This window comes from Liolophura sinensis, chromosome 13 (genome assembly GCF_032854445.1).
Source record: "Liolophura sinensis isolate JHLJ2023 chromosome 13, CUHK_Ljap_v2, whole genome shotgun sequence".
Classification (NCBI taxonomy): Eukaryota; Metazoa; Mollusca; class Polyplacophora; order Chitonida; family Chitonidae; genus Liolophura; species Liolophura sinensis.
This window is the reverse complement of record NC_088307.1, coordinates 29,842,493-29,971,500: the sequence shown is the minus strand read 5'-3', so window position 1 is coordinate 29,971,500 and position 129,008 is coordinate 29,842,493. Positions and strand designations below refer to the sequence as shown.

The following is a 129,008-nucleotide window of genomic DNA, read 5'->3' as shown; positions in this document are numbered from 1 at the left end:
ATGGCAACGAATCTCATATCATCTCATCAGACGACTGACTTTTTCTAAACGTCGGAGAGTTTTTGCATGTATTGAAGCATGGGGTGGCCACACGTGATATTGAATGGTTTTGATATTGACTGATTTTAAAAATAATCAACTTTTTGTATACTCTGCCCATTGTTAACCAAGACGGAATGCCTATTTTCTACCCCTGCTCTGTTTGCTCACTTGTAAAATGATTTGAGGGCTGCTTTGTCCGTTCTTACTCAAGGTTTTCAATATCTAAAGTCATTGGTCTTTTCAATATATTAAACTTCAGTCGTCCTGTTTTTGGATTTGACAAAAAAAGAATTGATTTGAACTCTTTGTAAAGTTTCTTTTGGCCGTCAGTTTAGTATCGATGGATTTACTGAACTGATCTGTAGGACACTCGATTTCTTGAGGTAGATCTACCTTTCATAGCATTACTTATAAAACCGGAACAGACATAACCAGTACAGACGCAACCCATATAAATATAACCGGTACAGACATAACCGGCACAGACACAACCGGTACAGAAATAATCGGTACAGACATAATCGGTACAGACATAACCAGTACAGACACACCCGGTACAGACATAACTGATACAGACACAACCGGTACCGATTACCGGTACCGATTATCCTACTTAAAAGCTGTAACAGGAAGAATGAATGATTATGGCTTAACGCCACATCGGCAATATTTCAGCCATATTGTGGCGAATAACACGAAGATGGCTGTTGTAATTTCAATGCTACGTTAGCTATTTCATCTCTGATTCACAATAGGAAAGTGGCGTTAATACGATCGTCACCGTTTTTATCATGATCAAACTCGCGCCAGAGGGCACAAGTTTTGCACCGCCATGTTCAAGATACACCCTACCCTTGGTAAAGTCCCAGTCATATCTGAAGCATGGTACACTTATGTGTAACATAAATATGTATGTAGACGTTGCATTGAGGCGAAGGTGTCCCACAGGCATAGCATAATCTCTGCTGCAGTGCACGTACATGCCAACTCATGGGTCATGTACTGTCTCAGCCTTCCAATAAGAAAAGCAGTTTTCTGATTTCGTGCTTTAAAGTTTTAAAATCTACCCCAGCACATTAGACGAAAGTCAAGCAAGAGAGGGAATCCCCGCGATCCTAGATTGTAGTATAAATGAAGATAGCCATTTCAAAGCCAGTTGGTACTCGAGGCGTCATGTCTAGAAGAGTACGGAAACAAAAACTGACAAAACATTTCAAAAAATCAGCAGACTACTTTTAATCATCTGAAAGTCTGTTTCTTTCTGCTTCCAAATGTAGTGTCACTGACCTTTTCACGCTTTTGTACAGTCAATAAAATGTAAATAACATGTGAGGTTGGACATTTTGGATCATGTGAACAAACTGAACCACAATGATGTCACACATTTCTTTATCTGCTGAACAGACTGTCATAGCTAGAGAGCCAGATATTTCCACATAAATTACACGTACAGAAATAGAAGTGCTTGTAAATTAATTTTCATAACAGAAACATAGCACGCATGACCTTTTTCGGAGAACGAGAATGTGTGATGTCCCCAGTGTCAGTCCGTTCACAGTGGCCATATAAACAACTATGTAGGCCTAAAAAAACAACCAAACATCAGTTCACAAGTATACACAGAACACACAACCAGGCTAGACACGAGACAATACAACTGTCCATACACCAGGCTAGGCACGAGACAATACAACTGTCCATACACCAGATCAGACACCAGACAATACAACTGTCCATACACCAAATCAGGCACCAGGCAATACAACTGTCCATACACCAGGCTAGACACCAGACAATACAACTGTCCATACACCAACTCAGACACCAGGCAATACAACTGTCCATACACGAGGCTAGGCACCAGACAATACAACTGTCCATACACCAAATCAGGCACCAGGCAATACAACTGTCCATACACCAGGCTAGGCACCAGACAATACAACTGTCCATACACCAAATCAGACACCAGACAATACAACTGTCCATACACCAAATCAGACACCAGACAATACAACTGTCCATACACCAAATCAGACACCAGACAATACAACTGTCCATACACCAAATGATGAACCAGGCCAAACAACTGTCCATACACCAAATCAGACACCAGACAATACAACTGTCCATATACTAAATCAGACACCAGGCAATACAACTGTTCAGACACCAAATCAGACACCAGACAATACAACTGTCCATACACCAAATCAGACACAAGACAATACAACTGACCATACACCAAATCAGACACCAGACAATACAACTGTCCATACACCAAATCAGACACAAGACAATACAACTGACCATACACCAAATCAGACACCAGACAATACAACTGTCCATACACCAAATGGTGAACCAGACCAAACAATTGTCCTTACACCAAATCAGACACCGGGCAATACAACTGTCCATACAGCAAATAAGACACCAGACAATACAACTTTCCACACGCCAAATGATGAACCATACCACACAACTGTCCATACACCAAACGATGAACCAGGCCATACAACTGTCCATACACCAAATGATGAATCAGACAATACAACTGTTCATACACCAAATGATGAACCATACCACACAACTGTCCATACACCAAACGATGAACCAGGCCATACAACTGTTCATACACCAAATGATGAACCATACCACACAACTGTCCATACACCAAACGATGAACCAGGCCATACAACTGTCCATACACCAAATGATGAACCATACCATACAACTGTCCATACACCAAACGATGAACCAGGCCATACAACTGTCCATACACCAAATGATGAACCAGACCATACAACTGTTCATACACCAAATGATGAACCAGGCCATACAACTGTTCATACACCAAATGATGAACCATACCACACAACTGTCCATACACCAAACGATGAACCAGGCCATACAACTGTCCATACACCAAATGATGAACCAGACCATACAACTGTTCACACGCCAAATGATGAACCAGACCATACAACTGTCCATACACCAAATCAGGCAACAGGGTCTTGCCTCTTTGCTGTCTTAGCGAAAATCGCTTCGATAAGGGATTTTCAAGAGGGAAGTTGATTGATTTTATTGGGTGTTTTACGCGGTACTCACGAATATTTCACTTACACGACGGCGAAGCAAAATTTAAGCAGCTTCTAAAAGCCGAACATGTTATACAAATCAAATAACAAACAAAAACGGCTGCTTCATACCCAAGGGTTTCCCGGAATGCACTAAGGAATAAGAGGTGACATAAAGCACGATCTACTTCTCTAATTTTCCCTAATGCAGTTCACCCCATGCATTTTCCCTAATGCACGCCACATCACCAGATCTGCGGCAGTTCCTCACATCCTAGACATGTATAGAGACTCCATTTCGACGAAGATGTGCTCTGATTTTCTTTCATTCCCACCCGGCACAAACCAGGCCAGAACGTCTTTATGCAAAGGCAAATTAGAACAGCACATTAGAACAGCCCCATGGGGTCACCCAAAATCATCTCATCTTTTCCGCTTATGTGAAATGTCAGAGCTTCTCGGGGCCCTTGAATATCGCCCCCTACTGGGGTGGGACATCACTTCTGCTGTCTCTTCCTCCCTAGATAAGCGGGGCCTCCGTGGCTCAGTTGGTTAGCGCACTAGCGCAGCGTAATGACCCAGGAGTCTCTCACCAATGCGGTCGCTGCGAGTACAAGTCACCCACCATGCTGGCTTCCTCTCCGGTCGTACATGGGAAGGTCTGGTCGTCGTGGGTTTCCCCAGGGCTCTGCCCGGTTTCCACTCACCATAATGCTGGCCGCCGTCGAATAAGTGAAATATTCTTGAGTACGGCGTAAAACAACAATCAAATAGAATGCACGGGGTTAACCACCGACAAAGTGCATATGTTGAACCGGAAACAACCGGAAACAAAATGCACGCGTAAATCCTGGCTGCGAGCACATGTGGTTCAATGGCTATCATTAGCATGTTTCGCGTAGAGGAAGTATGGGGGTTGAAAGTTACATTTGTTGCATATTTAATTAATTGACTGGTGCATAACTGTGTGCTCAAGACTTAGAATCAGAAAGGTACTTTTGTTGTGCAGTGATTTTCCCTACTCCACAGTGTCTAATGCCAATTACAAAATTTCAATATATTTCAATGTGACTAAAGCGGGCTACAATTTTTCGACCTAACCTATATATCGTTTCAGTGTATGTTTGGTGAAGATTAAAACAGAACTGAAAAAAAGAAGTAGCCTTACTAGTGTGTCAGTAGCTGTCACTCACAGCCATTGTCTGTTTCGCTGCTTGTGGTGCACAGTTTCTTGCACTGAGGCCGACTCCCCGCCTTAAGATACCAGGTCCTATCCGCTTCATTGCAGGGTTTGAATTTATTTATTTGGCTGGCGGCCAGCATTACACTTTGGAGGAAACAGGGCATTTGAACTCGTACCTGGTATGAACAAGGCATTAAAGGAGAAAAAGTTAAATATCAAACAAATACCATTGAAAAGAGTATGCATTTCCTCGCAGGTGCATGCCATAAAAATTCTAATATGTACCTCAAGTTGATAAATTATAAATAAAGTCAGCGCCAAAATCCGCTGTGGGCGACTCCATTTTGCCTAAGAACTAGTCCTGAAGCCTTCTGTTTTAGGAAGAGAATTGCATTTGGAAATCGCCGAAGTGCAGTTCGTACATTTCCGATAGAACTTTTCTTCCCAGAAGGTAGAGAACAGTACAATTCGTTTTCCACTTGACGATCGGGAAGCCGGAATGTTGGACCTGAGCTCCGAGCTTACACGAACAAGCCGGTATATTTAACGACTCTCATTGGCTGAGAGGCAACACACCCCCAGCATAAAAATTACAGGGCGTTAAAGATGGAGGACGCGATGAGCTGAACGATTTATGCCAGCTTTGCCGTGCTCTTTTCAGCCTAGTGTCATTGTTTTCTTGTTTCCTCCTCCTTTAAAGACAAGCATCCTGATCAATCAACCAGTGGCATCTTCCGCGGTTAGAAGGTTCGAGAGTTATGAGGGTATTTCTTCGCGAATGAGTGTTTGTGAGCTTTTGAAGACAAATTTAAAGACAAGATATTACAATCTTACAAGATAATATAAAATTGCTCATATTAGCGGTAATATGTATGTAAATATCCAGGAGTAAGTTGAAGAAAGTTATGGTATAATACGTCATGGCTCAATGAAGATGTTCATAATTATCATAATGACATGTTGTCTGTGGCCGTACAGCGTCATAATGACATGTTGTCTGTGGCCGCACAGCGTCATAATGACATGTTCTCTGTGGCCGCACAGCGTGATAATGACATGTTGTCTGTGGCTGTACAGCATCATAATGACATACTGTCTGTGGCCGTACAGCATCACAATGACTTGTTGTCTGTGGCCGTAAAGCGTCATAATTACATGTCCTCTGTGGCCGCACAGCGTCATAATGACATATTGTCTGCGGCCGTACAGCATCACAATGACATGTTGTCTCTGGCTGTACAGCACCATAATGACATACTGTCTGTGGCCATACAGCATCATAATGACGTGTTCTCTTTGGCCGTTCAGCGTCATAATGACATGTCCTCTGTGGCCGCACAGCGTCATAATGACATGTTTTCTGTGGCCGTACAGCGTGATAATGACATGTCCTCTGTGGCCGCACAGCGTCTTAATGACATACTGTCTGTGGCCGTACAGCATCACAATGACATGTTGTCTGTGGCTGTTCAGCGTCATAATGACATGTTCTCTGTAACCTTTCAGCATCATAATAACATGTTGTCTGTGGCCGCACAGCATCATAATGACATGTTCTCCTTGGCCGTACAGCGTCATAATGACATATTGTCTGTGGCCGTACAGCGTCATAATGACATGTTCTCTGTAACCTTACAGCATCATAATGACATGTTCTCCGTGGCCGTACAGCGTCATAATGACATGTTCTCTGTGGCCGTACGGTGTAAAGGTAAGTTGTTGCTTGGTCCACATTTTTCTTGGTTTATCCTGTCTTCTCAGTATGACCCATTTTCCGTACTGATTATCTTTTAGGTTATGAGATTTTCTGTGTAAAATTACTCTAACTTAGCTGTGTACAATGTCAAATATATGTATTTGTTTCTGTTCATGGGTGTTTTTGAGCAGTTGAGTTGAAAACGTTCTTTATTGCAAAAAAAACACTTTGCAATATGGCGAGCCACTTGATCTCCATTTCAGAAAAGCCATAAAGTATACCTTAGATCCTCTATTTCATACATGAGTTTCCCATGCCCATGAATTCCTTTCAATCCCCACAGTCAGTAAGTGAGACTTTGTCAGAATTTGAGCTCACCAGTGAGCGTTTCCGAGTTCATGACGTGCTGCCCAGTATAGCACACGATACCGTGTCCGCTGGTCACCTATCTTGCGGTGATAGACTGGGAGGAAACACAGCTGGTTCAGACGGTGGTCACAAATGACGCTAAATCTGTCCTTGTCGAGAAGAGCATTGTAAAGATCGTGTTCAGAACTCAGGCTGGTTAACGTACGGGGTCATTCATGTCCTCTGCAAAGCTAACAAAATATATAATCTTTTATATACAATCCATACAACGTTATAGCATAACACATATAGCTGTGTGGATCGTGTATTAGATCGAAATTGACGAAAATACATTAGTTGATATTTATTCCAGTTGATAAAAAAAGTTATTTGTGTACTAACTAAGACTCATAGTTAAATTATTGAGTACGGCGTAAAATACCAATCAAATAAATAAACAAATAAATAAATAAATAAACATTTTTTTAATAAAGTGGGTAGTCGCTTGGTAATGATCCCGGAATGTGGATCAAAAGCTTGTAATACCTTGGAACTATTGCCATGAATCTGTGTAAAAATGGTGCGCATTGCCTGTTTGTCAACCAGCTTTGACCTCATCTCCATCTAAAGCGAAATGCTCTTGTCAGAAAAATGATTCATCCAGTATAATTCACAATTTTGCCAAAAGTTACCATCTATAATTAAATAAATATAATTAGTCGCTTTTTGGACTCAAGCAACGCGTAGTATGAGATTTTCTGTGCATGATCCTGGCGCACAGTAGTTTTCTCATGTCATTGATTCAGATAAGTGGACACCAAAGACGACAGATAACACTCGTCCAGGTGTGCTTTCACACGCCACGATGCCCAACTTTCCAATGTTTGACCTTTGCCGCTATTCGCATGCGGTATGACAAGATTAACAGAGTTATGAATAGTAATTGTCATATAGTTTCCCAAAGTGAAACCCCAAAATAAACTGCCAGCAATGCAATAGCAACGGATGTGAATTTCAAATCCTCACATCGCTTAACATAATATTATGCATGTCCCAGCTCTTCGTCTTGTGGGTGTAAGAACCTGCGCGCTCCATCAGGTGAGGCCAGAAATCGTGACGTCAGCAAAGGTTGGTTTAATAAAGAGATAAATGTCCCTTCCGCTTTCTTTGGATTCCAACCGTCCAGGAGTACGTACACTCAGGTAAGTTGTTTTGTGTCGCCACACCGTGAGGGGTGAGCTGGAGACACTCCCTTAGCGGCAGAAGAAAACTCGATTAACAACTCGTAATTATAGGATCTCAAGTGAGCTTGATATCGTGCAGTGGACACTAAAATAAAACAAAGGAATGTGCACGCTTTGAGGGCGTCTAGAAGAAACAAAACGTTTGATATTTGCAGCAGGAAGCATGCGGATGGATGTGCGCAGCAATTAGTTGTCTTTGGATGAGTCATACATTTCTCACACTTTCTATAGTTTAGACTATCATATCGGCCCAATGACACATTTAGCTACATTCGTGTGTCCAAATTAACATGCCTTATGGAGAAAGATGAAAGGATCCCTCGATCCTTGTAAATCAACGAATTAAGCGTTCATTACAAATAAATTGTCTTTCATTACCAGTGATCAACCAAATTATTTATTTGCAGATTGCCAACATGAAGTACTTAATAATCGCCTTTCTGGGTTTTTTACCCTTTGCAATTTGCCAAACGTAAGTATAGCTTGTCGCACACTTCTCCGGATACTTCCCAGAATAACTGTATTCTTCACCAGATGAAATATTTGAGGGGGCACTTGAGTGTATTCATGTCTCATAAACATGTCTAAAACTACGGTCAAACGTAAACCTAACAGATGGTCGTATCACCGGTGGTTTATCCAAAGCAAGTTTTCTAGAGACAGAATTTACCAGCCAATCAGTAAGATCACGTGCTCCGATCACTGATTCAGCTGTGACTTTCCTCAGGTAAAGTGGGTTCCCTAGTGACAGAATCTACCAGCCAATCAGTAAGATCACGTGCTCCAATCACTGATTCAGCTTTGACCTTACCCAGGTAAAGTGGGTTCCCTAGTGACAGATTCTACCAGCCAATCAGTAAGATCACGTGCTCCAATCACTGATTCAGCTGTGACTTTACCCAGGTAAAGTGGGTTCCCTAGTGACAGAATCTACCAGCCAATCACTAAGATCACGTGCTCCTATCACCGATTCAGCTCTGACTTTGCCCAGGTAAAGTGGGTTCTCTTGTGACAGAATCTACCAGCCAATCAGTAAGATCACGTGCTCCAATCACTGATTCAGCTGAGACTTTGCTCAGGTAAAGTGGGTTCCCTAGTGACAGACTCTACCAGCCAATCAGTCAGGTCATGTGCTCCAATCACTGGTTCAGTTGTGGCTTTACCAAGGTAAAGTGGGTACCTTGGTGACAGACTCTACCATCCAATCAGTAAGATCACCTGCTCCAATCACTGATTCAGCTGTGACTTTGCTCAGGTAAAGTGGGTTTCCTAGTGACAGAATCTACCAGCCAATCAGTAAGGTCACGTGCTCCAATCACTGATGCAGCTGTGGCTTTGCTCAGGTAAAGTGGGTTCCCTAGTGACAGACTCTACCAGCCAATTAGTAAGATCACGTGCTCCAATCACTGATTCGGCTGTGACTTTGCTCAGGTAAAGTGGGTTTCCTAGTGACAGAATCTACCAGCCAATCAGTAAGATCACGTGCTCCAATCACTGATTCAGCTGTGACCTTACCCAGGTAAATTGGGTTCCCTAGTGACAGAATTTACCAGCCAATCAGTAAGGTCACGTGCTCCAATCACTGATGCAGCTGTGGCTTTGCTCAGGTAAAGTGGGTTCTCTAGTGACAGAATCTACCAGCCAATCAGTAAGATCACGTGTTCCAATCAGTGATTCAGTTGTGACCTAACCCAGGTAAAGTGGGTTTCCTAGTGACAGAATCTACCAGACAATCAGTGAGATCACGTGCTCCAATCACTGATTCAGCTGTGACTTTGCCCAGGTAAATTGGGTTCTCTAGTGACAGAATCTACCAGCCAATCAGTAAGATCACCTGCTCCAATCACTGTTTCAGCTGTGACTTTGCCCAGGTAAAGTGGGTTCTCTAGTGACAGAATCTACCAGCCAATCAGTAAGATCACCTGCTCCAATCACTGGTTCAGCTGTGACTTTGCCCAGGTAAAGTGGGTTCCCTAGTGACAGAATCTACCAGCCAATCAGTAAGATCACGTGCTCCAATCACTGATTCAGTTGTGACCTTACCCAGGTAAATTGGGTTCCCTAGTGACAGAATCTACCAGCCAATCAGTAAGATCACGTGCTCCAATCACTGATTCAGCTGTGACTTTGCTCAGGTAAAGTGGGTTCCCTAGTGACAGAATCTACCAGCCAATCAGTAAGGTCACCTGCTCCAATCACTGATTCAGTTGTGACCTTACCCAGGTAAATTGGGTTCCCTAGTGACAGAATCTACCAGCCAATCAGTAAGATCACGTGCTCCAATCACTGATTCAGCTGTGACTTTGCTCAGGTAAAGTGGGTTCCCTAGTGACAGAATCTACCAGCCAATCAGTAAGGTCACCTGCTCCAATCACTGATTCGGCTGTGACTTTGCCCAGTTAAAGTGGGTTCCCTAGTGACAGAATCTACCAGCCAATCAGTAAGATCACGTGCTCCAATCACTGATTCAGTTGTGACCTTACCCAGGTAAATTGGGTTCCCTAGTGACAGAATCTACCAGCCAATCAGTAAGATCACGTGCTCCAATCACTGATTCAGCTGTGGCTTTGCTCAGGTAAAGTGGGTTCCCTAGTGACAGACTCTACCAGCCAATCAGTAAGATCACCTGCTCCAATCACTGATTCAGCTGTGACTTTGCTCAGGTAAAGTGGGTTCCCTAGTGACAGAATCTACCAGCCAATCAGTAAGGTCACGTGCTCCAATCACTGATTCGGCTGTGACTTTGCCCAGTTAAAGTGGGTTCCCTAGTGACAGAATCTATCAGCCAATCAGTAAGATCACCTGCTCCAATCACTGATTCAGCTGTGGCTTTGCTCAGGTAAAGTGGGTTCCCTAGTGACAGACTCTACCAGCCAATCAGTAAGATCACCTGCTCCAATCACTGATTCAGCTGTGACTTTGCTCAGGTAAAGTGGGTTCCCTAGTGACAGAATCTACCAGCCAATCAGTAAGATCACGTGCTCCAATCACTGATTCAGCTGTGACTTTGCTCAGGTAAAGTGGGTTCCCTAGTGACAGAATCTACCAGCCAATCAGTAAGGTCACCTGCTCAAATCACTGACTCATCTGTGGCTTTGCCCAGGTAAAGTGGGTTCCCTAGTGACAGAATCTACCAGCCAATCAGTAAGATCACGTGCTCAAATCACTGACTCATCTGTGGCTTTGCTCAGGTAAAGTGGGTTCCCTAGTGACAGAATCTACCAGCCAGTTAGTAAGGTCACGTGTTCCACTCACTGATTCGGCTGTGGCTTTGGTCAGGTAAAGTGGGTTCCCTAGTGACAGAATCTACCAGCCAATCAGTAAGATCACGTGTTCCAATCATTGATTCGGCTGTGGCTTTGGTCAGGTAAAGTGGGTTCCCTACTGACAGCATCTATTAGCTAATTAGTAAGATCACGTTTTCTAATCACTGATTTGGCTGTGACCTTACCCAGGTAAAGTAGCTTCTCAAGTAACAGACTCCACCAGCATACCACCAATAAACGACGGCCCATTACATGGTCCGATCACTTGATTGGTGGTGACAAGCAACATCTTTAACATTCATCAATAAAATTGTTTCAGGTTTTGGTTAGAATGATGTTGTACATAGTTCAAAGATAAAGAGAATGCACGTGTATAATTATTATTAGAGAGAAAGGTTGAGACGTATTCTTTGTGTTCTGATATCTCTCCCTGTCTCATCACTGTGACCCTAGTGACCTCGGCGTTGTTCGACATTTTCATACAAAATTTGCTATTGGTTGCAGTAATTTAAAGCGAAAGGTAGACATCGACGCATGCGCATGACTATGACACCACCGTCACCACCTGTTAGTCTTGATCTGGACCAATTCTCATCATAACTCGCTTTTCCCGCCATTAGGACAGCCAACCAATGCTAGTGTCAGTCTAAATCTGATTTCAATATTGCCCGTAAAAGGTTCATACTTTTATTGATATAAGTTTGAAGGTTGTTTGTTTTGGAAAGTGGAAATTTTTACGATTCTTTGGGACATATTTATGCTTATGGCAGTACATTGAATGGTTTTGTTTCCGCTTCACTTTGTCACAATACTGTGTGGTTGTATTTAATAGCACTGGTCCCACCGACAACATGGCGTTTGTTGTCAAACTGCGCGCAGTGATCACAAAGCTATGGGCCACGGCTGACAGTAACCATGACGGCAACTGGACCAAAACCGACATCGAGTCTCTCTTCACCATCTATGATCTGAACCGTGAGCAGGATTTTTTTATTTCTCTTGATTGGTGTTTAACTTCTAGTTCACGGATGTTCACTATTCGGTGGCGGTTAAGTTTATGCTTGGATAAAATCTGACACAGGTTTGATGAAACTTTTGCTCTTGGCTGGGACAGTAACGAATCTCCTAACACGAAGCCAAAGCTGGACACACGGGAGCTTTACTGGAACACGTGACCTCAAAGGTGAAAGGGTAACTAAGACCTTAACTACGGGACTATAGAAACTATTATATGCTAGGCCACAACGCAATAATGAATAATAAAATGGCTGAAAGGTGTATTTGTCTTTTGGAATGCATGAATTTAACCATTAGTATGAAAGACATGTGACGTTGCATGCCACTGTAATTATCAATGAGACCAAAAATTACCTTGGAACAACATGAAGAATTTTCACGTTCATACCGACCTGTTTAGTGCCTTTTAAAACTTTTTTTATGTTGGATAGTTTTTTTTAATTCATGTTGATTAGCAGATTTAACACCAGGTTAGAGACAGCCTCTTGTTTGTGATAACAGTCTCATAGTAATCATGATGATAACACTGGGTGTTTGTATTTCATTGGGATAATACATGTGTCACGTGATAATGCATTCTTACCGTTATGGTCAATCATAATATTTAGTGAGGAAAGATCAAGCTAGAACAAGAGTAAACATTAATATAGGACTAGAGTAAAGACCAAACTAGGACAAGAGTAAACATCAATATATGGCGAGAGCGAACATCAAGCTAGGACGAGAGTGGACATCAAGCCAGGACGAGGATAAACATTAATATAAGACTAGATTAAAGACCAGGCTAGGAGGATGGGAAACATCAAGGTATGATGAGATGAAATATCCCGCTATGACGAGAGTAAACACCAAACTATGGTAAGAGTAAGCATTAATATGTAACGAGAGTAAAGACACGAAAAGGACGAGAGCAAACACCAAGCTACGGCCAAAGTAAACACCAATCTAGGACGAGAGTAAACACCAAATTTTGGCAAAAGTGAACACCAATTGTGGTAAGAGTAAATATCAAGTTATAGCGAGAGTAAACATCAAGCTATGGCGAGAGTAAACACCAGCCTAGGACGAGAGTAAATTCCAAGTTAGTATAAGAGTAAACACCAAACTATGGTGAGAGTAAACATCAAGCTAGGAAGATAGGAAAGGTTAGGCTAGGGCGAGAGTAAACACCAAGTCTGGACGAGAGTTAACATCAAAATAAGACGAGAGTAAACATAAAGCTAGGCCAAGAGTAAAGACCAAGTTAGGGCGAGTGTAAACACCAAGTTAAGGTAACAGCAGATATCCAGCTAGGACAAGAACAAATATCAGGCTTAGGCAAGAGCAGATATGAAGCTAAGGCAAGAGTAAACTTCAAGCTAAGACAAACCTCTAGATCATCTTAGTCTGGTCAGTCTCTAGGGAATGGTCAAGATTCTTTATTTTCAGAATTTTTTAGAGTCATTTTTCTGACCTTGCATGCTAGTTTCAAATGAGTTTCATAGGGTTTGTCAAGAAAGTTTATGTTCGTTGTAAACACATTGTATACTTGTTTACGGAAAACTGACGAGGAAGATACATGTACACGTTGCTGTTTTCATTCTTTTCTCGAGCAGACGACAGGAAGATCGCACGCACAGAGTTCACGACCGTGTGGAACAAGGACGTTCCTGAGCTGAAGGTGGTCGGCAGAGGCCTCTTCTACGACTTCGACACAAACTTTGATGGCTTTATCGAGGACAGCGACTTGGATGCCTATGTCGCCAGGGTAGACGCTGACAGTAAGTACCAGTAGAGTGTAAAACCGCGAACAAGCTTTGCAGTGAAAGTGTTTTCCCTGTGTAAAAAGCCAATATTAGCTACACTCTAAATTAGGCACGAAGACTCTAAGTGCTTTCACTTTGGAGGTGTGTCACATTCAGATATAACGATTTTCACTTTGGTAGATGCTAGCTATTTGTAAACTGTTAAACTGATGTAAACTAAACTGTTAGACTAACACAACTTAGACACCAAACAAGCTTATATATGCTGTTTTACACTAAAGTTCTGACCCCTGACCATGCAAAATAGCAGTAGCCTCACACTTGAGTTGTGTTCCTTGACGATGCAAAACAGCAGTAGACTCACACGGAAGTTCAATCCCCTGAGGATTCAAAATAACAGTAGGTTTACGCCTCAGCCCTGTTCCCTGACCATACAAAATAGCAGTAGGCTCACACTGGAGTTCTGATCCCTGAGGATTCAAAATAGTAGTAGATTCCCACTGGAGCTCTGTTCCCTGACAGTTCCAAACAGTTGTATATTCACGACGGAGTTATGTTCCCTGACGATGCAAAATGGAAATAGATTCATACTGGAGTTGTGTTCCCTGAGGATTCAAATACCAGTAGATTCACACTGAAGCTCTATTCCCTGACAATACAGAATAGCAGTAGGCTATTGCCGGAGTTCTGTTCTCTGAGGATGCAAAATATTATTAAGTTCACGCCTTAGCTCTGTTCCCTGACAATCCAATTAGCAGTAGATTCATACTGGAGTTCTCTTTTCTAACAATACATAATAGCAGTACACTGGAGTTCTTTTCCCTGACAATACAAAATAGCAGTAAAATCACACTGGAGTTCTGTTCCCTGACAACGCAAAAAAGCAGTAGATTTACATTGGAGTTCTGACCCCGGACAACACAAAATACCAGTAGATTCACACTGGAGTTCTATTCCCTAAAAATACAAAATAGCAGTGGGTTCACTCGGGAGTTCTGTTCTCCAACAATACAAAATTGCAGTATATTCCCACTGGAGTTCTGTTCCGTAACAATACAAAATAGCAGTGGGTTCCCACTGGAGTTCTGTTCCCTTACAATACAAAATTGCAGTGGAATTCCACTGGAGTTCTGTTCCCTTAAAATACAAAATTGCAGTGGGTTCCCACTGGAGTTCTGTTCCCTTACAATACAAAATTGCAGTGGGTTCCCACTGGAGTTCTGTTCTCTGACAATACAAAATAGCAGTAGATTCACACTGGAGTTCAGTTCCCCAACAATACAAAATAGCAGTAAACTCACACTGGAGTTCTGTTCGCTAACAATACAAATAGCGGGGGACTTCACTTATACGACAGCGGCCAGCATTATGGTGGGAGGAAACGGGGTAGAGCCCGGGGGAAACCCACGACCACCCGCAGGTTGCTGTAATACGATTCACACTGGAGATCTGTTCCATAACAATACAAAATGGCAATAAATTCACACTGGAGTTATGTTCCCTAACAATACAAAATAGCAGTAGATTTCCACTGGAGTTCTGTTCCCTCACAATACAAAATAGCAGTAGATTCCCACTGCAGTTCTGTTCCCTAACAATACAAAATAGCAGTAGATTTCCACTGGAATTCTGTTCCCTAAGAATACAAAAGAGCAGTAGATTCCCACTGGAATTCCGTTCCCTAACAATACAAAATAGCAGTGCAATCACACTGGAGATCTGTCCTCAAACAATACAAAATAGCAGCACATCTACAATGGACTTTTGTTCCCTGACAATACAAAATAGCAGTAGATTCCCACTGGAGTTCTGTCCACAAAAAATACAAAATAGCAGTACATGTACAAAGGACTTTTGTTCCCTGACAATACAAAATAGCAGTAGATTCACACTGGAGTTCTGTTAACTAACAATACAAAATAGCAGTACAATCACACTGGAGATCTGATCTCAAACAATACAAAATAGCAGTAAATTCCCACCGCAGTTCTGTTGCTTAACAATGCAAAATAGCAGTACATTCACACCGGAGCTCTGTTCCCTAACAATACAAAATAGCTGTAAGCTCACACTGGTGTTCTGTTAACTAACAATAAAAAATAGCAGTAGATTCCCACTGGAGCTTTGTTCCGTGACAATACAAAATAGCGGTGGGTTCGCACCTAAGTTCTGTTGCCTAGCAATATAAAATCGCAGTACATTCACATTGGAGTTCTGTTCCCTAACAATATTACATAGCAGTAGATTTACACTGGAGTTCTGTTACCTAAGAATACAGAAAAACAGTAGATTCCCACTGGAGTTCTGTTCCATTACAATGCAAAATAGCAATACATTCAGATTGGAGTTCTGTTCCCTTAGACTACAAAATTGCAGTGGAATTCCACTGGAGTTCTGGTCTTTTAAAATACAAAATTGCAGTGGGTTCCCGCTGGAGTTCTGTTCTCTGACAATACAAAATAACAGCAGATTCACACTTGAGTTCAGTGCCCCAACAATACAAAATAGCAGTAAACTCACACTGGAGTTCTGTTCGCTAACAATACAAAATAGCAGTGGACTCACACTGGTTTTATTTATTTATTTGATTGGTGTTTTACGCCGTACTCAAGAATATTTCTCTTATACTACGGCGACCAGCATTATGGTGGGTGGAAACGGGGCAGAGCCCGGGGGAAACCCATGACCATCCGCAGATTGCTGCAATACGATTCACTTTGGAGATCTGTTCCCTAACAATACAAAATGGCAGTACAATCACAATGGAGATCTGTTCTCAAACAATACAAAATAGCAGTAAATTCCCACCGCAGTTCTGTTGCCTAACAATGCAAAATAGCAGTACATTCACACCGGAGCTCTGTTCTCTAACAATACAAAATAGCTGTAAGCTCACACTGGTGTTCTGTTACTAACAATAAAAAATAGCAGTAGATTCCCACTGGAGGTCTGTTCCCTGACAGTACAAAATAGCACTGGGTTCGCACATTAGTTCTGTTGCCTAACAATACAAAATCGCAGTACATTCACATTGGAGTTCTGTTCCCTAACAATACTAAATGGAAGTAGGTTCACACTGGAGTTCTGTTGCCTGACAATACAAAATAGCAGTCGGTTCCCATTTTCCTCAAACAAAACAAATTTGCAGTACATTTACAATGGACTTTTGTTCCCTGACAATAATAAATAGCAGTAGATTCACACTGGAGTTCTGTTCCCTAACAATACAAAATAGCAGTAGATTTACATTGGAGTTCTCTTCCGTAACAATGCAAAAGGGCAGTAGATATACACTGGAGTTTTGTTCCCTGACAATGCAAAATAGCATTAGATTTCCACTGGAGTTCTGTTCTCTAACAATACAAAATGGCAATAGGTTCACACTGGCGTTCTATTACCTGACAATACAATCTGGCAGTGGGTTCACACCTGAGCTCTGTTCCCTGACGTTGCAAAATGGAAAAAGTTCACACTGGAGTTCTGTTCTCAAAAATACAAAATAGCAGTAGGTTCACACTGGAGTTGTGTTCCCTGAGGATTAAAAATAGCAGTAGAATCGCTCCGGAGTTCTGACCCCGGACAACACAAAATAGCAGTAGACTCACACTGGTGTTCTGTTCACTAACAATACAAAATAGCAGTAGATTCCCACTGGAGCTCTGTTCCCTGACAATGCAAAACAGCAGTAGGATCACTCCAGAGTTCTGTTCCCTGACGATGCAAAATGGAAGCAGATTAAGACTGGAATTCTGTTCACTGACAATACCAATAGTAGTAGGTTCACACTGGATTTCTGTCCCTTGACGATGCAAGAAACAGTAGATTTACACTGGAGTTCTGTTCCCTGATGATATAAAATATCAGTATGTTCAAACTGACAATACAAAATAGCAGTGGTTCACAACGTACAAGCAGCAGAGTGACCCTGTTGTGTTTTGTATGGAAGAGATTACTACACACGTACAAGCAGCAGAGTGACCCTGTTGTGTTTTGTATGGAAGAGATTACTACACGCGTACAAGCAGCAGAGTGACCCTGTTGTGTTTTGTATGGAAGAGATTACTACACGCGTACAAGCAGCAGAGTGACCCTGTTGTGTTTTGTATGGAAGAGATTACTACACACGTACAAGCAGCAGAGTGACCCTGTTGTGTTTTGTATGGAAGAGATTACTACACGCGTACAAGCAGCAGAGTGACCCTGTTGTGTTTTGTATGGAAGAGATTACTACACACGTACAAGCAGCAGAGTGACCCTGTTGTGTTTTGTATGGAAGAGATTACTACACACGTACAAGCAGCAGAGTGACCCTGTTGTGTTTTGTATGGAAGAGATTACTACACGCGTACAAGCAGCAGAGTGACCCTGTTGTGTTTTGTATGGAAGAGATTACTACACACGTACAAGCAGCAGAGTGACCCTGTTGTGTTTTGTATGGAAGAGATTACTACACACGTACAAGCAGCAGAGTGACCCTGTTGTGTTTTCTATGTTTTGGTTTAGCACAGTTTCACTCGCTCTCTCACCCAATCCGTTGAAAGTTTCTCTAGGTAAGCAGACCCTCCGCTATGTTATTCCGGGGGTCACGGATTCAATTCCAAGCCGACCCATACGTAACATGTATAACTGACAAATATGCTGACCTCCTTGTTTGTCACTCAATGTAAGGAATAAAGTACTGGTGGGACTATCTTTAGTGATGTCGTTGTGGTGCAGACGGAAATACCATTAGGCAGCAAACTAGCAGGGACTATTCTGCATGAATGGTCCACAAGTAAGACCTCATAGTCAATATTGCTGATCACAATGTCGACAGAGCTGTCATATACCTAAGTTGTTGAAAAGTATATATGTGGTCATTATTTATTTATTTGATTGGTGTTATACTACGAACTAAAGAATATTTCTCTTATACGAGGGCGGCCGACATGATGGTGTACATGTGGTTATAGAATCTGGCCGGCTACAAAGTGGCCCAAAGAGTTGTTACCCTACCGGAATATCACTGAAAGTAATGTTAAGTTTTCAACAAACCACCAATTTTCAAACCTTTCATTACAGGTGATGGCACTGTAAAACAGGCAGAGTTCGTGGATTACTTCACAAGGGTAAGTACTGTGATGATATTCCCCAGCAATCCACTGAGATATTTCTCAAGTTCAACTTCATTTTGAAATTGCCAGCCACAGGTGTAAATGAACTGATCAGTTTAAGATGTTGTACCTTTCACTAAGCTTGGTAATCCTTTTATTTATTCAGTATTTTTATTTTATTTGTAAATGTGTTTGAAATTATCAAATATTGCTTTATTTCTAAGCAGACATTGATCTGGTCGATCACTAGAGGAATTGGCCGCAATTACTGGTCATTATTGTAATGCATTTATTATCCATATTATATCTGATGTAATTTGTGCTTAAAGTCATACTGTAAAGAGTATGAACATGTGACTAGTAACTGTGCTACGTCATATACCTGGCAAAAGTCAATATAGAAGCCGAGACTAGGGGGTGGGCTGGATTCAAACTCGGGGGCTCATTACTCTGATCTCAAGCAGTTAAGGTCTCTCATAGCATTAATTAATCTTGCGGTCGCTGTGAGTTCAAGTCCTGCTTATGCTGGCTTCCTCTCCGGCCGTACGTGGGAAGGTCTGCCAGCAACCTGCGGATGGTCGTGGGTTTCACCCGGGCTCTGTCTGGTTTCCTTCCACCATAATGCTGGCCACCGTCTTATAAGTGACATATTCTTGAGTATGGCGTAAAACATCAACCAAATAAATAAATAAATAAATAAGCATTAATTAATCTAAATTAATCATTAATGGTGTTTTGTTTTTTCACCATTCCAGTTGTTTGACATTCTCTACAAGATTGCCACCATACAGGTTCCTCCCGGCACTGGCTAATCACAGTATATCCTACACACTACACACATGTCCTGGACTGTATGCCAAAAACTGCAGCCCCGGATAATGTATTCTGATATATTTGTAGACATCCAAATAAAAATGATCTCCCAGATGTGGTGTTATATTTTCTTATATTTTCAAATCACTCACACGATGTTTTACATGGTGCTTGCGATCATTTTCGTTTCTAAGCGACAGCAGTCAATTTTTATCATGCCTGGGTTCAATCCAGATTTTACATAAATGTGTTTGGTCGTTCTGCCATTATCTTCGTGAGAGAGTTCGGCGAGGAGCTAGACGAAGATTTACTATGTCTTTTGCCTAAAGAAAAGCAATTTCTCGAGAAATTGCTCTGTGCGTTTCATTAAATCCTAAATATGACATGAAGTGACTCTGTTACCGTAATGTGTCCCCTTTAATCCTGTACCATATGGAGTGTTGTCGTGATGTGTGTCCCCTTTAATCGTGTATACCACATGGAGTGACAGTTATTGTGATGTGTGTCACCTTTAATCGTGTATACCATATGGAGTGACTGTTATTGTAAATGTGTGTCCCCTTTAATCGTGAATACCACATGGAGTGACTGTTGTTGTGATATGTGTCCCCTTTAATCGTGTATACCACATGGAGTGACTGTTGTTGTGATGTGTGTCCCCTTTAATCGTGTATACCACATGGAGTGACTGTTATTGTGATATATCACCTTTAAACGTGTATACCACATGGAGTGACAGTTGTTGTGATGTGTGTCACCTTCAATCGTGTATACCACATGGAGTGACAGTTATTGTGATATGTGTCACGTTTAATCGTGTATACCACATGGAGTGACAGTTTTTGTGATGTGTGTCACCTTTAATCGTGTATACCACATGGAGTGACAGTTATTGTGATATGTGTCACCTTTTATCGTGTATACCACATGGAGTGACTGTTGTTGTGATGTGTGTCACCGTTAATCGTGTATACCATATGGGGTGACAGTTATTGTGATGTGTGTCCCCTTTAATCGTGTATACCACATGGAATGACAGTTATTGTGATATGTGTCACCTTTAGTCGTGTATACCACATGGAGTGACTGTTGTTGTGATGTGTGTCACCTTTAATCGTGTATACCACATGGAGTGACAGTTATTGTGATATGTGTCCCCTTTAATCGTGTATACCACATGGAGTGACTGTTGTTGTGATGTGTGTCACCGTTAATCGTGTATACCACATGGAATGACAGTTATTGTGATATGTGTCACCTTTAGTCGTGTATACCACATGGAGTGACAGTTATTGTGATATGTGTCACCTTTAGTCGTGTATACCACATGGAGTGACAGTTATTGTGATATGTGTCCCCTTTAATCGTGCATACCACATGGAGTGACGGTTATTGTGATATGTGTCACCTTTAATCGTGTATACCACATGGAGTGACTGTTATTGTAAATGTGTGTCCCCTTTAATCGTGTATACCACATGGAGTGACTGTTATTGTGATATGTGTCCCCTTTAATCGTGAATACCACATGGAGTGACTGTTGTTGTGATGTGTGTCCCCTTTAATCGTGTATACCACATGGTGTGACAGTTATTGTAAATGTGTGTCACCTTTAATCGTGTATACCACATGGAGTGCCAGTTATTGTGGTATGTGTCACCTTTAATCGTGTATACCACATGGAGTGACGGTTATTGTGATATGTGTCCCCTTTAATCGTGAATACCACATTGAGTGACTGTTATTGTGATGTGTGTCCCCTTTAATCGTGTATACCACATGGAGTGACAGTTATTGTAAATGTGTGTCCCCTTTAATCGTGTATACCACATGGTGTGACAGTTATTGTGATATGTGTCCCCTTTAATCGTGAATACCACATGGAGTGACTGTTGTTGTGATGTGTGTCCCCTTTAATCGTATACCACATGGTGTGACAGTTATTGTAAATGTGTGTCACCTTTAATCGTGTATACCACATGGGGTGACAGTTATTGTGGTATGTGTCACCTTTAATCGTGTATACCACATGGAGTGACTGTTATTGTGATATGTGTCCCCTTCAATCGTGAATACCACATTGAGTGACTGTTATTGTGATGTGTGTCACCTTTAATCGTGTATAGCACATTGAGTGACTGTTATTGTGATATGTGTCCCCTTCAATCGTGAATACCACATTGAGTGACTGTTATTGTGATGTGTGTCACCTTTAATCGTGTATACCACATTGAGTGACTGTTATTGTGATATGTGTCCCCTTCAATCGTGAATACCACATTGTGTGACTGTTATTGTGATGTGTGTCACCTTTAATCGTGTATACCACATGGTGTGACAGTTATTGTAAATGTGTGTCACCTTTAATCGTGTATACCACATGGGGTGACAGTTATTGTGGTATGTGTCACCTTTAATCGTGTATACCACATGGAGTGACGGTTATTGTGATATGTGTCCCCTTCAATCGTGAATACCACATTGTGTGACTGTTATTGTGATGTGTGGCCCCTTTAATCGTGAATACCACTTGGAGTGACGGTTATTGTGATGTGTCCCTTTAATCATGAATACCACATGGAGTGACAGTTATTGTGATGTGTCACCTTTAATCGTGTATACCACATGGAGTGACAGTTATTGTGATATGTGTCACCTTTAGTCGTGTATACCACATGGAGTGACAGTTATTGTGATATGTGTCACCTTTAATCGTGCATACCACATAGATTGACAGTTATTGTGATATGTGTCACCTTTAATCGTGTATACCACATGGAGTGACTGTTATTGTAAATGTGTCCCCTTTAATCGTGTATACCATATGGAGTGACATTTATTGTGATGTGTGTCACCTTTAATCGTGTATACCACATGGAGTGACTGTTATTGTAAATGTGTGTCACCTTTAATCGTGTATACCATATGGAGTGACATTTATTGTGATGTGTGTCACCTTTAATCGTGTATACCACATGGAGTGACAGTTATTGTAAATGTGTGTCACCTTTAATCGTGAATACCACATGGAGTGACAGTTATTTTGGTTTTTGTCCGCTTTAATCTCAGTGCTGAGTGAAGCTAGACGCGAATAACCTCGTTAAGTCACTTTATTTATTTATTAATTGTATAACGCCATACTCAAGGTTTTTTGGCGTACATGTACAAATGGTGGTCAGTTCTATTGGCGGAGGCTACTGAACCAATCCGGAGGAAACCACCGACCTTGGGCAAGTTGAGGACATACTTGGGCAAGCTACGGACGACCTTTCACACGTATGGCTTACCTATACATCAAAGATAAGTAAGTCGTAACAACAGAGTTATATTCAACAGAAACATATCGTTTTTATTCTTGATTGCTGTTCTTGTAACGGACAGAAATAAATTAGCATTTATCAAAAAAGATTAGAAATATATTAGTAAATTATGCAAAAAAGCTTTGCGGTTAAAACATGATTAACTATGACCAAAATGAACTGATCCTTTGGTTCAGCCAGGGAAGGATAGTCACACAGTGTAGATCCAGTAGGACGAAATGACAACAACATCACAATAAAAACTAACAAATACATGGCTAAAGTGCTCAAGCCAAATTATTCACTCTGTAATAATCTACATGTGTTCAACAGCAGACTAACAGAAACCTTGGGTTTTGTTTACAAGCACCAAATCAAAAAGTCACATGGCATATAAACCACCAGGGTTGTGTAAGGCTTGACAAATAACATTTCTACACTAGCTTACATTCATGAAAACACATATGCTTCGCTGTTATTTTATTGACTTCCATCACATCTACAAATGATAAATTTCTTCAACCAAAATGACAGGTTTTAATGGAAACTATGGCAAACATTCTTTTGTGCTTGAATAATATTACCCCCCACTCTTTGGAGGCTCATAAGGATGTTGAAGGGGTAGATATCATTTTGCTGTAATTTGTGGCCTACCTCATAGTGTTAATGTATTTCATTGCGTATGGAATAAATAATGGAATTCTTACCACTCAGAGGAGGCGTCCCCAGAATTGTACTCTTACCACTTAAAGTAAGCGTTCCCAAAACTGTATTCTTACCACTTTGAGGAGGCGTTCCCAAAACTGTATTCTTACCACTTTGTGAATGGGTATCCACTTTATTATCTGTCCATGTGTAGTTAGGGAAATCAGTAACAACAGTAAGTGTGAAATGCTAATCCAATTAAAACTAAAGACGTTTAAAGTGGGAATGTAAAGATGCATGGAATGCTCGAGAAAGGAATAAATACGTGTATGCTGTACCACCACATGGTATGCTGTACCACCACACGGTATGCTGTACAACCACACGGTATGCTGTACCGCCACACGGTATACTGTACCGCCACACGGTATACTGTACAACCACACGGTATGCTGTACCACCACACAGTATGCTGTACCACCACACGGTATACTGTACCACCACATGGTTTACTGTACCACCACACGGTATGCTGTACAACCACATGGTATGCTGTACAACCACACGGTATACTGTACCACCACATGGTTTACTGTACCACCACATGGTATACTGTAACACCACAAACCATCTTTCCTGGGTGAAATTAGAGCCACATGTACACATTGATGAGCAAACAGAGAATGACAATGAGACAGATATTGTAAAACTGGTATTCTGGCAAGAGAAAGCACAAATTTTGTCACCATTTTCCATCACTAAAATAAATTATACATCAACATTTGCACAAAAATAAACAAAGACTTAAATATACAGATAAATTAATACTAGATCAGTAAATGACAAAATTGGATTTCCTTAACATTTCTACGGCCAAAAAAATAATACATTTACAATAATGGGAAAACATGGTGAAACCACTAGTTCCTCCAATACAGGCTTCTCTACAGCACAAATACATGTGTGAGATGACTAAAATACTGAAGAATTATAAAGCCTGAGCATAAGATAAATTAAACGTATTGCTGGTAAGATTGCCCGTAAAATGCACGAACAAGTTATGACTACAAAAATGTCAAGTACAGATATGGAAAAAAGATTCCATAAATGCTTGTAAGGAACAGGCTAGACTGGAAATGCTTGTAAGGAACAGGCTAGACTGGAAATCTGCAAGAGCATCTGCAAGCACAGACATTTCAAAGCGCTAATCCTATCTGTATGTAACACAGACAGGTCTTTTGAAAACATGATCACCCAGTGAACAGATGATTCGTACAAAGTCTGCAGGAAGCCAGGTTTTCTGCACATGCACAAATACATGTACATGAGTAAATGTAAAAACACATGGCCAAATGTACAAATACATAGACACATGCACAAATACATAGACACATGCACAAATACATGGGCACATGCACAAATACATGGGTAAATGTACAAATACATGGGCAAATGTTCAAATACATCTGTAAATATACAAATACATAAACACATGCACAAATACATGGCCACATGTACAAATAAATCAGTAAATGTACAAATACATAAACACATGCACAAATACATGGGTAAATGTACAAATGCATGGGCAAATGTACAAATACATCGGTAAATATACAAATGCATAGACACATGCACAAATGCATGGGCACATGTACAAATACATCATTAAATGTACAAATACATAGACAAATACATGGATAAATGTACAAATGCATAGACACATGCACAAATACATGGGCACATGTACAAATACATGGGTACATGCACAAATATATGGGCACACGCACAAATACATGGCTTAATGTACAAATACACAAAAACATGCACAAATATATGGCCACATCTACAAATACATCGGTAAATGTACAAATACATAAACACATACACAAATACATGGGCAAATGTACAAATGCATAGACACATGCACAAATACATGGGCAAATGTACAAATACATGGCTTAATGTAAAAATACATATACAGATGCACAAATACATGGGTAAATGTACAAATACATGGACACATGCACAAATACATGGGCACATGCCCAAATACATTGGTACATGTACAAATACATAAACACATGCACAAATACATGGGCAAATGTACAAATATATGGCTTAATGTACAAATGCATAGACACATGTACAAATACATGGGTAAATGTACAAATACATGGCTTAACGTACAAATGCATAGACACATGTACAAGTACATGGGTAAATGTACAAATACATAAACACATGCACAAATACATGGGCAAATGTACAAATACATGGCTTAATGTACAAATGCATGGGCACATGCACAAATACATTGGTAAATGTACAAATACATAAACACATGCACAAATACATGGGCAAATGTACAAATACATATACAGATGCACAAATACATGGGTAAATGTACAAATACATGGACACATGCACAAATACATGGGCACATGCACAAATACATTGGTAAATGTACAAATACATAAACACATGCACAAATACATGGGCAAATGTAAAAATACATAGACACATGCACAAATACATGGGTAAATGTACAAATACATAGGCACATGCACAAATAAATAGATACATGTACATGGGCAAATGTACGAATACATGGGTAAATGTACAAATACATGGGTAAATGTACAAATGCATAGACACTTGCACAAATACATGGGTAAATGTACAAATACATAGACACATGCACAAATACATGGGTAAATGTACAAATACATAGGCACATGCACAAATACATAGATACATGTACATGGGCAAATGTAGAGATACTTGTGAATACCCATAAGCAGATGTCAAAATACATGAGCATAAGCACAAATACAGAAGTGTATGTGAGTCATAACTGGGTTTGTTTACAAATACATCAGGAAATGTACTGATATAAGAGTAAATGTAGCAATACATGTGTGCACATGAAAGCACACAAGTGCACATATACATAGGTAAACTCATGTACAAATAAACAAGTACGTGTAAAACCGAATGCACAAATACAGGTTCAAATACAATTACATAAGACATGTACAAATGTCAGAGCACATGTAAATACTCCGCTACAGGTCTAAATACATATACAAGCACATAAATACATATGCAAATACACAAGTACATGTATAGCTGCAGCGCAGGAGGCTGTCCCATACATGTAGCAGACACTGACTGTTTGTTTGTGTGTTTGTGTGTATGTGACTAGCACTTGGCTACATCTACATCCACACAAGTTTGTCAACATCATCTTTAATGTCTAAATACATCCAGTTAGTGCTTTTAAATTGCTGTAAAAAACAAAAAAGGCCCAAACATGGCACTCTTAAAATAGAATAATAGGTCAAACCTTGAAAATAAAAGGTCAAACCTTGAAAATAAAAGGTCAAACCTTGCAAATACACAATTAAACAGTAAAGGCAGGAACACTTCATCACTTGGTTATTTAGGTCACAAATCATAAATTAGATCACATTACTGGTGGAGTCACCAATTTAGGTCACAATTTATACCAGTAAATTAGGTCATGTAAAATAAAACATGCAAATGGGTCATGCAATTTATTAAACAAAGATCAACTTTCTCACATACCAGTCTCTCTCTGTGCAAATTGTCTTCCATGATGGTCTTTGTTTCCTGCCACAATACTGTTACATATAATTATTGTACCTCATCTGGTAATTCTCGGTTTCCGGAGAGACAGTCACACGATATTCCGGATAACAGGATGCACCACGATCACGCGCACCAAGGAATGCAACGTCATGCTCACAAAGTACTATCACATGTTCACAAGGCAATAATGCTCTTGTGCTAATATCCAACGATCATGGGTGTTTATTCCAGTGTATCTCCCTTTGAGAGCTCTCCGGCATCTGCTTGTCCGTAAAGTCAGTGGTTATACCCTTATCGCTGTACAAATTCTGTGATTTAAAGTACAAAATGAAAAGGTACTGTTTTCTCGGTATAATAAAACATATGGTGGATGCAGTGAGACATCAGGAATTGTCAGCTTTGCACTAGCTGAACATCACTTCTCTCGAGCTGACAATTGCTGATGTTCCATTCCACAGTATGCACTATCTGTATATCTTTTCATGCAAGCGGAATTAACTTGTAATACAGATAAAACTGGACACAGAAAATGGATGTGACAAGAGAAGCATGTATACTGTCATTAAGGGTGTGCTGTGTGTGTCTATCATGGGAGAAATTGTCTACCTTGACTCTGGTAAAAATGCACGCCTACCTCGACTCTAGTAAAAATGCATGCCTACACTGAATCTGGTAAAAATGCATGCCTACCTTGACTTTGGTAAAAATGCATGCCTACCTTGACTCTGGTAAAAAGGCATGTCTACCTTGACTTTGGTAAAAATGCATGCCTACCTCAACTCTGGTAAAAGGCATGTCTACCTTGACTTTGGTAAAAATGCATGCCTACCTCGACTCTGGTAAAAATGCAAGTCTACCTCAACTCTGGTAAAAATGCATGCCTACCTTGTCTTTGGCAAAAAGGCATGTCTACCTTGACTTTGGTAAAAATGCATGCCTACCTCGACTCTGGTAAAAAGGCATGTCTACCTTGACTTTGGTAAAAATGCATGCCTACCTCGACTCTGGTAAAAAGGCATGTCTACCTTGACTTTGGTAAAAATGCATGCCTACCTCGACTCTGGTAAAAGGCATATCTACCTTGACTTTGGTAAAAATGCATGCCTACCTCGACTCTGGTAAAAATGCAAGTCTACCTCAACTCTGGTAAAAATGCATGCCTACCTCGACTCTGGTAAAAAGGCATGTCTACCTTGACTTTGGTAAAAATGCATGCCTACCTCGACTCTGGTAAAAAGGCATGTCTACCTTGACTTTGGTAAAAATGCATGCCTACCTCGACTCTGGTAAAAATGCAAGTCTACCTCAACTCTGGTAAAAATGCATGCCTACCTCAGCTCCGGTAAAAAAAGGCATGTCTACCTCAACTCCAGTAAAAATGCATGCCTACCTTGATTCTGGTAAAAGGCATGCCTACCTCAACTCTGGTAAAAATGCATGTCTCTCTCAACTTCGGTAAAAATGCGTGTTTACCTCAACTGTTGGAAAAATGCTTACCTACTTTGACTCAGACAAAACACCTGTCATGATAAGTAATAACCCACCCACCTCCTCCCACCCTATGCCACCCCACCTGACATTATAAGTTGGTTTTTCATACTGACAATAATTTTTGACCAGAAAACAGGTACACTGTCAATCATTTCAATTGACACATTGATCAATTATACATATAATGTCATGTCTACAATTAACAGAAAGAGCACATTTTTCTTCTCCGTAAATAGGCTTTGGTTTTTTTTTAACTCCACCACACAAAGTCCCCTTCATTCTAGGAGAATAAATTGTAAACCCTAAGTGATACAGAACACAAATCTGAGCAACACAAGACCACGGTTTTACAGCTATCAGCTGCAGTGCTTCATTTTTCCTCACATCCAAAAAATTGCTGTCTTATGTAACTATAAAAATGCCTAACTAAAACTAAAAAACTTTTCACTGCTTTGCAATTTTTTTTCTTATTCATAACATTTCTTTCAGTAAAAAATGTCAGTAAAACTGCAGAGAGTTTCATTTCTCACAAACTCACTTTGACTTTCAGCAGCATATACATACTGCTGAATCGCTGCAGAGAATCTGGTTGTATCACACCTGAACATAACCTCTATCTTCATGGAAAAGGGAAAAGCTTCAATAAAACAGCACATACATATGTAAATGTAGAAGAGACAGCATCCATGACAAGAGCACCCTTAAGCTCGCTGGCCTACCGATCAGGAGGCCTTTCTGCGCTGTAGGGGCGTCGCTTTTCTCGGCAGAATCTCTTGTGTACAGGCCAGTCTTTCTGCTGACAAAATGTACCACAGTACCTGAAAGTGAAACAGGAAAGAGAAATCAGCAAAACGTCAGTCACTAGCTATGTAATTCTAACAGACTTTAAAGTGAAGTGTTCTATGGGGACTACCATCAGCTGGGTAGCTAGAGTTGTCCCCCCTGTCATTCTAGCTGAAGGGGTGAGACATGAGCAACAGAAGGCTAAATGTTTATTGCTTTACATCTCCATTTAGATGCGTCAAAAGGATCTGGACAATTCACAGTGGCCCTTAACATTCTAATGAATCTCTACAAGGCATTCAAAGAACACCACCAGTTTTCCCTCTCTCTCCTTACTTCGTACAGGTGAGCTAAAAATCTAACCTATCCTGTAAGTTGTAGAGGCAGCCTTCAGAAACATTGTACAGCTAAGGATTCTATTTGGCACTCTAGGGGATTGACAAACGCAAGACGAAATGGTTACTTTGTAACGAGTGGAATATGTCACCAGGGAAACACTCTACTGTATGAAGTGTGGAACAGAATGGTGAACAGCTGTTGAAAAACCATGCTCAGTTAAATGTGATTCACAGCAGTAAAAATCAAACGCAGTCAAAAGTGATTAAATTGTAAAAAAACATATGATTAACACTAGCAAAAATCATATGATTAACACTAGTAAAAATCATATGATTAACACTAGTGAATATCATATGATTAACACTAGTAAATATCATATGATTAACACTAGTAAATATCATATGATTAACACTAGTGAATATCATATGATTAACACTAGTAAAAATCATATGATTAACACTAGTGAATATCATATGATTAACACTAGTAAAAATCATATGATTAACACTAGTAAATATCATATGATTAACACTTGTAAAAATGATATGATTTACAGTTGTAAGTAATTGTTAAACTTCTCATGACATTTCATCACATTAATACAGCACGGTGATTACCATATTTCACCTGAGGATTTGAGTGTAACAATGCCCTTAGGGAAGCCCTTAAACTTCTCAAAAAACTCTTCAGTGGCCTAAGGCAAAATGTGTCGCTTGAAAAATACCCAACTTTGTGTGAAATGCAGTAGTTAGCTTTTCACCAAAATGAGAAGTGATTTACTGATCAATCTGATCACCGTACTTACCTGACCTCCTGACACCGACCACATATACTAAACTCGCGGATTTCTTGTTCCATGTTCGTACACGGCGGGTTATGGCACTCGTAGTATACACAAGCGTCATCTGACAAGAAAAGGATGAGTGCCTGATCACAATTCACGTCAGCAATATCATTTATCCATTTATATATTTGATTCATGATTTACACCCCACCCCAAAAACACTTCATTTATAGTGGGACAGTCACCTACAAAGTTAACACTTCATTTACACTGGGATGGTCACCTACAAAGTTAACATTTCATTTACACTGGGATGGTCACCTACAAAGTTAACACTAAATTTACACTGGGACGGTCACCTACAAAGTTAACATTTCATTTACACTGGGACGGTCACCTACAAAGTTAACACTTCATTTACACTGCGACGGTCACCTACAAAGTTAACACTTCATTTACACTGGTATGGTCACCTACAAAGTTACCCTTTCATTTACACTGGGACGGTCACCTACAAAGTTAACACTACATTTACACTGGGACGGTCACCTACAAAGTTAGCACTTCATTTACACTGGGACGATCACCTACAAAGTTAACACTTCATTTGCACTGGGACGGTCACCTACAAAGTTAACACTTCATTTACACTGGGACGGTCACCTACAAAGTTAGCACTTCATTTACACTAGGACAGTCACCTACAAAGTTAACACTTTATTTACACTGGGACGGTCACCTACAAAATTATCACTTTATTTACACTGGGACTGTCACCTACAAAGTTAACACTACATTTACACTGGGATGGTCACCTACAAAGTTAACACTTCATTTACACTGGGACGGTCACCTACAAAGTTAACACTTCATTTACACTGGGACGGTCACCTACAAAGTTAACCCTTTCAATGCTTAGTCAACCTCTTCATAGCATCATTATAATCTCCTATATATACATGTATATATGCAGTTTTATAAAGCGCATACATGTATATGTATCAGAGGCTGTAATTATTCTGTTATCTACTGGCATATAGCTATTTATGGCCAGGCACATGTACAACCACCATAACATACACAGTGCATGTACATCATGAAGTCCCAAGGACACAATCCAGCTTACAGTCAGTCAGGGGAGGTAACTTACCTTCATCTTCTACTACTTCTCCATTGGAATTGTAATACTTTGCATAAACTGGTTCTGGATAATGCTGAGGACAAACAATGAAGGAGGATGAGGTAAGATTGCTGTGATGTACAAAGATTTACCTGAAAGTATTAATCCCAAGTACACTCAAGCAGTGGTAAATGAAAACACTTCACATCTATTCATGACAAAACCTCATCTAAAGTACCATGTACTATTGTCAATCAGCTGTAAATTCAGTTTAATACATGAACTCCAACCTCATCTATGGGATCAATCTGTAACTGTTGCACTGCTATCCAATACAATGACTGCTCCCTGTTGATTTTATTAGATGGCTCTTCCGTTAGCCTCCCTGGACAGCTCTCTGGAACAAGTTTCAGGTTTTCCATACGGTTGTCAACAGTAACCCCGTTCTTGTGTGTGACCTTCCAGCCAGGAGCAACTCCACCACAGTGTTTCTCCCTTCAATACAGAAGAGGTATGGGTGAGTAATAATGCACATGTATGTGAACCAGGTAACACAGAAGGCCACAGCATGGTGCACTTACAACTTTGATCAGACAGTGGAAGAGACTTCCAAGCTGACAAAACTGATTTAATACATTTCTGTCCTTTTGCCTATTGCATACCATTCCACTGAAAACCATCCTGTCTGATGCATGAACACCATTTGAACTACTGAACACCAATATGTCTCCTGAACACCATTCTGTCTACTGAACACCAATATGTCTCCAGAACACCATTCTGTCTACTGAACACAATTCGATCTACTGAACACCAAAATGTCTCCTGAGCACCATTCTGTCTATCTGATACTATTCTGTACACTTAACATCCTGTAACCATCCTGTGTACTTGTTACCGTTCTGTCTATTTGACACCGTTATGTCTATTTGACACCGTTCTGTCTATTTGCAACTATTCTGTACACTTAACACCACCCTACTTGTTACCATTCTGCCCATATGATTAGTATTATTTATTCCATTATTATTCTGTCTATTTAATACCATTCTGTACAGTTGACATCACTCTGTGTACTTGTTACTATTTTGTCCATGCGACACTATTCCGTCTCCTTGATACCTTCCTGTCCATTTTCAATACTCACCATAACAGTTCATGTAAATATTGCCCAGAGTACCTCCCTCTGCATATGTCATATGCAAACGCGTAAATCTTGGCCCCATTCCCATCTCGATCCACCTCTACTCTAGCCTGCAAAAATAACACAGTCTTTTGCTAACACAACAGGTATCGGTAAACGCAATATATACATAAAAATAATATAAACATGAAAATGAAAGTGACAGTGCAACATACAAGTTACTAAAAATGCATATCTGGTTATGAAGTCTGAAGACTCCACATTTTGTATGTCAGCTTGTACTTACACTTACACAGGTTGTACATGTCAGTCTGTACTTACACTTACACAGATTGTACGTCAGTCTGTACTTACACTTACACAGGTTGTACATGTCATGCTGTACTTACACTTACACAGGTTGTACATGTGAGCTTGTACTTACACTTACACAGGTTGTACATGTCATGCTGTACTTACACTTACACAGGTTGTACATGCCAGATTGTACTTACACTTACACAGGTTGTACATGTGAGCTTGTACTTACACTTACACAGGTTGTACATGTGAGCTTGTAGTTACACTTACACAGGTTGTACATGCCAGATTGTACTTACAATTACACAGGTTGTACATGTGAGCTTGTACTTACATTTACACAGGTCATACATGTGAGCTTGTACTTACACTTACACAGGTTGTACATGTGAGCTTGTACTTACACTTACACAGGCTGTACATGTCTGCTGTACAAGTATGATGTAGGAACAATATTCTGACAAGACACCATAAAGTACTAACAATGATACATACATGTACATGTTGTACTTAACAATATATACAGTGTACTAAACGTTGCTCTTACAATGGGCACATGCTAATGAGGTATGCTTTAATTTACAAATTTCACATAGAAAATACAGTCCAAGCTATCCAATAAACACTAATGACATTGAATTGACAGTGCATACATTAAAGGAGAAGAAAATTTTTTAAAATGACACTTTAGGCTGGAAAGAGCACATTTTATTGTGTCTGGTGGTGTCTGTTGCATTATTTTTCCTCGCCATACATGCCAAACCCTGAAAACAGCAAAGCTGGCATAAATCGCTGAGTCCATCGCATCCTCCATCTTTAACACCCTGTAATTTATACTGGGGGTGTGTTGCCTCTCAGCCAATGAGAGTCGTTAAAACTGCCAGCTTGTTCGTGTAAACTCAGAACCTACTTCTAACTTTCCAGTTTCCCGATCGTCAACACCATGATACCATTATTTAAAACAATTATTGACAATTCCCTCACAACAGGCACATGTATGAAGATGTATGTGCATTCAAGTGTCCTAATTAACTTCAATGGCAAGTTACCACAGAATAAAACAAACCTGTCAGTCTGGGTGTGTTAATCAACTTCAATGGCAAGTTACCACAGAATAAAACAAACCTGTCAGTCTGGGTGTGTTAATCAGCTTCAATGGCAAGTTACCACAGAATAAAACAAACCTGTCAGTCTGGGTGTGTTAATCAACTTCTATGGCAGGTTACCACAGAATAAAACAAACCTGTAAGTCTGGGTGTGTTAATCAACTTCTATGGCAGGTTACCACAGAATAAAACAAACCTGTCAGTCTGGGTGTGTTAATGAGCTTCAATGGCAAGTTACCAAGGAATAAAACAAACCTGTCAGTCTGGGTGTGTTAATCAACTTCTATGGCAGGTTACCACAGAATAAAACAAACCTGTCAGTCTGGGTGTGTTAATCAACTTCTATGGCAGGTTACCACAGAATAAAACAAACCTGTCAGTCTGGGTGTGTTAATCAACTTCTATGGCAAGTTACCACAGAATAAAACAAACCTGTCAGTCTGGGTGTGTTAATCAACTTCAATGGCAAGTTACCACAGAATAAAACAAACCTGTCAGTCTGGGTGTGTTAATCAGCTTCAATGGCAAGTTACCAAGGAATAAAACTAACCTGTAAGTCTGGGTGTGTTAATCAACTTCTATGGCAGGTTACCACAGAATAAAACAAACCTGTCAGTCTGGGTGTGTTAATCAACTTCTATGGCAGGTTACCACAGAATAAAACAAACCTGTAAGTCTGGGTGTGTTAATCAGCTTCAATGGCAAGTTACCACAGAATAAAACAAACCCGTCAGTCTGGGTGTGTTAATCAGCTTCAATGGCAAGTTACCACAGAATAAAACAAACCCGTCAGTCTGGGTGTGTTAATCAACTTCTATGGCAAGTTACCACAGAATAAAACAAACCCGTCAGTCTGGGTGTGTTAATCAGCTTCAATGGCAAGTTACCACAGAATAAAACAAACCTGTCAGTCTGGGTGTGTTAATCAACTTCTATGGCAGGTTACCACAGAATAAAACTAAGTCGTAAGTCTGGGTGTGTTAATCAACTTCAATGGCAAGTTACCACAGAATAAAACTAAGTCGGAAGTCTGGGTGTGTTAATCAGCTTCAATGGCAAGTTACCACAGAATAAAACAAACCTGTCAGTCTGGGTGTGTTAATCAGCTTCAATGGCAAGTTACCAAGGAATAAAACTAACCTGTAAGTCTGGGTGTGTTAATCAACTTCTATGGCAGGTTACCACAGAATAAAACTAACCTGTAAGTCTGGGTGTGTTAATGAGCTTCAATGGCAAGTTACCAAGGAATAAAACTAACCTGTAAGTCTGGGTGTGTTAATCAACTTCTATGGCAGGTTACCACAGAATAAAACTAACCTGTAAGTCTGGGTGTGTTAATCAACTTCTATGGCAAGTTACCAAGGAATAAAACAAACCCGTCAGTCTGGGTGTGTTAATCAGCTTCATTGGCAAGTTACCACAGAATAAAACAAACCTGTCAGTCTGGGTGTGTTAATCAACTTCATTGGCAAGTTACCACAAAATAAAACAAACCCGTCAGTCTGGGTGTGTTAATCAACTTCTATGGCAGGTTACCACAGAATAAAACTAAGTCGTAAGTCTGGGTGTGTTAATCAACTTCAATGGCAAGTTACCACAGAATAAAACTAAGTCGGAAGTCTGGGTGTGTTAATCAACTTCTATGGCAGGTTACCACAGAATAAAACTAAGTCGTAAGTCTGGGTGTGTTAATCAACTTCAATGGCAAGTTACCACAGAATAAAACTAAGTCGGAAGTCTGGGTGTGTTAATCAGCTTCAATGGCAAGTTACCACAGAATAAAACAAACCTGTCAGTCTGGGTGTGTTAATCAGCTTCAATGGCAAGTTACCAAGGAATAAAACTAAGTCGGAAGTCTGGGTGTGTTAATCAACTTCAATGGCAAGTTACCACAGAATAAAACTAAGTCGTAAGTCTGGGTGTGTTAATCAACTTCAATGGCAAGTTACCACAGAATAAAACTAAGTCGGAAGTCTGGGTGTGTTAATTAGCTTGTATGACAAGCTTATTGGGAAGTACAGCAACATACCTCGAAGGCAAACTGTTCCACCAGTGATATATCTCTCTCATCCAACAGTGCATATTTTGTCTGGAAGCAAAAAAACGTTTATATAACATGTTACAAGACAAGATAAAACATGTTACAAAAATAAGCAACATCATTAAACATCACATGCTCAGTGCCTGTGATCCTTCCCCATGAAAACAAGTGTGGTCTTGCTGATTTTGATACTTATTTTTCAGAGCACAGGAGTTAAACCCTACAGGCATGTGCTGTACGTTAGATGATGGCAAAACTGCTTCTCCACCTGGAAACAATATACGTAGATTATAGGGAAATTTTATCTTGAGGCTCAAGTCAAACATCAATATGGTGATTGTACATCAAATGTCAAACTCATGTCAGCAGATGTAGTTATTTATTTTTTTGACTGATGTTTGATGCCATGCTGCGGAATGGTTAATTTTGATGACTGCAGTAGGATTTATGGGTGTAGGGGACTGGGAAGCCTGGAATAAACCACCCACCCTTGTCACGCAGCTACATGTATGTAGCAGCAAACATGTTGACAGTAGTAACAGAAAGAATAGGTTTCAAATGTGCCACTTCACTAATCAAGGGCCCGTCACATGCAGCGGGCCCTTTAGTATTAGCAGATTAAGGTATGAAACTATAAAAAGTGTTAGGTAATGGCCATGGAGGAATAGGTACCATGGAGAACAGCGACTGAGAACTAGGTGCCATGGAGAAGATGGTCAAAAGGAATGCCATGAAGGATTAGGTAAAATGGAGGACTGTCATGGAAGAACGGTCAGGAAGACTGCCATGGAGGATTAGGTACCATGGAGGACTATCATAAAAGATGGTCAAAAACACTGCCATGGAGGATTAGGTGCCATGAAGAACTGTCATGGAAGATGGTCACGAAAACTGCCATGTAGGATTAGGTGCCATGGAGAATTGTCCTGGAAGATGGTCAGGAGGACTGCAATGGAAGAGTAGGTGCAATGGAGAACTGTCATGGGAGATGGTCAGGAGGACTAGGTGCCATGGAGAGCTGTCATGGAAGATTGTCAGAAAGTCTCCCATGAAGAACTAGGTGCCATGGAGAACTGTCATGGAAGATGGTCAGGAAGACTGCCATGGAGGACTAGGTGCCATGGAGAACTGTCATGAAAGATGGTCAGGAGGACAGCCATGGAGGATTAGGTACCATGGAGAACTGTCATGGAAGATGGTCTGGAGGACTGCCATGGAGGATTAATACCGTGGAGAACAGCCACAGAGGACTAGGTGCCATGGATAACTGTCATGGAAGATGGTCTGGACGACTGCCATGGTGGATTAGGTACCATGGAGGACTGTCATTTAAGATGGTCAGGAGGGTTGATTTGGACCAATGAGGACATCCAGGGTGCAATATTTGTGTACAACTGTTTCTACTGGCATAAAGATCAGATTTAATACATGTATAGGCTTGGTATGACTAAAATTCACAAATTCAGGTTATCAATACTACTTACACATGTGAACAAGGGTGATATGTAGACCAACTATGTGCAGATTGGCAAGTACTTGGTGTGTGAATATATTAAAATTTAAGTATAAAAGTCTTGTAAACCTTTACTGGCAGATACTCAGCTGTGTCTTTGTGCACAATGCACAGGTTACAGTAAACAGCCCTATGTACATGTGTGCCACTGCCTGGTGTTTGGCAGCTACAAGTAACTGTAAACCAAGCACACACAGGCTGCAGTAAACAGCCCTGTGTACATGTGTGCCACTGTCTGGTGTTTGGCAGCTACAAGTAACTATAAGCCAAGCACACACAGGTCACAGTAAACAGCCCTGTGTACATGTGTGCCACTGCCTGGTGTTTGGCAGCTACATGTAACTGTAAACCAAGCACACACTGGCTGCAGTAAACAGCCCTATGTACATGTATGCCACTGTCTGGTGTTTGGCAGCTACATGTAACTAAGCCATGAACACAAAGGTTACAGTAAACAGCCCTGTGTACATGTGCGCCACTGCCTGGTGTTTGGCAGCTACATGTAACTGTAAACCAAGCACACACAGGTTACAGTAAACAGCCCTATGTACATGTGTACCACTGTCTGGTGTTTGGCAGCTACATGTAACTAAGCCATGAACACAAAGGTTACAGTAAACAGCCCTGTGTACATGTGTGCCACTGCCTGGTGTTTGGCAGCTACATGTAACTGTAAACCAAGCACACACTGGCTGCAGTAAACAGCCCTATGTACATGTATGCCACTGTCTGGTGTTTGGCAGCTACATGTAACTAAGCCATGAACACAAAGGTTACAGTAAACAGCCCTGTGTACATGTGTGCCGCTGCCTGGTGTTTGGCAGCTACATGTAACTGTAAACCAAGCACACACAGGTTACAGTAAACAGCCCTATGTACATGTGTACCACTGTCTGGTGTTTGGCAGCTACATGTTACTGTAAGCCATGCACACACAGGCTGCAGTAAACAGCCCTATGTACATGTGTGCCACTGTCTGGAGGTTGAGAGCTACATGTAACTGTAAACCAAGCACACACAGGTCACAGTAAACAGCCCTGTGTACATGTGTGCCACTGTCTGGTGTTTGGCAGCTACATGTAACTGTAAACCAAGCACACACTGGCTGCAGTAAACAGCCCTATGTACATGTATGCCACTGTCTGGTGTTTGGCAGCTACATGTAACTGTAAACCAAGCACACACTGGCTGCAGTAAACAGCCCTATGTACATGTATGCCACTGGCTGGTGTTTGGCAGCTATATGTAACTAAGCCATGAACACAAAGGTTACAGTAAACAGCCCTATGTACATGTGTGCCACTGCCTGGTGTTTGGCAGCTACATGTAACTGTAAGCCATGCACACACAGGTTACAGAAAACAGCCCTGTGTACATGTGTGCCACTGCCTGGTGTTTGGCAGCTACATGTAACTGTAAACCAAGCACACACAGGCTGCAGTAAACAGCCCTATGTACATGTATGCCACTGTCTGGTGTTTGGCAGCTACATGTAACTAAGCCATGAACACAAAGGTTACAGTAAACAGCCCTATGTACATGTGTGCCACTGTCTGTAGTTTGGCAGCTACATGTAACTGTAAACCATGCACACACAGGTTACAGTAAACAGCCCTGTGTACATGTGTGCCACTGCCTGGTGTTTGGCAGCTACATGTAACTGTAAACCAAGCACACACTGGCTGCAGTAAACAGCCCTATGTACATGTATGCCACTGTCTGGTGTTTGGCAGCTATATGTAACTAAGCCATGAACACAAAGGTTACAGTAAACAGCCCTATGTACATGTGTGCCACTGCCTGGTGTTTGGCAGCTACATGTAACTGTAAACCATGCACACATAGGTTACAGTAAACAGCCCTATGTATATGTGTGCCACTGCCTGGTGTTTGGCAGCTACATGTAACTGTAAACCAAGCACACACAGGTTACAGTAAACAGCCCTATGTACATGTGTGCCACTGCCTGGTGTTTGGCAGCTACATGTAACTGTAAACCAAGCACAAACAGGTTACAGTAAACAGCCCTATGTACATGTGTACCACTGTCTGGTGTTTGGCAGCTACATGTTACTGTAAACCATGCACACACAGGCTGCAGTAAACAGCCCTATGTACATGTGTGCCACTGTCTGGTGTTTGGCAGCTACATGTAACTGTAAACCAAGCACACACAGGTTACAGTAAACAGCCCTATGTACATATGTACCACTCTCTGGTGTTTGGCAGCTACATGTAACTGTAAACCAAGCACACACAGGTTACAGTAAACAGTCCTATGTACATGTGTACCACTGTCTGGTGTTTGGCAGCTACATGTTACTGTAAGCCATGCACACACAGGCTGCAGTAAACAGCCCTATGTACATGTGTGCCACAGCCTGGTGTTTAGCAGCTACATGTAACTATAAGCCAAGCACACACAGGTTACAGTAAACAGCCCTATGTACATGTGTGCCACTGCCTGGTGTTTGGCAGCTACAAGTAACTATAAGCCAAGCACACCCAGGTTACAGTAAACAGCCCTATGTACATGTGTGCCACTGTCTGGTGTTTGGCAGCTATATGTAACTGTAAACCAAGCACACACAGGTTACAGTAAACAGCCCTGTGTACATGTGTGCCACTGCCTGGTGTTTGGCAGCTACATGTAACTGTAAACCAAGCACACACTGGCTGCAGTAAACAGCCCTATGTACATGTATGCCACTGTCTGGTGTTTGGCAGCTATATGTAACTAAGCCATGAACACAAAGGTTACAGTAAACAGCCCTATGTACATGTGTGCCACTGGCTGGTGTTTGGCAGCTACAAGTAACTATAAGCCAAGCACACACAGGTTACAGTAAACAGCCCTGTGTACATGTGTGCCACAGCCTGGTGTTTGGCAGCTACAAGTAACTATAAGCCAAGCACACACAGGTTACAGTAAACAGCCCTATGTACATGTGTGCCACTGCCTGGTGTTTGGCAGCTATATGTAACTGTAAACCAAGCACACACAGGCTGCAGTAAACAGCCCTATGTACATGTGTGCCACAGCCTGGTGTTTGGCAGCTACAAGTAACTATAAGCCAAGCACACACAGGTCACAGTAAACAGCCCTGTGTACATGTGTGCCACTGCCTGGTGTTTAGCAGCTACATGTAACTATAAGCCAAGCACACATAGGTTACAGTAAACAGCCCTATGTACATGTGTGCCACTGCCTGGTGTTTGGCAGCTACATGTAACTGTAAACCATGCACACATAGGTTACAGTAAACAGCCCTATGTATATGTGTGCCACTGCCTGGTGTTTGGCAGCTACATGTAACTGTAAACCAAGCACACACAGGTTACAGTAAACAGCCCTATGTACATGTGTGCCACTGCCTGGTGTTTGGCAGCTACATGTAACTGTAAACCAAGCACAAACAGGTTACAGTAAACAGCCCTATGTACATGTGTACCACTGTCTGGTGTTTGGCAGCTACATGTTACTGTAAACCATGCACACACAGGCTGCAGTAAACAGCCCTATGTACATGTGTGCCACTGTCTGGTGTTTGGCAGCTACATGTAACTGTAAACCAAGCACACACAGGTTACAGTAAACAGCCCTATGTACATATGTACCACTCTCTGGTGTTTGGCAGCTACATGTAACTGTAAACCAAGCACACACAGGTTACAGTAAACAGTCCTATGTACATGTGTACCACTGTCTGGTGTTTGGCAGCTACATGTTACTGTAAGCCATGCACACACAGGCTGCAGTAAACAGCCCTATGTACATGTGTGCCACAGCCTGGTGTTTAGCAGCTACATGTAACTATAAGCCAAGCACACACAGGTTACAGTAAACAGCCCTATGTACATGTGTGCCACTGCCTGGTGTTTGGCAGCTACAAGTAACTATAAGCCAAGCACACCCAGGTTACAGTAAACAGCCCTATGTACATGTGTGCCACTGTCTGGTGTTTGGCAGCTATATGTAACTGTAAACCAAGCACACACAGGTTACAGTAAACAGCCCTGTGTACATGTGTGCCACTGCCTGGTGTTTGGCAGCTACATGTAACTGTAAACCAAGCACACACTGGCTGCAGTAAACAGCCCTATGTACATGTATGCCACTGTCTGGTGTTTGGCAGCTATATGTAACTAAGCCATGAACACAAAGGTTACAGTAAACAGCCCTATGTACATGTGTGCCACTGGCTGGTGTTTGGCAGCTACAAGTAACTATAAGCCAAGCACACACAGGTTACAGTAAACAGCCCTGTGTACATGTGTGCCACAGCCTGGTGTTTGGCAGCTACAAGTAACTATAAGCCAAGCACACACAGGTTACAGTAAACAGCCCTATGTACATGTGTGCCACTGCCTGGTGTTTGGCAGCTATATGTAACTGTAAACCAAGCACACACAGGCTGCAGTAAACAGCCCTATGTACATGTGTGCCACAGCCTGGTGTTTGGCAGCTACAAGTAACTATAAGCCAAGCACACACAGGTCACAGTAAACAGCCCTGTGTACATGTGTGCCACTGCCTGGTGTTTAGCAGCTACATGTAACTATAAGCCAAGCACACATAGGTTACAGTAAACAGCCCTATGTACATGTGTACCACTGCCTGGTGTTTGGCAGCTACAAGTAACTATAAGCCAAGCACACACAGGCTACAGTAAACAGCCCTATGTACATGTGTGCCACTGCCTGGTGTTTGGCAGCTATATGTAACTGTAAACCAAGCACACACAGGTTACAGTAAACAGCCCTGTGTACATGTGTGCCACTGCCTGGTGTTTGGCAGCTACAAGTAACTATAAGCCAAGCACACACAGGTTACAGTAAACAGCCCTATGTACATGTGTGCCACTGCCTGGTGTTTGGCAGCTACATGCAACTGTAAGCCACGCACACACAGGCTGCATTAAAAATGGCTCTGTAGGACAGATAATGTCTTACAGCTGACTACAGAACAGTTCAGGGTCATCGCTGAAAACCAACATATGGTGACATGTATAAACCAAATACATTTTGTAACCTTTCTCACCCTCATGTTTTCAACGCACTGTGAATGTGAATCTTAGTAACATAAAAACGTAAGCCAAACAAGGTCACAGGTCACATCATAAAGCATCAAACAAGGTCACATCATGAAGCATCAAACAAGGTAACATCATGAAGAAAACAAGGCCAAATAATAAAGCATCAAACAGGTACACATCATAAAGCATCAACCAAGGCCAAATCATGAAGCATCAGACAAGGCCACATCATGAAGCATCAAACATGGCCACAGCATGAAGCATCAACCAAGGCCAAATCATAAAGCATCAAACAAGGTCACTGCATGATACATCAGACAAGGCCAAATCATGAAGCGTCAAACATGGCCACAGCATGAAGCATCAAACAAGATCACATCATAAAGCATCAAACATGGCCACAGCATGAAGCATCAAACAATGAGACATCATAAAGCATCAAACATGGCCACAGCATGAAGCATCAACCAAGGCCAAATCATAAAGCATCAAACAAGGTCACAGCATGAAGCATCAACCACGGCCACAGCATGAAGCATCAGACAAGGCCACATCATGAAGCATCAAACATGGCCACAGCATGAAGCATCAACCAAGGCCAAATCATAAAGCATCAAACAAGGTCACAGCATGAAGCATCAACCAAGGCAACATCATGAAGCATCAAACAAGGCCACATCATGATGCATCAAACATGGCCACAGCATGAAGCATCAACCAAGGCCAAATCATAAAGCATCAAACAAGACCACATCATGAAGCATCAAACAAGGACACATCATGAAGCATCGAACAAGACCACAGCATGAAGCATCACACAAGGACACATCATGAAGCATCGAACAAGGACACATCATGAAGCATCGAACAAGACCACAGCATGAAGCACCAAACACCAGACATCATGAAGCATCAAAAAAGGCAACATCACAAAGTATCGAACAAGACCACATCATGAAACATCAAACAAGGCAACATCATAAAGCATCAAACAAGGACACATCATGAAGCATCAAACATAAGACATCATAAAGCATCAAACAAGGCAACATCACAAAGTATCGAACAAGGCCACATCATGAAGCATCAAACAAGGCAACATCATAAAGCATCAAACAAGGACACATCTTGAAGCATCGAACAAGACCACATCATCAAGCAGCGAACAAGACCACATCATCAAGCATCAAACAAGACCATATCATCAAGCAGCAAACAAGACCACATCATCAAGCAGCAAACAAGACCACATCATCAAGCAGCAAACAAATGACAGTGTATTTCCTCACCAGCTTCTAAATGCCAGTGAAAACAGTCATAATCATAACCCTGGACAATGGCACTGAATACAACTGTACAACTGTCACAGTCAACTGAGCCCCGTACATGTGATATTATCTGGACTATGATATGCAACAAATAACCACATGAAATAGTGTGATCTTCAATGAACATCATGAATTTACAACATGTACACTATACTGCTTAAGCGCAGTGTATAATATATACGAATGTACATATAATCCATATTTTTTAATCATTTGCAATTCTATCCTGTATGATTATCATTCTCCATTATTACAGTTAAATATCGTCTGATGTGTAACTAAACACACATAGGCACACTTCCTGACACAAATGTATAAACAGTGAAGTGACAGCGTATTAATTGGACCTACATGTACAGCTACATCAAATCAGTACCATGTGTCAAATATTCATCCACATCTATAGGCACTACAATATAAAACATGGGATACAGTATTCTACTTTTTCTCATACATTTAGAAGATAGCAGTAAAAATTTTAGAAATATTTCAGCAGCAATTCAACCGAACTGTAATTGATATAATTACACTCTACCATCAATAATTGTCCACTTTGTACAGGAGATAATGTGTGTTACTCTCAGCTGTCTACTGGTTGGGGGAGGGGGGTGGGGGATGGTAAGGGAAGGAAGGGTATGACGGGTGGGGGTGGGGGGTAGTCTGTGAGTGGGGGGGGTGGGGGGAGTGAGTGAGTGCTTGGGGTGTAGTGTCGTACTTATCAATTTTTCAGTCATATGACGACGAAGGAATCCTTAGGGTCCATGTAATGTGCCTCCTTGTTGCAGGACGGATTTCCACCGCTCTTTTATCAAGTGCTGCTTCACTAAGATGCCTTGCCAAAGGCAAGTAAGCAGCCCCGCCCAAGCCATTATATTGATACAGGTCAACCAGTCGTTGCACTATCCCCTTCATGCTGAACGCCAAGGGAGGAAGTTACAACTTCTTTTAAAATCCCAGGTGTGACTCGACCAGGATTGACCTAGGATCTACCGCTCCCAAAGTGGATTGTCGGGGGTGGGTGGGTTAGCTCTTTGCTTTCACATGTACATGAAGACAGTACATGCTTACATTTACCTGTAATATTTTGCACATGTACATACTATTACTTGAAATTACAACTCTACATAATATGTTTGTGTAAATTATTTTGCTCATTATTACAACAAAGTCTCCTTGTAATGGGTACATGTGCATCCTAATGGCGAAAGCCCACATATTTTTTACAGCGCTGCCTAACTGAAGTGCCATGCCTAAGATACATAAATATACATATGGGGTAACATGTACATGTACATAAGGCCTAACTACACCTGCCTGACCAGTATTTGGCCTACATCTACACTTTTACAGACTCTCAACCCTCCAAACTTTGATGAATGAATGCTATAGTCATTATAGTCTGTCTGACAGATGGACAGACAGACAGAAAGAGAGACAGATGAACACATACAAAGGCAAAAACTTAATTAAAGCAGAAGAAATTTAAATATCAAACAAATACCAATGAAAAGAGTATGCATTTCCTTGCAGGTGCATGCCATAAAAAAAATTCTAACATGTACCTCAAATTGATAAATTATAAATAAAGTCAGCGCCAAAATCTGCTATGGGCGACTCCATTTTGCCCAAGAACTAGTCCTGAAGTCTCCTGTGTTAGGAGGAGAATTGTCATTGGAAACTGCTGAAGTGCAGTTCGTACATTTCCAGTAGAACGCTTCTTCCCAGAAGGTTGCGAACAGTACAGTTCCTTTTCTGCCTGACAATCGGGAAACCAGAATGTTGGATGTAGGTTCTAAGTTTACATGAAAAAGACGGCAATTTTAACGACTCTCACTGGCTGAGAGACAACACCTCCTCAGCATTAATTACAGGTTGTTTAAAACGGAGGACGCGATTTATGCCAGCTATGCCATTTTCAGGCCTAAAGAGTGTGGACAGGAAAAATCGCAAATTATACAACAGGCACCACCACATAGAAGAAAATGTGCTCTTTTCAGCCCATAGTGTCATCTTTTAAAGTTTTCTTCTCCTTTAAGCCCGGTCCAGGATCGAGGTACATGTATATATGTAGGCCTATAGTCAGTGGACTTGCTGTTTTTATACCAATCCTGAAAATTCTGCTGTAAGAAGGAGGGAAATAGAAGAACTCGTCTTTAACATGGCTAGTTGAGGCTCTGATCTGGCTAATAATAAAAAAATAACACCTGTTAAAAGGCCTACATTAAATTAATTTTTGGATAACTTACTACATAATCGGTACAACTAGGCACATGCACATATCCACTATGCTTTACTGTCTATAGTAGCCACAATGGCTATCCAGCTGACCAAATGATTGAGACACACGCAGATAACTGTCAACACAGCTGAGCCTTGAGCACACCCCGTTATCAGCCTTTGTACTACAGCCTCACACAACCCCTGCAGTCAGGCCTCTACACACGCTGTTTGTGTGGGAACCAAAAGCTGACAGTTCAGATCGCTGCCTCTGAAACGGCCTCTGAGCACTAGATCATCGGTTCTGCCCTCTTACTGGGTATCAGGCCGTCCACTGCCACACGGAAAAATAGACTGAATATCACAAAGACCTGAACAAGCTGCTGCCTTCGTCAGTAAATCCACCGGCATCGTTCTCAGATAGAGTGGTTTACATGTACCCTGGAAGAGAAGCAGTCTGCATACATCATACAAAAATTGATTTAGCTTTCGCTCATACCTTCCCAGCGGCTCGCCCCAGTCGTACAATTCCCAGCTTAAATCCGGACATCAGCGTTATCCACCGTGGAACCAGACTTCCACACGAAATCGGTGAAACGAGAAGGAATGTTTAGATGAAGTTCTAACGGAAACCTGCAGCTCCAAATCGGCGATATACGACACTGCTTTGTTATCAATGTACACGTGAATAGGAGAATAACCGCTGACCAATCAAATATACGGATCCGGATGGCCAGCGGGGTCAGAGGTCAGAGGTCAGGGGCCACTTCCGCCTAACCAGCTGTCACATTTAATCAATGATGGTGACAGGTGAGAAATACCCCCCATGGACTTGCCACGCGAGATCCAGACCAAAGCTGTTCAGATTTCTCGAACAATGCCAAAACCATCTGTGAGAAGACCACTTAACAACACACACACACACACAAAAAGCAGACGGAACATAAGCTAGGCTTACGACAAATGACAGCGTTACCAATGAGAAGTTGAACATAACACGGTGAACCTGACGTATAAACATAAACACACTATAATATACAAGTGCACATAATGTAAAGAGCTCCTATATAACATCTAAATGTATTCATGTAGCAATAAGATATTTGGTCTGCGCGCCCAAACACAATCCATACAAATTGCTATATGGTATTATAACTGTAAGAATTAATCGAATTTGCATTAGAAGATATATATATTTTTTTTTGATCGGCGTTTTACGCCGTACTCAAGAATATTTCACTTATGCAACGGCGGCCAGCATTATGGTGGTGGAAACCGGGCAGAGCACGGGGGAAACCCACGACCATCCGCAGGTTGCTTGCAGACCTTCCCACGTACGGCTGGAGAGGAAGCCAGCATAAGCTGGTCTTGAACTCACAGCGACCGCATTGGTGAGAGGCTTCTGGGTCACTACGCTGCGCTAGCGTGCTAACCGACTGAGCCACGGAAGCCCTGAAGATTTATTTAGATTACTGTATAATGGCAGTGATGACGTAAAGCCGTGTGCAGTATCATCACCCACATAAACCTGCATCGAATAGCAGTCTTGCAGAATATAAATGTATTTGTTTAAAATGTTTTCTTTCTTTTACAGCCAATGTGCCTAGAACGTTACACATTTAAAACATTAATTAAATGACGTATACATGTATGATATAACCATATAACTATAGTTTTAAAATACCGTTTGTATTTCCTCTTATCATAATACATGAAATAAATCCAACAATAATTATAGTGAATTATGCCCAAAATAAGGCTGTAAAAGTTTGTCAGTGTCTACGTATTTGGGTGTAAGGGGAGTTAAATATCCTTAACTGATAGGTAGTTAAATTACTTCATATAAATACTTACATGGAGCTAATGTACGGGTTATTCATTAACAGGTATGAAAGTACTTTGCATATTCTATTGTTTGATATCTCTGCTCAGACACATAGACAGATTAGTACAGCTGACGTGTGCGATAGACAGACGCACGAATCCTTGAATGCCTCCCACCCCCCCACTGAACACACCACTTTCCAACAAAAAATAAGGCTGTTGGTCATGGTCTAGTGATTAATTATTTATTTATTTTGGAGTAAAAAGCCTTGAGTGCTATGTTAAACCTTGTAGGCAGATGTTATATGTATTTCAGGTGCATCTATATTCATGCGTCTATCGCGCGTGCGCTCACACACACACACACACACACACACACACATACACACACACACACACACACACACACATATATATACATATTTATAAATATAAAGGAAGCTCTTGCTGGCCCAGCTAGGGGCATGTGGATAACTGTCCCTATGTGGACAATTTTCCCGTATGTGGTCAATTCTCCCTATAGGCTCAGTTCTCCCTATATGGACAATTCTCCCTATATGGACAATTCCCTCGATATGGAGAATTTTTCATTGGCTGTCCACATACGGGAAAAAATGTCCACATAGGGGGAATTGCCCACATAGAGGAAATTGTCCACATAGGCAGAATTGGCCATATAGAGGGGAATTGTCCACATAGGGGGATATATGGACACTTCAACCGACATGGACAATTCCCCTTATGTCTACAATTCCGTCTATACGGACAATTCTCCCTATGTGGACAATTCTCCCTATGTGGACAATTCTCCCTATGAGGACAATTCTCCCTATGTGGGCAATTCCCCCTATGTGGACAATTCTCCCTATGTGGACAATTCTCCCTATGTGGACAATTCTCCCTATGTGGACAATTCTCCCTACGAGGACAATTCTCCCTACGTGGACAATTCTCCCTATGAGGACAATTCTCCCTATGTGGACAATTCTCCCTATGTGGACAATTCTCCCTATGAGGACAATTCTCCCTATGTGGACAATTCTCCCTATGTGGACAATTCTCCCTATGTGGACAATTCCCCCTATGTGGACAATTCTCCCTGTGTGGACAATTCTCCCTGTGTGGACAATTCTCCCTATGTGAACAATTCCGTCTATATGGACAATTCTCCACATATGGACAATTCTCCATATATGGACAATTCTCCCTATATAGACAATTCTCCCTATGTGGACAATTCCCCCTATGTGGACAATTCTCCCTATGTGGCCAATTCCCCCTATGTGGACAATTCTCCCTATGTGGCCAATTCTCCCTATGTGGCCAATTCCCCCTATGTGGACAATTCTCCCTATGTGGACAATTCTCCCTATGTGGAAAATTCTCCCTATATAGACAATTCTCCCTATGTGGACAATTCCCTCTATATGGACAATTCTCCCCATACTGACAATTCTCCCTATGTGGACAATTCTCCCTATGTGGACAATTCTCCCTCTGAGGACAATTCTCCCTATGTGGACAATTCTCCCTATGTGGACAATTCTCCCTACGAGGACAATTCTCCCTACGTGGACAATTCTCCCTATGAGGACAATTCTCCCTATGTGGACAATTCTCCCTATGTGGACGATTCTCCCTATGTGGACAATTCTACCTATGAGGACAATTCTCCCTATGAGGACAATTCTCCCTATGAGGACAATTCTCCCTATGTGGACAATTCTCCCTATGTGGACAATTCTCCCTACGAGGACAATTCTCCCTACGTGGACAATTCTCCCTATGAGGACAATTCTCCCTATGTGGACAATTCTCCCTATGTGGACAATTCTACCTATGTGGACAATTCTCCCTATGTGTACAATTCTCCCTATGTGGACAATTCTCCCTATGTGGACAATTCCCCCTATGTGGACAATTCTCCCTGTGTGGACAATTCTCCCTGTGTGGACAATTCTCCCTGTGTGGACAATTCTCCCTGTGTGGACAATTCTCCCTATGTGGGCAATTCCCCCTATGTGGACAATTCTCCCTATGTGGACAATTCTCCCTATGTGGCCAATTCCGTCTATATGGACAATTCTCCACATATGGACAATTCCCCCTATGTGGACAATTCTCCCTATGTGGACAATTCTCCCTATGTGGCCAATTCCGTCTATATGGACAATTCTCCACATATGGACAATTCTCCATATATGGACAATTCTCCCTATGTGAACAATTCCGTCTATATGGACAATTCTCCATATATGGACAATTCTCCATATATGGACAATTCTTCCTATGAGGACAATTCTCCCTATGTGGACAATTCCCCCTATGTGGACAATTCTCCCTATGTGGGCAATTCCCCCTATGTGGACAATTCTCCCTATGTGGACAATTCTCCCTATGTGGCCAATTCCCCCTATGTGGACAATTCTCCCTATGTGGACAATTCTCCCTATGAGGACAATTCCGTCTATATGGACAATTATCCCGATATGGGCAATTTCCCCTACACGGGCAATTCCTTCTATATAAACAATTCTCTCTATATGAACAAATTTCTGTATATGGACAATTTTCCCTCTATATGGACAATTCTCCCCATACTGACAATTCCGTTTATATGGACTATTTTCCCAAAATGGACGATTCCCCCTGTATGAACAATTCCCCACTGTGGATTCCCACCCCCCCCCCCCCCCCCCCGGTTGAAGTGTCCATATATCCCCCCATATGGACATTTCCCTCTATATAGACACTTCCCCCTACATCGACAATTCCCCTTATGTCTACAATTCCCCATACATGGACAATTCGCCCTTTGTGGACATTTCCCCAAATAGGCATTTCCCTCCATACCTCCCCCCTCCCGTGACAGGATATTTCCCCCTATATGGACATTTTCCCTTCTTGACATTCCCCTTGTGGACATTCTGTCTTATGAACAATTCCCCTGGACATTCCCCCTGTGGTCAATTCTCCCTACGAACATTTTCCCCATTGGACAATTCCCCCTAAAATACACATGTATAAGCTGGCAATAAACACCTGTTTTTTTCTGTTCTAATTTGACATCATTGATTAAAGTATGCCATTATTTATACCATGTGTGACATTTTTGCAAAAAAATCTGAATTGGCCAAAAAATTAAACTGCATAACATAATATGGGTAAAGTTCATAATTGGTATGCCACCGTCTAATGCAGTGGACGGTTGTTAGAGCGCCCGCTTCGGGAACGGTAGATCCAGGGAAAATCCTGGGTCGAGTCACACCTAAGACTGTAAAAGAGGAAGTTGTAGCTTCCTCGACTGGCGTTCAGCATTAAGGGGATGGTGCAGGGAGTGGTGGACCCGTATCAGTATAATGGCTCGAGCGGGGCGGATTACTTGCCTTCGGTAAGTCGTCTCAGTGAAGCAGCACTAGATAAAAGAGCGGTGGAAATCCGTCCTGCAACAAGGAGGCACATTACACGTACATGCACCCTAAGGACTCCTTCGTTGTCATATGACTGAAAAATTGTTAAATACGATGTTTAACGCCAAGCACTCACTCACTCTAATGCAGTGGCTGGATAATGAAGCCAGTCTTCGCTTTTAATCCAATATCAAGTGTCAAGTGGAAGAGGATAATGAAGCCAGTCTTCGCTTTTAATCCAATATCACGTGTCAAGTGGAAGTGCCAAATGTGTCTCACTGTCACTACAATCTCAGTGTTTGTAGGAGAACTTTTGTAAGAGAATGGAATGAACTGTTCTGTGTAACATTTGAAATTATAAACTACTTCAGAGTTTGGGTGGGGTTGTCCATACGGGAGAAATTTCCAACAGGGGAAAATATCCTAGGGAGGGGAATTGTTCATAGAGGGGAAATGTCTGTTGGGCGAATTCTCCATGGCGGGGATCTGTTCATAGGAGAAATTGTTCATAGACGGGGAGTGTCTGTAGGGGGAATTGTCCAGGGTGGGGTCCATAGGGGGAATTGTCCAATTGAAGTGGTGGGGGAGTATAGGGGGAATTGCCCATTCTGGGAAATGTCCATAATGGGGAGGGCATGTCCATGAAGGTTGGGTGGGGGGAGGGTATACAGGGGAAATGTTCTGGATCCAGAGATGAATGATAATGTCATAATACAAGCAGCAGAGCAGAGTCTATAGGGGCCGGCAACAGTAGGCCTATATAGGCCTGGGAGCCTCTCTCCTTTTCAGATAGGTGTTTCTGGTAACTGCGGAGACGTGTTTTAGGAGATTTTATAGGTAAATAAAGATCAGGTCTGTAGGGAGGCGAGAAACAAAGTCATTTTCGACGGTTCATACAATTAATTAATATCAAGATTTTTATAACTCTAACTTTCTTTAAACCTGAGTATGTATGTTTCCATAAATCCGCCGTAACTAGTGCTATTTGCACTAGTTAATTTGGTTGTAAAACCAAATTTAGATTCCAAAATCTTGAACAAAATTTATTTACGAGGAAATAATAATAATGGCATGCATGTATGTAGTGATTCGAAAATAAACATCGGCTTGCTGTAGAGGACGGGCAATTTGTACTGAAACGCGTTAACTTTGTAACAATATTGTAACAGTACCCAAGCAAATATCACTGGGGGCCATCCACCATTCCTCCGCTTATATACATATATGTAGGTGAACAAGAAAACGTTGGCCCATGTATACTCAAGTGTTAACTTAGACCTGACGTAATCACGGTGTTCCATAAATATGATCGTCCCGACTGTCAAATGGCACATTGTAAAGTGCAGTCATGATTTTAAATACAGGGGCTGTGATCTCTGCCTGTGGTCTGATCTGGTTTCTCGGCACAAACCAGTACTGTATGTCCCGAGACAGCGCCTAGAGCCGCGAATTAAAGACCCAACCAAACTACGGGTAGATATAAGAGCACCTGTCCATTCAAATAGAACATTTCCCGCGGCTGAGGTTATCGTGTAAACGCATGCGCACTCTATCACACATTGATATCTGGAAACGAGAAGATGGCGGACGTAGATCAGTGGATAGAGATCGCGAAGCAGTGCAAATATTTACCAGAAAATGATTTGAAGGTATCACAGTGGGGTGAATTAGCGTTGTGCTTGTCATTGTATACGACTGATATGAAAACTGTGATGTTTATGTCTTTTTGTGTGCTGTGCATGCACTTTTTTTCGTCTTCCGTAACTCCTGTCAAGAACGTAATTTGTTTATTTTGGATTTGTTATTCTCGTTGAGAGTATTTCTGTTGTATACCATTGCCGTGTCGCTGTCATCTCAATATTGCGGGCTTAACACGGGTGTTGAAAAGAGCAGAATATTTTTAGTGACGAATTTTCCTTTCCGTACTTGACTGTTTGTAAACGAAAACTGGACACAGGCTGATAACTAGGCCCAGTGACTATTTTAACTCCCCTGTTTATTCTTGTCTGGTAGAGTATTATAGCCGCAGCGGCAGCCAGTGGAATACACACAGGCCTTCGTATCGATCCAGCAGGCTCCGCCATAGAACTGTGTCTCTACTGTAATAAGGACAAGGTCAGAAACAAAGTTTTTCCCATTTTAGAAATAAAGTATTTGTCTGTCGGGTTGACACTCATGTTCATTTCTTGGTGTTGTCCAGTGCGTACACCAAATTATCTACAATCTTGACTGAATCCATCAAATTGTCATCACGTAGATTAGGGATTTATCTGGACACAGCACCATTGTCATCAGTCTATTCTTTCCCATAATATGACATAGTTGATACAATGGGATAGAGAAGAGAGAAAAGAATGCCAGATAAATCACTAATCTATGTGTTGATGTCTTGATGGATTCAGTCCACATTGTGGATATTTGTGACAAACTACAGGCTGCATGAGACTCTCAGGACACCATGTTTTACAGATGAGTGTTCTAAGCGAAAAATGCTTGATTTCTAAATTGGGAAAACTTGTTTTTTGCTTTGTCCAAATCAGGTGTCAACTGTGGCTCTAACATGCACCTCTTAGCTAACCAGCATATGAAACATTCCTCATACATGTATATTCCACTTGGTAAAGGCACACCAGCCCCAAATTCATGACAAAACCATTGTTGAAGTCCTAACCATTCTGCGTTAGCCACAGTTATGGGTCTTCACCAAGTTCTTATTTCTGAATGGTGCATGGGCATTAAACAGTAACATTGACTGACATTATTTCCAAGCCTATCATATTGAATTTACCCAGTTATTTAATGATATTATGTGTTGATATTTGAAAATATTTCTTTATGAACGGATTACCCAGCTTTATGAATATGACCTTAGACATAAAGCACTGATCTGTAGCTGTAAACTTCCTATATTTAAAGCCTTTAATAATATAATAACACATTCAAGCGTTTGAAAAGCTACATGTACTTCTCTGTCCACAGAAACTATGTGATATGGTGTGTGAACTCCTACTGGAGGAGTCTAATGTACAGCCCGTTTCCACCCCGGTCACTGTGTGTGGGGACATTCATGGACAGGTAAGACAGAAGTCTCCTGTGTCACTATTTGTGGGGTCATTCATGGAGAAGTAAGACAGAAGTGTCCTTGGTCACTGTGTGTGGGGACATTCATGGATAGGTAAGACAGAAGTCTCCTGTGTCACTATTTGTGGGGTCATTCATGGAGAAGTAAGACAGAAGTGTCCTTGGTCACTGTGTGTAGGGACATTCATGGACAGGTAAGATAGTTGTCTCCTTGGTCACTTTGTGGGGACATTCATGGACAGGTAAGATAGAAGTGTCCTTGGTCACTATTTGTGGGGACATTCATGGAGAAGTAAGACAGAAGTGTCCTTGGTCACTATGTGTGGGGACATTCATGGAGAAGTAAGACAGAAGTGTCCTTGGTCACTGTGTGTGGGGACATTTATGGACTTGTAAGGCGGAAGTGTCCTTGGTCACTATTTGTGGGGACATTCATGGCCAGGTAAGACAGAAGTGTCTTTGGTCACTATTTGTGGAGACATTCATGGACAGGTAATGCAGAAGTGCCCTTGGTCACTGGGTGTGTGGACCTTCATGGACAGGTAAGACAGAAGTGTCCTTGGTCACTGTGTGTAGGGACATTCATGGACAGGTAAGACAGAAGTGTCTTTGGTCACTATTTGTGGGGACAGTAAGGCAGAGGTCTCCTTGGTCACTGTGTGTGGAGACATTCATGGATAGGTAAGACAGAAGTGTCCTGGGTCACTCTGTGTGGGGACACTCATGGCCAGGTAAGACAGAAGTGTCTTTGGTCACTATTTGTGGAGACATTCATGGACAGGTAATGCAGAAGTGCCCTTGGTCACTGGGTGTGTGGACCTTCATGGACAGGTAAGACAGAAGTGTCCTTGGTCACTGTGTGTAGGGACATTCATGGACAGGTAAGACAGAAGTGTCTTTGGTCACTATTTGTGGGGACAGTAAGGCAGAGGTCTCCTTGGTCACTGTGTGTGGAGACATTCATGGATAGGTAAGACAGAAGTGTCCTGGGTCACTCTGTGTGGGGACACTCATGGCCAGGTAAGACAGAAGTGTCCTTGGTCACTTTGTGGGGACATTCATGGAGAAGTAAGACAGAAGTGCCCTTGGTCACTGTGTGTCCAAGATGCTGAATAGACTTTCCTTACATGTGAAGCATTCATAGTTTGCCCATTGCTTATTTGGGATGTAATGATTTTATCTGATTAGCCAGGTTACCTAACGTATAAGCCAGTGCCCCTGTGCTAAAATGTTGAAGAGTACTGTACTGCCTCAAAAATGTATTTATCTGGAGCACTGCATGTTATTTCACACAACATGATATGCAACAATAACCTGCTCAAACAAAGCAATGTTATACTCAAAAAGCAATATTCCATGTTCACAAGGCAATAGCCAATGATCTCACAATTACATGCAACCAACCATAACTTGTTTATTCTACAGCAGCTATGTCTCTTTGTGTGCTCTCTAAGGTATGCTTGTTTCAAAAGTAGACAGCCATATGATGGTAAGCTCTGCTGGTGCTATTGATATACTAAAGCTGAGCATCAATGGTAAATGTCGCAAAATTGATGGTGAACAGAGTTGGCCTAAACACTGCTTGTAAGAAAAGCTAAAGCTGCTTTCTCACATTGGCACCTCCCACCAAGCCACATGGAGAAGCTGATTTCTTACATTGGCAACTCCCACAGAGCCACATTAAGGAGCTGTTTTCTCACATTGGCACCTCCCACCAAACCACCTTGAGGAGCCGTTTTCCCACATTGGCAGCTCCCACCAAGCCATGTTAAGGAGCTGTTTTCTCATATTGGCACCTCCCACCAAGCCACAGTAAGGAGCTGTTTCTCACATTGGCACCTCCCACCAAGCCACATTGTAATAATCTCACATTGGCACCTCCCAACAAGCCACATTGAGGAGCTGTTTTCTCACATTGGCACCTCCCACCAAGCCACAGTAAGGAGCTGTTTCTCACATTGGCACCTCCCACCAAGCCACATTGTAATAATCTCACATTGGCACCTCCCACCAAGCCACATGTAGGAGCTGTTTTCTCACATTGACAACTTCCTCCAGACCACCTTGAGGAGCTCACATTGGCATCTCCCACCAAACCATATTGAGGAGCTTTTTTCTCACATTAGCACCTCCCACCAAACCACATTGAGGAGCTGTTTTTTGACATTGGCAATGCCCACCAAACCACATTGAGGACTGCATTCAAGGAAGCAATTAACTACATGTAGCTTTGGCTAGTGTCTGTAAACTGCTATAGTCATGGAGGACTTATCAGTTTCTTTGTGTACTGTGACCATTTTCCACAAAACAACAACTGTCTGCTCTCTATTTCAGTTTTACGACCTGATGGAACTCTTCAAAACTGGGGGTCAGATGCCAGATACAAATTACATATTTATGGTGAGCTCTATTATTGTCGTCTCAGAAGATGCTTGATATGAAAGACATGAATACATCAGCCTGCAATGTGTAGTTGTCAATGCTTAAGCGAAAGAAAAAAAACAGAAATAAATTTTCTATGTTGTATTTTGTATTTCATGAGAAGTTGGTGTCAGCAAATTGTCGAACACCTGCAACAAGCATATTATGATGTGAGCATGATTATTTTTTTAATGGATTCTTGAAATTTGAGTAGTTGCTGTTTTTATTTAATCAATAAATGATTTGTTTTTAAACACTAGGGTGACTTTGTTGACAGAGGGTACTTCAGTTTGGAGACTTTTACTCTACTGTTAACACTCAAAGCCAAGTAAGTAAAGTTCTGTGTAATCCATGTACGCTCTGTGTAAGCTCAAGAAAGTTTTGTTTAAGCCAAGTGTGTTCTGCATAAGCCAAGTATATTCTTTGTAAACCAGCTCTATATATACCAAGTAAGCTGTGTAATCCAAGTAAGCTCTGTGTAAGCCAAGCAAGTTCTTTGTTAGGCAAGAAAGCTCCGTGTAAGCCAAGTAAGTTCTGTGCAAGCCATGTTAGCTCTGTGTAAGCCAAGTAAGTTCTGTGTAAGGCAAGTAAGCTCTGAATGTTTTCATGTTTTACTTGAGATACATTTTGCTTAAAACATTTTCAAGAATGCGTTTGTCTCCATTTGTTCCTCACCAGGTGGCCTGACAAGATAACGTTGCTGCGAGGAAACCATGAGAGTCGACAAATCACACAGATTTACGGTTTTTATGGTAAATTGATGTTACTTTTCAAAAGAAAAGATATCAGTAGATGTATGAATTGTTGGTAGATGTCAGATAGATATAAATTCTTCTCTCTCCTATCATGTTTCAGATTAATCACAGCTGCCATTAAACTTACATGCAGTTATATTAAATCCACGTCCAATCCTGATGTCAAGTTGTAACATTGCTGATGTTGGAGACATTCAAAACACACAGGGGCCAAGTTTAACAAATTGGCGTACAAACAGTTTTTATCATACATTTGTAATGCGATGTTTTGAACATCACTGTTACAGTACCTGGTGTGCCATTGCCCAATATGTGCGCTTATCATACTTGTTGGACATCTTTGTGAAACTGGGCCCATATGTATTACCAATCATTGTAATCACATGGAAGACATATTGTGGGCTGTCTGCGGCTATGTACAGTATTTAGTTTTGATTTCCCACTGTCAATCTATTAACACTTCGGTGTTGCTGTTATTTTTCAGATGAGTGTCAGACAAAGTACGGTAATGTGAACGCCTGGCGATACTGCTGTAAGGTGTTTGACCTCCTCACTATAGCAGCGGTAAGTGTGCACCAGTTAAACCTATGTCCGGTGCGACCAATGCGTTGTGGACCAGACAGTTATGTATGATGTTCATGGGCAGAATATTCCTGTGCCCTCATTTGTGCACAGGTGTGATATATGTAAGACTTCAATTACACATCCAGTTCTCACTGAGCCTTCCCCTCTCCGACTGTACGTGGGAAGGTCTCCCAGCAACCTACGGATGCTTGTGGGTTTCCCTTGGGCTGTGCCCGGTTTCCCCCCACCATAATGCTAGCCGCCTTCGTATAAGTGAAATATTCTTGAGTACGGCGTAAAACACTAATGAAATAAATAAATAAATCTGAGTCCTCTGACAATTTGTGAATAATATTTGTGTATGTAAGGCTGTACTTTCTGACAGTTTGTGCACAGATCTCACTGAACATTCTAAGAAGTTGTACACAAACATGATATATGTAAGACTTTACTTACACACCCAGATCTCACTAAGCCCTCTGACAATTTGTGCACAAGCGTAATATGTGTAAGGCTTTATTTACATATTCAGACTTCACGTAGCCCTCTGATAATTTGTGCACATGTTTCAGCTATGTATGGCTGTACAGGCTTGTCCAGATTTCACCTAGATGTCTGGGTCGCTGTGAGTTCAAGCCCAGTTCATGCTGGCTTCCTCACCGGCCCTATGAGGGAAGGTCTGGCAGCAACCTGCGGATGGTTGTGGGTTTCCTCCGGGTTCTGCCAAGTTTTCACCCACTGTAATGCTGGCCGCTGTCATATAACAATTCTGACAATTTTTGCACGAGTTTTATCTATGTGCAGGCTTGTTCAGATTTCACCTAGCCGTCTGACTATTTGTGCGCAAGTTTTATCTTTGTGCAGGCTTGTTCAGATTTCACCTAGCCATCTGACTATTTGTGCACAAGTTTTATCTATGTGCAGGCTTGTTCAGATTTCACCTAGCCGTCTGACTATTTCTGCACAAGTTTTATCTTTGTGCAGGCTTGTTCAGATTTGACCTAGCGGTCTGACTATTTGTGCACAAGTTTTATCTATGTGCAGGCTTGTTCATATTTCACCTAGCCCTCTGACTATTTGTGCACAAGTCTTATCTATTTGTGGTTGTACAGGCTTGTCCAGATTTTACCAAGACGTCTGACAATTTGTGCACATGTGTGATATATGTAAGGCTGTACTTACACATCCAGATCTCACTTAGCTTTCTGACAGTTTATGCACAAGTGTGATATTTGTAAGGTTGTACTTTAACTTAGACATCCAAATCTCACTTAGCTTTCTGACAGTTTATGCACAAGTGTGATATTTGTAGGGCTAACACATCCAGATCTCACTTAGTTTTCTGCCAATTTATGCTTAAGTGTGATATTTCAGGCTCTACTTTAACTTAGACATCCAGATTTCACTTAGCTTTCTGATCATTTGTGCACAAGTGTGATACATGTAAGACTTCACTTACACATCCAGATCTCGCTTAGCTTTAGCAACAATAAAAGTGTTACTAACCAGCTAGGGCAAAAAAAAAAAAAAAAAACAGCTTCTAGAAATGCTATGTTGATGTCAAATTTATTGTGATTTCAGATAATTGATGATAATGTTTTATGTGTGCATGGAGGCTTGTCACCAGACATCAAAACCATTGATCAGATCCGCACGATTGAGAGGAACCAGGAAATCCCCCACAAAGGCGCTTTCTGTGATATCCTTTACTTCAGCTTGCCCGTACATAGCCCCTGGCTTCAGTTTGTCTTTATCTATTCTATAACTTAAGTTTGCCCTTATCTATTCCATGACTTAAGTTTGTGCTTATCTATTCCATGACTTAAGTTTGCCCTTATCTATTACATGACTTGAGTTTGCCCTTTTCTATTCCATGACTTAAGTTTGCCATTATCTATTCCATGTCTTAAGTTTGTCCTTATCTATTCTATGACTTAAGTTTGTCTTTATCTATTCCCTGACTTAAGTTTGTCTTTATCTATTCCATGACTTAAGTTTGCCCTTATCTGTTCCATGACTTAAGTTTGCCATTATCTATTTCATGACTTAAGTTTGCCCTTATCTATTCCATGACTTAAGTTTGCCCTTATCTATTACATGACTTGAGTTTGCCCTTTTCTATTCCATGACTTAAGTTTGCCATTATCTATTCCATGTCTTAAGTTTGTCCTTATCTATTCTATGACTTAAGTTTGTCTTTATCTATTCCCTGACTTAAGTTTGTCTTTATCTATTCCATGACTTAAGTTTGCCCTTATCTGTTCCATGACTTAAGTTTGTCTTTATCTATTCCATGACTTCAGTTTGCCCTTATCTATTCCATGACTTAAGTTTGTCCTTATCTATTACATGACTTAAGTTTGCCATTATCTATTCTATGACTTAAGTTTGTCTTTATCTATTCCCTGGCTTAAGTTTGCCCTTATCTATTCTATGACTTAAGTTTGTCCTTATCTATTCTATGACTTAAGTTTGTCCTTATCTATTCTATGACTTAAGTTTGTCCTTATCTATTCTATGATTTAAGTTTGTCCTTATCTATTCTATGACTATTCTACAGTCTATGACTTATTTTACTCTTACATGGTCCTCGGCGTGAGTATGCCTTTACGTAGTCCTGGACTTCAGTTTGCCTTTACCTAGTCCTTAACATCAGTTTGCCTTTACATGGTCAGTGACTTCTGTTGGCCTTATCATAGTCTTTGACTTTAGTTTGCCCTTTTATTGCTCTTGACGTCAGTGTTTGCCCTTACATAATCCTTAACTTCAGTTTGCCATAACATAGTCCTTGACATCAGGTTGCCCTTGATATGAGTTTGCCCTTAGTTCTGAACAGTAAACAAGTGTCACATACTGACAATTCCATCACAAATTTGCATTGTCACCAAAGCTAACTCGCATAATGAAATTTTAAATTTGATAAAATATGGTTTTGTTTAAATTGTCTGTTGATGTAATATTTTTATGACTGACATCCTTAACTCCCCTGTACATCTGGTTTGGTCTGATCCAGAAGATGTGGAGACCTGGGCCATTAGTCCTCGAGGGGCAGGATGGCTGTTTGGCTCAAAGGTCACTCAAGAGGTACAGTAAAGCAAAGAATATTTCAACAGCCTGTCATGAAAGTGGCATTCATACTCCTGTACATATACTGGCAGGTACAGGCTAGCCTTTACAGCAATCATAGATGACTGAGTATTTCAGAAGTGGCACACACTAGCCTTTACAGCAATCATAGATGACTGAGTATTTCAGAAGTGGCACACACTAGCCTTTACAGCAATCATAGATGGCTGAATATTTCAGAAGTGGCACACACTAGCCTTTACAGCAATCATAGACGGCTGAGTATTTCAGAAGTGGCACACACTAGCCTTTACAGCAATCATAGATGGCTGAGTATTTCAGAAGTGGCACACACTAGCCTTTACAGCAATCATAGACGACTGAGTATTTCAGAAGTGGCACACACTAGCCTTTACAGCAATCATAGATGACTGAGTATTTCAGAAGTGGCACACACTAGCCTTTACAGCAATCATGGACGGCTGAGTATTTCAAAAGTGGCACACACTAACTTTTACAGCAATCGGAGACGGCTGAGTATTTCAAAAGTGGCACACACTAAGTTTTACAACAATCATAGACGGCTGAGTATTTCAGAAGTGGCGCACACTAACTTTTACAGCAATCATAGACGGCTGAGTATTTCAGAAGTGGCGCACACTAAGTTTTACAACAATCAGAGACGGCTGAGTATTTCAAAAGTGGCGCACACTAAGTTTTACAGCAATCATAGACGGCTGAGTATTTCAGAGCCTACACAGTGTCAGAAGGGTAAAGACACAATGGAATATAATGATTGTTATGTCTGTTTTGTACAAAAGCATGAGGACACAAAAGATTGGAATGTAATGAACGCTATGTCTGTTTTGTATAAAAGCGTGAGGACACAAAAGATTGGAATGTAATGAACGCTGTGTCTGTTTTGTATAAAAGCGTGAGAGGACAAAAGATTGGAATTTAATGAATGCTATGTCTGTTTTGTATAAAAGCGTGAGGACACAAAAGATTGGAATGTAATGAATGCTGTGTCTGTTTTGTATAAAAGCATCAGGACACAAAAGGTTGGAATGTAATGAACGCTATGTCTGTTTTGTATAAAAGCGTGAGGACACAAAAGATTGGAATGTAATGAATGCTATGTCTGTTTTGTATAAAAGCGTGAGGACACAAAAGATTGGAATGTAATGAACGCTATGTCTGTTTTGTATAAAAGCGTGAGGACACAAAAGATTGGAATTTAATGAATGCTATGTCTGTTTTGTATAAAAGCGTGAGGACACAAAAGGTTGGAATGTAATGAACGCTGTGTCTGTTTTGTATAAAAGCGTGAGGACACAAAAGGTTGGAATGTGATGAACGCTGTGTCTGCTTTGTACAAAAGCGTGAGGACACAAAAGATTGGAATGTAATGAACGCTATGTCTGCTTTGTACAAAAGCGTGAGGACACAAAAGCTTGGAATGTAATGAACGCTGTGCCTGTTTTGTACAAAAGCGCGAGGACACAAAAGATTGGAATGTAATGAACGCTATGTCTGCTTTGTACAAAAGCGTGAGGACACAAAAGCTTGGAATGTAATGAACGCTGTGTCTGCTTTGTACAAAAGCATGAGGACACAAAAGATTGGAATGTAATGAATGCTATGTCTGTTTTGCTTAAAAGCGTGAGGACACAAAAGATTGGAATGTAATGAACGCTATGTCTGTTTTGTATAAAAGCGTGAGGACACAAAAGATTGGAATATAATGAATGCTATATCTGTTGTATAATTGTGCATTAAATAGGTAAAGGAACTGAGATACAGTGGCTTTTGTAGTGATTTCATGTCATACTTGAACATTGCTAATCAGAACTAAATTTGCACTGGCCTGCATAAAAGTGTATGTTGTGTGCTGTTGTGTCAACAAGTGACTGAACAGGAGAAGTATCTCGGCTTGTACCTAAACTGTTAGAAACATGTAATTCTGTCCGCAACAATAATAATATTGTATCATATATTTGAAACTACAGTTTTAAGTCCTATCCACAATGACTTTATTTCTGTGTCAAAAGGCCTGTAATATTCAGGAAGGGCAAGTTGATTTCCAAGTCAGCTGGTCTTTTGACCCATATTTCTACCATACCATGTAGGCAGTTTCATCAGTGTTAATTGTCAGTCTGATGAATGTGGAATTACATTTTTTGTCTCTTTTCAGTTTGTTCACATCAACAATATCAAGCTGATTTGTCGCGCTCATCAACTCGTTCATGAAGGTACGTGTGAGCTCTAGGAGACTCTCTTCATGCATGTATGATTGATTTGTTGTTTAATGCCATCGTATATGTGTATGTACCAGGAAGTATACATTCAGGTGCTGGCTTCCTCTCTGGTCGTACGGAAGAAGGTCTGCCAGCAACCTGTGGATGGTTGTGGGTTTCCCCCAAGTTTTGCCTGTTTTTCTCCCACCATAATACTTGCTTCCATCGTATAAGTGAAATACTCTTGAACATATAGAACACCAATAACATAATAAATATGTTTACATTCAGTAGCATTATCAGAACTATTTAGCAAGACACTGGTAGTCATGAGCTCTGACAAGAATCTAAGCCTTAATTTGCCAATGTATTTACAAGCTACCCTAATTTTTCCTCCTTCCAAACCGCCACTGCAGCCAATATGCTGAAACATATGCTGTGAAGAAATAATTTGCAGTTTAAGGAAGCTTGCATCTTTAGTGACACAAATAACTCATCTTGTGGTCTTTTTCCTAATTGTATGCATAAATTCCACGAAAAAAAATTTTTTTTAGAGGTTGAAAAGGGAGAAGATTTGCAGTATACAGGATTTCTAGCAGGAGTTGTTTATGTGTGAAGTGAAACGTTCTCATTTTGTTTTGTTTTAGGCTTCAAGTATATGTTTGAGGAGAAGCTGGTAACAGTTTGGTCTGCCCCTAACTACTGTTACCGCTGCGGTAACATAGCCGCTGTTCTCTCCTTCACGGACTGCGATCATCGTGAGCCGAAACTTTTCCGTGCTGTCCCAGACAATGAACGTGTCATACCATCACGAACAACAACACCATATTTTCTCTAGAGACTTGTGCAAAGTGTACAGACTGTTCAACAAACTCTCATCTATAGATGCGAGGAATAAGGGAGGTAACTGTGCTGTGGGTGGATGAAGGGAGATAACCTGCCCACCTGGATTCCTTATCAGATGTTAAAAAAATTCACACAACTGATGCAAACCAGGTTTTGTATTGACCCTGAATAACACTTTTTTGTAAATTTGTTGGACATACATGTATGCAAACTCCAGTGCAAATAGAACTGCATGTTATTTGTACAGATGTTACCTTTTTATGGTGAGACATATGCCCAGGAACTGAATCAGTATCTCTGCAATCCATCTTCAGAATGAACTATAACCTGCCCCTAACTACTGGCCTTTCATTTCCGTCTGAATAATTCCAATGGAGTGCATGATGTGAGCAGGAGTTACTCCCCTCTAACTGAGCTGGACAGCAGGTTTATCTTGTCTGTAGTATAAACAGGGTAAACCTTTTCCCTGGCTGCTTGATCCAGAGTTCCCCAGAGTTCACAGCCAGTTTTAATCTGGATTACAGAGTGTAGATATGCAGATATCTCTGTTCCATCTTGCACGTTAAATGTCTGTACTTGAGCAGTTGTAGAATACCAGTAATGATAACCTAAATGTTTTGATGGAGGTTTGCTTGACAGCATGGCCATTTAGAGAGACTTTTGTGGCTCCAGCTCAGTGATTTTTAACATAATTTACATGAAATGTCTGATGTAAATAAAGGTACAAAGATACAAATTCCTGTACATTACTGTTTACCTCAGTCACATCGTAATTTAAAAGCATAGTCAGAAGTTTGATGGTCAGAATTGCCCGTGAATAATCGAAAGACAGTCCATCACCTGTCTTCTTGGCATTTATCATCATCAGTCATTTATTTATTTATTTGATTCGTGTTTTACGCCATACTAGAGAATATTTCACTTATACGACGGCGGCCAGCATTATGGTGGGTGGAAACCGGGCAGAACTCGGGGGAATCCCACGACCATCCGCACGTTGCTGACAGACCTTCTCGCATACGGCCGGAGAGGAAGCCAGCATGAGCTGGACTTGAACTCACAGCGACCGCATTAATGAGAGACTCATGGGTCATTACGCTGTGCTAGCGCTTTAACTGACTGAGCTACGGAGACCCCTCATCATCAATCATCAAATGTGTATTGTCATCAGTAGTTGTAATGTGCCAGATGAAAACAACCCCCTTGACATGTACATGTGTTAAAGCTGAGGCATACACAGTGAGAAACATCTAAGTGCCACCATGTTATCAATTTTTTATCGAGTTTTTTCTTTAACCGGTGAACCTGGTTGTTTCTGCTGACATCACGAGAACCCTGCATGGTCTTTCAGCCACATGTGCATAGGGTATAATTCCTGTGACATCATACTTCCGCTCTTTAACATGGCGTGCCCCTTATGCCTCCTAACAATTGGAGATTCAAACTTGATTTATAAAGGTATGTCGTCAGAAAAACAATGACTGTCTCTCATGGAGTCGCTTTCCACCAATAATTCCGGTTATTTGTTATCTATTCTTTTAAATTCTGTCTGTGACTTAATGGAAAGCTCGACTGGTGTGTAGGATTGCATTCCACATCTGGTTGTGTAGGATTGTAATAGCGTCTTGTGTTATGGCTGTACCGTAGCATCTTGTGTTATGGCTGTACAGTTACATTTTGTGTTATGGCTGTACCGTTACATTTTGTGTTATGACTTTACCATTTCCAGGCAATGTTTTGCCTGATGAACTGAAATGGTTTGTTTTTATCTGCTGCCAAGTCTTACTTATCAACAGATCACGATATGCAAATTCCGAATGAGTTTTTTTCTTTCAGTCGGAGCACAATAAACAGTGTGGGCAGTAAACGTGTAGCCTTGAACGTCTGAAAAGGTGAATGATGTAACTACTAGTACAGCCTTGAAACTGTTGTACATTTATATAAATACTTATAATAAAATGAGAATTTTACATCCTGTTTTCTTCTCTTATTGATTTAGATTTTCTTGTTTGCTGTCAACATTTCAGTCACACACTGTTAGTGTGTCTCATGGGTGGCACATTTAAAGTGCTGTCTTACTGAATTTCCATGCTGAAGACACCACATGCTCAATACCACTTGACCACTGCTGCCGAGAAATTACTCATTGATGTGGTGCAAGAGGTGCTTTTCATGCATTATCTCGAGATTAGTCAAAAAAAAAAAAAAAAAACAAACAAAAAGAAAGCATTGGTAATTTTTGAATAAAGAAAAAAAAAATCAGTAATGTTCCAGTGCACACTCTTGTACTTTGTTCCAGCGCACACTCTTGTACTTTGCCGATGCATCTAAAGATGTGTCTGCCAGGTTCAGTCACCTGTCGTCCCTTAGATGAGAGCCAGCCAGCCAGTCAGCTCACTCACCTCTCGCGAGTGTCCATCATGTACCAGCAGATACCGTCACTAAGGCCTGAGAAGAACAGTGGTGGCTTGTCTGCAGCCAGAAGTAAAGAGATTTACAAGTCCCTGGGCAGCAGTGCCCCCCTGATCTCTGCCCGTTTTTCGTCTGGATTCATAAACCATAGTGCCATTAAGGCTTCAAGAGCACCTGAAACCTCTGGAATTGATGTAAACCACAAATCATGGAAACAAATAAAACATTAGAATGATAGCTACAACAAATCTGATTTGCCAACAAAAGAAAGGATTTATTTACTATTTACAATCTTGTAGTGGGAATAAAATGACATGGCATACTTGTACAATGTCCACACACAGAATTAGTGAAATGAAACCAGCCAATCGTGCATTTGGTATCTTGTATAAATCAGACACACAACCACAATTACAAGAAAACACTGATGATGATTAAGAAAAATATCTGTTTTACTAACCTGTCCTGTATCAACACACCTTGTTTCCACAGCCCTCGCGGCATTAGCACCCTATTGAGATGCATGAACACATACAATGACGGGACACAGCACATCCAAAACTTGTCCCGTGGAACTTAACCCAGAGACTAAGCCTTGTCTTCGAGAAAGGAGCTCTGTGTGAAATGTGTATTTAATGCGCACCTTGATTTTTCTGGTACACATTTATATGAACTATTTCGGAAAATTTTGTGCTTACAATTGTGCAACTCCACACTTTCATCATGCGGGTACCTAAGTCCAGTTATACCTGTACACATTTTACAAGTACATGTATATCTATACACTGATACCATTTTGCAAAAATAAACACCTTATATATGAAGTTATGTTGATAACCTGCAAGCATGCCGGTGCTGTTACTGTCTCTCTGGCACTTTGACTAGACAAATAGGACATTTCATCTTATAGCTGGAAGTTTACTATTTGATTGATAAGTTGATATTTCTTGCAGGAAAACCAATTCAATGGTATCTGGTTTAATTTCCTAATTATCTACAATTCACCTTGTCATATAACCGATGTCCATATATCACTAGTAAGTAACAAAAGCAGTATGCTTATGCTAACCATGTACACATATCCTGGAGCACATTGCAGAACTTTTTATGTGTAAAATACGAGCAAGCCTATGTGAACACTCTAACTACCAGTATCAATTGCAATTTTTCATTCTAAGTTATGACTATCGTAGCTTGGAATCCCCTTGTGCAGGAGGAGACTGAATGTAAGTTAAGGCAATGATCATGATCCTAGTGATTTACAATGAACTTAGGCCTACGATCCCTATGTTCAAGATGCCCCAGGGATGTAGCTTCACAAACGCTGTATCGCGCTGTATCGACATTGGATTCGAACCTACAATCTGTCGGGGTTAAGGCAAGACTCGCTACAGGAATGGCACTGCTTTGGCAGAACATTGCTGCAGTCCCAAACAACACTGCTGTCCCGAACAATGCTGCAGTCCCAAACAACGCTGCTGTCCCAAACATTGCTGCAGTCCCAAGGTGCCTTATGAATTCTGCTCATTCTGGTACTGTGATGTAAGCTTGCTTTATACTTCCAACTTGAACACATGCACACTTAACACAACACGGGATGAATATGGCAGTAACTCATGTACACTTAACACACCATGGGATGAATATGGGGGTAAATCATGCATACTTAATGCACCATGGGATGAATACAGAGGTAACTCATGCACACTTAACACACCATGGGATGAATACAGAGGTAACTTATGTACACTTAACACACCACGGGATGAATATGGAGGTAACTCATGTACACTTAACACACCATGGGATGAATACAGAGGTAACTCATGCACACTTAACACACCATGGGATGAATACAGAGGTAACTCATGTACACTTAACACACCACGGGATGAACATGGCAGTAACTCATGCACACTTAACACACCATGAGATGAAAAAGGAGGTAACTCATGTACACTTAGCACACCATGGCATGAATATGGAGGTAACTCATGCACACTTAACACACCATGAGATGAATATGGAGGTAACTCATGTACACTTAGCACACCATGGGATGAATATGGAGGTAACTCACGCACACTTAACACACCATGGGATGAATATGGAGGTAACTCAAGTACACTTAACACACCTCGGGATGAATATGGAGGTAACTCATGTACACTTAACACACCATGGGATGAATTTGGAGGTAACTCATGTACACTTAACACACCTCGGGATGAATATGGGGGTAAATCATGCATACTTAACACACCATGGGATGAATATGGGGGTAACTCACGCACACTTAACACACCATGGGATGAACACACAGGTAACTCATGCACACTTAAAACACCACGGGATGAATATGGCAGTAACTCATGCACACTTAACACACCATGGGATGAATACAGAGGTAACTCGTACACTTAACGCACCATGGGATGAATATGGAGGTAACTCATGTACACTTAACACACCACGGGATGAATATGGAGGTAACTCATGTACACTTAACACACCATGGGATGAATATGGAGGTAACTCATGTACACTTAACGCACCACGGGATGAATATGGCAGTAACTCATGCACACTTAACACACCATGGGATGAATACAGAGGTAACTCATGTACACTTAACGCACCACGGGATGAATATGGAGGTAACTCACGCACACTTAACACACCATGGGATGAATACAGAGGTAACTCATGTACACTTAACACACCATGGGATGAATATGGGGGTAAATCATGCGCACTTAATGCACCATGGGATGAATACAGAGGTAACTCATGCACACTTAACACACCATGGGATGAATACAGAGGGAACTCATGTGCACTTAACACACCACGAGATGAATATGGGGGTAAATCATGCACACTTAACACACCATGGGATGAATATGGAGGTAACTCATGCACACTTAACGCACCATGGGATGAATACAGAGGTAACTCGTGTACACTTAACGCACCATGGGATGAATATGGAGGTAACTCACGCACACTTAACGCACCATGGGATGAATATGGGGGTAACTCATGCACACTTAACGCACCATGGGATGAATACAGAGGTAACTCGTGTACACTTAACGCACCATGGGATGAATATGGAGGTAACTCACGCACACTTAACGCACCATGGGATGAATATGGGGGTAACTCATGCACACTTAACGCACCATGGGATGAATACAGAGGTAACTCATGTACACTTAACGCACCACGGGATGAATATGGCGGTAACTCACACTCCTGTGTTCCAAGCAGGTTCTAACTCCTATTATTATACCTCATAGGGTAATTATCAGATTCCACTGGTCGAGAGACAGTCACATGATAATCCGCAAAACATGATGTACAACGATCATGCTCGCCAAGAAATGCAGTGTCACACTTCCAAAGTATTATTCCACGTTCACGAGACAATATCCAACGATCTCATGCTAATACCCAAAGATCACATGTGTTTATTCCACAGCAGTTATATCCATTTTTGAGAGCTCTCTGGCATCTGCTTGTTTGTAAACAACCGCACGGTTTTCATAGCTCCCTTATCGGCGAACAAATTTGATGATTCAAAGTACAACTCAAAGAGGTACAGTTGTTTTTTCGGTATTAAAAATCACATGGGGCATGCTGTGGGGTGGGACATCAGAAATTGTGAGCTTCAACTCACTAAATATCACTTCTGTCGAGCTGACAATTCATGATGTCCCACCCCACAGCATGCACTGTCTGAATATTATGTCTTATTTCAGTCAAAATCACCTTCAGTTTTGGTCACAACACTGTCAATGCAGTTAATACTAAACTTGTTTGCAAGAATGCATGCTATACAACTTCTAGATGGTAAACTAGATGGTATTATTATTATTAAAACCTGTACACATGGCTGACATGGTTGAGCCACTGAACACTTCACATGAAATGAGTTGAAAGTAACAGAAAATTTATTGTTAAGGTACACTAGAAGGTCTGTGTTAATTCTCATGGCATGGCCCTAAAATTACTTACTACAGCATGCTGTACTGTAGTATTGGCTTCATTCTAGGTTGCCTGTCAAAGAAAACCAGGGGGAAAAGCATGCAAGTACAAAAACAAAAAATGACAACAAAAACCATTTACTTTACAAAAAGTACGCGCCTGAAAGCACCTGTACAATGTTCAGGTCCATCCACTTACATGTACTTTACTAACGAGTTGTGTGTAGACATACCATGACCAGTAGGGCACAACAAGTTACAGGTATAAATGCTATTGACAGCTGTGATAATCTTACAATATTTACACATGTACATGGTCCAGATACTAAGGCTTTATGAATCTTAATACTATATGTCCTCCTCAGAACCTCAAATGGGGTTTGTTCTTCATCATGTGCCTGAAAAGAGAACAGGCACTTGGTTACTACTTTCAGAATGATAACAGACTGCATTTACGAACACTGTATAACAGTAGTGATTTATTTGATTTGATTGCTGTTTTATGCTGCACTAAAGAATATTTCACTTATACGATGGTGGCCAGCATTATGGTGGGAGGAAACCGAGCAGAGCCTGGAGGAACCCACGACCATCCGCAGGTTGCTGCCAGAACTTCCCACTTACGGACGGAGAGGAAGCTATAACAGTATTGAGCTTGCTGATCAAAACGCAGAGGCTCTGCCGTCTGGAAGTGTGTACAAGAACTGTCCACTTACATGTACATGCAGAGACGTCACCATCTACAAGTGTACATGTTCCCACATGTACCTGCAGAGACATCATCATCTCATCTACAAGTGTGTATGTACCCATATGTACCTGCTGAGGCGTCACCATCTACAAGAGTGTATGTACCTACATGAACCTGCAGGGACGTCACCGTACATACACAAGTGTGTATGTACCCACATGTACCTGTAGAAGGATGTATGAGAACCATCTACAAGTGTTTATGAGCTGTCCAGAAGTGTGTATGAGAACCCTCTAGAAGCGCGTATGAGAGCAGTCTAAAAGCGTGTATGAGAACCATCCAGAGGTGTGTATGACAGCCGTCTAGAAGTGTATATGAAAAGCATCTAGAAGTGTGTATGAGCTGTCTAAAAGTGTGTATGAGAATGGTCTAAAAGTGTGTACGAGAACCATTAAGAAGTGTGTATGAGAACCATCCATACGAGTGTATGAGAACCGTTCAGAAGTGTGTATGAGAGCCATTAAGAAGTGTGTATGAGAACCATCCATACGGGTGTATGAGAACCGTTCAGAAGTGTGTATGAGAGCCATTTATAAGTGTGTACAAGAATCGTCTAAAAGTGCGTATGAGAACCATCTAGAAGTGTGTATGAGAACCATCTAGAAGTGTGTTTGAAAACCCCACGTTTCCTAATTCGGGCTATCCGTTTACTTCAGGATATCTCTGTAACGTGAGACATCACCACCTAGAAGTGTGTATGAGAATCCAAAACCCATTGGTTTAACCATTCAGTTATAATCAGATTTTATTTATTTGATTCTTGTTTTTATGCCGTACACCAGAATATTTCACTAATATGACAGCGGCCAGCATTTTGGTGGATGAAAACTGGGCCATTCAATAATAAAGTGCACAGTGTATTATAATGTCTTTCACTGCTTGCCAAGTTCACATGCAGGGGCCCAATACTTTTAAAAAGGTTATGATTTTCTACTGAATTTTATGGACAAGTGGTAGCTATCTTTTAGAACATGATCCTCCAGTAAATTCTTTTAACACAGGTAGCATACATGTTTTAACGAAAAGGACCTCATGGATGTTGTAAACTGTATCTTATTATCAACTCTCTTTCAATGTTCCATACACTATAGATAACTTGTGATTTATTTTAAAGGCAATTCCCTCAAATGCGAGAAATTCCTCTTTCCCTAAAACAGTGAGATCATATACAATATAAAGTGCACAGTAAATTGTAAATAATTTAGAACCTTATAGATAAAAATATCAGATATATGTTGGATAAGTGAGTAACAAGCAGAGATAGGTTCTAACACATCTGATGTCACGCAGTCCATATAATGGTACATGTAGTCTTATTTGGACCATTTTACAGCACTTTCACCATTGCAAACATGCTAGCTATAAACATGACACAATGTATCTTCAGTAAGGCAGAAGACAAGGCGTGAAGACAAGAAAAGTATCCATGAATGGTCCATCACTTGCCTTACTCTCACACATTCAAGCCAGTAAAAAGGGGAGCTAGCCCAATGCATGACTGCTGAGATTTGCTTTCCCATTTCTCAACCAAGTTTATTAGTGTCAGTCGAAATGTAAAATCACCACTGCATTCCTGGACAACCAAAGTTCTCACCAAGAGCTGTACTAATGTTACAAATTACCAACTGTACTCTATACTTTGCACTTCACTTAACTTCCTCAGAAAATTAGCACTGAAAGAAAAATTATTGTACATGTATGATATGGTTTTACATTTACAGAATAATTGCGAAAACAGTAAAAACTCAATCTGCATAATATAAATGATCATGTGCAAAGTAGTAACCATGCCAGGAATTAGGGCGCTTGTGAATATTTTTTGTTCTAAACGAACAAACAAGGTATGGTATTGTGGCATTTCTTATTAGTTAGATGAGTTTATGTGTGAATGTGTATTTTGTAAAACCCTACATGGATGATGGTCTGATCCTACGGGGATCCTACGCGGATCCTACGTGAATGGTACACCCATCTTTGCTATGTGATCAGCATATGATGTGGTATTACACCCTTCCTAAGCAGATGTTCTGTCCAACATCTGTGGCAGATATATTGTTAGGACGGAGCAATACTGTACCTGTCTAAGTGCTCCCAGAGCTGGTTGAAGGTCGCTCGGTCTAGATGCCGCTTACGCCTGTCCAGATTCAACACATGCACCGCCCACTTTTTCACATTGCTGTCCAGGGGCAGCTCAGACCATTTCAAGTGGAAAGCTCGTACTGAAACACAGAAAATACAGTCTCAGTAAAAGTCTTGTACTAAAACACAGAAACCACAGTATTAGTGACACGCTCTGACTACGAACACAGAAAACACAGTTTTAGTACAAGTCTCATACTAAAACACAGAAACCACAGTATTAGTGAAACGCTCTGACTACGAACACAGAAAACACAGTTTTAGTACAAGTCTCATACTAAAACACAGAAACCACAGTATTAGTGAAACGCTCTGACTACGAACACAGAAAACACAGTTTTAGTACAAGTCTCATACTAAAACACAGAAAACACAGTCTTAGTTAAACGCTGTCACTATGAACACAGAAAACACAGTCTTAGAAAAAGTCGCATACTAAAACACAGAAAACACACTCATAGTCAAACGCCAGCAGTAAAACACAGACAAAACTGTCTTAGTGAAATCCTAGTTCTAAAGCATAGAAAGCATAGTCTTAGTGAAATGCTCAAAATGTGAACATAGAAAACACAGTCTTAGTGAAACGCTGTCACTATGAACACAGAAATGTTAGATTATTGTCTTGCTCCACAAGGAAATATTAGATTATTGTCATGCTCCACAAGGAAAGGTTAGATTATTGTCATGCTCCACAAGGAAATGTTAGATTATTGTCATACGCCACAAGGAAATGTTAGATTACTGTAATGCTCCACAAGGAAATGTTAGATTATTGTCATGCTGCACAAGGAAATGTTAGATTATTGTCATACGCCACAAGGAAATGTTAGATTATTGTCATGCTCCACAAGGAAATGTTAGATTATTGTCATACGCCACAAGGAAATGTTAGATTATTGTCATGCTCCACAAGGAAATGTTAGATTACTGTCATGCTCCACAAGGAAATGTTAGATTATTGTCATGCTCCACAAGGAAATATTAGATTATTGTCATGCTCCACAAGGAAAGGTTAGATTATTGTCATGCTCCACAAGGAAATGTTAGATTACTGTAATGCTCCACAAGGAAATGTTAGATTACTGTCATGCTCCACAAGGAAATGTTAGATTATTGTCTTGCTCCACAAGGAAATATTTGATTATTGTCATGCTCCACAAGGAAAGGTTAGATTATTGTCATGCTCCACAAGGAAAGGTTAGATGATTGTCATACGCCACAAGGAAATGTTAGATTACTGTAATGCTCCACAAGGAAATGTTAGATTATTGTCATACGCCACAAGGAAATGTTAGATTACTGTCATGCTCCACAAGGAAATGTTAGATTATTGTCATCCTGCACAAGGAAATGTTAGATTATTGTCATACGCCACAAGGAAATGTTAGATTTTTGTCATGCCCAACAAGGAAATGACTGAAGAAGACATGTACTCACTTCTGGCGAAGATTTCCACAGGATTCCCGTCCCAGGGCCATCCCTTAAACTGCCAAGCTGGCCCTTGTACAAACACCGCCACCACCCGGTCCCTGCAAACAGAGAGAAGTGAACGTGAACATAAATACTGTACACGTACAGTGAACAAACACCAGCAGAACGTCATTAACACAGGTACATGCAAGGTAATCTGCATTTACACAGGTATGTGTAAGGTGGATGGCTTTCACACAGATATATGTAAAGTGAACGGCATTAACACAGGTATATGTAAGGTGAATGGTACTAATACAGGTATATGTAAGGTGAACTGCATTAACACAGTTATATGTAAGGTGAACGGCATTAACACAGGTGTATGTATGGTGAATGGACTTAACACAAATATTCTACAGGGACAGTGTACAAACACCTGTAGAATGGCATTAACACAGGTATATAAACAGTGAATGGCATTAACACAGGTATATGTATGGTGAATGGACTTAACACAAATATTCTACAGGGACAGTGTACAAACACCTGTAGAATGGCATTAACACAGGTATATAAACAGTGAATGGCATTAACACAGGTATACGTAAGGTGAATGGCTTTCACACAGATATATGTAAGGTGAATGGCATTAACACAGGTATATGTAAGGTGAATGGTACTAATACAGGTATATATAAGGTAAACTGCATTAACACAGTTATACGCAAGGTGAACGGCATTAACACAGGTATATGTAAGATGAATGGACTAAACACAAATATTCTACAGGGACAGTGTACAAACACCTGTAGAATGGCATTAACACAGGTATATGTATGGTGAATGGACTTAACACAAATATTCTACAGGGACAGTGTACAAACACCTGTAGAATGGCATTAACACAGGTATATGTAAGGTGAATGGCTTTCACACAGGTATATGTAAGGTGAATCCATTAAACAAAAATTCTGTAAAAGAAACAGTGTACAAGCACCTGTAGAACTGGCATTAACACAGGTACATGTAAAGTGAATGGCATTAACACAGGTATATGTATGGTGAATGGACTTAACACAAATACTCTACAGGGACAGTGTACAAACACCTGTAGCATGGCATTAACACAGGTATATAAACAGTGAATGGCATTAACACAGGTATATGTAAGGTGAATGGCTTTCACACAGATATATGTAAGGTGAACGGCATTAACACAGGTATATGTAAGGTGAATGGTACTAATACAGGTATATGTAAGGTAAACTGCATTAACACAGTTATATGCAAGGTGAACGGCATTAACACAGGTATATGGGAGGTGAATGGACTAAACACAAATATTCTACAGGGACAGTGTACAAACACCTGTAGAATGGCATTAACACAGGTATATGTATGGTGAATGGACTTAACACAAATATTCTACAGGGACAGTGTACAAACACCTGTAGAATGGCATTAACACAGGTATATGTAAGGTGAATGGCTTTCACACAGGTATATGTAAGGTGAATCCATTAAACAAAAATTCTGTAAAAGAAACAGTGTACAAGCACCTGTAGAACTGGCATTAACACAGGTACATGTAAAGTGAATGCCATTAACACAGGTATATGTAAGGTGAATGGCATTGCTGGTGTCATGCACACTCAACCTGTTGTTCATTACAGTCAGCTGGTGACTGTACACTCTACCTGTTGTTCAGGATACAATTCCTGTGCCTGTTCAACATACTTAGATACTAATTTACAACTCATGCTGTGTCTTTCAAGACCTATACCTGTACAAGTACCAAAAGAAAGAAAGGCTAACAGGAATCTATCTATTTGTTTAAACACTCAATATGACCACTGTACATGTAATTTTGTCCTCTCTGTTGTCTGACACTTTGGTTGCCACAGAGGTTTACAGCTTCTCCATGAACACAGTCCATAACTGAGCCAATGCTTGTTCCTCATACAAATCACTAATCTGAAACAGGGCTACAGGTAGCAGAAGATGCACAAAACTGGCAATATAAACGTACAGAAGTTGGAATCATCTATACTTCTGGCACAGTTGGTTTAATATCAAGAACTGTACCTGTTATTTGTAAATAAATTTCAGGTAAAAATTGCATTGGAACTTTTCAACTAATTTCCTAACACTCAATGCCAATACCACAAGCATTCAAACCACACAGCAGTAATTAAAGTTAACATTAATCCAAGGCTAGGATAATCCACAACTGCTTGTGGCCTAAGCCAATACAGTGTACGGTTTTTACCAGTCATAATTCCAAGAAGGATCATCTTCAATTTTTCTTTCGTCTCATTCTGGCATTACAAGAGACTAGTTTTAAAAGCAGAGAATGAGACCTGACTACAACACCACAGTATATACACCTGCACTGGTGATAGACATGTAGCTGGTGACAGTACACTCTACCTGGTGTTACTGATACAATCCAGATGTTTGTACAACACACACAGGTATGTGTACTAATCATGCCCATTCTGTGCCCTTCCAGGGTTATACCTGTACATGTACCACAAGGCACAGCACCACACAGCAGGAAGGCTAACAGGAACCCATGGCTGGGAATTACACACAACTTTTTTATAAATGTGTAGTCCAACAAACAATGCATAGTTATGGGTGTTTAGTTCAATAAGCCATGTGACGTTTACATAATAAACCAAAGGAGAAGTACTTTCAAGTTTTCTTTGATCTCATATGTGATAAAACAGAAGAATGGATTGGGAAGTGAGTTTAGTAAGCTACAACAACACAAAATTAACTTGGAATTACAGGCTAATGGACACCCACTTCAATCACAGAGAATTTACCTACAGGTGCCTCACTGCAGGAAACTACTTCTTACTGAATTACTCCACTAAATCCAATCCTCATGTGGAGATAATCTGTCTGTTGTTAAAAATAATATTCTCTATGGGATTACAGGTGTGTGGAATAGCTTCAGGATGGCCATCTTTAAACAGAATGTCTTTGATCTCCGGTATGAAGATGTGGGTGTTAGAATTGAGAAGCGAGTTAAGCTCACTGTCATCACAAAACAGTTTACTCAAATCCCCAGGGTGTTATACATATGTTGAGAAAAGTGAGAAAACAGTTGTAAGCAACAGGTTAGTCACAGCACCAGTCCATCAGCACTTGTATAAATCTTACTGCTGTCCTAGATAAAACACATTAGCTATTTGGCATGGGAACTTGTGATCGGTGCTTTGAAAGTCAGACCTATATCTACACACTGGACATCTTGACTTCTCAGAGAAGCTAATTGTGGCAGAAGTTACCACTGAAACTTACTTTCTCTTCACACTGCCAAAGACTCCCACAAACTGATAGCTCATATACGAGAACAGCTGGTGACACTACAAGATACCAAATTTGACGTCACTAGGCTTCAAAGCTGAAAAAAACAGATATTTTGCCACACAGAGAGAGACAGACTGAAGATGGACCCTGTTGTTATCGCTATTTCACATCAGCTCATCTCCAGCATGAAGAAACATGATGTGATGGTCATGCAGATCAGAGCACTGGGTAAGTACGTGACAAACCTGTCAAAACACGGCCATGGGCAGCCTGTTACTGTGTAGATACATCAAATATGCCACAAAAAGTCATGATTTGTTCAAAATACAACAGCTCAAAATTTTCGATATGTCAATATACATCAACAAAATCTGAAATAAAGTCTTACAAGGTAAACTTCTCAGGACATTTTCATATAGTCATGGATATGGTGTAACCATGAAGTTTGAAGGTGTTATTCTTCCTTTTGTCTCAAGATTGAGTTTTAATTAATACATTCACTTCTGTACTTCTGTAACACTTCCACCATTTCTGTGTTGACTTTATTAGGACACCTTTATATACATGTATCATTCCATAGCTTTGTAAATCAAACAGTTACTTGTGTAGAAATGACCATATATATTTAACATTGTATTATAACCATTCCTACATGTCATAATATACATGACAAAGTTTTAGTCTTCTCTTATTCCTATGATATCTAACATTTGCTCTCCTCAAATGCTTCAATGTCTTGTTACATAAAAAACAAAGCTGACAGACTTCTAACCATTTCTGTGCAATAGTACAAATATGCAACATATGTTAGTTAGAGAGAGTTAACCACTTGTGTTAGGGCAAACTCAGAGGATGTGAACAGGTATGTGGTTAGTGATACAAGTCAGCAATTGTCCAAGCTGTCATTCCACTGGATGTGTTTTCCCCTGCAGACAAGAAACAAGAAAGTTTGAAACGCTTGGAGGTGCAAGGTGCTGCAAACGGAGATAAGTTTTATCCTCATTTACTGCGGAAGAAGCAAGCTGTCATCCATGAGAAGAAAATCATCTACCAGGAGCATCTAGAGGATCTGGGTCATGTGATCCAGTCTCTGTCATTCAGGGTTGTCCATGTTCTACAGCCTGTCTCTACAGCCCTCCAAACTGATCACAACAACAACAGCAGTTACCGTGGTAATGCTGATGGACAGGAACAGTATAAAGACTTTGGTTTTACCACCACAGCTTACAGAAATGTTTTCTAACTACCACCATAACCTGAGTTTCACATCCAACCTACCATATTGTTTATGCATCATTTAGTGCTATGTGAACTTTTGTCCACACAATATTTCTATTTCTGCTTGTAGTTATTATGGTTTATTTAGTACACCAACTTTGTTATTTATGGATCAAATATTCTGATATGTTTTAATGTTGTTGATTGAGAATATATGTCCATCAATACAAACATGCGGTCATAATTACTGGTTGTATATGGATGCCTACCAAATAAACACTCAATATACGACCACTGTACATGTAATTTTTGTCCTCTCTGCTGTTTGACACTTTAGGAGTTTATTTGGTTGCTATAGAGGTTTACAGCTTCTAAATGAACACAGTCCATACCTGAACCAATGCTTGTTCCTCATACAAATCACTAATCTGAAACAGGGCTACAGGTAGCAGGAGATGCACAAAACTGGCAATATAAACGTACAGAAGTTGGAATCATCTATACTTCTGGCACAGTTGGTTTAATATGAAAAACTGTACCTGTTATTTGTAAATAAATTTCAGGTAAAAATTGCATTGGAACTTTTCAACAAATTTCCTAACACTCAATGCCAATACCACAAGCATTCAAACCACACAGCAGTAATTAAAGTTAACATTAATCCAAGGCTAGGATAATCCACAACTGCTTGTGGCCTAAGCCAATACAGTGTACGGTTTTTACCAGTCATAATTCCAAGAAGGATCATCTTCAAGTTTTCTTTCGTCTCATTCTGGCATTACAAGTGACTAGTTTTAAAAGCAGAGAATGAGACCTGACTACAACACCACAGTATAGACACCTGCACTGGTGATAGACATGTAGCTGGTGACAGTACACTCCACCTGGTGTTACTGATACAATCCAGATGTTTGTACAACACACACAGGTATGTGTACTGATCATGCCCATTCTGTGCCCTTCCAAGGTTATACCTGTACATGTACCACAAGGCACAGCACCACACAGCAGGAAGGCTAACAGGAACCCATGGCTGGGAATTACACACAACTGTTTTATAAATGTGTAGTCCAATAAACAATGCATAGTTGGGGGTGTTTAGTTCAATAAGCCATGTGACGTTTACATAAGTAATAAACCAAAGGAGAAGTACTTTCAAGTTTTCTTTGATCTCACATTTGATAAAACAGAAGAATGGATTGGGAAGTGAGTTTAGTAAGCTACAACAACACAAAATTAACTTGGAATTACAGGCTAATGGACACCCACTTCAATCACAGAGAATTTACCTACAGGTGCCTCACTGCAGGAAACTACTTCTTACTGAATTACTCCACTAAATCCAATCCTCATGTGGAGATAATCTGTCTGTTGTTAAAAATAATATTCTCTATGGGATTACAGGTGTGTGGAATAGCTTCAGGATGGCCATCTTTAAACAGAATGTCTTTGATCTCCGGTATGAAGATGTGGGTGTTAGAATTGAGAAGCGAGTTAAGCTCACTGTCATCACAAAACAGTTTACTCAAATCCCCAGGGTGTTATACATATGTTGAGAAAAGTGAGAAAACAGTTGTAAACAACAGGTTAGTCACAGCACCAGTCCATCAGCACTTGCATAAATCTTACTGCTGTCCTAGATAAAACACATTAGCTATTTGGCATGGGAACTTGTGATCGGTGCTTTGAGAGTCAGACCTATATCTACACACTGGACATCTTGACTTCTCAGAGAAGCTAATTGTGGCAGAAGTTACCACTGAAACTTACTTTCTCTTCACACTGCCAAAGACTTCCACAAACCGATAGCTCATATACGAGAACAGCTGGTGACACTACAAAATACCAAATTTGACGTCACTAGGCTTCAAGCTGAAAAAGCCAGATATTTTGCCACAGAAAGAGAGACAGACTGAAGATGGACCCTGTTGTTATCGCTCTTTCACATCAGCTCATCTCCAGCATGAAGAAACATGATGTGATGGTCATGCAGATCAGAGCACTGGGTAAGTACGTGACAAACCTGTCAAAACACGGCCATGGGCAGCCTGTTACTGTGTAGGTACATCAAATATGCCACAAAAAGTCATGATTTGTTCAAAATACAACAGCTCAAAATTTTCTATATGTCAATGTACATCAACAAAATCTGAAATAAAGTCTTACAAGGTAAACTTCTCAGGACATTTTCATATAGTCATGGATATGGTGTAACCATGAAGTTTGAAGGTGTTATTCTTCCTTTTGTCTCAAGATTGAGTTTTAATTAATACATTCACTTCTGTACTTCTGTAACACTTCCACCATTTCTGTGTTGACTTTATTAGGACACCTTTATATACATGTATCATTCCATAGCTTTGTAAATCAAACAGTTACTTGTGTAGAAATGACCATATATATTTAACATTGTATTATAACCATTCCTACATGTCATAATATACATGACAAAGTTTTAGTCTTCTCTTATTCCTATGATATCTAACATTTGCTCTCCTCAAATGCTTCAATGTCTTGTTACATAAAAAACAAAGCTGACAGACTTCTAACCATTTCTGTGCAATAGTACAAATATGCAACATATGTTAGTTAGAGAGAGTTAACCACTTGTGTTAGGGCAAACTCAGAGGATGTGAACAGGTATGTGGTTAGTGATACAAGTCAGCAATTGTCCAAGCTGTCATTCCACTGGATGTGTTTTCCCCTGCAGACAAGAAACAAGAAAGTTTGAAACGCTTGGAGGTGCAAGGTGCTGCAAACGGAGATAAGTTTTATCCTCATTTACTGCGGAAGAAGCAAGCTGTCATCCATGAGAAGAAAATCATCTACCAGGAGCATCTAGAGGATCTGGGTCATGTGATCCAGTCTCTGTCATTCAGGGTTGTCCATGTTCTACAGCCTGTCTCTACAGCCCTCCAAACTGATCACAACAACAACAGCAGTTACCGTGGTAATGCTGATGGACAGGAACAGTATAAAGACTTTGGTTTTACCACCACAGCTTACAGAAATGTTTTCTAACTACCACCATAACCTGAGTTTCACATCCAACCTACCATATTGTTTATGCATCATTTAGTGCTATGTGAACTTTTGTCCACACAATATTTCTATTTCTGCTTGTAGTTATTATGGTTTATTTAGTACACCAACTTTGTTATTTATGGATCAAATATTCTGATATGTTTTTATGTTGTTGATTGAGAATATATGTCCATCAATAACAAACATGCGGTCATAATTACTGGTTGTATATGGATGCCTACCAAATAAACACTCAATATACGACCACTGTACATGTAATTTTTGTCCTCTCTGCTGTTTGACACTTTAGGAGTTTATTTGGTTGCTATAGAGGTTTACAGCTTCTAAATGAACACAGTCCATACCTGAACCAATGCTTGTTCCTCATACAAATCACTAATCTGAAACAGGGCTACAGGTAGCAGGAGATGCACAAAACTGGCAATATAAACGTACAGAAGTTGGAATCATCTATACTTCTGGCACAGTTGGTTTAATATGAAAAACTGTACCTGTTATTTGTAAATAAATTTCAGGTAAAAATTGCATTGGAACTTTTCAACAAATTTCCTAACACTCAATGCCAATACCACAAGCATTCAAACCACACAGCAGTAATTAAAGTTAACATTAATCCAAGGCTAGGATAATCCACAACTGCTTGTGGCCTAAGCCAATACAGTGTACGGTTTTTACCAGTCATAATTCCAAGAAGGATCATCTTCAAGTTTTCTTTCGTCTCATTCTGGCATTACAAGTGACTAGTTTTAAAAGCAGAGAATGAGACCTGACTACAACACCACAGTATAGACACCTGCACTGGTGATAGACATGTAGCTGGTGACAGTACACTCTACCTGGTGTTACTGATACAATCCAGATGTTTGTACAACACACACAGGTATGTGTACTAATCATGCCCATTCTGTGCCCTTCCAGGGTTATACCTGTACATGTACCACAAGGCACAGCACCACACAGCAGGAAGGCTAACAGGAACCCATGGCTGGGAATTACACACAACTTTTTTATAAATGTGTAGTCCAACAAACAATGCATAGTTGCTACAGGAAAGATTCCACAGGTGTGGGTGTGTTTAGTTGAGTAAGTCATGTGACGTCTACATAAGTAATAAACCAAAGGGGAAGTACCTTCAAGTTTTCTTTGATCTCATTTGTGATAAAACAGAAGAATGAATTGGGAAGTGAGTTTAGTAAGCTACAACAACACAAAATTAACTTGGAATTACAGGCTAATGGACACCCACTTTAATCACAGAGAATTTACCTACAGGCGCCTCACTGCAGGAAACTACTTCTTACTGAATTACTCCACTAAATCCAATCCTCATGTGGAGATAATCTGTCTGTTGTTAAAAATAATATTCTCTATGGGATTACAGGTGTGTGGAACAGCTTCAGGATGGCCATCTTTAAACAGAATGTCTTTGATCTCCGGTATGAAGATGTGGGTGTTAGAATTGAGAAGCGAGTTAAGCTCACTGTCATCACAAAACAGTTTACTCAAATCCTCAGGGTCTTATACATATGTTGAGAAAAGTGAGAAAACAGTTGTAAACAACAGGGTAAGTACGTGACAAACCTGTCAAAACACGGCCATGGGCAGCCTGTTACTGTGTAGATACATCAAATATGCCACAAAAAGTCATGTTTTGTTCAAAATTCAACAGTTCAAAATTTTCGATATGTCAATGTACATCAACAAAATCTGAAATAAAGTCTTACAACGTAAACTTCTCAGGACATTTTCATATAGTCATGGATATGGCGTAACCATAAAGTTTGAAGGTGTGACTAGTTGTAAATGCAGAGAATGAGACCTGACTACAACACCACAGTATAGACACCTGCACTGGTGATAGACATGTAGCTGGTGACAGTACACTCTACCTGGTGTTACTGATACAATCCAGATGTTTGTACAACACACACATGTATGTGTACTAATCATGCCCATTCTGTGCCCTTCCAGGGTTATACCTGTACATGTACCACAAGGCACAGCACCACACAGCAGGAAGGCTAACAGGAACCCATGGCTGGGAATTACACACAACTGTTTTATAAATGTGTAGTCCAATAAACAATGCATAGTTGGGGGTGTTTAGTTCAATAAGCCATGTGACGTTTACATAAGTAATAAACCAAAGGAGAAGTACTTTCAAGTTTTCTTTGATCTCACATTTGATAAAACAGAAGAATGGATTGGGAAGTGAGTTTAGTAAGCTACAACAACACAAAATTAACTTGGAATTACAGGCTAATGGACACCCACTTCAATCACTGAGAATTTACCTACAGGTGCCTCACTGCAGGAAACTACTTCTTACTGAATTACTCCACTAAATCCAATCCTCATGTGGAGATAGTCTGTCTGTTGTTAAAAATAATATTCTCTATGGGATTACAGGTGTGTGGAATAGCTTCAGGATGGCCATCTTTAAACAGAATGTCTTTGATCTCCGGTATGAAGATGTGGGTGTTAGAATTGAGAAGCGAGTTAAGCTCACTGATATCACAAAACAGTTTACTCAAATCCCCAGGGTGTTATACATATGTTGAGAAAAGTGAGAAAACAGTTGTAAACAACAGGTTAGTCACAGCACCAGTCCATCAGCACTTGTATAAATCTTACTGCTGTCCTAGATAAAACACATTAGCTATTTGGCATGGGAACTTGTGATCGGTGCTTTGAAAGTCAGACCTATATCTACACACTGGACATCTTGACTTCTCAGAGAAGCTAATTGTGGCAGAAGTTATCACTGAAACTTACTTTCTCTTCACACTGCCAAAGACTTCCACAAACCGATAGCTCATATACGAGAACCGCTGGTGACACTACAAGATACCAAATTTGACGTCACTAGGCTTCAAGCTGAAAAAGCCAGATATTTTGCCACAGAAAGAGAGACAGACTGAAGATGGACCCTGTTGTTATCGCTATTTCACATCAGCTCATCTCCAGCATGAAGAAACATGATGTGATGGTCATGCAGATCAGAGCACTGGGTAAGTACGTGACAAACCTGTCAAAACACGGCCATGGGCAGCCTGTTACTGTGTAGGTACATCAAATATGCCACAAAAAGTCATGATTTGTTCAAAATACAACAGCTCAAAATTTTCTATATGTCAATGTACATCAACAAAATCTGAAATAAAGTCTTACAAGGTAAACTTCTCAGGACATTTTCATATAGTCATGGATATGGTGTAACCATGAAGTTTGAAGGTGTTATTCTTCCTTTTGTCACAAGATTGAGTTTTAATTATTCACTTCTGTACTTCTGTAACACTTCCACCATTTCTGTGTTGACTTTATTAGGACACCTTTATATATATGTATCATTCCATAGCCTTTTTAATCAAACAGTTACTTGTGTAGAAATGACCATATATATTCAACATTGTATTATAACCATTCCTATATGTCATAATATACATGACAAAGTTTTAGTCTTCTCTTATTCCTATGATATCTAACAGTTGCTCTCCTCAAATGCTTCAATGTCTTGTTACATTAAAAACAAAGCTGACAGACTTCTAACCATTTCTGTGAAATAGTACAAATATGCAACATATGTTAGTTAGAGAGAGTTAACCACTTGTGTTAGGGCAAACTCAGAGGATGTGAACAGGTATGTGGTTAGTGATACAAGTCAGCAATTGTCCAAGCTGTCATTTCACTGGATGTGTTTTCCCCCGCAGACAAGAAACAAGAAAGTTTGAAACGCTTGGAGGTGCAAGGTGCTGCAAACGGAGATAAGTTTTATCCTCATTTACTGCGGAAGCAACAAGCTGTCATCCATGAGAAGAAAATCATCTACCAGGAGCATCTAGAGGATCTGGGTCATGCGATCCAGTCTCTGTCATCCAGGGTTGTCCATGTTCTACAGCCTGTCTCTACAGCCCTCCAAACTGATCACAACAACAACAGCAGTTACCGTGGTAATGCTGATGGACAGGAACAGTATGAAGACTTTGGTTTTACCACCACAGCTTACAGAAATGTTTTCTAACTACCACCATAACCTGAGTTTCACATCCAACCTACCATATTGTTTATGCATCATTTAGTGCTATGTGAACTTTTGTGCACACAATATTTCTATTTCTGCTTGTAATTATTATGGTTTATTTAGTACACCAACTTTGTTATTTATGGATCAAATATTCTGATATGTTTTAATGTTGTTGATTGAGAATATATGTCCATCGATACAAACATGCGGTCATAATTACTGGTTGTATATGGATGCCTACCAAATAAACACTCAATATACGACCACTGTACATGTAATTTTTGTCCTCTCTGCTGTTTGACACTTTAGGAGTTTATTTGGTTGCTATAGAGGTTTACAGCTTCTAAATGAACACAGTCCATACCTGAACCAATGCTTGTTCCTCATACAAATCACTAATCTGAAACAGGGCTACAGGTAGCAGAAGATGCACAAAACTGGCAATATAAACGTACAGAAGTTGGAATCATCTATACTTCTGGCACAGTTGGTTTAATATCAAGAACTGTACCTGTTATTTGTAAATAAATTTCAGGTAAAAATTGCATTGGAACTTTTCAACAAATTTCCTAACACTCAATGCCAATACCACAAGCATTCAAACCACACAGCAGTAATTAAAGTTAACATTAATCCAAGGCTAGGATAATCCACAACTGCTTGTGGCCTAAGCCAATACAGTGTACGGTTTTTACCAGTCATAATTCCAAGAAGGATCATCTTCAAGTTTTCTTTCGTCTCATTCTGGCATTACAAGTGACTAGTTTTAAAAGCAGAGAATGAGACCTGACTACAACACCACAGTATAGACACCTGCACTGGTGATAGACATGTAGCTGGTGACAGTACACTCTACCTGGAGTTACTGATACAATCCAGATGTTTGTACAACACACACAGGTATGTGTACTAATCATGCCCATTCTGTGCCCTTCCAGGGTTATACCTGTACATGTACCACAAGGCACAGCACCACACAGCAGGAAGGCTAACAGGAACCCATGGCTGGGAATTACACACAACTGTTTTATAAATGTGTAGTCCAATAAACAATGCATAGTTGGGGGTATTTAGTTCAATAAGCCATGTGACGTTTACATAAGTAATAAACCAAAGGAGAAGTACTTTCAAGTTTTCTTTGATCTCATATGTGATAAAACAGAAGAATGGATTGGGAAGTGAGTTTAGTAAGCTACAACAACACAAAATTAACTTGGAATTACAGGCTAATAGACACCCACTTCAATCACAGAGAATTTACCTACAGGTGCCTCACTGCAGGAAACTACTTCTTACTGAATTACTCCACTAAATCCAATCCTCATGTGGAGATAATCTGTCTGTTGTTAAAAATAATATTCTCTATGGGATTACAGGTGTGTGGAATAGCTTCAGGATGGCCATCTTTAAACAGAATGTCTTTGATCTCCGGCATGAAGATGTGGGTGTTAGAATTGAGAAGCGAGTTAAGCTCACTGTCATCACAAAACAGTTTACTCAAATCCCCAGGGTGTTATACATATGTTGAGAAAAGTGAGAAAACAGTTGTAAACAACAGGGTAAGTACGTGACAAACCTGTCAAAACACGGCCATGGGCAGCCTGTTACTGTGTAGATACATCAAATATGCCACAAAAAGTCATGATTTGTTCAAAATTCAACAGTTCAAAATTTTCGATATGTCAATGTACATCAACAAAATCTGAAATAAAGTCTTACAACGTAAACTTCTCAGGACATTTTCATATAGTCATGGATATGGCGTAACCATAAAGTTTGAAGGTGAGACTAGTTGTAAATGCAGAGAATGAGACCTGACTACAACACCACAGTATAGACACCTGCACTGGTGATAGACATGTAGCTGGTGACAGTACACTCTGGTGTTACTGATACAATCCAGATGTTTGTACAACACACACAGGTATGTGTACTAATCATGCCCATTCTGTGCCTTTCCAGGGTTATACCTGTACATGTACCACAAGGCACAGCACCACACAGCAGGAAGGCTAACAGGAACCCATGGCTGGGAATTACACACAACTTTTTTATAAATGTGTAGTCCAACAAACAATGCATAGTTGCTACAGGAAAGATTCCACAGGTGTGGGGGTGTTTAGTTGAGTAAGTCATGTGACGTCTACATAAGTAATAAACCAAAGGGGAAGTACCTTCAAGTTTTCTTTGATCTCATTTGTGATAAAACAGAAGAATGAATTGGGAAGTGAGTTTAGTAAGCTACAACAACACAAAATTAACTTGGAATTACAGGCTAATGGACACCCACTTTAATCACAGAGAATTTACCTACAGGTGCCTCACTGCAGGAAACTACTTCTTACTGAATTACTCCACTAAATCCAATCCTCATGTGGAGATAATCTGTCTGTTGTTAAAAATAATATTCTCTGTGGGATTACAGGTGTGTGGAATAGCTTCAGGATGGCCATCTTTAAACAGAATGTCTTTGATCTCCGGTATGAAGATGTGGGTGTTAGAATTGAGAAGCGAGTTAAGCTCACTGTCATCACAAAACAGTTTACTCAAATCCCCAGGGTGTTATACATATGTTGAGAAAAGTGAGAAAACAGTTGTAAACAACAGGTTAGTCACAGCACCAGTCCATCAGCACTTGTATAAATCTTACTGCTGTCCTAGATAAAACACATTAGCTATTTGGCATGTGAACTTGTGATCGGTGCTTTGAAAGTCAGACCTATATCTACACACTGGACATCTTGACTTCTCAGAGAAGCTAATTGTGGCAGAAGTTACCACTGAAACTTACTTTCTCTTCACACTGCCAAAGACTTCCACAAACCGATAGCTCATATACGAGAACAGCTGGTGACACTACAAAATACCAAATTTGACGTCACTAGGCTTCAAGCTGAAAAAGCCAGATATTTTGCCACAGAAAGAGAGACAGACTGAAGATGGACCCTGTTGTTATCGCTCTTTCACATCAGCTCATCTCCAGCATGAAGAAACATGATGTGATGGTTATGCAGATCAGAGCACTGGGTAAGTACGTGACAAACCTGTCAAAACACGGCCATGGGCAGCCTGTTACTGTGTAGATACATCAAATATGCCACAAAAAGTCATGATTTGTTCAAAATACAACAGCTCAAAATTTTCTATATGTCAATGTACATCAACAAAATCTGAAATAAAGTCTTACAAGGTAAACTTCTCAGGACATTTTCATATAGTCATGGATATGGTGTAACCATGAAGTTTGAAGTGTTATTCTTCCATTTGTCACAAGATTGAGTTTTAATTAATACATTCACTTCTGTACTTCTGTAACACTTCCACCATTTCTGTGTTGACTTTATTAGGACACCTTTATATACATGTATCATTCCATAGCTTTGTAAATCAAACAGTTACTTGTGTAGAAATGACCATATATATTTAACATTGTATTATAACCATTCCTACATGTCATAATATACATGACAAAGTTTTAGTCTTCTCTTATTCCTATGATATCTAACATTTGCTCTCCTCAAATGCTTCAATGTCTTGTTACATAAAAAACAAAGCTGACAGACTTCTAACCATTTCTGTGCAATAGTACAAATATGCAACATATGTTAGTTAGAGAGAGTTAACCACTTGTGTTAGGGCAAACTCAGAGGATGTGAACAGGTATGTGGTTAGTGATACAAGTCAGCAATTGTCCAAGCTGTCATTTCACTGGATGTGTTTTCCCCCGCAGACAAGAAACAAGAAAGTTTGAAACGCTTGGAGGTGCAAGGTGCTGCAAACGGAGATAAGTTTTATCCTCATTTACTGCGGAAGCAACAAGCTGTCATCCATGAGAAGAAAATCATCTACCAGGAGCATCTAGAGGATCTGGGTCATGTGATCCAGTCTCTGTCATTCAGGGTTGTCCATGTTCTACAGCCTGTCTCTACAGCCCTCCAAACTGATCACAATAACAACAGCAGTTACCGTGGTAATGCTGATGGACAGGAACAGTATGAAGACTTTGGTTTTACCACCACAGCTTACAGAAATGTTTTCTAACTACCACCATAACCTGAGTTTCATATTCAACCTACTATATTGTTTATGCATCATTTAGTGCTATGTGAACTTTTGTCCACACAATATTTCTATTTCTACTTGTAGTTATTATGGTTTATTTAGTACACCAACTTTGTTATTTATGGATCAAATATTCTGATATTTTTTAATGTTGTTGATTGAGAATATATGTCCATCAATACAAACATGCGGTCATAATTACTGGTTGTATATGGATGCCTACCAAATAAACACTCAATATACGACCACTGTACATGTAATTTTTGTCTTCTCTGCTGTTTGACACTTTGGGAGTTTATTTGGTTGCTATAGAGGTTTACAGCTTCTAAATGAACACAGTCCATACCTGAACCAATGCTTGTTCCTCATAGTCATACAAATCACTAATCTGAAACAGGGCTACAGGTAGCAGGAGATGCACAAAACTGGCAATATAAACGTACAGAAGTTGGAATCATCTATACTTCTGGAACAGTTGGTTTAATATGAAAAACTGTACCTGTTATTTGTAAATAAATTTCAGGTAAAAATTGCATTGGAACTTTTCAACAAATTTCCTAACACTCAATGCCAATACCACAAGCATTCAAACCACACAGCAGTAATTAAAGTTAACATTAATCCAAGGCTAGGATAATCCACAACTGCTTGTGGCCTAAGCCAATACAGTGTACAGTTTTTACCAGTCATAATTCCAAGAAGGATCATCTTCAAGTTTTCTTTCGTCTCATTCTGGCATTACAAGTGACTAGTTTTAAAAGCAGAGAATGAGACCTGACTACAACACCACAGTATAGACACCTGCACTGGTGATAGACATGTAGCTGGTGACCGTACACTCTACCTGGTGTTACTGATACAATCCAGATGTTTGTACAACACACACAGGTATGTGTACTGATCATGCCCATTCTGTGCCCTTCCAGGGTTATACCTGTACATGTACCACAAGGCACAGCACCACACAGCAGGAAGGCTAACAGGAACCCATGGCTGGGAATTACACACAACTGTTTTATAAATGTGTAGTCCAACAAACAATGCATAGTTGGGGGTATTTAGTTCAATAAGCCATGTGACGTTTACATAAGTAATAAACAAAAGGAGAAGTACTTTCAAGTTTTCTTTGATCTCATATGTGATAAAACAGAAGAATGGATTGGGAAGTGAGTTTAGTAAGCTACAACAACACAAAATTAACTTGGAATTACAGGCTAATAGACACCCACTTCAATCACAGAGAATTTACCTACAGGTGCCTCACTGCAGGAAACTACTTCTTACTGAATTACTCCACTAAATCCAATCCTCATGTGGAGATAATCTGTCTGTTGTTAAAAATAATATTCTCTATGGGATTACAGGTGTGTGGAATAGCTTCAGGATGGCCATCTTTAAACAGAATGTCTTTGATCTCCGGCATGAAGATGTGGGTGTTAGAATTGAGAAGCGAGTTAAGCTCACTGTCATCACAAAACAGTTTACTCAAATCCCCAGGGTGTTATACATATGTTGAGAAAAGTGAGAAAACAGTTGTAAACAACAGGGTAAGTACGTGACAAACCTGTCAAAACACGGCCATGGGCAGCCTGTTACTGTGTAGATACATCAAATATGCCACAAAAAGTCATGATTTGTTCAAAATTCAACAGTTCAAAATTTTCGATATGTCAATGTACATCAACAAAATCTGAAATAAAGTCTTACAACGTAAACTTCTCAGGACATTTTCATATAGTCATGGATATGGCGTAACCATAAAGTTTGAAGGTGTGACTAGTTGTAAATGCAGAGAATGAGACCTGACTACAACACCACAGTATAGACACCTGCACTGGTGATAGACATGTAGCTGGTGACAGTACACTCTACCTGGTGTTACTGATACAATCCAGATGTTTGTACAACACACACAGGTATGTGTACTAATCATGCCCATTCTGTGCCCTTCCAGGGTTATACCTGTACATGTACCACAAGGCACAGCACCACACAGCAGGAAGGCTAACAGGAACCCATGGCTGGGAATTACACACAACTTTTTTATAAATGTGTAGTCCAACAAACAATGAATAGTTGCTACAGGAAAGATTCCACAGGTGTGGGGGTGTTTAGTTGAGTAAGTCATGTGACGTTTACATAAGTAATAAACCAAAGGGGAAGTACCTTCAAGTTTTCTTTGATCTCATTTGTGATAAAACAGAAGAATGAATTGGGAAGTGAGTTTAGTAAGCTACAACAACACAAAATTAAGTTGGAATTACAGGCTAATGGACACCCACTTTAATCACAGAGAATTTACCTACAGGTGCCTCACTGCAGGAAACTACTTCTTACTGAATTACTCCACTAAATCCAATCCTCATGTGGAGATAATCTGTCTGTTGTTAAAAATAATATTCTCTATGGGATTACAGGTGTGTGGAATAGCTTCAGGATGGCCATCTTTAAACAGAATGTCTTTGATCTCCGGTATGAAGATGTGGGTGTTAGAATTGAGAAGCGAGTTAAGCTCACTGTCATCACAAAACAGTTTACTCAAATCCCCAGGGTGTTATACATATGTTGAGAAAAGTGAGAAAACAGTTGTAAGCAACAGGTTAGTCACAGCACCAGTGCATCAGCACTTGTATAAATCTTACTGCTGTCCTAGATAAAACACATTAGCTATTTGGCATGGGAACTTGTGATCGGTGCTTTGAAAGTCAGACCTATATCTACACACTGGACATCTTGACTTCTCAGAGAAGCTAATTGTGGCAGAAGTTACCACTTAAACTTACTTTCTCTTCACACTGCCAAAGACTTCCACAAACCGATAGCTCATATACGAGAACAGCTGGTGACACTACAAAATACCAAATTTGACGTCACTAGGCTTCAAGCTGAAAAAGCCAGATATTTTGCCACAGAAAGAGAGACAGACTGAAGATGGACCCTGTTGTTATCGCTCTTTCACATCAGCTCATCTCCAGCATGAAGAAACATGATGTGATGGTTATGCAGATCAGAGCACTGGGTAAGTACGTGACAAACCTGTCAAAACACGGCCATGGGCAGTCTGTTACTGTGTAGGTACATCAAATATGCCACAAAATGTCATGATTTGTTCAAAATACAACAGCTCAAAATTTTCTATATGTCAATGTACATCAACAAAATCTGAAATAAAGTCTTACAAGGTAAACTTCTCAGGACATTTTCATATAGTCATGGATATGGTGTAACCATGAAGTTTGAAGTGTTATTCTTCCATTTGTCACAAGATTGAGTTTTAATTAATACATTCACTTCTGTACTTCTGTAACACTTCCACCATTTCTGTGTTGACTTTATTAGGACACCTTTATATACATGTATCATTCCATAGCTTTGTAAATCAAACAGTTACTTGTGTAGAAATGACCATATATATTTAACATTGTATTATAACCATTCCTACATGTCATAATATACATGACAAAGTTTTAGTCTTCTCTTATTCCTATGATATCTAACATTTGCTCTCCTCAAATGCTTCAATGTCTTGTTACATAAAAAACAAAGCTGACAGACTTCTAACCATTTCTGTGCAATAGTACAAATATGCAACATATGATAGTTAGAGAGAGTTAACCACTTGTGTTAGGGCAAACTCAGAGGATGTGAACAGGTATGTGGTTAGTGATACAAGTCAGCAATTGTCCAAGCTGTCATTTCACTGGATGTGTTTTCCCCCGCAGACAAGAAACAAGAAAGTTTGAAACGCTTGGAGGTGCAAGGTGCTGCAAACGGAGATAAGTTTTATCCTCATTTACTGCGGAAGAAGCAAGCTGTCATCCATGAGAAGAAAATCATCTACCAGGAGCATCTAGAGGATCTGGGTCATGTGATCCAGTCTCTGTCATTCAGGGTTGTCCATGTTCTACAGCCTGTCTCTACAGCCCTCCAAACTGATCACAACAACAACAGCAGTTACCGTGGTAATGCTGATGGACAGGAACAGTATAAAGACTTTGGTTTTACCACCACAGCTTACAGAAATGTTTTCTAACTACCACCATAACCTGAGTTTCACATCCAACCTACCATATTGTTTATGCATCATTTAGTGCTATGTGAACTTTTGTCCACACAATATTTCTATTTCTGCTTGTAGTTATTATGGTTTATTTAGTACACCAACTTTGTTATTTATGGATCAAATATTCTGATATTTTTTAATGTTGTTGATTGAGAATATATGTCCATCAATACAAACAGGCGGTCATAATTACTGGTTGTATATGGATGCCTACCAAATAAACACTCAATATACGACCACTGTACATGTAATTTTTGTCTTCTCTGCTGTTTGACACTTTGGGAGTTTATTTGGTTGCTATAGAGGTTTACAGCTTCTAAATGAACACAGTCCATACCTGAACCAATGCTTGTTCCTCATAGTCATACAAATCACTAATCTGAAACAGGGCTACAGGTAGCAGGAGATGCACAAAACTGGCAATATAAACGTACAGAAGTTGGAATCATCTATACTTCTGGAACAGTTGGTTTAATATGAAAAACTGTACCTGTTATTTGTAAATAAATTTCAGGTAAAAATTGCATTGGAACTTTTCAACAAATTTCCTAACACTCAATGCCAATACCACAAGCATTCAAACCACACAGCAGTAATTAAAGTTAACATTAATCCAAGGCTAGGATAATCCACAACTGCTTGTGGCCTAAGCCAATACAGTGTACAGTTTTTACCAGTCATAATTCCAAGAAGGATCATCTTCAAGTTTTCTTTCGTCTCATTCTGGCATTACAAGTGACTAGTTTTAAAAGCAGAGAATGAGACCTGACTACAACACCACAGTATAGACACCTGCACTGGTGATAGACATGTAGCTGGTGACCGTACACTCTACCTGGTGTTACTGATACAATCCAGATGTTTGTACAACACACACAGGTATGTGTACTGATCATGCCCATTCTGTGCCCTTCCAAGGTTATACCTGTACATGTACCACAAGGCACAGCACCACACAGCAGGAAGGCTAACAGGAACCCATGGCTGGGAATTACACACAACTGTTTTATAAATGTGTAGTCCAACAAACAATGCATAGTTGGGGGTATTTAGTTCAATAAGCCATGTGACGTTTACATAAGTAATAAACCAAAGGAGAAGTACTTTCAAGTTTTCTTTGATCTCATATGTGATAAAACAGAAGAATGGATTGGGAAGTGAGTTTAGTAAGCTACAACAACACAAAATTAACTTGGAATTACAGGCTAATAGACACCCACTTCAATCACAGAGAATTTACCTACAGGTGCCTCACTGCAGGAAACTACTTCTTACTGAATTACTCCACTAAATCCAATCCTCATGTGGAGATAATCTGTCTGTTGTTAAAAATAATATTCTCTATGGGATTACAGGTGTGTGAAATAGCTTCAGGATGGCCATCTTTAAACAGAATGTCTTTGATCTCCGGCATGAAGATGTGGGTGTTAGAATTGAGAAGCGAGTTAAGCTCACTGTCATCACAAAACAGTTTACTCAAATCCCCAGGGTGTTATACATATGTTGAGAAAAGTAAGAAAACAGTTGTAAACAACAGGGTAAGTACGTGACAAACCTGTCAAAACACGGCCATGGGCAGCCTGTTACTGTGTGGATACATCAAATATGCCACAAAAAAGTCATGATTTGTTCAAAATTCAACAGTTCAAAATTTTCTATATGTCAATGTACATCAACAAAATCTGAAATAAAGTCTTAGAACGTAAACTTCTCAGGACATTTTCATATAGTCATGGATATGGTGTAACCATGAAGTTTGAAGGTGTGACTAGTTGTAAAAGCAGAGAATGAGACCTGACTACAACACCACAGTATATACACCTGCACTGGTGATAGACATGTAGCTGGTGACAGTACACTCTACCTGGTGTTACTGATACAATCCAGATGTTTGTACAACACACACAGGTATGTGCACTAATCATGCCCATTCTGTGCCCTTCCAGGGTTATACCTGTACATGTGCCACAAGGTGCAGCAGCACACAGCAGGACGGGTGTGACATACATGTAGCTGGTGACGGTACACCTTACCTGGTGTTACTGATAAAATCCAGGTGTGTGTACAACACACACAGGTATATGTTCGAATCATGCCCATTCTGTGCCCTTCCAGAGTTACACCTGTACATGTACCACAAGGCACAGCACCACACAGCAGAAAGGCTGTGACATACATGTAGCTGGTGAAGGTACACCCTACCTGGTGTTACTTATACAATCCAGGTGTTTGTACAACACACACAGGTACGTGTACTATCATGCCCCAGAAAACAGTTGTAAACAATAGGTTAGTCGCAGCACCAGTCCATCAGCACTTATATACATCTTACTGCTGTCCTAGATAAAACACGTACCTAGAGAATAGAATCCTTCGAAATTCGATCCCAAACTGTAAAATCGACTCTAGAACAAGCCAGGACTTTTGGTTCTTTGGCACTGGGGGAGCTAGAGTTGGGACACTTAGATATTCTGGAAGATTGGAAAGCCTCCTTCAGGAGACAAAACCTTACCCTCCACATCGGGGAAACAATGCGATTTCCCACAAATCAGCATCACTTGTGCTGATATTTTAGACTATGTTGGTACGTTTAATCGAAATTCCAAATTCCAAGGATCTACATTAGCCAGCTTCTTTACTGTCAGGTAACTCGGCGAATTTTGGTCGACATTTATAATGCAAAAATCCATGAAATTAACAAGAAGCTGTGCACCTAAACACTCTAGGCCAGGAACTTTTCTACCGGTCTATGAAACGTGCTGTCTGCACCGCCATGAGAGGCCACGACTAAAAACTGGACATAGAAAAGGAAATCAACTAAGAAGCTAGTTGAGTGAGTGAGTGCTTGGGGTTAAACGTCGTACTCAACAATTTTTCAGTCATATGACGACGAAGGAATCATTAGGGTGCATGTACGTGTAATGTGCCTCCTTGTAGCAGGACGGATTTCCACCGCTCTTTTATTTAGTACTGCTTCACTGAGACGACTTACCGAAGGCAAGTAAGCCGCCCCGCCCGAGCCATTATACTGATACGGGTCAACCAGTCGTTGCACTATCCCCTTCATGCTGAACGCCAAGCGAGGAAGTTACAACTTCCTCTTTTAAAGTCTTAGGTGTGACTCGATCAAGGATTGATCCTGGATCTACCGGTCCCGAAGCGGATGCTCTACCAACTGTGCTATCCGGGCCGGTCAAGAAGCTAGTTGAAGAAGACTGGAAAAATAATAAGAAGACCCATGGGACCAAAAGAAAACACCAAGGAATCTTAGACCAGAAACATAAAAGACTTTATAACAATAGGACTATCTCTTGCTTCAACTAAGTAGATGAGGCCTGGCATCCTTGCTCCTCAATTATACTTGTCGCAAATGTTACAGGCACCGGTTTCCAGTATGCAGGTTTTTCCTGGACGGCATCGGGTATAAGTGGCGACAGCATTTGAACCTATAAAAAACCTATGTACATACTCCCAAAAAAATGATTAATACCCATAACTGACTCATGTACATATGTAAATAGTAAACAAATGAGAGTAATCTACAGCGTGCAGGTGGAATGAGGTGATCAGGTCCGGTCCCTAAAACACAAATGAGAGTAATCTACAGCGTGCAGGTGGCATGAGGTGACAAAGTCTGGCCCCTATCAAACAAATGAGAGTAATCTACAGCATGCAGGTGGCATGAGGTGACAAGATCCGGTCGCTATCACACAAATGAGAGTAATCTACAGTGTACAGGTGGCATGAGGTGACAAGGTCCGGTCCCTATCACACAAATGAGAGTAATCTACAGCGTACAGGTGGCATGAGGTGACAAGGTCCGGTCCCTATCACACAAATGAGAGTAAACTACAGCGTGCAGGTGGCATGAGGTGACAAGGTCCGGTACCTATCAAACAAATGAGAGTAATCTACAGCGTGCAGGTGGCATGAGGTGACAAGATCCGGTCGCTATCACACAAATGAGAGTAATCTACAGCGTACAGGTGGCATGAGGTGACAAGGTCCGGTCCCTATCACACAAATGAGAGTAATCTACAGCGTGCAGGTGGCATGAGGTCACAAGGTCCGGTCCCTATCACACAAATGAGAGTAAACTACAGCGTGCAGGTGGCATGAGGTGACAAGGTCAGGTCCCTATCACACAAATGAGAGTAATCTACAGCATGCAGGTGGCATGAGGTAACAAGGTCCGGTACCTATCACACAAATGTGAGTAATCTACAGCGTGCAGGTGGCATGAGGTCACAAGGTCCGGTCCCTATCACACAAATGAGAGTAATCTACAGCGTGCAGGTGGCATGAGGTCACAAGGTCCGGTCCCTATCACACAAATGAGAGTAATCTACAGCATGCAGGTGGCATGAGGTGACAAGGTCCGGTCCCTATCACACAAATGAGAGTAATCTACAGCGTGCAGGTGGCATGAGGTCACAAGGTCCGGTCCCTATCACACAAATGAGAGTAATCTACAGCGTGCAGGTGGCATGAGGTCACAAGGTCCGGTCCCTATCACACAAATGAGAGTAATCTACAGCGTGCAGGTGGCATGAGGTCACAAGGTCCGGTCCCTATCACACAAATGTGAGTAATCTACAGCATGCAGGTGGCATGAGGTGACAAGGTCCGGCCCCTATCAAACAAATGAGAGTAAACTACAGCATGCAGGTGGCATGAGGTCACAAGGTCCGGTCCCTATCAAACAAATGAGAGTAATCTACAGCGTGCAGGTGGCATGAGGTGACAAGGTCCGGTACCTATCACACAAATGAGAGTAATCTACATCTCTTCACAGAGGAAGTAGATAATTATACCACACCAAACCATGGGTTAGTTTATTTAAATACTGGTGTTTTAATGCGAACATAATGAACAAATTAAGTAAGATTTTGTAATCTTTGGCTTTTGTGCCAAAACTACTTTCCATTGCATAGTGCTTCTTGTAAATACATGCAAATAACACCCCATATTTGTTGATGTGTAATTTACAGCTGTGTATATTAGGTTTTGAATAATTTTAATATCCTCAATTCCTGTTGTTGCTTGTTGTGTTGTGAGACAAACATGGGTGTCCATTCTGCCATACCTCTCTGAGTGTGAAGACAAATACTTTGTAAATAAAGAAAGTGCACCATAAATGGCTTTGAACTTTGTGCTACCCAAACACAGGACGCAGAATGTAGAACCTGACAAAGCCCTCATAATTTGAATAGCCATGGGCTACCCAAACACAAGACTCAGAATGTAGACCTAGACGATGCCCTCATAATTTGAATAGCCATGGGCTACCCAAACACAAGACTCAGAATGTAGAACCTGACAATGCCCTCAAAATTTGAATAGCCATGGGCTACCCAAACACAGGATTCAGAATGTAGACCTTGACGATGCTCCCATAATTTGAATAGCCATGGGCTATCCAAACACAAGACTCAGAATGTAGAACTTGACGATGCCCTCATAATCTGAATAGCCACGGGCTACCCAAACACAAGACTCAGAATGTAGAACTTGACGATGCTCCCATAATTTGAATAGCCACGGGCTACCCAAACACAAGACACAGAATGTAGAACTTGACGATGCTCCCATAATTTGAATAGCCATGGGCTACCCAAACACAAGACTCAGAATGTAGAACTTGATGATGCCCTCATAATTTGAATAGCCATAGGCTACCCAAACACAGGACTCACAATCTAGAACTTGATGATGCCCTCATAATTTGAATAGCCATGGGCTACCCAAACACAAGACTCAGAATGTAGACCTTGACGATGCCCTCATAATTTGAATAGCCATGGGCTACCCAAACACAGGATTCAGAATGTAGAACTTGACGATGCCCTCATAATTTGAATAGCCATGGGCTACCCAAACACAGGACTCAGAATGTAGACCTTGACGATGCCCTCATAATTTGAATATCCCAATACACATATATACACAGTGCCAGGTCTTGTTATCAACCCTGATTAGTTCAAGACATGACAGTTTTACCATGATAAGCTAATATTGTCAAAAGAGCATATTCCTGGTCAGTGTTACACAGTTATCCCTCCTTCATCTGACCTCATGAAATGGTCCCTGTAGGGTAAATACAAGTAAGGCTTACTATCCAGCCTTCAATGAAATCAAGTAACTGCATACAGAAAAATTCAAAGTTTCTGTTCAGTGCATGCCCCAGCCAGCCCATGTGACTTACCAGTCTTCATTTGTCAGCTTGAGAGGATTATCTATAATCCTGTAAGGTACCGTAAGCCCTCCAGACTTCCTCCTCTGGATTAACACTTCATTGTCACGCTTCGTACCTTGATTCTTCTTGTCTTCTGTTGTGACAAATCTAAAAATGGAATGAACTTAGTGTCAGATCTAGAGAGATCTAGACAAATCTAAACACAAAACATGGTACACACAGTCAGTGTCAGGCCTAAAGAGTTACCTGTTGTGACAAATATAAACACACAACATGGTACACGCAGTCAGTGTCAGGCCTAGAGAGTCATCTTTTGCAGCAAATATAAACACACAGTCAGTGTCAGACCGGGAGTCATCTGTTGTGACAAATGTAAACACACCACATGGTACACCCAGTCAGTGTCAGACCTGGAGTCATCTGTTGTGGAAAATCTAAACACACAACATGGTATGCACAGTCAGTGTCAGATCCAGGGAGTCATCTGTTGTGGAAAATCTAAACACACAGCCAGTGTCAAGCCTAGAGAGCCATCTGTTGTGACAACTGTAAACACACAACATGGTACACACAGTCAGTGTCAGGCCTAGAGAGTCACCTGTTGTGACAAATCTAAACACAACATGGTACACACAGCCAGTGTCAGACCTGGAGTCATCTGTTGGTTATTCAGTGTCAGGCCTGGAGTCACCTGTTGTGATGAATGTAAACACACCACATGGTACAAGCAGCCAGTGTCAGACATGGAGTTATCTGTTGTGACAAATGTAAACACACAACATGGTACACACAGCCAGTGTCAGACCTAGAGAGCCATCTGTTGTGACAAATCTAAACACACAACATGGTACACAGTCAGTGTCAGATTCAGAGAGTCATCTGTTGTGACAAATCTAAACACACAGTCAATGTCAGGCCTTGAGAGTCATTTGTGGTGGCAAATCTAAACACAGCATGGTACACACAGTCAGTGTCAGGTCTAGAGAGCCACCTGTTGTGACTAATCTAAACACAGATGGTACACACAGCCTGTGTCAGACCTGGAGTTATCTGTTGGTTAGTCAGTGTCAGACCTGGAGTCATCTGTTGTGACAAATGTAAACACATCACATGGTACAAGCAGCCAGTGTCAGACATGGAGTTATCTGTTGGTTAGTCAGTGTCAGACCTGGAGTCATCTGTTGTGACGAATGTAAACACCACATGGTACAAACAGCCTGTGTCAGACCTGGAGTGTCATCTGTTGTGATAAATCTAAACATACAACATGGTACACACAGCCAGTGTCAGGCCTAGAGAGTCATTTGTGTTGACAAAGCTAAACACACGACATGGTACACACAGTCAGTGTCAGACCTAGAGAGCCACTTACTTGAGTTCCTGTAAGATGTCTTTAGCGTTATACATGGTGATGAGAGATGTGGTTGCTGCTGGGATGATGATGATAGGCGTTCTTGAACCTGAAATACAAACGGTGACCATTTCAGATTTGCACAATTAACATGAAAAGTTCTGTGTGCACTAGTCAGACGTATGGTGTACCTGTCCATGTGTACCTGTTATGGTGTACCTGTTAGTGAAACTGAAACCTTTCCAGGTGTAAATATATGTCTTTGTTGACATGGTTTGATTTGTGCATGGTTTTGGACCATTCACTGTACGCACATGAATGTACATCAGAATAGATCACTTACAACCTCTGATTAACGCTGATGCAATACTGTAGTCTAGTAGGGCTAGTATCAGTGGTGCGCATACAGATGAGCCAGTGCTCGATTCACACACAAATACACACTGGGCTGAACAGTTTTTTTACAAGGCCATCACCTGTAATGAAACTTCAATGTTACACGTGAATGTAGGGCCCCATGTGGCGTTAACAGCCTCTCAGATTTTAGCAGTAAAAGTTGCTGCCCCTGATGATTGGGAAGGTGCCACAACGGGCTTCAGGGGTTCGTGCAATATATGTTTGTGAGAAGTGTGGGTGATTTAAAGAGAGGAAAGCGTGCCCGAGTGAATGTGTTATGAGCTTTAATAATTTTGAGTACCATGTGGGGCTCGGGTGTGGGACTGGGGAGGCATTAAGTGATGAGGGTATGGTGAACATTGACCTTTCTTCTGGATATATGCCAGCCTGGCCTGGGAGGCAGGTTGCTCATGGGGCTCGGGTGTGGGACTGGGGAGGCAGTAAGTGATGAGGGTCTGGTGAACATTGAACTTTTTTTCGGGTTGAACTGGGTGGCAGCCTGGCCTGGGAGGCAGGTCGCCCATGGGGCTCGGGTGTGGGACTGGGGAGGCAGTAAGTGATGAGGGTCTGGTGAACATTGAACTTTTTTTCGGGTTGAACTGGGTGACAGCCTGGCCTGGGAGGCAGGTCGCCCATGGGGCTCGAGTGTGGGACTGGGGAGGCAGTAAGTGATGAGGGTCTGGTGAACACTGAACTTTTTTTCGGGTTGAACTGGGTGGCAGCCTGGCCTGGGAGGCAGGTCGCCCATGGGGCTCGGGTGTGGGACTGGGGAGGCAGTAAGTGATGAGGGTCTGGTGAACACTGGCCTTTTCTTCGGGTTGAACTGGGTGGCAGCCTGGCCTGGGAGGCAGGTCGCCCATGGGGCTCGGGTGTGGGACTGGGGAGGCAGTAAGTGATGAGGGTTTGGTGAACATTGAACTTTTTTTCGGGTTGAACTGGCTGGCAGCCTGGCCTGGGAGGCAGGTCGCCCATGGGGCTCGGGTTTGGGACTGGGGAGGCAGTAAGTGATGAGGGTCTGGTGAACATTGAACTTTTTTTCGGGTTGAACTGGGTGGCAGCCTGGCCTGGGAGGCAGGTCGCCCATGGGGCTCGGGTCTGGGACTGGGGAGGCAGTAAGTGATGAGGGTCTGGTGAACACTGGCCTTTTTTTCGGGTTGAACTGGGTGGCAGCCTGGCCTGGGAGGCAGGCCGACAGTGGGCCTAGGTTGTGGGACTGGGGAGGCAGTAAGTGATAAGGGTCTGGTGGACACTGACCTTTTTTCTGGTTGGGTGGTGGCCTGGCCTGGGAGGCAGGTCGCCCATGGGGCTCGGGTTTGGGACTGGGGAGGCAGTAAGTGATGAGGGTCTGGTGAACATTGAACTTTTTTTCGGGTTGAACTGGGTGGCAGCCTGGCCTGGGAGGCAGGTCGCCCATGGGGCTCGGGTCTGGGACTGGGGAGGCAGTAAGTGATGAGGGTCTGGTGAACACTGGCCTTTTTTTCGGGTTGAACTGGGTGGCAGCCTGGCCTGGGAGGCAGGCTGACAGTGGGCCTAGGTTGTCGGACTGGGGAGGCAGTAAGTGATAAGGGTCTGGTGGACACTGACCTTTTTTCTGGTTGGGTGGTGGCCTGGCCTGGGAGACAGGTCTTGCATGAGGTTGGGGGGTTGGGAAGTGATGAGGGGCTTGTGGCTGAGGCTGTGTTTTCCTGGCTGATGCGCCCTCCGTCACTGATTTCAGCGTCATTCCATGGTACGTCCCTGTCGTGTCGATCTTGAACACATCCGTTTCTAGAAGAAAATAGAAAATTTTGTGATGTATTTAAATTAAAACTGTGTGTTCATAGACTGAGTTTGAATGTACTTTTACTTGTCTTATATTGTATTCAAAGAACCTCCTTACATAAGAACAGATGTAGTTTTACTTGTCTTATGCTGCATTCAAAGAACCTCCTTACATAAGAACAGATGTAGTTTTACTTGTCTTATGCTGCATTCAAAGAACCTCCTTACATAAGAACAGATGTAGTTTTACTTGTCTTATGCTGCATTCAAAGAACCTCCTTACATAAGAACAGATGTAGTTTTACTTGTCTTGTGCTGTATACAAAGAACCGCCTTACATAAAAACAGACGGAGTTTTACTTGTCTTCTGCTGTATTCAAAGAGCCTCCTTACATAACAACAGACTGAGTTTTACTTGTCTTGTGCTGCATTCAAAGAACCTCCTTACATAAGAACAGATGTAGTTTTACTTGTCTTGTGCTGTATTCAAAGAACCTCCTTAGATAAAAACAGATGTAGTTTTACTTGTCTTATGCTGCATTCTAAGAACCTCCTTATATACACTGAACAAATCTGAACCCAGGTCTAGAATTTATGAGGGTGAGAGAGTGCTCTAAAAAAATTTCTACAGAAAATCAGAGGACAGAAAACAGCCTCCTGAAAACAGACACTCGGGCTTCATCCATTCCGTGCTGTAAATTAAATGTTGGTCACAGCTCTCCGGTCACTCACCTTCCTTCCCGCGGAATCTTTCCTGGTCGTATCTGTTGTAACCTATGGTTTGCTGTGGTTTAGGAAGCTGGTCAAAGGAAAACATACAAACACTCAAGACATCACTATAAAATCTGCAAAGTTCATGGCTTACAACTTTCAAACACTATCTTGTCAATCTTTGGGGTAACAAATCAACTATGGGTACATTTCACTTGTATGAAGGCTGAGATGTGTAGAGGAAGCTATTCCATTGGTGTGAACTGAACATCAGACTCAAAAAGTTCTCACTTATATTTCAGTTACCAATTCTCACTTGTATGTAAGTTACCAATTCTCACTTGTATGTAAGTTACCAATTCTCACTTGTATGTAAGTTACCAATTTTCGCTTGTATGTAAGTAACCAATTCTCACTTGTATGTAAGTTATCAATTCTCACTTGTATGTCGGTTGCAAGTTCCCGTATGTCAGTAATATTATATTTATATACACCCTGACTTTGTAGCCCCACTTTTATTAACCAAGGGGGATAACTCACAGACATAGGTGTGGTTTGAACTGTGGGTTGCTGTCGCTGGCCTCCCTCCTCCCGAGCTTTGATGGACTGTAACAAGCTGAAGATGTTCTTGGAGAAAATCTGAAAGAGGCGAGACCACATAATGCAGGTACTGGAGGGATGAAATTAAACCAGCCAGGGTTCGAATTAGAAAATCTCCTTTGGCCTACAACTTTTTTCCAGTCATAAGCTTTTAGCAGGCACGATAGCAGATGACCTGAAATTTTTAAACATAACTTGTCAATTTAGTAGTTCAATTAAACTAAACCTTGAAGACTATTTTCAACAACTTTCTGATATTTGCCTGCCTCAAACTTTAATCACTAAATTCCAAAAAAAAAACACTTTGCGAAACGAAGTGGCTGTTTAAATTCACTCTAAAGCAGGAGAGAATAGGACCTCTATTATCACTCCTGTAAGTACAAATTCAATCCTGAGTCACAATTTTATTGCAATCCACAGAAATATTTCCTTTTTGTTCGTTGAAATAATTTTGTATAATGAGTCGGCGCTACCAATGTTTTGGAACTGCACTCCCACAAGACATGGAAATCAACCTAACAGGACAACACAGCCCTAAATGATAAGTTTAGCAATGGTTTACAAATAGAAAGAACAATTTGCCAAATGAACGGGAAAAGTCAACTCCAGAGGTCTCAGTCAAGGCTTGCAGCTATAGTTTATCTTCTGCACAGTGTCTCGCTATCCATGCTTTCTGACCAAGATCTTAGATTCGATCTGGACTTTGAAGAAAGAAAAGTTAATACTTTTTTGCATGTAACGAGTCCAAAATGGATTTAAATGTTATTGAAAGGATCCTTTTATCTTCAATTGAAACAAGTCGACATTGGTTTTGCTTTTAGTTGACACATAAATGGAAGTACATGTCACAATACGAGCACACATCCGCACACAAGCGAAGGGAGATACTTTTGTACTTAAGTGGCTTTCAGCACAGAGTTATGTCTTGCAACATCTCCCTGTGGTTTGCACTGGCCGCGAACAGTGTTTCCTACATTTTCGGTGAACAATAAATTTGTTGTATCTTTATCACGCTGCCATCAATTAGAAAGCAGAACTTATAATTTTCCATACATTGACATCTCATGCTTGGCCTGTCATTTTATTTGTTGATTTTTTTTTTCTTTTGGCGGGCCAGTTTTAGGCTGGTCTGCTATGGCAAGTTTTTGGCGTGCTTTTTGTCATTCACATGTCCCCATTTCGAGCCCTGTATGCTGTAACACGCAAGAGAACAACAGAAATAAGAGAGACCCTGTGAAACAGGCACCAGAGGAATGAAATTCAACATGCTGTAACATGCAAGAGAACAACTGAAAGAAGAAAGACCCTTCGAGAAAGGCACCAGAGGAATGAAATTCAACATGCTGTAACATGAAAGAGAACAACTGAAAGAAGAGAGGCCCTGTGAGACAGGCATTAGAGGAATAAAATTCAACGTGCTGTAACATACAAGAGAACAACAACTGAAAGAAGAGAGACCCTGTGAGACAGGCACCAGAGGAATGAAATTCAACATGCTGTAACATGCAAGAGAACAACAACCAAAAGAAGAGAGACCTTGTGAGACAGGCACTAGGGGAATGAAATTCAACATGCTGTAACATGCAAGAGAACAACAACTGAAAGAAAAGAGACCCTGTGAGACAGGCATTAGATTTTTTTTTTTTTTTTTTTTTTTTTTTTTTTTTTTTTTTGATTGGTGTTTTACGCCGTACTCAAGAATATTTCACTTATACGACGGCGGCCAGCATTATGGTGGGTGGAAACCGGGCAGAGCCCGGGGGAAACCCACGACCATCCGCAGGTTGCTGGCAGACCTTCCCACGTACGGCCGGAGAGGAAGCCAGCATGAGCTGGACTTGAACTCACAGCGACCGCATTGGTGAGAGACTCCTGGGTCATTACGCTGCGCTAGCGCTTTAACCGACTGAGCCACGGAGGCCCCCGACAGGCATTAGAGAAATGAAATTCAACATGCTGAAACACGCAAGAGAACAACAACCAAAAGAAGAGAGACCCTGTGAGACAGGCACCAGAGGAATGAAATTCAACATGCTGTAACATGCAAGAGAACAACAACCGAAAGAAGAGAGACCCTGTGAGACACGCACTAGAGGAATGAAATTCAACATGCTGTAACATGCAAGAGAACAACAACCAAAAGAAGAGAGACCCTGTGAGACAGGCATTGGAGGAATGAAATTCAACATGCTGTAACATGCAAGAGAACAACAACTGAAAGAAGAGAGACCCTGTGAGACAGGCACCAGAGGAAAAAAATTCTTGCATGCTGTAACATGCAAGAGAACAACAACCGAAAGAAGGGAGGCCCTGTGAGACAGGCATTAGAGAAATGAAATTCTTGCATGCTGTAACATGCAAGAGAACAACAACCGAAAGAAGGGAGGCCCTGTGAGACAGGCACCAGAGGAATGAAATTCTTGCATGCTGTAACATGCAAGAGAACAACAACTGAAAGAAGGGAGGCCCTGTGAGACAGGCACTAGAGGAAGGAAATTCTTACATGCTGTAACATGCAAGAGAACAACAACCAAAAGAAAAGAGACCCTGTGAGACAGGCACCAGAGGAATGAAATTCAACATGCTGTAACATGCAAGAGAACAACAACTGAAAGAAGGGAGGCCCTGTGAGACAGGCACCAGAGGAATGAAATTCTTGCATGCTGTAAGATGCAAGAGAACAACAACTGAAAGAAGAGAGACCCTGTGAGACAGGCATTAGAGAAATGAAATTCAACATGCTGAAACATGCAAGAGAACAACAACCAAAAGAAGAGAGACCCTGTGAGACAGGCACTAGAGGAATAAAATTCAACATGCTGTAACATGCAAGAGAACAACAACTGAAACAAAAGAGATCCTGTGAGACAGGCACCAGAGGAATGAAATTCAATATGCTGTAACATGCAAGAGAACAACAACCAAAAGAAGAGAGACCCTGTGAGACAGGCATTAGAGGAATGAAATTCAACATGCTGTAACATGCAAGAGAACAACAACCGAAAGAAGAGAGACTCTGTGAGACAGGCACCAGAGGAAAAAAATTCTTGCATGCTGTAACATGCAAGAGAACAACAACCGAAAGAAGGGAGGCCCTGTGAGACAGGCACTAGAGGAATGAAATACTTACATGCTGTAACATGCAAGAGAACAACAACTGAAAGAAGAGAGACCCTGTGAGACATGCAGTAGAGGATAGAAATTCAACACGCTGTAACATGCAAGAGAACAACAACCGAAAGAAGAGAGACCCTGTGAGACAGGCACTAGGGGAATGAAATTCAACATGCTGTAACATGCAAGAGAACAACAACTGAAAGAAGAGAGACCCTGTGAGACAGGCACTAGAGGAATGAAATTCAACATGCTGTAACATGCAAGAGAACAACAACCGAAAGAAGGGAGGCCCTGTGAGACAGGCACCAGAGGAATGAAATTCTTGCATGCTGTAACATGCAAGAGAACAACAACTGAAAGAAGGGAGGCCCTGTGAGACAGGCACCAGAGGAATGAAATTCTTGCATGCTGTAACATGCAAGAGAACAACAACCGAAAGAAGGGAGGCCCTATGAGACAGGCATTAGAGGAATGAAATTCTTGCATGCTGTAACATGAAAGAGAACAACAACCGAAAGAAGGGAGGCCCTGTGAGACAGGCACCAGAGGAATGAAATTCTTGCATGCTGTAACATGCAAGAGAACAACAATCGAAAGAAGGGAGGCCCTGTGAGACAGGCATTAGAGGAATGAAATTCTTGCATGCTGTAACATGCAAGAAAACAACAACCGAAAGAAGAGAGACCCTGTGAGACAGGCACTAGAGGAATGAAATTCAACATGCTGAAACATGCAAGAGAACAACAACTGAAAGAAGAGAGACCCTGTGAGACAGGCACCAGAGGAATGAAATTCTTACATGCTGTAACATGCAAGAGAACAACAACCGAAAGAAGGGAGGCCCTGTGAGACAGGCACCAGAGGAATGAAATTCAACATGCTGTAACATGCAAGAGAACAACAACCAAAAGAAGAGAGACCTTGTGAGACAGGCACTAGAGGAATGAAATTCAATATGTTGTAACATGCAAGAGAACAACAACTGAAAGAAGAGAGACCCTGTGAGACAGACACCAGAGGAATGAAATTCAACATGCTGAAACATGCAAGAGAACAACAACCGAAAGAAGGGAGGCCCTGTGAGACAGGCACCAGACGAATGAAATTCTTGCATGCTGTAACATGCAAGAGAACAACTACCGAAAGAAGGGAGGCCCTGTGACACAGGCACCAGAGGAATGAAATTCTTGCATGCTGTAACATGCAAGGGAACAACAACCAAAAGAAAAGAGACCCTGTGAGACAGGCACCAGAGGAATGAAATTCAACATGCTGTAACATGCAAGAGAACAACAACCAAAAGAAGAGAGACCTTGTGAGACAGGCACTAGAGGAATGAAATTCAATATGTTGTAACATGCAAGAGAACAACAACTGAAAGAAGAGAGACCCTGTGAGACAGGCACCAGAGGAATGAAATTCAACATGCTGAAACATGCAAGAGAACAACAACCAAAAGAAGAGAGACCCTGTGAGACAGGCATTAGAGGAATGAAATTCAACATGCTGTAACATGCAAGAGAACAACAACTGAAACAAAAGAGACCCTGTGAGACAGGCACTAGAGGAAAGAAATTCAACATGCTGTAACATGCAAGAGAACAACAACCAAAAGAAGAGAGACCCTGTTAGACAGGCACTAGAGGAATGAAATTCAACATGCTGTAACATGCAAGAGAACAACAACTGAAAGATGAGAGACCCTGTGAGACACGCACCAGAGGAATGAAATTCTTGCATGCTGTAACATGCAAGAGAACAACAACCGAAAGAAGGGAGGCCCTGTGAGACAGGCACCAGAGGAATGAAATTCAACATGCTGAAACATGCAAGAGAACAACAACTGAAAGAAGAGAGACAGGCACCAGAGGAATGAAATTCAACATGCTGTAACATGCAAGAGAACAACAACCGAAAGAAGGGAGGCCCTGTGACACAGGCACCAGAGGAATGAAATTCTTGCATGCTGTAACATGCAAGAGAACAACAACCAAAAGGAGGGAGGCCCTGTGAGACAGGCATTAGAGGAATGAAATTCAACATGCGGTAACATGCAAGAGAACAACAACTGAAAGAAGAGAGACAGGCACCAGAGGAATGAAATTCAACATGCTGTAACATGCAAGAGAACAACAACTGAAAGAAGAGAGACCCTGTGAGACAGGCACCAGAGGAATGAAATTCTTGCATGCTGTAACATGCAAGAGAACAACAACCGAAAGAAGGGAGGCCCTGTGAGACAGGCACCAGAGGAATGAAATACTTACATGCTGTAACATGCAAGAGAACAACAACTGAAAGAAGAGAGACCCTGTGAGACAGGCACCAGAGGAATGAAATTCAACATGCTGTAACATGCAAGGGAACAACAACTGAAAGAAGAGAGACCCTGTGAGACAGGCACCAGAGCAATGAAATTCAACATGCTGAAACATGCAAGAGAACAACAACCGAAAGAAGGGAGGCCCTGTGAGACAGGCACTAGAGGAATGAAATTCTTGCTTGCTGTAACATGCAAGAGAACAACAACCGAAAGAAGGGAGGCCCTGTGACAAAGGCACTGGGCGAATGAAATTCAACATGCTGTCACAGACAACACAACAAAAATGTCCTTGGCCTAAGCATTGGCAAACAAAAAATGGCCTCTTCATGATTGGAATGCAATAATTTGGTGGAAAATTGTCAAAATGGCAATCCAATAAACACATACTTGTTCCGTGAAATCTCCATCAGAGAGAAAATGTGGGACATTTATCGTGAGAAGATTACAGATAAAGTGACCGAGGCCATGAGGAAGTCTGAATTTGCTGGCCATGTTGTGGCCATCTTTACCTTGCCTGTACTCTGTAGTATGGAAGTCCGCGTTCGCCACAGTCTCTCTCTGCTAACAATATCTCTTGTTACATCCATCTCGGCATCCACAAAACTTTTCTCAGATGGGCCTGGTGCAATGTCATTATCTCCCTTGATCATGGTTCGCTTGATTGCCAGCCTTTTTGCTTTGATCTGGGCAATTTTCTCCATGGGTAAAGCTTCCCGTAGGGAGGAGGACCTGGTAAAACAACAGGCGACCAACATTTTACAATTACATTTGATCTCTATGATTTTATCCATGACAGAGAGAAGGACCTGGGAAAACAGCCGTGGACAAACATTTATATTTCATCTGTGTGATTTTATCCATGGTAGAGAGGAGCACCTGGGAAAACAGCAGGGGACAAACATTTATATTTGATCTCTATGATTTTATCCATGGTAGAGAGGAGCACCTGGGAAAACAGCAGGGGACAAACATTTATATTTGATCTCTATGATTTTATCCATGGTAGAGAGGAGCACCTGGTAAAACAACAGGGGACAAACATTTATATTTGATCTCTATGATTTTATCCATGGTAGAGAGGAGCACCTGGTAAAACAACAGGGGGCAAACATTTATATTTGATCTCTATGATTTTATCCATGGTAGAGAGGAGCACCTGGGAAAACAGCAGTGGACAAACATTTACATTTCATCTGTGTGATTTTATCCATGGTAGAGAGGAGAGCCTGGGAAAACAGCAGGGGACAAACATTTACAATCGATGTGTGTGAATTTATCAATGGTAGAGAGGAGGACCTGGGAAAACAGCAGGGGACAAACATTTACATTTCATCTGTGTGATTTTATCCATGGTAGAGAGGAGCACCTGGGAAAACAGCCGTGGACAAACATTTACATTTGATCTCTATGATTTTATCCATGGTAGAGAGGAGCACCTGGTAAAAACAGCAGTGGACAAACATTTACATTTGATCTCTATGATTTTATCAATGGTAGAGAGGAGCACCTGGGAAAACAGAAGTGGACAAACATTTACATTTGATCTCTATGATTTTATCCACGACAGAGAGGAGAGCCTGGGAAAAAAATAGGGGACAAACATTTACATTTGGTCTGTGTGATTTTATCTATGACAGAGAGGAGGACCTGGGAAAACAGCAGTGGACAAATATTTACATTTGACCTCTATGATTTTATCAATGGTAGAGAAGAAGAGAGAAAACAACAGGGGACAAACATTTACTTTTGATCTGTGTGATTTTATCAATGGTAGAGAGGAGGACCTGAGAAAACAACAGGGGACAAACATTTACATTTCATCTGTGTGAATTTATCCCTGGCAGAGAGGAGGACCTGGGAAAACAACAGGGGACAAACATTTACATTTCATCTGTGTGATTTTATCCCTGGCAGAGAGGAGGACCTGGGAAAACAACAGGGGACAAACATTTACATTTCATCTGTGTGAATTTATCAATGGTAGAGAGGAGGACCAGTCTACATTTAATCAATGATTTTATCAATGGTAGAGAAGAAGAGAGAAAACAACAGGGGACAAACATTTACTTTTGATCTGTGTGATTTTATCAATGGTAGAGAGGAGGACCTGAGAAAACAACAGGGGACAAACATTTACATTTCATCTGTGTGAATTTATCCCTGGCAGAGAGGAGGACCTGGGAAAACAACAGGGGACAAACATTTACTTTTGATCTGTGTGATTTTATCAATGGTAGAGAGGTGGACCTGAGAAAACAACAGGGGACAAACATTTACATTTCATCTGTGTGAATTTATCCCTGGCAGAGAGGAGGACCTGGGAAAACAACAGGGGACAAACATTTACATTTCATCTGTGTGATTTTATCCCTGGCAGAGAGGAGGACCTGGGAAAACAACAGGGGACAAACATTTACATTTCATCTGTGTGAATTTATCCCTGGTAGAGAGGAGAGCCTGGGAAAACAACAGGGGAAAAACATTTACATTTCATCTGTGTGAATTTATCCCTGGTAGAGAGGAGAGCCTGGGAAAACAACAGGGGACAAACATTTACATTTCATCTGTGTGAATTTATCCCTGGTAGAGAGGAGAGCCTGGGAAAACAACAGGGGAAAAACATTTACATTTCATCTGTGTGAATTTATCCCTGGTATAGAGGAGAGCCTGGGAAAATAACAGGGGACAAACATTTACATCTGATCTGTTTGATTTTACTCAAAGGCTTGGTAAACAGCCGAGGAAGGGGAATCGTACAAGTTCCCTGTTTAAGGTTAGGATTGAACTTCCACCTTGTATGCCTTAGATTAAATGTAGACTGGAGTTGAGGAAAAGAAAGCCATCACTCACATGGTTTTGTTGGGTCCCACAGAATCCTTGGGGGCATCAAACTTGCACATCCAATTCTTCTTGGCTTGCTGGACCTGCTCCTCCTGTTACCATGCAAACAAAAAACTTGATATTAAGTAAATTCAATGAATAATTATTAATGGTATTATTTTCATGTGAACTAGAGGAATTCCCTTGGGGTTTCTGAGTAAATAAAAAATATGATCGTTAAATTAAAAGTCTAGTGTTTTATGTCAATTAGATGTTACAAAATTTATCATGCAGCAAAACGTTTCAGAGAATCATTACTTTTCACTAATTTCATAAAAAGACATGTCTAAAAAACTGACAACCTTACAGAACTTGCATGTCTGAACATCAGATGTGACGACTCACCCAGTCACAACCGGATACAATCCACAGATTTTGGCAACAGGCCAGTGGGTTAATAATTAGGAAAATTTTAATGCAAACCACATAGTTTTGGGGAAAATAGGCGGCCATTTCGTCGTAACAAGAAAACATGGTGAAAAATGTTGTATGACATTATCAGTGTGACATTATGGTACCATTATCAGTGTGGTATTATTGCAGTTTTACCAATGTGACATTATTGTACTATCTTCCATTTGGTATTATTGTGGTTTTACTGGTGTGACATTATTGTACTATCTTCAGTGTGGTATTATTGTGGTTTTATCAATGTGACATTATCAGTGTGACATTATCAGAGACATATGATGCCACAACTCTGACATTTATCAGTGTGGCAATATTGTACCATTATCAGTGGGGCATTATTGTGACATTATCAGTGGGGCATTATTGTGACATTATCAGTGGGGCATTATTGTGACATTATCAGTGGGGCATTATTGTGACATTATCTGGGGGCATTATTGTACCATTATCAGTGGGGCATTATTGTGACATTATCAGTGGGGCATTATCAATGTGACATTATCAGTGTGGCAATATTGTACTATGATCAGTCTGGTATAATCTGTGTGGCATACTGGTGGAAGTGTGGTATTATTGTACCATTGTCAATGAGTGAGTGAGCGCATGGGATTCAACATCGTACTCACAAGTAACAATTTTTCAGTCAACCATTATCAACTAACATTACATTACAACATTACACTAACTACGCAAATAACTTGAAACATAAATGTGCCTTTAGAGTAACATACCTCCAGCCTTGGCTTCTTTTTCTCTGTGTCACCTCCACCATCATCAGCTGTCCTTTTAACTGTCAACATTCAACAAAGTATCCTAACAATCAATAATTTATCATAACTATCAGGGTCAACATTCAACAATGTGTCATACCTGTTATGGTCAACATTCAACAAGGTGTCCTCACTGTCAGGATCAACACTCAACAATGAATCAGAACTGTCAGGGTCAACATTCAACAATGAATCAGAACTGTAAGGGTCACCTGACAAATCTCCTGACCATTCTCTAGACAAACCTACTGACAATCTTCCTGACAAATCCCCTGACATATCTACCAACAACCCTATGGACAATTCTACGGACAAATCTCTCCTTCTGACAAATCTGCTAAGAATTCTCTTGACAAATCTCCTGAAAAATTTACTGAAAATCCTCCTGACAAATCTACTGACAATCCTGCTTACAAATCTGCTGACAACCCTTCTGACAAATCTGCTGACAATCCTCCTGACATATATACTGACAATCCTCCTGGCATATATACTGACAATTCTGCTAACAAATCTCCTAACAATCCTCCTGGCAAATCTACTGACTGTCCTCGACTTACAGCCTCAGCTGAACCAAGCATCAGGAGCTGGACGAACACCAACCCTGACTGGCCATAAGCTGTTCTGCACATGTGACCTAACTAGCCATAAGCCAGAGGTCTGCACATTTGAGCAGACCCATGATAAGCTAGAGGTCTACCAGGCTGACCATAAGCCAGAAGTCTAGAGGTCTGCACACTCAAGCTCACTAAACATAAGCTACAGGTCTGCACACTCAACCTCACTAGACATAACCTACAGGTCTGCACACTCAACAACACTAGACATAACCTACAGGTCTGCACACTCAACAACACTAGACATAACCTACAGGTCTGCACACTCGACTTGATTGGCCGTAAGCTAGAGGTCTACACACTCGACTTGATTGGCCGTAGGATAGAGGTCTGCACACTCACAGCCTCACTAGACATAAACTAGAGGTCTGCACACTCTACCTCACTAGACATAAGCTAGAGGTCTGCACAATCGACCTGACTGGCCGTAAGCTAGAGGTCTGCACACTCAACCTCACTAGACATAAGCTAAAAGTCTACACAATCGATCCTGACTGGCCATAAGCTAGAGGTCTGCACACTCAACCTCACCAGACATAAGCTAGAGGTCTGCACACTCGACTTGATTGACTGTAAGCTAGTGGTCTGCACACTCAACCTCACTAAACATAAGCTAGAAGTCTGCACACTTGACCTGATTGGCCATAAGCCAGAGGTCTGCACACTCATTCTCACTAAACATAAGCTAGAGGTCTGCACACCTGACCTGATTGGCCATAAGCCAGAGGTCTGCACACTCAACCTCACTAGACTTAAGCTAGAGGTCTGCACAATCGACTTGATTGGCAGTAAGCTAGAGGTCTGCACACTCAACCTCACTAGACATAAGCTAGAGGTCTGCACACTCTACCTCACTAGATATAAGCTAGAGGTCTGCACAATCGACCTGACTGGCCGTAAGCTAGAGGTCTGCACGCTCAACCTCACTAGACATAAGCTAGAGGTCTACACAATCGATCCTGACTGGCCATAAGCTAGAGGTCTGCACACTCAACCTCACTAGACATAAGCTAGAGGTCTGCACACTTGACTTGATTGACCGTAAGCTAGTGGTCTGCACACTCAACCTCACTAAACATAAGCTAGAGGTCTGCACACTTGACCTGATTGGCCATAAGCCAGAGGTCTGCATACTCATTCTCACTAAACATAAGCTAGAGGTCTGCACACTTGACCTGATTGGCCATAAGCCAGAGGTCTGCACACTCAACCTCACTAGACTTAAGCTAGAGGTCTGCGCACTCGACTTGATTGGCAGTAAGCTAGAGGTCTGTACACTCAACCTCACTAGACTTAAGCTAGGGGTCTGCACACTCTACCTGACTGGCCATAAGCTAGAGGTCTGCACACTCAACCTCACTAGACATAAGCTAGAGGTCTGCACACTCTACCTGACTGGCCATAAGCTAGAGGTCTGCACGAGTAACCTCACTAGACATAAGCTAGAGGCCTGCGCACTCGACTTGATTGGCCGTAAGCTAGAGGTCTGCACGAGTAACCTCACTAGACATAAGCTAGAGGCCTGCACACTCTACCTGACTGGCCATAAGCTAGAGGTCTGCACACTCAACCTCACTAGACATAAGCTAGAGGTCTGCACACTTGACTTGATTGGCCGTAAGCTAGAGGTCTGCACGAGTAACCTCACTAGACATAAGCTAGAGGTCTGCACACTCAACCTCACTAGACATAAGCTAGAGGTCTGCACACTCAACCTCACTAGGCTTAAGCTAGAGGTCTGCACACTCAACCTGAATTGGCAGTAAGCTAGAGGTCTGCACACTCAACCTCACTAGACATAAAACCCATCAGACTGCTTGGCTAGTGAGAGCCTTGGGCCAATTTCATAAAGTGCACTTAGTTGAAGCCCTTAACTACAATGTCAACATATGTTGTAGAGATATAATGTGCACTCATCTAAGGGTTACTTAACACTAAGTACATGTTTGTGAAACCGGCCCATGTTCTGCCAAATCCTACCTTGTGCTGGTCTCTGTAATGATATTTCTAATGGAGCGCTTTTGTCGATACTGGTGGAGTTTGTAATTTCTCCATTGAGATAGGCCAGTAAATCTTTTCTGTCCGGACGACGAACAACAGGGACATGGGCAGCCTGAAAAAAAAACAGCAATAAAAACTTAAGTCCAACAACTTCCTACCATAAATGTCAACTACTATGCACCTAGTACTTTAATGAAACATTGCTTTTAAAATGATAACCCATATTACTTGTATATAGCTACATGATTTTTGATTCACTCCATATTTTACAAGATGTATGGCATGTTCATGGATATAAGAAGATCATGAAGAAAGGAAATACCACAGAAACAAGTGCAGATCCTTGGTAAGTGCCAAACCTTGATCAACAAGCAGAACCAGGATTGCACAGTGGTGGTCTCTACATGTACATGCATTGTACAAATAGAAGGTCGACACCAGACTATTAACATTGTACAATAAGACAATCTGGGCTGACCTGCCAATTACACCACAGTTACAACATGTCTTACATCTAAATGCTAAGAGGCCTACATGTACATGTACTGGCAATGGCTTTGACTAATCATGATAGTTATCACAAGGACAAGTACTTTCTCCTTCGCGTATGCTCTACACTAGAGGCTACAATTTTAGGCTTGCAAACACAACTTGTCAACTTGTGCACCCTTCACACATTCAAAATGTGATATTTATGTAGAAAACCCATATTTATTCATGTTACTCCTGCTTAAGGCCACACTCAAGAGTATTTCAATTAATCAATGTCATGCAGTATTATGGATGGAGTTGGATTCACGGCATTAACTATTAATGACTGGCAAGTTACAGGTAAACTTTCTCACATGAAATACATCATTAAAAATAGAGAGAGTGAGAGAGTAAGTGCTTGGGGTTTAACATCGCACTTAACATATTTTCAGTCATATGACGACAAAGGATCAGAGTGTATGTAATGTGCCTCCCTGTTGCAGGACGGATTTCCATCGCTCTTTTATCTAGTGCTGCTTCACTGAAATGCTTCATTGAAAGGCCAGTAAGCTGCCCCAGCCGAGCCATTATACTGATACGGGTCAAACTAGTCATTGCACTATCCTCTTAATACTGAACGCCAAGCAAGGAAGTTACAACTTCCAATGTTAAGGTCTTTGGTGTGACATTAAAAACAGAGAAAGAATGGTCAAGTTGGAGCTGCTTATTTAGTTCTAAAAGAAAGCATAAACACATCTGGAAAAACTTTATTTCCAAGATTAAAATGGATGAACTATAATAAAAGGGTAAACTACACAATTCTTTGTACCATCTATAAAGCATTAAATCATATCTGTCCAGACTCAATGTTTATTAAACAGCTTTTCCCTCCAAACAGCTGCACAATACATCCCTTACATCAACACACTATAATATCTATCTCCCTACAGCAAGGACAAATTACATGGCAGAAAGTTTTACACATATAGCCATCAAAGTGTAAGCTTTGTATCAACAATCTAAATAACATCCCAACTTTACTTGTCAGCACCTCCTGAGTGCTCAAGGCAGACTGTCTTTCCTCACTGGTTACCTGACAAACCCCCGACTTTAAGCACTCACAGCAACTATTCTTCTTCACTGGTTACCTGACAAACCTCTTGATTTAGAGTGCTCACAGCAAACTATCCTTCCTCACTGGTTACCTGACAAACCTCCTCATTTAGAGTGCTCACAGCAAACTGTCCTTCCTCCCTGGTTACCTGAAAGACCTCTTGATTTAGAGTGATCACAGTAAACTGTCCTTCCTCCCTGGTTACCTGACAAACCCCCGAATTTAGAGTGCTCACAGCAAACTGTCCTTCCTTCCTGGTTACCTGACAAACCCCCGAATTTAGAGTGCTCACAGCAAACTGTCCTTCCTTCTGGTTACCTGACAAACCCCTTGATTTAGAGTGATCAGAGCAAACTGTCCTTCCTCATTGGTTACCTGACAAATCCCCTGATTTAGAGTACTCACAGCAACTGTTCTTCTTCACTGGTTACCTGACAAACCCCTGGATTTAGTGTGCTCACAGCAAACTGTCCTTCCTTCCTGGTTACCTGACAAACCTCCTGATTTAGAGTGCTCACAGCAAACTGTCGTTCCTCCATGGTTACCTGATAAACCCCCGGATTTAGAGTGCTCACAGAAAACTGCCCTTCACTGGCTACCTGACAAGCCTCCTGATTTAGAGTGGTCACAGCAAACTGTCCTCCCTCCCTGGTTTCCTCACAAACCTCCTGATTTAGAGTGCTCACAGCAAACTGTCCTTCCTCCCTGGTTACCTGACAAGCCTCCTGATTTAGAGTGATCACAGCAAACTGTCCTTCCTTCTTGGTTTCCTCACAAGCCTCCTGATTTAGACTGCTCACAGCAAACTGTCCTTCCTCCCTGGCTACCTGACAAGCCTCCTGATTTAGAGTGATCACAGCAAACTGTCCTTCCTCCCTGGTTACCTGACAAGCCTCCTAATTTAGAGTGATCACAGCAAACTGTCCTTCCTCCCTGGTTTCCTCACAAACCTCCTGATTTAGAGTGCTCACAGCAAACTGTCCTTCCTCACTGGCTACCTGACAAACCCTCTGATTTAAAGCAATGGCCAACTAAGCATGAAATGGATTCAAACATGGCACATTGGTCACATGACTGTAAGTTGCATCAAGTCTGTGATTTAGAACTGGTGTTATGAGCAAGCGAGGCCCTGACATGTGCATGTATATAAAAGATGGACTTGAGAAATTCTTTGTGCTCATGGAACAACACATCTAGAATGTTAAAAGAGACCAGAAACTGACAGTAAAGTGGGCTAAAATCTTACCGCTGATTCTCTGACGTAGAGGGGATGGGCAAGGTTGACATTCTTCAGCAGAAACAAAATACAGTCCAAACTGTAATACTCCTTAGCAATGCCATCCTTCCCAGTCCTGAAAACAAACACATCTCACAGCTCAGCATTTGCGAACACACAAAATAACTTTCAGTAAAGGGGTTTGTTTTTTTATGCTTTGATCATGCATGTTCTTATACCTTGACAATGTCTCCATGCCAGGATACAGTACAACCCAGGCTAAAAGTCAATTGTTTACCTCTCATACTCCCAGATACTGAATAACGCTCCACTGGTGCCTGACAAACCCTCTACTGGGCTGTGTCGCAGACCTGCTGAGGAGCGCAGGATTATTGTCGGTGTTATAATCCAGGGCTATCCGCTCATGTGTGTACATTATGAACCAAAGGCGCAGCGAACATTGGATTGTCAGTGAGACGTGCCATTTTAACATTTCACACATATGGAGGACATACCAATCACAACACCACCACACAATGTGTCACATACTTTCTGTTACTGTGTTGTTGTTGTAAACAATAACAACATGCTGGAGAAGTCCCAGAGCAAAAACGCTGCCAGTTAAGTTAAAACAAGCAATATGGCATTCTTACCCCCACACTAGGTAATTTGTCTTTGTAGTTTTCGGCCAGGCAAACTCTCCGAAGATAACTTGATCATCCTTCTCAATAATTTCCTTCTTGTTGATGTTGTACTGTCGTAGTAAACTAAGGGCATCCGCCATCTTGCCTTGCTCCGGATTGCCCCGATGCTTGACTCGTACATTTCCTGTGTGAATTCACACGACTGACTATTCTCCATTCATCGACTACTTACTACGAGTATCATCCCTGCTACTATATCGGACACTATAGTCTGCAAGACCTTTCAATGACATTATAATAAGCCTTCAAGACCCCCCCCACGGCACTGAGGTCTGTTATCAGTTTTTTTACCAACAAGCGTGCTTACACATTCATACCTGCACAGTCACAGGAAGAGACTGATTACCAAACATATAGGCCCTACACCGGATTTGAATAAGAGCAAACAAATTAAATACCAGCTTAGTTCTATCAGAGAGTTAGAATTAGCCCATTCTAACTCTATATAGTGTACCACAAGCCACTGAACAGCAGTTCTTTGCCAAATTTGTACTCTATTTTGTAGACACAGCAGCTCCGGAAAATTTGCTTCGTGATTGTGTCAAATTTCGCTTGACCCGGGACTAGGGGCCGAAGCCTATATTCATCGTGTTGAATTAGTTCAACAGACTGGATGTATGGACAGTTGCAATCAAAGCGCAACTGAGATACATGTTTTGTTATCGACAACTGATATTCTATAGCATGGTACACGATCTGAATTCTGATTTACACTCAGTCGCATAGAACATTCCTGGTGTTTTCCCAGCATTATTGAAAACTGTTGACCACTTGCCTGTGCATGATTACGTCCCACTTTCGTGGGGGTTGCATGTGTTATACGTCGTTCTGGGGATTGACCTTGCGATTACTGACCTGGGGCATCCTTAATGATTGACAGGCTGGTATTCCAACATCGGTCTCGAAGAATAGATCCCGAGGAAGTAAAAATTCCATTGACATTTTGTATTGATCAAATCTTTCCCAATAGAGTATAATAAAAACAAAAAATTTTGAGTCTCCTTTATCTTTTGTTTCCTCTCACTTAACTTCAGATGAAATCTAATTTCGAATTATAAATACCTTGAATTTGATAAACGTATTACTAATGTAATGTAATGTTTTTGTTATGTTTTCTTAATCCCAGCCACTAATGCGGGTTGTCTTGTGAATACTCAAACCTGCGATAAAAGTTTGACAGTCATATAAGCTAACCTGTACCCCACCAGGCCCATGCAGGCACTGTGGACCGTATACATGCGGGCCCGTTACACATGTTAATATCAACATAAAAAAGGAGAAAATACAAAAATGTTTAAAAAGTCATTATCGCAGGGGTAGCAAGTTTTCTCAGAACTTTCGAGATAAAATACAATTTGCACGTTCAATGAAAATTATAATATATAACATTTTAAAGTAAATTAGTTGATCTGTTTACAATTGTATACATGATAATTCTTAAATAAAATGAACTTGAAATGAATTAATCACGAATTTCTGACGAACAGTAGCTGAATAACTAAAAATGGTCCCAAAATTGTCTGATGTAGGTCTATTTTCTATTATTAACGATATTAATGAAAGAATATTAAAATTCCCAAGCTAAGTAAATATTCTCTAGGTGCCTCTTTTGCTTGATTTATCTACGATTCCTGATAAAGTAAGTAGAACTAAATGCGAGACTCGAGGACGAGCAACACAGAAGGTCCAAATAACAGTAGAATGTATCGTTTTCTTCCTGTGACGTTTGCAGTGCGTGTGTAGGCCTACATCATATATGTTTTACGAACACGCAAACACCTATAATAGTGGCGTGATAAAGGGAAGAACAAATGATTCACAGATTTGCACCGTCTTGATACAGGCGGGAAGGAGTTTTTACGACTTCGCATTGAGGAAAACGCTAGGATAACACGGCAGAGAAACACGTTCTATAAAATGAATAGCTGTCAGGCGTCCCAAAATGTACCAGTCTATTCAGATTATAAAACTATCTACGTAATTTCTCGGTCTTTTAAGAAACTATGTCACTTAAAACACAGATTTTATTTTACTTAACATTCGTCATTTGCTATGCTGTACAAGATGTTACATTTCTCAGATGTTTCTTGACGATGTTATACTATTTTTTGTCAACAGGTTGGAGGCTATTCAAGATGGCTGCGCCCACAGTCAAGGTGCTGGAAAGTGACACTTTAGTTGCAAACGAAGTTGCGCGTTTATTATCGAAAGGGCAAACAACGCCATTAAGCAGAAGGGGTTGTTTACCGTTGGACTTTCAGGTGAGAAGGTTGTCAACAAGCTTTATAACGCATTTCTGCTCTCAGTGCCCTACTTCCTGGTCGACATAGTATGCTACCTAGCGTAGCCACGACCGGCTTGATCTAGAACACGACCTAATGACGGCCTGTCAATTTAAGGTATAAGAACGAGACAAATTGGATATGAAACTGCTACCCTGTGATTGACTTAACCTGTCTGTGTATACCATATATGTTTAAATTGGACCTTTATTTGCCGAGAAATCGTCAAATTTCTGAAGACGACGTTCCCGCAGGCCCGGGAACGGCGGCTGATATTGAAAATAGGATCGTATCGTTCACGAGGCCGGAAACGGACTTAAACGGCTTATATATTAAGCAGGAATAACACATCTGATTTCAGGTATAATGTGAAATATTAAATACTAGGCATGTATAGCACGCAATACCCATCAAATAGTAAATTACAGTTATTAAATAAATTCATTATGAACATTTCTTCATTTTTGCAATCAAAGTTTTACCTATATATTTTCATATAAATATGTAATTACTGGCGCACTATTTCTGGTCAGTCACGTAATTATGAAGACATTGAAGACATTGAAGACAAAACAAAGACCAGGAATACAGTTATTAAATAAATTTACTATGAGCACTTTCTTTATTTTTGCAATATCATACTGTCTTCCTCTCTGGCTGTACATGGGAAGGTCCTCCAGTAACCTGCAGATGGTTGTGGGTTTCACCCGGGCTCTGCCCTGTGTCATCCCACCATAATGCTGGCCGCCGTCGCATAAGTGAAATATTCTTTAGTACGGCGTGAAACACCAATTTAATAAATAAGTAAATAAATAAATAAATATTTTTGCAATAATGATGGATTTGACGTACATATAGGCCTATATTTCGGTTATTATAAAACTGTTCTGCAAAATGTTATACACAGGCCGATACGTGTATATATAGATCAGCCTGTATATTGTATAGATTGATCTTGTTCTACTAAATGTCAGGCTATATACAGACTAATCTATATATTATGAATGTTTATGAAGACATATAAAGACAAAGAATACACAAAGACCATTGGAGATGGTCTTATCTTTATTGGAGATAATCATTTTATTATATTTTCTTTCAATACAATATGTTAAGTTACAATATGTGCTAAGTAGCATGGATAGGTATAGCACAAGAGTATATTACAGCATGCTAAATATAGACATGTAAACGAAAAGTATAGAATAGGCTACTTCTTAACATTGAAACATTGACTTAAATGACTAAAAGTTTTTGTGAGTTAACCCTAAATGCAGAACAAAGTATGAGCAAAATTGCAGTGCATATATATCAACAGAAACCACTGTTGTGAAAGGCTGGGCTAAAATGTATATATTGGTTTAGTGTGCAAAATGTACTTTTTATCACAGAAGGCTGGGACTTTGGGTATGGAAAAGTGAACTGATCACTAGTTGAAATTTTATTCTATTTCTAACAAATTTATTTAAATAGCAATATATTGCTATAAGTAGTCAAATCTTTTTTTTTTTTTTTTTGCTTTCCGACTAAATGCGGTGCCTCTCACCTATGCAGTTGCTGTGAGTTCAAGTGCCTCTCTTGCTGGGTCGCACATGGGAAGTTCTGCCAGCAACTTGCATATGGTCATGGGATTCCCCCGGTCTCGGTTGTATGAGTGTGTTATTTGCGTGAAATGATAAAAAAACTATTATAGGACTGTTGTATTTTTCCGGCCCCAGTCTTTGTGCTTATTGGCAGTGTGTACTGTTGGGATGGGGTGTGAAAGGGGGGTGGGGGTGGTAGCATGCAGCTTAAGTACCCAAGTCAGCGCTTGATCAGGCGATCACAAACAGCACCTGCTGAGAAATATTAACGCCAGGTGTTAACGAGTCTCCAGCCACATATTGTTCTACCATACTGAATCCCCAGCCCCATTGCCACCCCCACCCCAACCGAACTCTTCTGTTACCAAATTGTCCTATTTAAAATGACTAAAACTTAACTATAATTATTATTTAAGTAATCATTTAATTTTTTCATACAGAGACCTGTCTGTATAACATCTAGATGTTCTTGCATTGAAAAAAGTAAATTCGATTTAATTTTATCAACATAATATCCTCACCGTATGAAGACAACTACCTGAATTTTGTGAATATATAAATAAAAAACTGAGTGTTTTGAACCCCTGACAGGCTACAGAGGCCTTAAAATCTTCACTATACTAAGACAAATACCTGAATTTGGTGAAAAAGTAAAAAAATTGCTTATTTTGACCCCCTGGGCTATTAATTACAAGATACCTCACTTAGAAGACCATATTTATATTTTCCACTTATCATATATACATGTATGTATATAGGGAGGAGAAAATGTCCTGAGGCTAAAATGTTCGGAGGGAAAAATGTGTGTGTGTGTGTGTGGGGGGGGGGGGGGATGCCCTGCATTTGTTGGCTCAAAATGTGAATCGATGGTTCCTAATTTTGCGAAAGGCCCAGGCCTACTGTTTTCGATGCAACCAATCAGATGAATGCGTAATTTAGAGGGGTGATAAAAACGCATGCAGTAAATTCTTTCTGATGGCCCAAACCTTTGAAATCCACGTTGAGCCATTATGCTGTCCTGTTGACTGAAGCTTTGTTTTTTGTCTTCTTGCATGTGAGAAAAGTTGGTGGGGAAGGGTGGGGTGGGTGCTGATTCTACACTGCATGCGCGTGTAAACACATTTCACATCCCCCCACCCCCACCACCATTAGCAGGTGTATGGATTCAGTGTTTGTTTTCTTTCCCCAAGTGTGCACAGTGTAGGTAAATATAGGCTAACGTAAACAAACCGGGTTTGGGCGTAACACCCTGTTTGTTGTTTATATCACAGAAAACAGGCTTTCAAAACATAAATAAATAAAGATTACCAAACTTGTATTCCAGATTATGTGTAGTTAAATATGCGCTAATGTAAACAAACATGGTTTGTGGTAATACCCTGTTTGTTGTTTACATCATAGAAAACATGCTATAAAAAAATAGATAAATAAAAATGACCAAACTTGAATTCTAGATTATGTGTAGTTAAATATATGCTAATGTAAACAAACCTGGTTTGTGGTAATACCCTGTTTGTTGTTTATATCATAGAAAGCATGCTATCAAAAAATAAATAAATAAAAATGAACAAACTTGAATTCCAGATTATGTGTAGTTAAATATATGCTAATGTAAACAAACCTGGTTTGTGGTAATACCCTGTTTGTTGTTTACATCATAGAAAACATGCTATCAAAAAATAAATAAATAAAAATGAACAAACTTGAATTCCAGATTATGTGTAGTTAAATATATGCTAATGTAAACAAACTGGGTCTGTTGTAATACCCTGTTGTTTGCATCATAGAAAACATGCTATAAAAAAATAAATAAACAAAGATTACCAAACTTGAATTCCAGATTATGTGTAGTTAAATATATGCTAATGTAAACAAACCTGGTTTGTGGTAATACTATGTTTGTTGTTTATATCATAGAAAACATGCTATCAAAAAATAAATAAATAAAGATGACCAAACTTGAATTCCAGATTATGTGTAGTTAAATATATGCTAATGTAAACAAACCTGGTTTGTGGTAATACCCTGTTTGTTGTTTACATCATAGAAAACATGCTATAAAAAAATAAATAAACAAAGATTACCAAACTTGAATTCCAGATTATGTGTAGTTAAATATATGCTAATGTAAACAAACCTGGTTTGTGGTAATACCCTGTTTGTTGTTTATATCATAGAAAACATGCTATAAAAAATAAATAAATAAAAATGACCAAAGTTGAATTCTAGATCATGTGTAGTTAAATATATGCTAATGTAAACAAACCTGGTTTGTGGTAATACCCTGTTTGTTGTTTATATCATAGGAGACATGTTTTAAAAAAAATAGATAAATAAAAATGACCAAACTTGAATTCTAGATTATGTGTAGTTAAATATATGCTAATGTAAACAAACTGGGTTTGTGCGTAATGCCCTGGTTGTTGTTTACATCATAGAAAACATGCTATGAAAAAATAAATAAATAAAAATGACCAAACTTGAATTCTAGATTATGTGTAGTTAAATATATGCTAATATAAACAAACCAGGTTGGTGAGTAATACCCTGTTTGTTGTGTATAGCAGAGGAAACATGCTATAAAAGAATAAATAAATAAAAGTAACCGAACTTGAATTTCAAATTATTGTTTTGGTGAAAGACAAGCAATTTTCTGATTTCCATATCATATATAGTACACATAATTTAATTTTTAATTTGGTAATTTAATTTTTAATTTGGTAAGCGTTTTTAATTTGGTAATTTAACTTTTAATTTGGTAAAAAAATTTGATCTTCTGTATATTGGGGGGAGGGGTGGGGTTCCATGGCTGAGTTACTTAGTGCTCCAGTGCGGTGCAGTGACCCTACCAAGATTCTCGCGCCAACACATTTACTGGCTTTGTCCTCCTCCTGACATGGAAACATCTGCCCACAACTTGTGGGTATTCATGGGTTCCTCCAGGCCCAGGCCAGTTCGCTCCCAGCATAAAGCTGGCCGCTGTCATGTAAGAGAAATATTCTAGAGTATGGTGTAAAACACCAATCAAATAAATAATAAAATTCTTTATATAGAAATATACATGTATGTTTGTTTTCATAAATCTGTTTCATATACCTGAAAATTTGAAAATACAGAAATATACTTTAAAATAAATTATTGTGTTTGAAAAAAATAATTTGTTCACATAAAAAATAAATTCTATAAGTTCTCATTCATATATATAAGTGTTGAAGGGGTAAATATTCACTTATCACTTGGACAATTGGAAAGAGTGACAAACTTTGTAAGAGGATTCACAAGGCTGTTATAGATGAGTTGCCTCTTTTCAGTTCTTTATATCGGAAACAGTAGAATGATGTATCTGGAGTAACCACTTTGACATTTATATATCTGAAAGTACATTAATCACAGGAATACCAAACAGCTGCATTATTGAAAACACACATGCAGGAAAATGATGTTTATTGGTACTATACTTAATACATCGAAAAACAGTAGCATCTCCACGGCACACATCTTTAAAAATCAATTTCTGTATACATTTATTTTAGATGAAAAAAGAGACCTATACTGTATAATGTATAATGTAA

At 40.7% G+C, this 129,008-nt stretch overlaps 5 protein-coding genes across 6 annotated transcripts in view; 3 read left to right on the top strand and 2 right to left on the bottom strand.

Annotated features, from left to right (window-relative positions):
• Positions 1 to 28,668: 28,668 nt before the first annotated feature.
• Positions 28,669 to 46,939, bottom strand: LOC135480577 (zinc finger MYND domain-containing protein 19-like). The gene is made up of 7 exons (XM_064760445.1): positions 46,791 to 46,939; positions 36,186 to 36,245; positions 32,754 to 32,860; positions 31,897 to 32,101; positions 31,637 to 31,700; positions 30,508 to 30,607; positions 28,669 to 29,398 (listed from the first exon to the last, which is right to left on the bottom strand). Exons 1-7 carry the CDS (start codon positions 46,839 to 46,841, stop codon positions 29,296 to 29,298), a joined length of 690 nt encoding a protein of 229 aa, XP_064616515.1. The 5' UTR covers positions 46,842 to 46,939; the 3' UTR covers positions 28,669 to 29,295.
• A 1,640-nt stretch (positions 46,940 to 48,579) lies between these two features.
• LOC135481056 (repetin-like) lies at positions 48,580 to 50,772 on the top strand. Its single transcript, XM_064760987.1, has 4 exons — positions 48,580 to 48,685; positions 48,717 to 48,800; positions 48,848 to 49,956; positions 50,410 to 50,772. Exons 1-4 carry the CDS (start codon positions 48,580 to 48,582, stop codon positions 50,770 to 50,772), a joined length of 1,662 nt encoding a protein of 553 aa, XP_064617057.1.
• Positions 50,773 to 53,099: 2,327 nt separating this feature from the next.
• LOC135480089 (serine/threonine-protein phosphatase 6 catalytic subunit) lies at positions 53,100 to 66,465 on the top strand. 2 transcript variants are annotated; one of them, XM_064759842.1, is made up of 10 exons: positions 53,100 to 53,174; positions 54,505 to 54,600; positions 56,941 to 57,006; positions 57,288 to 57,355; positions 57,706 to 57,779; positions 58,267 to 58,346; positions 59,928 to 60,047; positions 61,341 to 61,430; positions 63,607 to 63,664; positions 64,297 to 66,465. In XM_064759842.1, the coding sequence occupies exons 1-10, from the start codon at positions 53,106 to 53,108 to the stop codon at positions 64,485 to 64,487; spliced, it is 912 nt and encodes a 303-aa protein (XP_064615912.1). In that variant the 5' UTR covers positions 53,100 to 53,105; the 3' UTR covers positions 64,488 to 66,465. The 2 variants fall into 2 exon arrangements, with proteins under 2 accessions (XP_064615912.1, XP_064615913.1); XM_064759843.1 differs by lacking the exons at positions 53,100 to 53,174; positions 54,505 to 54,600 and adding an exon at positions 55,479 to 55,487.
• Positions 66,466 to 70,592: 4,127 nt separating this feature from the next.
• LOC135480292 (parafibromin-like) lies at positions 70,593 to 121,651 on the bottom strand. The gene is made up of 14 exons (XM_064760093.1): positions 121,521 to 121,651; positions 120,898 to 121,003; positions 118,046 to 118,178; positions 115,410 to 115,468; positions 114,238 to 114,320; positions 111,897 to 112,116; positions 105,888 to 105,986; positions 105,369 to 105,435; positions 104,460 to 104,642; positions 102,501 to 102,588; positions 101,138 to 101,275; positions 75,224 to 75,315; positions 73,725 to 73,866; positions 70,593 to 71,294 (listed from the first exon to the last, which is right to left on the bottom strand). The coding sequence occupies exons 1-14, from the start codon at positions 121,649 to 121,651 to the stop codon at positions 71,258 to 71,260; spliced, it is 1,578 nt and encodes a 525-aa protein (XP_064616163.1). The 3' UTR covers positions 70,593 to 71,257.
• Positions 121,652 to 123,706: 2,055 nt separating this feature from the next.
• Positions 123,707 to 129,008, top strand: part of LOC135480511 (6-phosphogluconolactonase-like) — a 13,675-nt gene continuing 8,373 nt past the window's right edge. The window contains 2 exon segments of the mRNA XM_064760358.1: positions 123,707 to 123,749; positions 123,752 to 123,832. Of these exon segments, the coding sequence (XP_064616428.1) occupies positions 123,707 to 123,749; positions 123,752 to 123,832 (124 nt within the window).

Coding starts and splice junctions, on each gene's coding strand:
- LOC135481056 (XM_064760987.1), top strand. CDS start 48,580: ATGTGGATAACTGTCCCTATGTGGACAATTTTCCCGTATGTGGTCAAT. Junction 48,686..48,716: donor TCCCTATATGGACAATTCCC/TCGATATGGAGA, acceptor ATTGGCTGTCCA/CATACGGGAAAAAATGTCCA. Junction 49,957..50,409: donor ATGTGGACAATTCTACCTAT/GTGGACAATTCT, acceptor TCTTCCTATGAG/GACAATTCTCCCTATGTGGA.
- LOC135480577 (XM_064760445.1), bottom strand. CDS start 46,841: ATGTCCGGATTTAAGCTGGGAATTGTACGACTGGGGCGAGCCGCTGGG. Junction 36,246..46,790: donor TGGGGCGAGCCGCTGGGAAG/GTATGAGCGAAA, acceptor TTTTGCTTCCAG/ACAAAATATGCACTGTTGGA. Junction 30,608..31,636: donor AGAAGTAGTAGAAGATGAAG/GTAAGTTACCTC, acceptor TTTTCTTGTCAG/ATGACGCTTGTGTATACTAC.
- LOC135480292 (XM_064760093.1), bottom strand. CDS start 121,651: ATGGCGGATGCCCTTAGTTTACTACGACAGTACAACATCAACAAGAAG. Junction 118,179..120,897: donor TCTACGTCAGAGAATCAGCG/GTAAGATTTTAG, acceptor TTTTTTTTTCAG/GCTGCCCATGTCCCTGTTGT. Junction 105,436..105,887: donor TTCAAACCACACCTATGTCT/GTGAGTTATCCC, acceptor TCCTTTGACCAG/CTTCCTAAACCACAGCAAAC.
- LOC135480089 (XM_064759842.1), top strand. CDS start 53,106: ATGGCGGACGTAGATCAGTGGATAGAGATCGCGAAGCAGTGCAAATAT. Junction 53,175..54,504: donor TACCAGAAAATGATTTGAAG/GTATCACAGTGG, acceptor CTCTGTCCACAG/AAACTATGTGATATGGTGTG. Junction 54,601..56,940: donor GTGGGGACATTCATGGACAG/GTAAGACAGAAG, acceptor TCTCTATTTCAG/TTTTACGACCTGATGGAACT.